The sequence below is a fragment of the Bos indicus x Bos taurus genome, chromosome 9 (genome assembly GCF_003369695.1).
Source record: "Bos indicus x Bos taurus breed Angus x Brahman F1 hybrid chromosome 9, Bos_hybrid_MaternalHap_v2.0, whole genome shotgun sequence".
NCBI classification, from domain to species: Eukaryota; Metazoa; Chordata; class Mammalia; order Artiodactyla; family Bovidae; genus Bos; species Bos indicus x Bos taurus.
This window is the reverse complement of record NC_040084.1, coordinates 56,387,714-56,531,892: the sequence shown is the minus strand read 5'-3', so window position 1 is coordinate 56,531,892 and position 144,179 is coordinate 56,387,714.

Here is a 144,179-nt window from a genome sequence, read left to right as displayed (position 1 = left end):
GGAGATGCACCCTAAAGAACTCGGTGAAGGTGAACTTACTGACATAAATGATGAAGTGGTTGGGATGGAAAGGATGGAGATATCCAGAAGAAGAGGCTAGTAGAACACTTTACATAAAAGGAACTCTTGGAAACCATCTCATGTTAATGAAGGTGCAAAAGTTAAAATATTGGAAGTTAACTCAAACTTAGAAAGGCCTATGACATTTCACCAAGGCATAGAAAAGCTGCTCATTCCATATAATAGATTGTGGGATGAGAAAAAAGTCAGCACTGTTCAAGCTACTCTTAGTAAGTGTTTTATACAAAGAAATCAAACACTAATTCTGAATATCTCCATTGTTTGAAATTGTAGTTCCAGATATATTTTCGTTTTACTATTTAAATTTTTTCCAATATATATTTTCAACCTATAATAAGAATTTTAAAATGTTTTGACCAAATTTAAGGTCACCGAAAAATAGTAATGAAAACTGTAATTTCTCATTGCTTGTTAAGATTGTTCTGCATGATTTCAGCTTGCAGCATCATTTGTATATCCCCACCATAACCTGCAAAGAAAGGACAGACTGTATAAAGTCTCAGCCTTACTAGCACGTACATGAGAAGATGTTCACACTGGCCTTAAAGAATTAAGGTGCCATGCGTGAACCGTCAGTGGAGATGACCACATTGGAGGGAACCGCCAACCTCAACCCTACAACTGCAAGGAGCTGGGTGCTGCTAACAACTACATTGGCATGAAAGAGAGTCCCAAGTTTTCAGATGAGGCCATAGCTCTCACTGGCACTTTGCTTTAAGCCTATAGACTCTGAATAAAGCACTCAAATTAAGCCATGGAAATTACAAGATAATACATATTATTTTACACTAGACTTCATTTTAAGCTACATTTTGGAACTCTTAAAAAGAGTTCATTTTAAGCTACATTTGTATTATTTTAAGCCACATTTCTCTTATGTGTGTGTTGACTAAACTAGAGTTATATCTTTATCAACATGAATAGACTGAAAAATACTTTCACTGACAAAATACCAAAGAGATACACAAAATATGGTATCTTCATGTTAATAAAACTCAAATTACTATATATATTCTATGACCAAATATGTATATATAAAGGTAAGGAAAATGAACAAGAAAATTTTACTGTGCATCAAATAATAATGCTTAGCTCTTGAGGATAGGAGGTATGGGAATGAGACCTGGAGTCTCAAACAATAGAAATTTCAATTTTAGCAGAAAAAAAAAATTTTATAAGAAAGAAAAAAAAAGCATAAAAAATGTCAAAGTTAAATGGCAGGCTCATTTACTGTATTTACTGTTTGTAGTTTTCTATACTGTTAAATGCTAAAAAGGAAATGTATGTAAACTCTAATGTGTAATACACACTTAAACTGTAATATGTATATAATCATGAAAGGGAGTTAAGGAATTAGTAAGGAAAATGTTCAAAATGTTTTGTCAAGGGTGGGAAAAATTAAATGCTCAGTCCTAGATAGCATAAAACCAAAATTGCATTCATTCTTCCTTTCTGCTCCAGAATGGTTGCTCTCTTGGCTTTAGGAAAGACTTACCTCAGTCTCTTGGCTGGCTGCCTGTAGTTGCTCCTAGGCAAAAGCCAGACTCAGCTGCCTATCTGTGGGAGGAAGCTTGAAAGCACTTCAGTGTAGCTCACCAGATAGGTTGTAATAATCCGCTTCAGAATCACCTGGAGTGCTTGTTAAGGATACAGATGGTTGTACCCACAACGTATTCACCGAGTCAAAGTTTGGAGGGAATGTGGCTAGGGATTTTTTCAAATTTTCTGGGGAAGTCATGTCTTCTCATTTTAAAGTAATTATTTACTATTTTAATAGCAAAATAGAGTTCTTCAAAATGATAAAAGGTTTGCAAATTTTAACAATTATCATGTGCATGAATAATATTTTACTGAAAACACATTTTTAGGGAGATGGATAGGAAATATCAATATTTATGCTGCTTTGACTAAAAATGTCTAATTTTAATTGCACAACTCCACTCCCACCCTTGAACAATGTACAATAGTAAAGTTCAGGATGAATGAAAAGTACCCTATCCCTTTGCTCTTTTAATCTTTCTTTGATCTTTTAATTTAAAAAATTACAAATAAATAGAAAAGCTACAAGAATGTTTAATAAGCATATTCTCTTCACTCACATTCACCAGTGTTAGCTTTTGTCACATTTACTTTGTGTATGTGTGTATGAGTGTGTGTATATATCTTTTTGCTGAACAATTTTAGAGTAAATTAAAGGCATCATGAATGTCTACCTCTAATTGTTTCAGTATGTTTATCTTCTAAAACAACAGGACATTATTTTATATACAATGCAATTATAAGATAGGAGTTTACTATCTTAGAGTACTACTATTTAATATACCACCTATATTCAAATTTTGCCAAGTGTCTTAAAGTTCTATTAGAATTTCTTCTAATCCAGTCATCTTATCACTTTAGTCTCATTCTATCAGGAATGGTTCCTTATCTTTTGCCATTCATAACATTGGCATTTCTTAATAGTAGCCAGGAAAATTTAATTCAGATGACCATTATATCTACTACTGTGGGCAACAATTCCTTAGAAGAAATAGAGTAGCCCTCATAGTCAATGAAAGAGTGTGAAACACAGTACTTGGGTGAAATTTCAAAAATGACAAAATAATTTCAGTTTGTTTCCAAGACAAACCATTCAATATCACAGTAATCCAAGTCTATATATCCCAACCACTAATGCCAAAGAAGCTGAAGTTGAATGGTTCTATGAAGACATACAAGACCTTCTAGAACTAAGACTTAAAAAACGATGTCCTTTGCATCTAGTGAACTCGAATGCAAATTGAGGAAGTCAAGAGATACCTGGAGTACCAGGCAAGTTTGGCTTCGGCAAACAAAGCAAGGCAAAGGCTAACAGAGCTTTGCCAAGAGGAGGTACTGGTCATAGCAAACACCCTCTTGCAACAACACAAGGACAATTCTAAACATGGATACCACCAGTGGTCAATACTGAAATCAGATTGATTATATTCTTTATAGCCAAAGATGGAAAAATTCTATACAGTCAGCAAAAGCAAGACCTGGAGCTGACTGTGGCTCAGAGCATCAACTTTTTACTGCAAAATTCAGACTTAAAGAAAGTAGGGGAAACCACTAGGCCATTCAGGTATGGCCTAAATCAAATTGCTTATAATTATACAGTGGAAGTGACAAATAGATCCAAGAAACTGGATCTGATATACAGAGTGCCTGGAGAACTATGGACAAAGGTTCATAACACTGTACAGGAGGCAGTGATCAAAACCATCCCCAAGAGAAAGAAATGCAAAAAGGCAAAATGATTGTCTGAGGAGGCCTCACAAATAGCTGAGAAAAGAAGCAAAAGGCAAAGGAGAAAAGGAAAGATACAGCCATCTGAATGCAGAGTTCCAAGGAATAGCAAGGAGAGAGAAGAAAGCCTTCTTAAGTGAACAATGCAAAGAAATAGAGGAAAACAACAGAATGGGAAAGACTAGAGATCTCTTCAAGAAAATTAGAGATACAAAGGGAACATTTCATGCAAAGATGGGAACAATAAAGGACAGAAATGATAAGGGCCTATCAGAAGCAGACAAGATTAAGAAGTAGCAGCAAGAATATACAGAAGAACTATACAAAAAATACCTTAATGACCTGGACAACCAAGATGTGGTCACCCACCTAGAGTCAGACATCTTTAAGGAGCATCACTACAAACAAAGTTAGTAGAGGTGATAGAATTCCAGCTGAGCTATTACAAATCCTAAAAGATGAAGCTGTTAAAGTGCTGCACTCAATATGCCAGCAAATTTGGAAAACTCAGCAGTGGCTCAGTTCAGTTCAGTTCTGTCGCTCAGTCGTGTCCGACTCTTTGTGACCCCATGAATTGCAGCACACCAGCCCTCCCTGTCCATCACCAACTTCCGGAGTTCACTCAGACTCACGTCCATCGAGTCAGTGATGCCATCCAGCCATCTCATCTTCTGTTGTCCCCTTCTCCTCCTGCCCCCAATCCCTCCCAGCATCAGAGAATTTTCCAGTGAGTCAGTTCTTCACATGAGGTGGCCAAAGTACTGGAGTTTCAGCTTCAGCATCATTCCCTCCAAAAAAATTCCAAGGCTGCAGTGGCTACAGGACTGGAAAATGTAAGTTTTCACTCCAATCCCAAAGAAGGGCAATGCCAAAGAATGTTCAAACTATCACATAATTGCACTCATTTCATATGCTAACAAGGTCATGCTCAAAATCCTCCAATGTAGGCTTTAGCTGTACATAAACCAAGAACTCCCAGATGTACAAACTGGATTTAGAAAAGGTAGAGGAACCAGAGATCAAATTGCCAACATCCATTGCATCATAGGAAAAGCAAGAGAATTCCAGAAAAACATCTACTTCTGCTTCACTAAGGATCATAACCAACTGTGGAAAACTCTTTAAAGTGATGGAATATCAGACCACCTTACCTGCCTCCTGAGAAACATATATGCAGGAAAACCTTTACTGGAAAAGGAAAACTTAATAGTAAAAGGGGACTGATCAATATTAATGAAAAATATTTTTGTATACCAATAAAATAATTTTATAGCTTGTTCTTTTATGTTTCTCTTTAAATACAGTAATTTCCCCCCCAACACAAGGTACACTCACTTGAAGGCAATATATGTTGATATATACTAACTAAAATGTGAAAATTAACTTTTTTAGAAGAGAGGAGATTTAATGCAGCTCACTTTTGCTTCCTGTAATTTATGGAAATATTCATTTTAATTCATTACTTTCAGACAACTGAATTCTTTTGAATGCAATAGCCAAAAGTAAAATGATTTCCTATCTTTCATAGTTATATCATCACCATCTACACACAGAAACATAACAAGGAATTCAAAGTACTCATCAACATTACAAAGCATTTAACAAGATTCAAAAATTACTTGAATGTATAGGGTGCATTCTGGAAGTTCAGCATCAGTGTCAGTCTAGAAATAGTTATCTCAGATTAAATTAAGATGTAATTTTCTCTATTGAATCATTGAAATATCTCATGCATTTGTGCTTTAAAGTTTATATAAATTATACAAAGCTCTTACAAATCCATCCTGCTCTTGTAAGAAATTACCTTTTCAAATGGCCTCTTCTAACTGGAGTAAATTCTAGCTATTCTTTGTCCTATAGGTCACTTGGTTAGTCACCTGACTAAGAGAAGGGAAATCCTTATTTAGCAGTCTGGGCTGGGAAGCATCCTTAGGATTGTTTGGCCAGGTGGTAAATGTTATCACTTTGGGATGCTCCACAGATATGGGGAGTCTTTTCCTCTGCACTTCCTGAGACAGGAGTCTTTATACTCCATATGCTCCATCCTGGTTTAAATGTAAAATATCACCTTTAGAAAAATCTCCAAGGCAAATTATAAAGCTTCACTGTAAAGTAACAAAAAAGAAAATGAGTCAGGATACCTACTCAGTTCATTGGACTTAAACTTTATATTCTAGGAAGAAATGATTATAAAACATGGTAATACTAATAATATTAATTTTATATATTATATTAGACATGTAGAAACATTTTTATTTCAAGTTAAGGTTAATGTGAACTGACTTTCTTCTGTAAGAGTATGAGTGTTGTATAAATAGGGCTTATTTTTGTATTTTTTTTTAATTAGGGAAAGGATAAATTCTTAAAGCAGTGTAATTTGCAAAACAAGAAGGAAAACAAATGTTAAGAGTCAGTACAATAGAGTTGTAAACCACAGGATTATGGTGATGATAATGATAGCTATGAAATATATTTGACCTCGTACTTAGCACTTATCGTATTTTAAGCACTATATGTGTATATGTATATATATGTATATACAGTTTTGTACACTTTTCATGCATATACATACATGATATAGATATGCACTATATACATTTTATATATATATATACACACACACATATATGAGTGACTACCATTTCTGTCTTCATTTTACAGTTTCATGATGAAAAAGATGTACTTTTCATGATAGGGGACTGGAATGCAAAAGTAGGAAGTCAAGAGATACCTGGAGTAATAGGCAAAATTTGGCCTTAGACTGCAAAATGAAGCAGGTCAAAGGCTAACAGTTTGGCCAAGAGAACGCACTGGTCATGGAAAACAGCTCTTCTAACAATACAAGAGGAGACTTTATACATGGACATCACCAAATGGTCAATACCAAAATCAGATTGATTATATTCTTTGCAGACAAAGATGGAAAAACTATATACAATCACCAAAAACAAGAATGGGAGCTGACTATGGCTCAGATCATGAACTCCTTATTGCCAAATTCAGACTTAAATTGAAGAAAGTAGGGAAAACCACTTGGAGAAGGCAGTGGCAACCCACTCCAGTACTCTTGCCTGGGAAATCCCATGGACGGAGGAGCCTGGTAGGCTACAGTCCATGGGGTCGTGAAGAGTCGGACATGACTGAGCGACTTCGCTTTCACTTTCATGCATTGGAGAAGGAAATGGCAATCCACTCCAGTGTTCTTGCCTGGAATCCCAGGGACGGGAGCCTGGTGGGGGGCTGTCTATGGGGTCACACAGAGTCGGACAAGACTGATGTTACTTAGCAGTAACAGCAGCAGGGAAAACCACTAGACCATTCAGGTATGACCTAAATCAAATCCCTTAAGATTACAGTGGAAATGACCAACAGATCCAAGGGATTAGATCCCATAGAGAGAATCCTTGAAGAACTTTGGATGGAGTTTCATGACATTGTACAGGAGGCAATGATCAAGACCATCCCCAAGAAAAAGAAATGCAAAAAGGCAAAATGGTTGTCTGAGGAGTCCTTACAAATAGCTGAGAAGAGAAGAGAAGCCATAGGCAAAAGAGAAAAGGAAAGGTATACCCATTTGAATAGAAAGTTCCAAAGAATAGCCAGGAGAGATAAGAAAGCCTTTCTCAGTGATCAATGCAAAGAAATAGAGGAAAGCAATAGAATGGGAAAGACTAAAGATCTCTTCAAGAAAATTAGAGATACCAAGGGAAATTTTCATGTAAAGATGGGGACAATAAAGGACAGAAATGGTAGGGACCTAAGAGAAGCAGAAGATATTAAGAAGAGGTGGCAAAAATACACAGAAGAACTATATAAAAAAGATCTTCATGACCCAGATAACCACAATGGTGTGATCACCTAGAGCCAGACATCCTGGAATGTGAAGTCAAGTGGGCCTTAGGAAGCATCACTACAAACAAAGCTAGTGGAGATAATGGAATGCCAGCCAAGCTATTTCAACTACTAAAAGATGATGCTGTGAAAGTGATGCACTCATTATGCCAGCAAATTTGGAAAACTCAGCAGTGGCCACGGGACTGGAAAAGGTCAGTTTTCATTTCAATCCCAAAGAAAGGAAAAGCCAAAAAATGTTCAAACTACCACACAACTCCACTCATCTCACACACTAGCAAACTAATGCTCAAAATTCTCCAAGCCAGGCTTTAACAGTATGTGAACCCTGAACTTCAAGAAGTTCAAGCTAGATTTAGAAAAGGCAGAGGAACAAGAGATAAAATTGCCAAAAGCGTTGGATCATTGAAAAAGTGAGAGTTCCAGAAAAAACATCTACTTCTGCTTTATTGACTACACCAAAGCCTTTGACTGTGCAGATCAATAAACTGTGGAAAATTCAAGAGATGGGAATACCAGACCACCTGACCTGCCTCTTGAGAAATCTGTATGCAGGTCAGGAAGCAACAGTTAGAACCTGACATGGAGCAACAGACTGGTTCCAAATTGGGAAAGGAGTACGTCAAGGCTGTATATTGTCACCCTGCTTATTTAACTTACATGCAGAGTACATCATGCAAAATACTGGGTTGGGTGAAGCACAAACTGGAATCAAGATTTCCTGGAGAAATATCAATGACCTCAGATATGCCTATGACACCACCCTTATGGCAGAAAGCAAAAAAGAACTAAAGAGCCTCTTGATGAAAGTGAAAGAGGAGAGTGAAAAAATTTGCTTAAAACTCAACATTCAGAAAACAAAGATCATGGCATCCAGTCCCATCACTTTATGGCAGATAGATGGGGAAACAATGGAAACAGTGACAGACTTTTTCTTCTTGGGCTCTAAAATCACTGCAGATGGTGACTGCATCCATGACATTAAAAGACACTTGCTCCTTGGAAGAAAAGCTATGACCAACGTAGACAACATATTAAAAAGCAGAGACATTACTTTGCCAACAAAGGTCCGTCTAGTCAAGGCTATGGTTTTTCCAGTGGTCATGTATGGATGTGAGTTGGACTGTAAAGAAAGCTGAGCACAGAAGAATTGATGCTTTTGAACTGTGGTGATGCAGAGGACTCTTGAGAGTCCCTTGGACTGCAAGGAGATCCAACCAGTCCATCCTAAAGGAGATCAGTCCTGGGTGTTCATTGGAAGGACTGATTTGAAGCTGAAACTCTAGTACTTTGGCCACCTCATGCGAAGAGGTGACTCATTAGAAAAGACCCTGATGCTGGGAAAGATTGAAGGCAGGAGGAGAAGGGGATGACAGAGGATGAGATGGTTGGATGGCATCACTGACTCAATGGACATGGGTTTGGGTGCACTCTGGGAGTTGGTGATGGACAGGGAGGCCTGGCATGCTGAGCATCATGGGGTTGCAAAGAGTCGACATGATTGAACAACTGAACTGAACTCAAACAGAAGCACAAATCTGTGTATGTATAACCTGTTAATATTTTGAAAGTACAACACATCACTCAGATAACTGATTCTTAAACTATGGTCTCTGGAGTAACCTTATCAACTTGAAGGAGAGTGTCTAATAAAATAAAGACTCTTGCTTCCATTCTAGAACTTCTGAATCAGAATCTCTGGGGATAGGCCGTATAAAGGCTTAGCAAGATTCCCAGGTGCTTTTTATGACCCAGAATTTGAGAGGTACTACATTAAAAGTCAAGGATTATATATTTTTCACCCACCAGGAGATTAATAATGCATGGATACCATTCAAAAATATTTGAATGAAAAGCTAGATGAGACAAATGTAAATCTGTCTTTTCTGAAGACATTTTTAGCAAACTCACCACAGATTGTACACCTAGGTTTTGGTATTCATTCTTAGCATGTCTGTGTGTTCCAGGCAGTGGCAGAACAGATGGGCTTTTCAGGAGGACTCCTGTCCAGTGCACATGGTGCTGCCTGATCTAGTTTCTCTGTATTATGCCAGCCTCCTCTCTTTCTGCTCCACCCCAGCTCCTCAGGCCTCCCTGCCCCATACCCAAGGCTCACTCCCCACAGGACTTTTTTAAAAATAATAAATTTATTTGGCTGTGCCGAGTCTTAGTTGTGGCATTTGGGATCTTATTCCCCAACCAGGGGTTGGACCTGGGCCCCCTGCACTTGGGGCACAGAGTCTTAGCCAGTGGAGCACTAGGGAAAGTCCCCTCAACAGGACTTTTGAACTTGTTCATATGTTACTGGAATTTTCTCCTGTTAGAAATTCACAGGCTTCCTATCTACACTTCTTCAGTCTTTGCATAAGTGGCAAATGCTAATGAGAACTTTCTTGGACTGGCTTGCTTGAAACTGGAACTTTGTCCTTACACAGAGTACTTCATCACCTTCCCTAGTTTATTTGTATCCAAAGTACTTACTACTTTTTAATATGAAAAAAGTCATTTGCTTATTTTATTACATGTATCCCCAAAGTGGATTACAGCCTCCATGACATCAGGGCTTTGGTTGGTTTTGCTCAAGCTATACAGTTCTAGTGTTTAGCCAGGATCTAAAACATAAGTGCTCAATGAGCTCTTTTAGACTGACCTAATATGAAGGTTTTTAACCCATTATCTGTTTTGGGCATCCTATAGAATACTTTTGAATGTATATACCACTGATATCATTTCTTTCTTAGGAATTGCATTATTAGGTGGTAGAAAATGACATTTAATTCTTTAAGTTTAGATAAAGTATACATGCAAATCAAGAGTATATTTTTGAAGCCATGCTCCATGTAAACAGGGAATGGAAAAACATGAGTACTAATAAGAGTATAAAATTGAAAATGTTGGGACTTACTGAGCCATGAAGGTTGATAATATTTTATTCTTGTTGACCATGGAAGAATGGGATTATCCAAATATTATAAGTTTCTAAAAGATAAAAATAGTATTGAGGACAGTCTTTCCAAAGCTTTTAAGAAAGAGTTAATGATAAGAGAATACTTTTTCCTTCCTACTATGGCAGATTTTAATTTAAATATATTTAAACACATAAAATATAGGTAAATCTTGAAGAATTGGGGTGAATATTAATTTTTTAGTTAAGATTTATAGCAAAATGTAGACATTTCCTCCCTCTGTCTCCCCTTATCTATCACTGCTTATCTTCATCCATTCTACTCTTTCATTTATTCTTGTTGCCTCTGTCGCTATTATAGGGTAAACTACTTCATCTTTCTTCTAGAAAATTTTTACACATTATACAAACTTCATGCCAATATCTGCATAAGGATCTATGGAGCGGACTGTGCAGATTAGGATTTGATGCAGAATGAAGACTGAGAAATATAGAAACCATTTTCTTTGTCTCATCTTCATGAGGGGATTTTGCAGCAAAATAGTGGCTTGGTAGTGAACTTTGTTGAGAAAGAAGTATCTTAATTCCTTCATCTTCATCTTTATATGGGGCAAGGAATCTTTTTCCTGTCGTTCCTATTGAAAAAAAAGCTTTCCTTCCGTGTGTGGCAATGAGTGCTGCTTCCTGGTGCTAGGAGGTATTGACAGAGGGGAAGTAACTTGAAAACATCCCTTTTCTGATGTGGGGGATCGGAAGCAGAGTGTGGGGGAGAGGGAGGGAAGGAGAAGCCACAGAAACAGGAGAATCTGAAAATCACTTTCTTTACCAATTCCCAACTGCACGATACCAGCCTAGCTCTCCAATACCTTGGAAATATCCAAAAGACACCTTGGGGAGAGTCAGGGAGTAGGGAGGGAAGTCTGATGAGAGAAAGGGTGTTTTTATTCAAGAAAGATTAAACAAGGGAACTATCATGTCTGATTAAACTTTATGCAGAATGAAGAATATAGCTATTTCCACCCCCTGCTGATTCATTGGTAAAAGATAGGGGGAAATTAAAGACAAATATAAGAACCTACAAATAAGCAACAGAATTCATATGTCTTTACGCACATTTTTAATGTTGTTTTAATCAAATTGTGATCCCACTATAACTAAATCGAATGATCTCAATCCCATGATTAAAACCCTTAATGTCTTTCCCTTACCATAATGTAGTCTTCTTCACATGATAGTCCTAAAGTCTAAAGTCTGGCCATTGCCTATTTAAATATCGTGCTCTAGTTTCTGCCTGGGTTGCAATATTCCAACAGATATTTCAGTTCCTTAGATGTGCCAAAACATTTTGCACTAGAGGGTCTATCTAGAGCACTTCCCTTCCCATTTTCCACCTGTATATTCTAACTTACCCTCCAGTGCTTACCTGAAATAATATTTTCTATGAGTTTTTCTTTAATATCTCAATCTTACCTCATTTTTCTTAGCATTCTTTTCTTACCTTCCTAGCACTATCATATGTTGTGATGGTGGTGGTTTAGTTGCTAAGTCGTGTCCAACTCTTGCAACCCCATGGGCTTGAAGCCCACCAGGTTCCTCTGTCCATGGGATTCTCTAGCAAAAATACTGGAGTGGGTTACCATTTCTTTCTCCAGAGGAACTTCCTGACCCAGAGATTGAACCTGTGCTTTTATGTCTCCGCTCCTGCGTTGGCAAATGGGTTCTTTACCACTAGCACCACTTGGGAAATCCCATGATATGCTGTAGTATACTCTTATTTGTGTTCTCTGTTTCATGTCTGTAAGCTCCACGTTTGGGAACTGTATCCATTTTATTCACCACTATCTACTAAGGACTGGAACATTTTTTTTTTCCTCATGCAAAATAGATACTACCTGTTTTCAAGGCACCTTTGATATTTGCTCTATTCTCTCCCTTTAATTATAGCATCAACATTTTGTAGCTATTTATATCCTTTAGCACCACAAATCTAGTCTGGTCAGTTTGAGCCCAGGTGATTTTAATTTCTAATAAAGTGTCTTAGGTGAACTAGATTTTTAAATTTGTATAAAATTTTCTTTGGAATGAGAGCAAAAGGAAAATGAAATTATGAACTACAATTAGGTGGAAGAAATTTTCATGCTTATCACAGACTCACTTGTATCACTGAGATTTTAAACACCAATAAACTACTGTTTTAAAGGTGCTCTTAAATCCCAGGAAAAAGTGAAAGTGTAGATAAAAAGGAGCGCAGTTAGCAATTATCCTGTTACATTACCATAATGATTTACGTCTGAAGAAATGAAGATTTCATTTAAGTGTATTGAAATATAATTGGTCAACTCAAAGTGTGGATGGGCATATTGAGCAACATGATGAGATTAAAAGTACAGATTCACTCAACACCTTGATGGTGAATTTTTTCCATCAACATCATAATGCTCTGAAGGTGGCTTTGAAATTTATCAGAAAATGTATCAACTGTAGGGTCACAAATATTTCCTGTTTGACTCATCCCTTCACTAGCTGTGTAAATTCAGGTAATTTGTTTAATTCTCTGACTTTGGAGTCATCTGTTATAAAATAGGCACACCCAAAAGTGGTTTTGAAAATTGCTGTTACATACGAAATACTGAACACCGTGTCTGCGCATAGTAGGTACTCAACAAACAGCAGCTATTTTAAAGTATAAAGCAGCTCTCAGCACACAATGGGTACATAAACACAGCATATGGTAGAGCCCAGCCTCTGAGTCTCTATATGGGCTGAACAAATAACCTGCATTATATCTTTTTCTTTTAACTTTTCACTACCTAGACATCAAGTAAAAAGTGATCTTTTTTTCTCTTCTCAACCCTACAGAGTAACAACCAAACTGTTAATGCATTGATAAATGACTATCTCTTAGGCATGTCTGTCCACAGGGTAAAGAACTCATTATTGACCTAGGATAAACATGGTGTTCTGCATACACCAAATGTTCAATGCACATTTGTTAGTTAGCTATTACATTTTAATAAACATTTCTCAGATTTTACTCTTTTAATTTTTCTCTTAAGGTTTTCTATTTCTCTTATTCACTTTAATATTGCCTGTTCTCATTTTTTTCCATTTAGAAACTTTAATGGTTTCTGAAAGAAATAAAGTGAAAGTGTGAGTCATGCAGTTGTGTTTTGAGTCTTTGTGATCCCATGGACTATTGTCCACCAGGCTCCTGTCCATGGAATTCTCCAAGTAAGAGTACTGGAGTGGGTAGCCATTCTGCGGAGGATCTTCCTAACTTAGGGATTGAACCTGGTTCTCCCGCATCACAGGCAGATTCTTTACGGTCTGAGCCACCAGGATTCCTGGTTCAACTTGATTTCAGAATCACTTCTGTTGTTAAGACATATATTAAAATTATAGCTCAATATTCTTGCCTTCAAATTATGCCAGTGATTTGAATGAGAGTGATTTATAATGATTATGTACACAAATACATGTTAAACAATGATTTTATATTTGAATAACTTAGATCTTTAATTAGTAACATAGTAATGTACATCATGCCATAAGTATGATCTGGCCAGTCACGTCAGTTGAGGTAAATCATTCTACATAGAAGGAGATGGATGTGATAACCTGGCTGACATTTGCACTTTGGAATTTAAAAATAATCAAATACTCTTAGCAATAATAGAAAATTAACAGATACAATAAAGAAGTGTTAGAGCCTTTTTTCAGTGTATTATGACTTCAAAATCTTTGTAATCTGCTTCCTGCTATGTCAAGGACAGCTCTGTGTAAAGTTTTGTACACTTACTCTGAATTATCATTTTGACATTAGAAACTTCAATCTCTAACAAACACAAGTCTTCAGGCAAAAGTACTGTTCAGCATGAATCTGCATTAGAGAACCTGCTTAAAAATCTTCTCTCTGAATATTAGTGATATCTGAGAAGGAAGATTACCGAAAGACAGTTATTTGGTAATTATAAACATAAAATAAATCAGCAATCAGAATCATTCCATGTCCTTATTGGACTTATTAAAATTACAGAATTTTAATTGTTTAGTTGTTTCTTTTCAACTCTGAATAAAAAGGTTCATAAGCTGTCACTTAACTTTTGACTCTGCTGTGATCCTAATAACTTTTAAAGGAATTAAACTTTAAAAATTAAAGTTACACATAATTTGTTTCTTATGTGATATTTTGCAAAACATCAAGACAAGCCAACTGAGCTTTTGGTTTTCCATACAGTTTTGACTATTGTGAAATTAAACCACGAAATAAGACCCTAGTTGGGTAAACACAGACACTTTGTTAACCATATGTAAAGAGCAAACAGGAAGATCACTTTAGAATGTCACATGACCTAATCACAAATAAGACAGTGGTCATATTTCCCAAAAGCAAGTCCTGAGAGTTCAACTCGGTGTTCTGTGACAACCTATAGGGTTGGGATGGGGTAGGGTGGGAGGGATGTACAAGAGGGAGGAGACATATGTATGCTCATGGCTGATTCACGTTGTCATATGGCAGAAACCAACACGACATTATAAAGCAATTATCCTTCAATTAAAAATTTTTAGAAAAGTTTCATGAAATTAAAAAAAACAACCTGACAAATATTTTACTAGAAACCTATTCAAAAATGAATATTTGAGAGTGCAAATTTTCTCAAGAAATCAAAAGAAGCTTCAAGAAGAGGACCAATGAAAGTCTATTTTTTATTTTTTTTTTCAATTTTAATTTAAAAAAATTATACATGTGTTCCCCATCCTGAACCCTCCTCCCTCCCCATACCATCCCTCAAAGTCTATTTTAAAGTGAACTTTAAGCATTTCCCTCAACTCACTTTTATGTTTAGGCGATTAAAAATCATTTTATAATGTTCTAGGATTATCCTTAGTCTTAGCAGGATTTTTTTAATTGGGAGTGGATAGGCTGACACACAGAGACTTTATGGAAAATACCGATAAGTTTCTGCAGGTCTCTATTATGGGGCTTTTCCAGGTGTAATAAGCCTGCCCCAGAATTTCAGAATGTGACTTTCAAGGGCTAACACCCATTTACAGCAACACCAACAAAATGATATTTAGCTGCACTCTGTTAACATGTCAGTTTTCTCACTGAGACTTGGTTATCAGGCTTTTCCGGGATAATTTGTACGAAGCACCTAACAGTGCTAGTCATCAAAGCAGAGTGGAACAAATATGCAATCAAACTTTATTTATTTAGCTCAAATATATGAATTAGTTCCTGCTGTTTTAACAAGTATCCAACTGGCATTTGTTAGAATTAAATGATGATCTCCCAGTGAGAAATATAGTATGTTGGCAATCATTAGCATTTTATTGACCAATTTGGAATCACTGAATAAAACTGAAATCAAACAAATGGCTGTTTGTATAGTAAATAAGAATAAGAAAAAAGAAAAAAAAAACAAAAACAAAACTTCCCCTCTGGCACTGTTAATTCTTTACAAATGATTAATGAGGAAATATTAACAGGAAGTTAAAAAGCACCTATCAGATTTAGCACTAGCCTTCAAAGGGCACAGAACAGAGACTCAGTTATTGAAATTCTTATAGATTTCCAACTCCTATTTTATATTTGGTAAACAGTGTCCTTAAAATTATCAGAATTGAAATGTGCAGTATTATGACTTATAAAACTTGTTTTCATTTTGTTTACATAGCCAGTGTTACAAAATTTTGCATAAATATTTGAGTTATTATTTTCCCAAGATGTTCGGAATGCTTTATTACTATTTTCTCTAATGTTTTCTGTAAGGGATACTACAAAGACATACAATGGTGTCACTGGCATTTTTTAGCTTGTTAAAGGCAGGGAATTTAGAAAGTTTTGAATTCTTGAGGTGAAGTGGGGACTATAGCAGTACTATTTTATAAATTACACTGAAGTAGGTAAAAGGGAGAGGAAAGAAAGGGAATGATGGAAACAGAAATTCATAATGAGCAGCGCTTTCATAAGGAATATTATATATGTCCTCTCATTTATTCCTCACATTAAACATAGATAAAAAACAACACCCAAATTTTAACAATAAAACAAAGATAACTAGATGTATAGCTAGAGGTTCTAATAGAGGAAGGCTCTAAACTCAAGCCTTTCTTAAGCTACAGCTCATACGTTTTCACCACATCCTGAATGACCAATATTTATCAGCTCTGCGGACTCAGACACTGTGTATATGGGGATAGACAGATTGTGAAAGTCGGGGCAGATTTATAAAACTATACCGCACATTCCTACAGATCTCTTAATGATAAGTTAACAGGGGCAGTGGGGAAAACCAAGGACCTGAGATGTAGCTTGGGTTCAAACAGACACCAGCGGGCGTGAGAAATTGAACCCTCCTAACTTCCTCCCTCTCCAGCACTCAACTTGTCTTCTATCACACTGAAAACAGAAAAACAATGCAAACATAAACAAAATCATGTTACCTGGTGCAGATATCTCACGAGAAGATGCTGGTTCTCTTCAGTCTCCACTCCCAAGATTCCTTGTTGACGCCATTCCCCAAATGAGAATTAGATCCAAGCATGGTACAGTCAGGGCCTCCTCCAGGAGGAACTGCTTCCGTACAAAGATGACTGTCAGCTTGCAGGAAATTCTCTTCACTAATGCACAAAGGAGTCCATGGAACACCAGAATTCGCAACAAGAGCTAAGAGCGCTAGGGCGGCTGCTCTCTCTGAGCTCAGGAAGAAAGTGAGTCTGCTGCCATGGCGCTAGGCTCCCCAGCACAAATGAGATCCCAGAATGGTGAGGTCAGGTGCTAGCATGTAACCTTTAGCTGTAGTGGGCACAATTACCCTAATCAGCCACAGAGGTCTATAGCTGTGGCTAATTATTCCCAGGGCTCTGTGATTGAAATAGCTGGGCAACCTCTTAATGTGCTGTTTGACTTATAAGCAGAACATTCCAGGTCTGCTGAGTAAAATTAAGACTTGAAATACTGTAGTGAGGTTCACGGTCTCTCATTCAATTCTAAAACGTAAACTATCTCAGAGAGTCAGAATGACTGGCAGGGAGACCAGCCCTCTTTGAAGAAAAATCCTCCAAAATGGCCTCAACCCTTTACTGTGAATCTTCCTCCAAGTCCTCTCTGAAGGCTATTATCCCTTAATAATGTGACTGGGAAAAAGCAAATAGCCAGATCTTATGTGATTATTAGATGCTGGCTCTGAGTGGAACCATGTGGGCCTCTGGTCCAATTAGGAGCTAATGGAGATCAGGTGAGAGAGGAAATCTTGGCAAAGCCAATTTTAACACCAAATCCTTTGGGATTATTTCTCCTGTTATTTCCCTAGTCCTAAAATATTTTGGAGTGAATATATATACTTAGCGACTGACATAGTCCTCACATTGGTTTTCTGTGCTAAAGAATGAGGGCTATTATTGTAGAAATGGTCTATATAATTTCCTGTTGTGGCATTCTCCCCTAAAATACCAATCAAAAGATAACAAATCAAAAGCAATACCACATTCCTGGTGGGTATTGCAGACATTGATGCCACTACCAAGGACCTAGAGATAATGGAGTGGGTATTTCTATTTTCTATCCATTTAATTTTTTTGTTTGCCTACTACAAACTTAGATCTTAGAAAGTGATTATGGATTATAAAAGTCTTTATAACAATCAGAAAGTAAAATTGCGTCTGTTGCTCTGGACATGATGTCTTCACTGGAGCACGTGAAGAAGCCCTAGGCCCTGGTATGCTATCACCTTAAAAATACACTTGAAAATCAGAAACACATTGTCTTCACTTGTCAGCAACAGTCACACTATTTGCCATCTTTTTTTTTTTTTCTGTTCTGTGACAATTCTTTTGTTCTCTGTCATAATCTGCTGCTGCTGCTAAGTCACTTCAGTCGTGTCTGACTCTGTGTGACCCCATAGATTACAACCCACCACGCTCCCCCGTCTCTGGGATTCTCCAGGCAAGAACACTGGAGTGGGTTGCCATTTCCTTTTCCAATGCATGAAAGTGAAAAGTGAAAGTGAAGTCGCTCAGTCGTGTCCAACTATTAGTGACCCCATGGACTGCAGCCCACCAGGTTCCTCCATCCATGGGATTTTCCAGGCAGGAGTACTGGAGTGGGGTGCCATTGCCTTCTCCACTGTCATAATCTAATATGAAGGAATTGTCTCTATTTGTTTGCTTGTAGTTTTCTATAGACTACATGCTGATCCATTACATTATGCTAATTGAAACAAGTAAAAAGAGAGTAACCAGCAACCAAAATTTTGATGCATTCAGGCTGGCAAAATCTATGAAGTTTCTTGGGGTTTCTCAGGTGGGGAATATCTAGGGATTCTCTCTCAAAGTGAAAAAACAAATTGCTGCATTTTTCAATACTGCCCAAATAGGCATGACAGTTGATTAACTTCAGATTTTGAAGCAAATGTGCAAATTATTTGGGCATATTATTTTGTTATGTTTACCAGGTAATCTTTAAGGTTATGATACTGATTCGGCCCAAAGCAAGAGAAGGCTACACGGCATGTCTAGGCTTAGGGCCTGGCAGGGACAGTGGTCTTGAAAGGGACTGTGGTACATGGAGATACGTTGTGAGGTGTCTGATAAATCCACATATGAGAGTAATAGTGGAGATCTCTTGGATTTTAATTAAATTCAAAACCTATTCTGCCACCAGTTATAAACTCAATTTGAAAAGTAGCTTCTGCCATACAATTGCTGCTAAGTCGCTTCAGTCGTGTCCGACTCTGTGTGACCCCATGGGCTGCCATCGCAGCCCACCAGGCTCCCTGTCCCTGGGATTCTCCAGGCAAGAACACTGGAGTAGGTTGCCATTTCCTTCTCCAATGCATGAAAGTGAAAAGTGAAAGTGAAGTTGCTCAGTCGTGTCCGACTCTTCGCAAACCCATGGATTGCAGCCCACCAGGCTCCTCCGTCCATGGGATTTTCCAGGCAAGAGTACTGGAGTGGGGTGCCATTGCCATACAATTGGGTCCTGGTAAACTCTTAATACCTAATGATGAGACACCAAGTAATTTTGTGACTCCAGCTGCCCAAAATGGGAAAAAAAAAAAGAACAGATGCTCAGGGGTACAATGCTGAGTGGGGAATTGTGTTGATTTTTCTGTTTGTTCTTCTGGTTCAATTCTTTACTTTTATATCCCCTGTTCTGTGCTCTGAGAAGCTGAAAATATCTCCCTGAGCTTCCTTGCTCTGTAGCTTCTGGTTGTGTTTGGCCAATGGGAGGCAATAAAATGTCAATGGGAAATTGATAATTTATTCATTCCCTATACTTCCTCTCTGCTGAGCTGGTCTTTAGCAGCAGCTGTGTCCCTCTTTCTAAGGCCACAGCTCCTCTTCGTATGGCCACAGCTCTAACTTCCTGGAGCAGCCTAAGGATATGTTGGAGTCTCCCTGTTGCTAGTCCTTGGTATCTTCAACATTCTCTTTTGCTACTCTTAGCAGTTTCAACACTTCTATAAATAATTCCTTTACTTAACTCTGGAATTCTACTCCTTTGAGTATGCAGTATTTTTTTTTTTCTTCCAGAATAAATAACAGAACAAAAAAGAGAATCCTGGGGAAATACCACATCATATTCTACCACATACTTATGGATGTTTTTTAGTGAGATAAAGAAAATCTATCTTTTTTAAAGACACTGTGATTTGAGGGCTCTATATTTTTATGATGCTGGGAAAGATTGAGGATAGGAGGAGAAGGGGATGACAGAGAATAAAATGATTGGATGGCATCATTGACTCAGTGGACACGAGTTTGAGCAAACTCCGGGAGATAGTGAAGGACAGGGAAGCCTGGCATGCTGCAGTTTATGGGGTTGCAAAGACTTGAACACAACTGACTGACTGAACAACAATAAATATTATAGGCAGCCAAGAATAATCCTCAATGAGATAACTCCCACTTTGATAACTCCTTATCTAGTTGTCTGGAAAGTGCTGCTTTACTGACCACAATCAGCATTCAACGTAGCCCATGGATGTCACTCTTTCCTCTGGATGTCAGTAGACTTTGTGTCTTTACCACTTACTTTCAGCTGAGAATGTCTAAATGTATTATTATGTACCATTCTCGTACCATCCACTGGCCCCTAACTAAAATGTTGTGCCCTGAACTCAGAAGTTAATCAACATAGTTATTGATAAGTAAAACACTTTGCCCATTTATTTAGGAAGAGTCAAATTTCACATTCTTATAAGTACAGAAGACTGATAGTTTAAGTATTTTCTTTCTGCGTCCCTGCCCAAAGTCTGTCTTATGGCAAGTAGTGGTTTTTCTTTTATCTGACTCTGCCTGTAAAGCAGTGTGGAAGAATATGACTGGGGGGACTTTAGTAAAGAAGGAAGACGAAATACAGCAGGGACCCAGACCCTGTTTCTTCTTGTGCCACAATCATGAGCTGGGACAGCCTTTGGTGTCAATAGCTCCCAAAGACCTTTGTGCAGGGTGTAGTCTTGTCAACATCTGCTCACTTGACCATGTAGAAACTCCCCTTCCTCACGCACACCTGTTCCTCCAAAAACTGCAGATAGGACCATCAGCCTCTCACTGAGAAGTGTCTTTTGTCTGTGTGTCTGGCACATAACTCATGCGATTAGAGGCACTACAAGGACGAAGTTTGTCTTTCCTCTTTGGAGTATTTCTATATCCTTATAGTTCCTTGGACTGTAAGGAGATCAAACCAGTCAATACTAAGGAAATAAACCCTGAATATTCATTGGAAGGACTAATGTTGAAGTTCCAATACCTTGGCCACCTGATGCAATAAGCCAGTTCTTTGGAAAAGATCCTTATGCTGGGAAAGACTGAGGGCAGGAGGAGAAGGGGGTGACAGAGGATGAGATGGTTGGATGGCATCATTGACTCAATGGACATGAGTTTGAGCCAACTCTGGGAAACAGTGGGCAAGGAACCCTGGTGTGCTGCAGCCCATGGGGTTGCAAAGAGTCAGACACGACTTAGTGTCTGAACAATAGCAATATCCTTAAAAGCTAGCTCATGCCTAGTTCATAGCAGAAACTCTAAGAAGTTATTTCAAAAAAAGTAGTAAACATATTTTGGAGATCTCACTCAAAATCTAATACAGCCTCCATGAAACCTTCCTTCTACCATTTTTCATCAGCTTCAAACATGCTATATCTGATGGTGAGATTTTACTCTTTTATTTTCATAGTAATCTGTCTATGTTTCTCTTATAAAAACTTTTCATGCTGCTGCTGCTGCTGCTCCTAAGTTGCTTCAGCCATGTCCGACTCTGTGCGACCCCATAGACGGCAGCCCACCAGGCTTCGCAGTCCCTGTGATTCTTCAGGCAAGAAATCATCGAGCACAGGAGCTATTACAGTTGAGTGTTTAAACCTTGGGTTCAGAATCATAGCTCTGCAACTCATGGTTATATTATCTTACTTAAGTTACTTAACATCTCTAAGATTCAGCTTATTTATTTGTAAAATGCATATAATTCATTCATTCTTATATTTATTATGTGGCAGGTGCTATTGAAGGTACTGACCATAAAGTTAAGAGGAAAAAAGAAAGAATAGGAAGAAAAGGGTAGAGGAGGAAAGGAAAAAGTAGACAAAGTTCTTGTCCTCATTGAGAGTACATTCTAGCTATTGATTATTCATATCTATCCATATCCACACTTATGGAACAAACTATAGGAGTTCATATATTTAAACTTACTTCTCTTTTTTCTTTTTTTTTATTTTTTGGAGGCTAATTACTTTGCAATATTGTATTGGTTTTGCCATAAGATTACTTTTAAGAAAATAAAGCAAAGTAAGGAAACAGAGCTTGACAGAGTTAGCAGAAAGTCCTAGGGTTTATTAGAGAAGCTGATTTGTGAATTGTAGAAGACCCTCCCAGTTTTAGGGCCGCTCTCACATATTCTGTTTCTTTTTGATGTATAATAGGATTACACTTTCTACCACCTTTGGATTTAGGCATGGCCTAGTGACTTGCTTTGAAAGTTGGATAGAAAGAAGTTGCATGCAGAAGCTTTCAGAAAGGCCAGTTAAGATTTGCCACATCTCTTCTTGCCTGCTGGAAGCTTTATGGAGACATACATGGAAAAAGGGCCTCCTTCAGCTAAGACTGTCATGCTGACCCATGCTGAACATTAGAGGTGACTCGAGGATTGTTCTACAATAGCATAGCCTATCCTATTCTTCCTGATGCAAGCCTTATCATAATGTCTGACACCCAGAAAATATTTGGTAAATTCTTATAACCATTTTTAATTTTATTATAGCAATGTTTTTATTGCAAGTGTAGAAATATAATAGGAAGTCAATATCTTTCTCTTAAATGAGTTTAAGGCATTAAAGTGCAAGTACTTTTGATCCTACCCTCACAAATAGGAAAAGCAGTGTCAAAGTAATTCAAATTTTCTGTCAGAGGTTGCAGCCCTTAGATCCAAAGAGGCCCCCTTAGTGGAGAAGATTCAACACTGTATTTTGAATGTTTTTCTATTGATTAGCAATATAAAACTAGATGTACATACTTTTAAAGTCATTTGGCTCAAAGACATAATACATTTAATTATGAATTCAATAAACCTTTAAAAATCAAGCATATAAATAAAAACTGTTAACTCAAGGGAAATACTCTGAGGAATAGTAAATGTCTATTTACTATTGTCTCAGATGTCTCAAAATGTCAATATAAACTAACAATGGTTATTTATTTGTAGGCACAAAAATTAAATTTTCAAAGAAATAAATATGCAGCTTAACTGGACAGAAGTGTCACTTTGAACTGAAATGTAGCTCAGCTTCCCTTAAACCTTTGCAAGGCAGCCACAGGGAGGGGAAAAATCCACAACTTTCTCTGGTGGCAGAAATTGCAAACAACATCAGAGTAAATCTGCTGGTGGTGAAACATGTAAGGACAGATCTGGAGGGAGGAGGGAAATGCAAAACACATCAGAGGCAATTTTTCAGTGGATAAAATTAAATCAAAGGAGAAAGCAAGTTTACTGGAACATAAATATAAATGATAAAATGGGAACTACATTTTCTAAAATAAGAGTGTGTCCCTTAAATAAGTATTTCAGTGGTATCTACAAAATCAACTCCATGATTTAAAATTATATAAATGAAATTCTAACTATCCTATTTCTGATGCATACTAAAAACTACTGACTTGAGTATATTGTTTCTTTTTAAGAAATCACCATCTACCACAATAACTGCAGCAAAAGGAGTAAACTGAATTTGTATTACATGTTAGTAAGGAATATAGTATAATCACAATGGTGGCTTTAATAGGCTTGGCTGGAAACAATGTGCTTTAATAAGCTTTATTTGAAAATACTCAGATAATGCTTTTTCTAAGTCTTTGAAATAACCAATGCACTTCTCTTGCTCAGGGACAGAACAAGAAGAAATTACTCAACAGACTAGGACACAAGGTTTTATTATACTTTTAATTTTCCTGTTGTTTGACAATACATGTTAACCTAAATAGAACAGATATGAAAAATGTGTTCTGGTGAGGATGAGAAATTTCTTTTTACAAATCTGTTTTGCTTCAAGTTTTTTTTTTTTTTTTTAATCTTAGTGCTGATGAAAGTGAAAGAGGAGAGTGAAAAAGTTGGCTTAAAGCTCAACATTCAGAAAACTAAGATCATGGCATCTGGTCCCACCACTTCATGGGAAATAGATGGGAAACAATGGAAACAGTGTCAGACTTTATGTTTTGGGGCTCCAAAATCATGGCAGATGGTGACTGCAGCCATGAAATTAAAAGACGTTTACTCCTTGGAAGAAAAGTTATGACCAACATAGATAGCATAATAAAAAGCAGAGACATTACTCTGCCAACACAGGTCCATCTAGTCAAGGTTATGGTTTTTCCGGTGGTCATGTATGGATGTGAAAGTTGGACTGTGAAGAAAGCTGAGCACCGAAGAATTGATGCTTTTGAACTGTGGTGTTGGAGAAGACTCTTGAGAGTCCCTTGGACTGCAAGGAGATCCAACCAGTCCATTCTAAAGGAGATCAGCCCTGGGTGTTCTTTAGAAGGAATGATGCTAAAGCTGAAACTCCAGTACTTTGGCTACCTCATGCGAAGAGTTGACTCATTGGAAAAGTCATCCCCTGATGCTGGGAGGGATTGGGAGCAGGAGGAAAAGAGGATGACAGAGGATAAGATGGTTGGATGGCATCACCAATTCGATGGATGTGAGTTTGAGTGAACTCCGGGAATTGGTGATGGACAGGGAGGCCCGGTGTGCTGCAATTCATGGCGTCACAAAGAGTCGGACATGACTGAGTGACTGAACTGAACTGAACTGATTATGTGACTATGAAAAGAAGTCAACCAATCAGCCAAGTTTTTAGCAAGCAGTCTCTAGGAACTTGGAGAAGGCAATGGCATCCCACTCCAGTACTCTTGCCTAGAAAATCCCATGGACGGAGAAGCCTAGTAGGCTGCAGTTCATGGGGTTTCTAAGAGTCAGACACGACTGAGCGACTTCACTTTCACTTTTCACTTTCATGCATTGGAGAAGGCAATGACAACCCACTCCAGTGTTCTTGTCTGGAGAATCCCAGGGACGGGGGAGCCTGGTGGGCTGCCGTCTCTGGAGTCACACAGAGTTGGACACGACTGAAGCAACTTAGCAGCAGCAGCAGCTCTAGGAACTGCATGGGTCAATTTTTGTAGGTATTAAACACACACATACATATCAATCCATACACCACCTAAATCAATAAAAAACAACCTAATTCTTAAATTTCTATAAATAAAAGCTTATTTTAATTCAGCTATACATCTATGTCAGTTGATAAGCTTTTTGATGAAAGAAGTTGAATATAATGATCGTTTCAAGTAATAACACATAAAAATGATTATATGATACACATATATATTTTATACATGTGTATATTTATAAATATATGTATGTATATACATGTGCTACTGTTAAGACACTTCAGTTGTGTCCGACTCTGTGCGACCCCATAGACGGCAGCCCACCAGGCTCCCTGTCCCTGGGATTCTCCAGGCAAGAACACTGGAGTGGGTTGCCATTTCCTTCTCCAATGCATGAAAGTGAAAAGTGAAAGTGAAGTCGCTCAGTCGTGTCTGACTCTTAGCGACCCCATGGGCTGCAGCCCACCAGGCTCCTCCGTCCATGGGATTTTCCAGGCAAGAGTACTGGAGTGGGGTGCCATCGCCTTCTCCATATACATGTACATATGTTTATATATGTGTAAAGTATATATGTGTGTGTATATATATATATATATATACACATACACACACACCTGTGTGTACATCTGTGTGTATATGTGTATAAGGACAAGCTTAAATTCTGTGATTTGGATACCATATTGGAAAAATTTGAACTAAGTTTGAACTAATTTAAACAGAAACAAATCATGTTTTCTTTTGTTTTGAATTGAAAATACAGGTCGTGTCCTTTTCCTGAGTTCACTGAGGTTGCCTAAATTGACTTGACACTACTGAGCTAGTACAAGCAGTCAGACTCCCCTGAATTTTTAAAATGTGTTAAACTAAAAGGCTCTTCCACTAACAACTTCACTAGAATTATCAAATCTTCACCACTGAAATTTAGTCATTAGGCAGATGGATGAGTTTTTATTCCTCCTATCATTTTTAACTGTCATGGACTTACATTTGTCCTCCCTAAACCAGTACAGTGTATGCTGTTCTTGGTTCAGTTGAAAGGGATGCTCCTTAGAAGAGATAAATTATTCCATTATCACCAAAACATTTATTAAATGTCTGTATTTTTAGAAGGCAGTACTGTTATAAACGGGAATTAATTAAGCTCAATTCCTGCCTCATTGGAGGTTAGAGTATGAACTGTCCAGACAGCAATGATGCAGGCATTTTAAGGTCATGCATTAAACAAAGAGAAAGAGATAAGTAAGTTTTTACCATGAACATTTGCACCCTTGAGCAAAGTATATCAGTGAACTGAGTGAAAAAGGAGACACTCGGGAGATGCATGTCATGGTGATTCACGACCGCATCACCAATCATGTAGGAAGGACCCTTGCTGAAATCCCAGGACTTGACAATGCTGTTCAAATGAGAGTGTGATAAGAAGGGGAGAGGGACACAGTGGAATTTTTCCTAAATCTTCCATATCTCATCTCAGAAATTACTAAAGGGAGAGGATTGCTAGCTTGCATCTGTTTTACATGTTTTGAAAATGCTTTATATACTGTGAGGAAGAGGGTCAAGTTAGAAATAAACTACTTACTGGTAAACATTGCAGAGAACCACAATAGAGGAATGCATACTTTTCATTCTGGTAGAGTTTAAGTCCATGTTTAGAGAATTACTCCCATTTTATTATCAAAAAAGTTATATATCAAAATCCTTAATACAATGTCAAAGGTAGTGACATGTCACTACCTCTGTTACTCTGCAACTTATCCTTCACCATGTACTACAGCCAAATTAACATGGATTGTTAGCCCTTTCTTTCTGGATAATTGTAATACATTTGTAGCCATTTTTCTTTCTAGTCTGTTTACCAATCCTTTCCATAACAGGTCCACACTGTTGACTTGAGATTACTTTTTTTTTTTTAATATACATTTTATTACACACTTTCCATTCTAAAAATTCAAGAGCTTTCTCACCCCAGTGTTTCCAAACTAGGGGTTACCAGTAGGTAACCTCTCTCTTTCTAGGAGAGAAGAAAGGCAAGACAGGGGTACATGATTAACAGGTACAAACTACTATGTATAAAATAGATAAGCAACAAGGATATACAATACAGGGAGTTATAGCCATTATTTTGTGAAAATTTTAATGGAGCATAATCTGTAAAAGTACTGAATCATTCTGTCATACACTGAAACTAATATAATGTGGTAAATCCACCACACTTCAGTAATAAATAAATAAGTAAATAAAACCCTAGAGTCTCCAAACAAGTAGGCAATGAAATCTTGACTCATCACACTAACACATAAATGATCCTAATACATCAGTTTTTTGGTCAGCCACCTACAGCTATCTTCGATTCTCCCATTCAGCCACAAGTTTGATGAGTTTATTATGGTTTTTTCTTGCTTATCTGTATGGGTACCTATTTTTCCCTCTGTGCAGAATACTATTTCCTTTCTTCTTCACTTGAAAGAACCCTAACTATACCTCCAGTACCAAGTCCAGATATTATCTCTTCTGTGTAGTTTTCCACTATGTTCCAAGGAAGGTGAGACCTCCCTCCTGATTTACCCATGACACCCTATAGGTCTGATTCTTCCACTGTGTGACAGCCCTTAAAAGTCAGACAGCTCACCACAGTATTCTTCCCTGGAAAATCCCACATACAGAAGAGCCTGGCAGGCTACAGTCCATGGGGTCACAGAGTCTGACATGACTTAGAGAAGAAACAACAATAAAAGGCAGACAGATGCTATTCATATATCCTCACTTGCCAGCACTACCAGTGAATTAATGATGCCATCTTCTCAGTACATGTTGCTTTTGATTTTCATAGTTCTTTCAAGCACATTGTTTCACTTTATACTTTCAATAAGTTTGTAAAGTATTATACAGCAGATTACATTGTCATGTAATGCAAGGAAATTGAGTTTTAAAGTCAATAAGTAACTGTGACTTTTTGTTTGTTTTAAATAATGTTGATTTAAAATATTATGTTAATTTCTGCTGTACAGCAAAGTGCTTCAGTTATATTTGTATATGCATTGTTTTTTAATATTCTTTTTCATTATGATTTATAATAGGGTGCTAAGTACGGATCTCTGTGCTATACAGTAGGACCTGTTGTTTGCAGTTTTTATTATTAAACATAACATTTAATCTCACATATATATGTGTGTATTTCCCCCCCTGCTGTGGGATAGAAACAAAAATTTCTCCTTTGTACATCGACGGTTTTCTTTGAATAATCATTAAGGATCAGTATATTATAAATCAAAAATCCCTTAGCTTTAATTTTTTTTCATTTTGATTCTACCTCATCATGTCATAAACTATGTCTTGACTGATGATCCAACCAAGGTATTATAAAACATTTTACATAGGTGCCTTAGGATAATGATTTATGAAATAATCTTTGAAGTCAACTTCTATGAATGGAGAATGCCAAAAGTCTTAGTACAAAAGTCCTAATAGATCATATCCTCCGTACACCTTGGGGAGGCAACTATAAATTTATTTTGATAGTGTCGATGTCAGTCAGTATTGTTTTATTTCTTTTTTATGCAAAAGACTGAGAATTAATATAAGTGAAAACCTGTGAGTACTAGAGCCAAATACAAAAAAACCCCACAAAAAACAGTTAATGTAGTCTCTGCATTTCTGTGTTGAAAATAAACCAAATTTTGTTTTCATCCTACATGGGAGGGAGAGGGGAAGAATAATATTAACCAAATATATTAACTCAGTTTTCTTTTCAGAAACTGTAAGAGTATACATAGGGAAAATAATGAGAGGAAGAACATTCAGGCATTCGTAGGACTCTAAAAGGAAAAGCAAATGACACGATAATGGGTTTTATGAGATAATACCATATTTTCCTGTGTACAACGTTGCTTTCATTGCTTCCATAATAGTTCCAAGGCTTTGTCCTGGTTCACTCACATTTCATCAACCAGTCCCTATTTGTGTGCATAACCCTGTATTTACATGCAGATGCCTGGAATCTGTTAGGGACCTTCCTCTGACTGTGTATAAACAAATATATCTCCTTATCTGAACATTTAGAGCAAAGTTTGGTAAATAGTGCAAGATTCAGGAGGGAAGACATAAATCAAAACTAAAATCATAATTTCAACACCTTGAACTCTTGCTATATATTTTGTCATTCTTGGGCTTTACTCAAATGGTTACTACTACTACTAAGTCATTTCAGTCGTGTCCAACTCTGTGCGACCCCATAGACAGCAGCTCACCAGGCTCCGCCATCCCTGGGATTCTCCAGGCAAGAACACTGGAATGGGTTGCCATTTCCTTCTCCAATGCATGAAAGTGAAAAGTGAGAGTGAAGTGGCTCAGTCGTGTCCGTCTCTGTGCAACCCCATGGACTGCAGCCTAGCAGGCTCCCCCATCCATGGGATTTTCCAGGCAAGAGTACTGGAGTGGGGTGCCATTGCCTTCTCCGACTCAAATGGTTAATGAGATCCAAACTATTTTAAATTCTTGTCTCTAAAATCTAAGTGGGATGCAGCTACATTTGAGTAAAGAGCTATTAAAATGATGAAATCATTATATTGTATTCAAGGATAAAAGACACTGTAAATATTTAGTCTTTCACAGTCACAAACCACTTAAATGGATGACTATAGTCTATTCACTGGTTTTTGATTCTAATCGCCTCCAGGAAATGTCAAATTCACATACTGTCTCAGAAAACAAGATTTAGCTTTTGGATTTTTAATTTACTAAAAGATGTGTAAAAGCACACTGTGATCTAGCTCCCTATTGGCTCCACATCTGTGTAGTATTATATGCAAACAATATTTGAGTTAACTTGGGCCTCACCATAGGCTCACAAGCTCACTAGCTTGAATGTAATTAATTTTTTTTAAGAGACAAAAAACATGAAGGAAGACAAGTTGGAGAAGCACTGTTTTCAGCAGTAATCTTACATGTGAAGTAAGGCTCCAAGTTGCCAAAATGGAATCTGGAAATAATAAATCATAATTGTTCTGAAAGTGATTAACGCTAGGTGACAGCCAATGTTCTTTTGATAAAATAGTACTTACTCTGATTCTACAATTCAGTAGACAGGAAATGGCTCACTGTTTGGTAATGAATTAACTCTTGGAGGGCTACAGTAATTTCAAAATATAAACCACAAAAATGTCTAGGATGCCAGGAGATGAACGATGTCCATGGGTGGCAGACAATTACTCCTTTTCTATCACTGTCTCAAGTTCCTCTTGCTTTTACTCTTTTCTATCTGCAGATTTTGGTGGACTACTTACCTGTTGCTCAAGAAGTTACTTAAAAATTGACTCTGCTGATTTGGCTGTATCAGAGAGGAAGTTATTTAGTAATGGCATGGCAGTACTCTCTGGTGGCTTTTCAGCTTGCAGAAGTTGCACACACACGCACACACATGAAGGAAACTCAAATTTATTGAGTATCTGCTGCATATCATGCACAAATTATGTGCTTTAAAAAAAATCTGATAATAAATAAATGTAAGGCAGATTTCTCCCAAATTACCCTTTAATATAAGAGCTTTTTCTTACATTCAGGTCCTTATAAGTTTTCTATATTATGGATGGTCTCTCCATTATTTATTTATTATTTATTAAATTTAAAATTATTTTTTTCTTCCAGTTTTATTGAGATATAATTGATATTGAACATTGTAAAAATTTGAGTCTACAGAGGTGGTATGTTTTTTAACATAGGTCTTAGTAGTAATTTTTTAGACCTGTCTTCTCAGGCAAGAGAAATAAAAACATAAACAAATGGAACTACATCAAACTAAAAGGCTTTTTGCACAGCAAAAGAAACAAAACAAAAAGTACATCTACTAAATGGGGGAATATATTTGAAAACAATATATCATAAAAGGGGTTAATATCAAAAGTATAGCAAACAACTCATGCAATTGAACATAAAAAACTCTATTAAAACATAGGCACAGAATCCGAATAGACATATTTCTAGAGAAGACATATATATGGTCAATAGGGACATGAAATGATGTTCAACATCACTAACCATTAGGGAAATGCAAGTCAAACCACAATAAGATATCTGCTCACACCTGTCAGAATGGTTCTTATTAAATAGACAGTAAACGACAAATGGTAAAGATGTGAAGGAAAGGGAACTCTCCTGCATTTTTTATGGGAATATGAATTGGTACTGCCACTATGTAAAACATTATGGAGATTCCTCAAAAAATTAAAAATAGAGCTATATCATAAGATCCAGGAATTCCACTCCTGGGTATTTATCCAAAAACATGAAAACACAAATTAGAAAAGATATATGTACCCTGTGTTCAAAGAAGCATTATTTACAACAGCCAAGATATGGATGCAACCTAAGTGTCCATCTAGATGAATGGATAAAGATGTGGTATTATATACAATGAAATACTATTTGCCCATAAAAAAGAATAAAATCTTGCCATTTGCAAAGACATAGATGAACCTAGAGGGCACTACGTTACATGAAACAAGTCAGACAAAGACAAATATTATATGAATTCATTTACATGTGGAATCTAAAAAACAAACAATGAACAAAAGTAACAAAACGGAAACAGAATTATAGATACAGAGAACAGGTGTTTGCCAGAAGGAAGAGGGGTGAGTGGGTGAGAGAAATAGGTAAGGGAGATTAAGAGATACAACTTCTAGTTGCAAAATAAATGAGTCACAATGTGAAATGTAAGATGTGGAGAACATAGCCAATAATTATGTAATATCTTTAAAAAGTGATTAATGGTAATGACTTATTGTGATGATTATTTTTCCATGTATAGAAATGTCAAATCACTATGTTGTGTAACAGAAACTAGCAGAGCATTGTTAGTCAATTATACTTCAAAAACAAACTCATAGAAAAAGAGATCGGATTTATGGTTACCAGAGGTGGGGATGGGGGAAGGAGAACTGGATGAAGGTAGTCAAAGGGTACTGACTTCCCATTATAAGTACTAGGAATGTAACATACAACATGATAATTATAATTAACACCACTGTATGTCATATATGAAAGTTATTAAGAGAGTAAATCCTAAGTGTTCTCATCTCAAGGAAAACAATTTTTCTATTTAATTTTATATCTATAAGATGATGGGCATTCACTAAATTTATTATGGTAATCATTTCACAATGTATGTAAGTCAAATCATCTTGTTGTACACAAAGTATTTATTGATACTATGTAATAAGGTGGGACACAGGCAGAGAAATTTCCTATAATTTGTCAAATGTAGTCATTAAAGTTGCAATTAGATCTTGAGAGTTCGTGATTCCTGGAATACAAAAACAAAAAACAAAAAACACCAAACAAAACTGGGTCCCTATCATCACACGGTATATTTATATGCCTTTTTTAGACACTCATCTCCCTATTCCACACCACACTCCTTATACACAACATTGCCAAGCCCAGGCTGTTTCTTTCCACAGGCATAACTTAAATCCATCTGGAAAATGATTTGATCTGTAGAATGCATATCATTTTAAACTGGACAGAAGAATAAAGCCTTGGAAACAAAACAGAGTGTGGTTATAGTAGTCCAAGTTAAAAATGAGCAGAGCATTAGCAAGGGCTTGGCTGCTAGACTACTGTGGTTATTAATGAACACATGCTTTTTCCTCAACTGGGGAACTGCTTCTACTTTTTGTGGTTATGGGAATAGGAAATGGAAGGAGACAATGCTTTACTGGCAGACACATTACTGACCCTTCAGAGGCAGCAAGAATAATGAGTAGAGAAGGTTTTAAAGAGGACAGTCCTGCCAACCAGAGTAATTGCTGCAGGAAGGATTCCTTGGACATGATGGTGACTGGGTTGGGTCACCTTCAATCAGAGTAGGGTGGATCAACCAAGGGTCTGGTGAATAAAATCATCCTAGAATGTTGAAATCACTGAATACAAAGTAAAGGCATCCTGATTCCTTTCCATTTGTGAGTCAAGGTAATTTGAGGGAACTAATCGTTCACTTCACTTATGACACATCTTGACAGTCACTTGCTACTCATATATCTGATATGGTCCTGTGTTCTGATATTCATTCTGTAATCTGAGTATGTCTTGATGTTTTGGTTTAATAAATATGGCTATCAAAATAACATAGAATGCAGTTTTTAGATTAGTATAACTCTCCAAGATAACATTTAAAATAGACAAGATGTTCAGTTTTTTTTTTTTTCTTAAATTACACATTTTAGTAAATACTTTGGACTGGAAAGAAACCAGCACTAAATTTATGTTTTTAGATTTGATGGTTTGCTTTTTGCACATCTCTAAATTATTTGCTTAGAATTAGATTCTAATAAAAAACGTATTTGGAACTAGAGTCAATAAATATAATAGATGAAACAGGTAAAGGAAGAATAAATAATGGAAGAGCATAAATAAAATTAAATTAGAAAGCAAGCCATGTTACTGTAGGCTAAATAATTTCTAGAAGCGGCTTCTCCTTGGGAGTTGGTGCTGTTTAGTGTTTTTCCTCCTCTCTCTCTCACTTTGACTCCGGGAGCCCAGAGAATAGCTCTGCCTGGGAACAAAAATATAATTAAGAGAGTCAGGCAGAGGGACAAACCGCCCCCACCTCTGACACTTGGAGCTAGAGGCATAAGTGGATAATTTCTGAAGCAAGATGGCTTTTGCAGAACTATGTTTTTGAGATGTTTAAAATTCTTCCACTAACAATATATGCTTCCACTTGTGATGTATTATTAAATTCAGAGCAGAAATTTATCAGGGGTTTTTAGGGCTTCCAAAAAACAATTTGCTTAAATGAAACTGCCCCTGGAAAGGGTCATGACATTATCTGCAGACACTTGGGCAGCTTGCTCTGTAATTGTTTTAGAAAACCTTGCTTTCTGGAAAGAGAAAATAAGATGATCCTTTCAGGAGCTACGGGAAAAGAAAACTAGGTACCTCACGTAGGAAGAAATGGACGCAGAAAGGAATCAGAAGTGGCCTTTCCCTGGATCTCTGTCTTTTCTGCAGTGTGCCCCACTCTGACAACAAAGGGGTACAGCTCTCGCTGATCGTCCTGATGACGTTATTGGCAGTCAGCTGAATGTCTGCACAGAGAATGCCACAGTCACGGCGAGGTTGCTTCTGTATTGAAAAAGCAGAAAGTAAGGTCCCGGCACTCCATCAGAAGAGATGTGTTTTCTAACGAAAGAGGAATGCTCAGTCAGAAGAGTTCTTGGAAATTTTCCCTCTGCAATGAAGCCTGGTGAATGGTTTGAGTTTCTCCAAAATTACTTGAAATGTAGCTGCTGGGAGTCTGTGCTGATGGCTCCAACTTTACTTTCAATTTCGCATTTTGTTGGATGCTTCCCTCAAGTCTTCCGATGTAGTTCTGTCATTAGTCTGGGCTGGAAGGTTTATTATTTGTTTTGACAGTCACCAGCCTATTTTGTCAAGCAGTACACGTTACTGCTCCATTTGACAGGTGTTACTCTCAAAATGCTTCAGTTTCCTTTCTCCCTCTTGGAGTGAGGTTTCTGTATCTGCTGTCTTGTTTACCTTCCCAAAGGAAGCACAGTACATTTTCTGGTTAATAAAAGCTTTATTTTGTTGCTACCTTTCAGTAACAGGTTAAGCAGACACTGGCCAAAAAAAAAAAAAAAGTCTTTTTGTGATATAATCTAAATTTTGATGATGTGCTTAAGCTGGTATCCAGTGGAAGCCTAAAAAAAAAAGAAGAAGAATAAAATGTAGTGAATGTAATGTAAATAGGGGCAAGACAGTAGTGTCATTTCACCTACAATATACATATTGTGAGTACAGAGATCAAAACAAGCTTTAAGCTTAGTGGCTTGAGGTTTGGATAAAAGGAAATAAGATGCATAACATATTCCAACTCTTCCAGAAGAAAATGTGGTTGGAGATGGTTATGTAGAAGAGGACACCCGCTCAGGGTACAGAAGTCAGGCCTTTCTGAGGAAGATGGCATGTGAATTCATTTTTAAATGCAAATAGTAATACAGACAAAAGAAAAGAGCAGAGCCTTCTAAATCGGTGTCAATATACAGGTGGGAACTTAATTTTGAGTATGCCAGTTATAACCTATTATGAGACATTGGGAAATCATTTTTCCCTGATATTCATGGTTCATCACCATAACCCATTCAATTCTCTAACTTCCTTTTCTGCTCAAATGTCACCTCCTCAGGAAGCCTTCTCTGATCACCCAATGCAAGCACTTCTCTACTACTTTCTTGGCAGCTCTCTATTATCAAGTCCTGTTTTATGTTTCTTAAAAGAATGATTCAATTCCTGTCAGGAAGAAAAGGCAAATATTTATTAATTATTTACTGTTAGAAGAATCTCTCTTTTAGCAGTACTCAGTAACACTACACCTAGTGGACTAAAATGCAACCCATGTATTAATCATGATTCTGTGATTCAGAAACCTGAGTGGGGCTCCTCAGAGATTTCTCCTCTCTGTTGTGTCAGTGGCACTCACTCAGATGGCAGCTGGGCTGGAGGATCAGGATGGTCGCCATCCCCTCATGTTGGGGACCTTAGTTCTGGGCTGTTGGATGGGGCCTCTTTCTCCAAGGGGCCTCTTTCTCCAGATGGAGAGCCTGGACTTCTTTACCAGAAGGCTCAGTATAGCAAAAGAACGAAAGCAGCAGCTGCAATGTCTCATAAAGCCTAGAACCTTAACTAGCACAGAGTTACTTTTCCCACATTCTATTGCTCAAGTTAAGTCTAAAGCCAACTCATATTCCAAGGGAAAAAAAAATAGGTTCCAATTTTTAACATGAGGTGTTGCATGCATGCACAGGCACAGGAGGAATTGTTACAGTCTGCTTTGCCAACTACTCATTATACCTCCTAGAATTTGAATTTCCAGATGGCATCATTTTGTTGTGTGGAATCAAGAATATAGTTGCTCATTTATTATTATTATTCATTGTGTCTACATTGAAACCATGTTGAATATCAAACCTACATATCCAAGACTGATTTTTTAATTAGGGTTTTTAATATCTATCTAATAATAGAAGACTCTTGAGAGTCCCTTGGACTGCAAGGAGATCCAACCAGTCCATTCTAGAGGAGATCAGCCCTGGGTGTTCTTTGGAAGGAATGATGCTAAAGCTGAAACTCCAGTACTTTGGCCATCTCACGTGAAGAGTTGACTCATTGGAAAAGACTCTGATGCTGGGAGGGATTGGGGGCAGGAGGAGAAGGGGACGACAGAGGATGACATGGCTGGATGGCATCACTGACTCAATGGACGTGAGTTTGAGTGAACTCTGGGAGATGGTGATGGACAGGGAGGCCTGGCGTGCTGCAATTCATGGGATCGCAAAGAGTCTGACACAACTGAGTGACTGAACTGAACTGAACTGAATAGTAGAATAACATTTCTTCTTATATTTCCTAGTATTGCTTCAGAAACAATATACACAAATAAACCCATCTCTTCTCTAATTCCAGCTTTTTCTCATAATTCTATCCTATAAATGCTATTATTTCAGACTTTTTATTATCACCAAGGATTTAAAATATGGAGTTATACCTTTCTCTCTTTCTTTTAAAATCAGAGGGAAAGAGAACCACATTTGAAAACTAGCTCTACTTTTACTAGCAGTGTGAACATGAATAAATCACTTAGTCTTTCTGATCCTACTTATTCATCACTTAACATTGATATGATAATTTCTTCCCAGGGTCTTTTGGAGATTAGCTATGAAAAAAGCTTTGAAAAGTCCTAAACATATTAAGCACACACCAAATGCAAATTTCCAACTTCATGACATGTTTTCTATAATGCTCATATGCACCATACTTATTGCTAACATTTTCTGTATACACCAAGTGAAGTTGCTCAGTCATGTCCAACTCTTTATGACCTTGTGGACTGTAGCCTACCAGGTTCCACTGTCCATGGGATTTTCCAGGCAAGAATACTAGAATGGGTTGCCACACTATACCTCCATAATTAGACAGTAAACTCCTTGAAGGTAGTGACTCCTCAAATTCTTGGCAAAGGACCATACACATTTAGAACTCCAAACATAATAAAGCCTGTCTATTGACTCAGATTAACAATGATTAAAAAGTTTAAATATTATTTTTGGGGTAGTAAATGTGAATTCAGTGGCTTTTTGGAAAAAAAGACAATATATATTTCACAGTTTTTCATTGTTCTATATATGGCAAACTCTATTGAAAAGAAAACTATATAGGAAAATAAGATGGCTGGTTAGTGTAAAGATGAGCACTGGCTTTTACAGCCAGAGGAAAGTTTTTCAAAACCTGATGCCAGATGTTGGGTCAATCTTAGAAGTTATATTCCTTTTAGTTTTACGTTAAAATCTGTATACCTCCTTTAAAAAAGTCTTTGATATTGCAGCAATTATAATTTTAGGGAAAAAATTCAGAGAGCAAATGCTTTTTTTCCTCCTCTCTGAAATATGATTATTTCAATTACTAGGAGCAACAATTAATCACTAAGTGATTCATCAGCCTGCATCTGGGATTGGAGAGCTGACTTCCTTTCTTTATTCCCATTTTCTGCTCTGTGTGCAGCAAACGTTCTGTAATAGCAAACAAATAACTTTTCCCTACCTTCAGTACCTTTTCTAATACTAGCAGGGAAGAAAATGTTGAGTATTTTTTCCCAAGTACATTTTCCCTTACACATTTCTGAAAGGAATTATAGAATTACAAGTGATGGTCCATTTTGTTGTAAGAATAAGGCATTATAGAATAAATGGTTCCTTAAGATTTGACTTAACTGTTCTTTGCTATTTTTCATTGCACAACTTGTGTTTAAAGAATGGCTAAATCACTCACTTAAAATGGATAATGATTTTCTATTTCTTGGCTACCTGGCATTTGAACTTCATGTGAATAACATATAAAATGCTAGATTTATGTCCATGGACAGAGAACAACTATTAGCAAATTCATTAGTTGGATACTATGTATACTTTTAAAATTTCAACAAGCTATTTCCCCAACTTCTAATCTGTGAAGTTAAAATTAATTTAGAAATGTATCTGATTCATGTGATTCTAGATTTATGCCATATTAGTATATACCCATCTACCCAGTAATGAATCATATTCAAATGTTCCAGTGTTCTGATTACAAGTATGTTGCATTTCCTAGAATTCTGTGAAAGGATATTGTAACCTGTTATGTCATTCCTAGGAGGTGCCAGCAGATTGGCCTGGGAACAACATACTCACTAGAAAGGGAGGAAATTCACTTAGAGCAAGGTTCTCAATTAAACAATCCACAGACTTAGAACTATCTACAAATGTCAAAGCACAATTTGTGTCATTGGGCATGCTCTTCATCAATTTCTCCAACATATTAAAATAAGTGCTCTTAGTACAAACCAGAATTTCTTTTCAGGAGAGTGCTGAATTGCTTTCTATTTAATCACATTCATTTGCTCACTTAATTAAAGCCCAGTGTGCCTTGAAAATGTTAGCTACAAGATCTGTAGCCTAAGGGTTTTTTTCTCCCACTCTCTGTAATGTAAGTGAAATCCTAATTAGTATATGTTAGTAATTTTATACATGACAAAAACATAGAAGGTTCTGAGATGTTACTCTACCTGTGTGCCAAGTTAGCATGCTACAGTTCATGGTTGCTGGCAGAAGACAGGAGACTTCAGAAGAAAAGGTGTTTATTACTCATAGGAGTAGCAGCTGTCAGTATTTGTGCTGGTGCCCCATAAGACAATGCCGACTGAGCCAAGTGCCTGCACATACACACACACAGTGGTTTGTATACAGGAGTGGGGTTCCAACCTTAGGGAAACTGAATCTTTTATAATGGGCAGTAAACCTGTCTGCTCTTTGCCTCCAGGGGAAAAGCTATCTTTGTCATACTGAGCAATAAACATTCAAGACCTATGGAGACTAGTCTTCTAATGGTATCTACCCCTCCATCCAAAACTGTCTTGATATCTGGAAAATTTTCCTCTGAGTACAACCCTCTGTCAGCCACATGATTAATCTGGCTGATAGAGATTAGGACTAAATCTGTTCAATTTGGCTCATATCACATTTCATTAAGGCTGATATCAACAGGACTCTGAGCAGCTGGATGAGGAAATACGCATTATTACGCTCAACTGTCCCTCAACCAGCTGAACAAATCTCATAAACCATCTGGATCTACCTCAGAAATCTAGGTGTGTTTTTTTTTTCCTTTAATTCCACATTGACTTTTCAAATTGTCCCATGGCCTTAGTCCAGATACAGCAGGAGTTTTAAAGATTACACAGACTTTACCTTGGCACTCAAGGAGCAAATTTAGGGGCAATATCATCTATCACAAGCTTGGTCACTGAGTTACTACTAACCTGAATACATTCCAGGACTGCAGCAGTATCTTTGATCACCTCAACTAATACTGAAGACAAATTTTATATCACTTTTTCTAACTGGGCAACACACATTGCAGGGAAAGCTGACTGCAAGGTGGGTGCAAGTATAAGTCAGTTCCCTATCCAGGGAGCTCCGCAAGTCATCATTTTGGGAAGACGGTACAGTCATTCAAGGCCTACATTATCCTAGGGGAATTTTTCTTAAAAACTTGGAGGTCTTTTATGACCATTCCTAAGGTTATAATCAACATTTAGGGGAGAAAAGCTAATGTTTGAATTTCCACACAAGACATATAGTCCTAAGGGTACATGTGCCCTAAAAGAAATGCTACTGGAGTCACTAAAGAGGGGTCTACATCAGCCGTCCCCGGTGTTTTTGGCACCAAATCCTACTTCCATGGAAGAAAACTTTTCCACAGATGTGGCAAGGGTCGGGGGCGTGGGGGTGGAGGGGATGATTCAAGCACATTACATTTATTGTGAACTTTATTTCTATTATAATTACATCAGCTTCACCTCAGATCATCAGGCATTAGATCACAGAGGTTGGAGACCCCTGGCCTACATCATCCAGGTACATAAGTTGACTCTGTTCCAAGGTGGCCTCATACCCAGCTAGTAGACTTTAAGGCTCTCAATTCAATTTGAAAAACTGAGTCTAGTTATTGTTTTTGAAGGTAATGCCTAAGGACAGTGAGCCCACTGTCTCCTGCTCATCTGCCTCATCAGCTGGGCAGCTTTTATACACTCTGGAGCATCACTGAACTACAGTGCTTGGCACAGGGTGAAGTGGATACTAAAGGTGTTGACAGGAATTTTACTGTGAATTGTAGAGAATAGGGCTGTTATCTGCCCCTTTGGTAGACTTTTTGGTTATTTTAAGAAATTTGGCAATCAGTTGGTACCAGACCTGCTTGCTGGGGGATAACATATCCTGAAATCAATTAAATTTAAGTGCTCATTAATTTGGGAGCGATGCACTTTTCTTGAGGAAGACTCTAGGGATAGCTTGAAAGAAAAAATAAAATCTTAATGTCACTTTCTCATCCATGCCTCCCATACTCTAAGATGTTCCCTCTGCAGGTTTCAGAATGATGCTCTTCCTCCACTGCCATAAAATATCTATGTCATATTACAGTAGCTAAAACTTCATCTTTTATCAACTATTCCCTACTCACATTCAGAAAGGATAAATGCAAAATGACAAAGACAATTTAATAGAACTTACAGAGCCCTGTTGTGTCTCTTGCTCTGACCAGTGTGGTCTACTGTAGGGGATCATGGCAAGCAGTGTTCTCAACCAAGTGGTCATTATCTTTGTGACTTAACTATGTCACTGTTGCATGAGGCATCTCTAGATAGAGGGTACCACTTTTTTCTGGAGATTCCGATCAGCAATATCATCAGTCACGGAGGTCAGTTGTGTAGAGACCATGCAGGGCTCACTGGATAGCTTCTAATCCACCCTTTTGGTCTGGGTCCCATCAAAGGATGAATGTTTTTGAACTAACTGGTATAATGTTACAAACAGAATGCCCACTTGAGTTGTGTATAGTCTTTAATACTCAAAGTGTCAGTTGCTCAGTTGCGTTGGACTCTTCAACCCCCTGGACTGTAGCCTGTCAGATTCCTCTGTCCATGGAATTCTCCAGGCATGAACACTGAAGGTATAGCCTTTCCCTTCTCCAGGGGATCTTCCCAACACAGTGATCAAACCCAGGTCTCCCACATTGCAGGTAGATTCTTTACCATCTGAGCCACCAGAGAAGCCCCAATAATATTCAAAGAATTCTATAAATTGTTGAATCTCTATGTGAGGAGTAGCAAAGAGACAGTAGTTTTTCCTTCATTGCCAGAGGGTTTGAGAGCTTTGATATATTCTCACACAATCCCAAGATACTCCTTGGCTATCAAGCCTCTAAATTTCGTTAGAGTTTATCAGCTACTCTTGCTGGGAGAAATGTGGTAACACTGAAGTTAAGGCTGTTCACACTGAAGCCTCAGACTTGCTGACCCACAGGTTGTCATCTATTTAGTGAAAAATTCAGACTTCATGTGGTAGAGATATTAGTGTTATCTGAGCCACGCCCTGCAGGCAAAAGACTGGGAGGACTGTAAATGTATATTGAAGGCCTTGCTGAGTGAAGGGACATTGGTTTTGATCCTTGGGTGATAGCAGGATGCAAAAGATGGTGTTGCCAATGTTTAACAAAGCATACCAAGGGCCATCAGTCTGTGCAATGAATTTATTTGTAGGGCTATAGTAGCAATAACAAGATTCAGTTGGTAATAAGCCACCATAAGACTCCATCTCCCATTATGATTTTTCGTTGGCTGCACAGGATTATTGTTTTGATTTTGTGATCCATCCTTGCTGTCTTTAAGACCTTAGGACTGTGATTTCTATTTGTTATCCTTGGATTATATATTGTTTCTGTTGGACAACCTTGGAGTGGATAGGCAGAGGAGCTTGGAAGTGATTTACATGTCCCATAGTGATTTTCTATATATGACACTTCCTAATTAGGAGAATCTATTCTGCATTTTATAAGTATTCACAGTAAACACATACAAATTAATATAATTGTACACTTAGGAGAAGAAATCACAACAGTATATCGAATTGATCAAAAGGGCCACATCCACAAGGACATATTAACTCTCTTTACCCAATGCATACCTAGTCCAAATCTCAATACCTGAATCTGGGTATCCCTGTAACTATAGAACCAGGAGGAATTGGGACTCAGTTACCCTTCTCCAAGGGCTTCCCAGGTAGCTCAGTGATGAAGAATCTGCTTGCCAATGCAGGAGTCTCAGGTTCAAGTATTCTTGCCTGGAAAGTCCCACGAACAGAGGAGTCCGTGGTGTTGCAAAGAGTCGGATATGACTTGGCAACTGAGTGTGCATGCACTCTTCTCCAAAAGAATTACACATATTTGAATTTCTTCCTTCCTCCAAATTCCCTTGTAGACTTAGATGGATGTGTATAGCCTTTGGTTTTTCACGGAATCGGGGACATCTAGAACTCATCCAAAATCACCTTTCTCTTTAAAGTGGTTGAAATCAGGTTAATTAGGAGGGAGGAATCAGAGAGCCTGGGGTAATCGAAAGTCAAGTCATGTTTACTTTCAGTTGTGAGCAGAGTGGTGCCCACATACAGCTCAACCAAATGAAGCTTCAATGTTTTCTGTCCACCCAAAGTCATAAAAGAGACCAAGATTATAACTACTGACACCAACTATTTTAGCTTTGGGGAAACTTTGATTCAATTGCCATAGTCACATTGCTTGGTTGAGGCTGTGAGATTTATTCTACTTGGCTGATTTGGATGTTACATATACGGAGGAAACTTTTTTGATTCTACCTTAATCGAGAACATCTGAAATTGAACTATGAAAATAACAACTTAAGTTCTTGCCCAGTTTCAATGTAAGGCCTAAGGGAGTTTTCTAAAGTGGCATCCTTGCTGAGCAAACTTACCAGGTTTCTTTGAGTCCATTTCTTATTTATTAGTGAGTCACTTTCATCAGCATTGTAAAGCTCACCCAGGGCAATAAGAGCCCAAATCTTTGTCAATGCTGCATCTATGGTTTCCCAAAAGAATTTTCTTTCTCACCAGGAATTCCCCTCATGGTAGCAAAGGCCCAATGCACAAAACCCTGAGACCATTTATTGTGATCTCTGAAAGTATCTAGTGTTGGCCTGCTAGATTGCAGAAAGGATTAAGCCATAAGCAACCCTTTTATAGCCATTCTGCCTTAATAGTCATTACATGTCCGAAGTCAAGCATTATATCCCCATGTCTCATCTCCTCAGCCACACTAACCAAAATTCTATGGTTTGTCTGCTTTTACCCTCTGTGGTAATGAAGTCTCTTCAGTCCATTTCTTTTGAACAAATGGTGGTAGAAATTTCTGCCTGAGGATGATCCAGCTGAGAAACTTCAGTTTTTGCTCTTAGAAGAGAATAAGCGATACCTTGGGCATCATTTGAGGTTGTGTTTACATTTACTTCCTAGTGCTCGACCTGAAAACATCTCCACAATTCCTGTTAATTAAAAGGAAATAAAATGGAGGATTTTTTATACCCACTTGATCATACATGAACTTTCCTCTTCTCTTTTTAACCAGCCCCCGAGACCTTTATCTTTATTCCTGCAGAAAGCCATATCTCTGCCAGCCTCTCATCCATCAGAATAATGAGGGGTTTGAGGTTTTACTTGACTAGCAACTTACTCTCTGTTATAGATTTTCAGAGAACATAAAAGGTAAATAAGTTAAAAAACAACCCCCTGGGATAAGAGACAAAGGACTTTATTTCCAGTGACAGTAATAGCAAGAGTGTCAGTGTTTTCACAGGTTCCCCAAGTTCCAATTCCCATAGTGCAGCACGAAGAGATTCAGTTGACATCTTGCACATGGTTACAGTGTGAGACAAAACATGAGTTACAGAAACCAAACCCTCTGTAATAGGTAGAAAACATGCCTTCTTTTTACCCAAAGACAAACATGTTTTCATTACAGTGGACAGCAACATAAACAAATAAGAACAACAAAAACAATGAAACAAGTGAGTGAGTCTCTCAGTCATGTCCAACTCGGACTGTATAGTCCATGGAATTCTCCAGGCCAGAATACTGGAGTGGGTAGCCTTTTCCTTCTCCAGGGGATCTTCCCATCCCAGGGATTGAACCCAGGTCTCGCATATTGCAGGCAGATTCTTTACCAGTTGAGTCACCAGGGAAGCCCAAGAATACTGGAGTGGGTAGCCTGTCCCTTCTCCAGTGGGTCTTCCAAACCCAGAAATCAAACCAGGGTTTCCTGCATTGCAGGTGGATTCATTACCAACCGAGTTATCTGGGAAGCCTGAAACAAAACACAGAACAAAAAATAAAACTGCCCTTTGGTCCAGGGGGAGAAACTATCTATCTCCTGATGCTGTTTGCTAATCTAACATCCTCGAAATAGTAGTCCAGAACAAATGCCTAGGCCTCTACTCAGAAGATGTGCAGAAATGTGAGAAACTCATGGATAACTGTCTCCCAAAAATGTTTCCATATGAAAACGTAGTAAAGGGCATTTTCTGTCTGTGTTTTTGTTTCTGTTTCTGTCTCTTTTCTCTTACAGATATATAAACACACACATACACACACATATCCCAAATGCTGAAGAAAGTTTTTGGAGGTATCTTATAGCTTTAAAATAATTCCCATAAGTTTTACAATAAAATATCAGAATGTTCATATGATATGAGCCTCGGAATTTCTTTAACAGTTGACAAAGCTTAAAAACCTCTTTTTCTGGTAATTATTAATGGGAAATGGAATGAATTCTAACTATCTTAATTACACAGATAAGAAGAATGACTGCAGAGGATAAATGGGAGACTGACATGGGGCAAAATCCAAAGTCACAGAATTAGGAACATTGTGTACAGCTCAGCAGATATCAAGCTGGGGAAATTGGCTGGAATGAGAGAGTTTGGCAAATATTTGAAAAAAGAAAACAATCTGAGTTAAATTTATAAATGAAAAGAAATCCCGTCAGTTAAGGTGATGGAGGAGGAGTGAGGGGAAAGCAGTCCCGCTTCACTGAGCAAGATAATAGTCTGCTCAGAGTATTCTGGACCCTGGAATTTTACAGACTAAAGATTTAAGGTGGCTATAAAAGCATGAATTGTAGTGGTTGACACAGGAAGGATGAATAAGGATATCAATTGAAGCCTATTCAATGTAAGGAAAATCTGGCAATGTTTCAGAGATGATGAGAGCCTAAACTATATATGGAAGAACAAGAATTCCTCTTGGAATTTGTCAGCACAGAAGCCATTTAACTCACGTGGAAGTGAAGGTCTTTGGGACAGCTAGCTATTTCACAGGACATAAAGATCTTCTCTAGTGGGAGGTAACAGATATAGCCCTCCCAGTGCCTGTCTGAAGATATATGCAGCACAAGTTTAGAAAAATGCTTATTATTATATTATTTTTATTGTGCCATAAATATTCATAGCATCATACCACAGAGGAAAATTGTGCCAAAGGAGAGATAGAATTCCAGAATCAATGAGCTTATGGAGCAATGTAATATGCAGAAGGAACAGAAGGAGAAATGTAATATACTGACTTTTAATTTTTATTTGAGACTGGTGCTCACGGCTATCTAAAGCCAGCCTCATTAGCAGAGGAGCAAAATAAATTATATCAGTACAAGAGGGAAGCAACACTACAAATTCCAAACTCTAGGTTTGACAGATGATTTATTGCATAAATATGATGAAAATGTAACTATTACCATTTATAATTATGCTTAGCAGTCAGGTTTTATTTTCCCTTTGTAAAAATGCACACATGTAATGTGCAAGAGACATTGGATAAGGCCAGTTTAATTATCCTTTCAAGAACAAATATCTTTATACAGCCAAGAGTATGACACAGGGTGTACTCATAGGATGGATACTTCCTTTTTGATATTCTCACCTGGGCCTGCCTTGAAAGATAATTAAAAGAGGCAAGTGCAGAAGTTAATACATTCAGACTGTCTTCCTAAAATGCAGTTTACATCTCAAGAATGAACCCATAATGAAATACATTTCACTTGACTTCAGTTCAGTTCAGTTCAGTCACTCAGTCGTGTCTGACTCTTTGCGACCCCATGAATTGCAGCACACCAGGCCTCCCTGTCCATCACCAACTCCTGGAGTTCACTCAAACTCACGTCCATCGAGTCGGTGATGCCATCCAGCCATCTCATCCTCTGTCATCCCCTTCTCCTCCTGCCCCCAATCCCTCCCAGCATCAGAGTCTTTTGCAATGACTCAACTCTTCGCATGAGGTGGCCAAAGTACTGGAGTTTCAGCTTTAGCACTGGAAAAACCATAGCCTTCATTAGACGGACCTTTGTTGGCAAAATAATGTCTCAGCTTTCCCAAAAGTCATCCACTGCCATTGCTCCAAATCATGCTGCCTATGCAGTTTATCTTGCAACAAAATCTAAATTAATTTGTGTCTGTATTACAGAAGGTAAACGCAGCTGGAAGGTATGCCTGCGAAAATACATTTGTGTACCTTGTCATATACACAGAAAAGCAGATCTTCCATTGTGAATTCCAACTTTGGGATCCAGTTCTATCAGTAGCTTGTGTAGACATGAGCATACAGTGGAATGGTCTGAATTCTAAGCATGTGAATCCAGTTGATTTTATTTGCAATGTCTCTGAAAACCACTGGAGGAAGGAGTATTGTTAAATAAATAAATAATAGCTAATCCTTAATCATTTTTTACTTATCAGGCATGAGATAAACATTTATATGCAATTTCTTGTTAAGTCATTTTGCAATATTAAAATTATTTCTGATCAATATTTATTGAAATCCTAAGTATTACTGCCCTATACTCAATGATATGCCCTAAACATTTACTTTATATTTAACTTGAAACCTTTAAAAGAAATCTTTAACTTAAGAAAATTTTTTATAATAAAGTATGATTGAGATATTCAGCTGTAAAGTTGAGATATCGACAATACCATTGAAATTATAATAATGGACTGAATATGAGATTCCAAAAGAAGATAATGTTACATCCTGAATCACCTGTAGCAATTTGTGTTTGCAGGGCACTTTCCCAGGTTGGATTTACACTCTGTGACTCAGGATTCTTGATAAAGATAACTTCCCAATGTGGGAGAAATTCTGTGAGACAGGTACTATAATCTATTATCTCTATATATGTACATGAGGAAAAGCAGATTTTGAAGTTATATAACTTTCCTGAGCTCATAAGCTTGCTAAAAGATAGTATCAGCACTTGGGCCTTGGAATGCAAGACCTATACATGATCTTGAAAAATACTTAAATATAGTCTAGGATTCTACAAAGAATGAATCGAAATTTGATTAGAGAAAAAGATGAGGCATGGAATTCAGTTAACTCAGTTTGTCAGAACATATTATTAGAAATGTTTTGTTATGTTTTGTTTTGTTAAAAATATTTCTCCCACATTGGGAAGTTATCTTTATCAAGAATCCTGAGTCACAGAGTGTAAATCCAACCTGAGAAAGTGCCCTGCAAACACAAGTTGTTACAGGTGATTCAGGATGAAACATTATCTTCTTTTGGAATCTCATATTCAGTCCATTATTATAATTTCAATGGTATTGTCGATATCTCAACTTTACAGCTGAGTACTCAACCATACTTTATTATAAAATTTTTTCTTAAGTTAAAGAAATACCTTATAAAGGTTTCAAGTTAAATATAAAGTAATGTTTAGGGCATATCATTGAGTATAGAGCAGTAATACTTAGGATTTCAATAAATATTGATCAGAAATCACAGTCTTTTAATATTGCAAAATGACTTAATAAAATGTATAAATGATCTATATAATAAATGCAGGTAAAAGCTGGACAATTACATGATTTAATTGTGTTCTAATATGTCAATTATTTTCCTGTGAAAATAAGATGAACTCTGATTAAAATATTAATGGAATACATTAATCACCACTTCATATAAAAGTTAAAGTATTAAAAATAACTATAACTACAATAACTTGATAATGGATACACAAGATAAAAGATGCAAATTTTAGCATCAAAATTATAAAATCCATGTGTGCATGGGTGGGATAGTAAAAGTGTAAAGCTTTATTTTGCATTTAAAGCTAAGTTGTTAAAGCTTAAAGTAAACTGTTATAAATATGAGATTTTTTTGTAAGCCTCATCATAATCACAAAGCAAAAACCTATGTAAATACATGAAAGATATAGAGAAGGGAATCTAAGCATGCCACTACAGAAAATCATCATATCACAAAAGAAGAGAGCAAGGGAAGAAGAAAGAAACAAAGGAATGGACTTAAACTACACACTAGACCAGATGTCTAACAGACATATACCAAACATTCCATCCAAAAGCAATAGAACAGACATTCTTCTCAAGGGCACATAGAACATTCTCCAGGACGGATCATGTATTGAATCTGAAAGAGGCTGTAGCACCTATGTAGACATGACCAAGCAGGGAAAGGGGATCTGCCTTAGATCATGGTGGAGCGGGAGGACAGACTAACAACTGGTCATGGACAGAGAAGGATGCCACCAGTTGATCCAAGGGGAGGTTCTATGAGCTACGGGTGGGCATTGTTACAGACAGTAGGCTGGCTGCTGCAAGATCAGTGAGCTAAAGCAGGTAGAAGGTGAGGCTTTGTGAAGCAGCTGGAAAGGAAAGTAGATTCTACTTTATGAGTGGAACATTAAACTGGCTAGAAAAAGTATAATTAAGGAATCTAGAGTAAAGCACCAGAGATTGATTACAATATTCAAACTTTCTGAAGAAAATGAAGTAGATGACATTGAGGCAAATGTGAGCAAAACATTTTTTTTTTTTAAGGACCGTATGAAAGCTGCTTGAGAAATTTGTATGCAGGTCAGGAAGCAACAGTTAGAACTGGACATGGAACAAAAGACTGATTCCAAATAGGAAAAGGAGTTAGTCAAGGCTGTATGTTGTCACCCTGTTTATTTAACTTATATGCAGAGTACATCATGAGAAACACTGGACTGGAAGAAACACAAGCTGGAATCAAGATTGTCAGGAGAAATATCAATAACCTCAGATATGCAGATGACACCACCCTTATGGCAGAAAGTGAAGAAGAGCTAAATAGCCTCTTGATGAAAGTGAAAGTGGAGAGTGAAAAAGTTGGATTAAAGCTCAACATTCAGAAAACGAAGATTGTGGCATCCATTCCCACCACTTCATGGGAAATAGATGGGGAAACAGTGGAAACAGTGTAAGACTTTATTTATCTGGTCTCCAAAATCACTATAGATAGTGACTGCAGCCATGAAACTAAAAGACGCTTACTCCTTGGAAGGAAAGTTATGACCAACCTAGATAGCATATTCAAAAGCAGAGACATTACTTTGCCAACAAAGGTCTGTCTAGTCAAGACTATGGTTTTTCCAGTGGTCATGTATGGATATGAGAGTTGGACTATGAAGAAGGCTGAGTGCCGAAGAACTGATGGTTTTGAACTGTGGTATTGGAGAAGACTCTTGAGAGTCCCTTGGACTGCAAGGAGATCCAACCAGTCGATTCTGAAGGAGATCAGCCCTGGGATTTCTTTGGAAGCAATGATGCTAAAGCTGAAACTCCAGTATTTTGGCCACCTCCTGCGAAGAGTTGATTCATTGGAAAAGACTCTGATGCTGGGAGGGATTGGGGGCAGGAGGGGAAGGGGACAACAGAGGATGAGATGGCTGGATGGCATCACTGACTCGATGGACGTGAGTCTGAGTGAACTCCCGGAGTTGGTGATGGACAGGGAGGCCTGAGGTGCTGCGATTCATGGGGACGCAAAGAGTCGGACACGACTAAGCAACTGACCTGATCTGATCTGATGAAAGCTGCAGGCACTGCCAAGAGCAGGAAGGTTTTTTGAGGTTATCTGACAGAGTCCCTTGGACTGCAAGGAGATCCAACAGTCCATCCTAAAGGAGATCAGTCTTGGGTGTTCATTGGAAGGACTGATGGTAAAGCTGAAACTCCAGTACTTTGGCCACCTCATGTGAAGAGTTGACTCATTGGAAAAGACCCTGATGCTGGGAGGGATTGGGGGCAGGAGGAGAAGAGGATGACAGAGGATGAGATGGCTGGATGGCATCACCGACTCGATGGACGTGAGTTTGAGTGACTCTGGGACTTGGTGATGGACAGGGAGGCCTGGTGAGCTGCGATTCATGGGATCACAAAGCATCAGACACGACTGAGTGACTGAACTGAATTGAACTGAAGGCACTTTACCGTTTCAGCTACTGAAGTGGCTCAGCACACATGCACAAAGGCACTTAGTAAGGAATTTAAGATGGGAATGAATTTACCAACAAAGTTATAACAACTCAGGAATTCTCACTTTTTAAAAGGCAAGTGAATGAGAATATGTTGCAGGCCTCAGCTTTCATGGCATCAGGCATGATTCCCACCGTGGCACTGCACATGATGGAACTATTTGACACATCTGTAGAGAAGCTAAATGGTGTCTTCACTGTGAAGGTCTGGTGCACAAATTTTATAATTGTCCTGTTGTACTAGAAGCTGAAAAGGGAGAGAAATTACAAAGGTTTGATGGGAAAATCACCAGTAAATATATGGAATTGTTAACAAATGAAAATATAATCACAAAGTGGAGATGTAGGAACTAGCCAGAAATTGAACTAGATTTTGTCTCCTATCCAAGGTAAAAGGAATTGCAATTGAAATGTAAAGGACTTCCTATCTGTAAAGAAGGAAACATGAGATTCGGTTGGCAGAGAAGCATTTTGAAGAACAAAAGGTTTACTGCAGAAGACTACCCTAGCTGGTTCAATTAGTTAGAAGATTTTATAAGGACATACGTTTTGTAATCAGAAAGTGTCAAGTTAACACATTCCCTGTTATTATTTTTAAAAAAGAAGTTAAAACTCTTAATTCATGTTGGATGAAATTCATGCACTTATACAGAATTTAAAATATTGTTTGAATCTTCATTATGACTAGACTTTGCATTGAATTAAAAGAGGCAAGCAACCTGAAATCAAGTATTAACCTTACTGCCAATAGATGATCCTCTGGGAATAGATTGAGTCCCTGAGTACAGATGGTTATTTTCCAAGCTAAGCTTATTCTAGGAAAGCTTACTTTCATCTGCAGTTTTAGTTCAGAAAGACAAAAAAATAATAAATGGTATTACTATTCCTTTAAAAAAATTGTCTTTTTCCTCTAAAACATATTTTTTTTAAGTTTATTTGAAAAGAACAACAATCTTACTATGTATTTAAATTGTTCTGCTAAAAGTTCAGGAAAAAAAAAAAATTAAGCACAGTGCTTACTCTATGAGTAATACTTTGCAATTGTAGTAGTCATTTTGTTTACATTTTGAAACTGAACCCAGAAAGAAAATAGCCCATTCATTATAAGAAAACTTTCAAAGTTCAGATTACAATTTTTTAACAACCCCTTCATTCTCTCTCTTCTGTGAATACTAGGAGGATATCAATAATATATTAGCTTTAAATAGGAAAGATTTCAACAACTACATAATGAATTAGACTGTGAAACCAAAGACCCATGTTCCACTCCCAGATTTACCATTAATACTGGTCTGGGCCTCATTTGCTAGATCACAGTAATCTCTAACAAACCTCATTCTTGCCTTTCTGCAGTGTGAAGAAACCATACAAATAACTATGAAATAAAGCCTTTGGCTGTTCTTCAGTGTTCCAGCATGGTCATGGAATCTCCATCTGTGCATAGGGAGGTCTGGTGCTTACCAGAGGGTTGGAAATAATCACAGAAGGGGCCAGACTTGGACCCGGCTCAGTCAGAAGGCTCTGCATAAAATGAGAAAAGGGTTTCTGTGAATGTGAGGATCAGTTTAGAAAACTCACAAGGTTCATGAACAAAACCACCACGGTCTCTGAGGTAAAACCTCAAAGTCTCCCAGGAGTTCTTGGACTAGGATTTGTTCATCCATGACTCTAATATAAACTTGCTCAGTCCCTTAATGAAAACAATTCTTCTAGAATTTCTTTCAATCTCAAAATTTATATCTGTGCAAAATTTCATGACTCGGGAAGCTTCTGTGCTTCTGACTCCCTCCCTGCGATACAGGCAACCCTCACAAAGGGAGATATAAGCACTGATCAGTTGCCTCTAAATTTCTAGAGAACAGAGGTCTGTTCTTAGTATAAGAAGCCCAATCACCCAGGAGTCTGTGTAGAAGCAGCCAACTGAGAGGTGCCCAGGTTTTATGTGAAAGAGGTTCATTTGTTACCTTGTATCCTACCATCTTGTTATAATCACATATTAATTCCATCATTTTTGCTGTCCACTTATTTGGATTTTCTGAACAACTGTCTTTTATGAACAAAGGCAGTTTTATTTCTTCTTTCCCATGCTGTATATCTCTTATTTCCTTTTCTTATTTCATTAGCTAGTACTTTCAGTAGAATGATGAAAAAGGGTTGGTTAGGGCAAATATCCTTGCCTTGTGCCATACAGAGGGAAATATTTGATACTAGCTGTAGGTTTTCGATTGAGAGTACTTATCAAGTTGGGGATATTATCCTCTGTCCCTAGTCTGATGAGTTTTTATCATGAATGGGTGTTGGATTTTACCAAATGCTTTCCTACATCTAATGAAAAAGCCATGTGTTTCTTTTTGTTTATTGATGTAATTGATTACATTAATAATGCCTTTGTCTGATTTTGATATTAGTGTATTTCTGGCCTTAAAGAATGAGCTAGATTGTACTCCATCTGTTCTATCATCTGAAAATGATTTTAGACAACTGGTACAAATTCTTCCTTAAATGTTTGGTAGAATTCACTGGTGTGATGCTTTATGGAAGGTTATTAATTATTAATTCAACTTCTGTAATAGATTTAGACCAACTCAGATTGTTTCTTCTTGGATGAAAAGTTGGATCTTTCAAGGAATTTGTCCATTCCATCTAGGTTATCATATTTGTAGACATAGAGTTGTTCACTGTATTCCTTTAGCCTTCTTTTTTTGTCCTTTTATACAGTTCATGAAGTTCTCACAGCAAGTATACTGGGGTGGTTTGTCATTCCCTTCTCCAGTGGATCACACTTTGTCAGAACTCTCCACTATGCCCCATCCATTTTGGATGGCCCTACGTGACATGTCTCATAACTTTATCCAGTTATGCAAGCCTCTTCACCACAGGCAGTGACCCATGAAGCTGAGACTCCAGTATTCTGGTCATCCGATGTGAACACCTGACTCATTGGCGAAGTCCCTGATGCTAGGAAAGATTGAAGGCAGAAGGAGAAGATGGTGTTGGAGGCTGAGATGGCTGGATGGCATCACCCATGCAATCAAAATGAATTTGGGCAAACTTTGGAGATGATGAGGGACAGGAAGTCCTGGCGGGCTGCAGTCCATGGGGTGACAAAGAGTCAGATTCTGGATATGACTAGGCGACTGAACAAAAACAATCTTTCTTTTAATGTCCACAGGATCTCTAGTGATGTGTCTGCTTTCATTTCGGATACTGTACTTTTTATCCTCTCTTATTTTCTTAGCCTGCTAGAGGTATTTTTTTTTTAATTTTTATTAATCTTTCCAAAGAACCAGATTTTAGTTTCATTAGTTTTCTCTATTGATTTTGTTTTCAATTTTGCTGATTTCTGTTCTAATTATTTATTTTTCTCCTGCTTACTTCAGATTTAGTTTGCCCTTCTTTTTCTAGCTTCACAAGCTAGAAATGTAATTTTTTAAATTTATTTATTTTCTCTTTTCTAAAATAGTAATTCAATGAAATATATTTCCCTCTAAGCACTGCTTTCATTATAAATGGAAAATTTTGATAAGTTGTATTTTCATTTAATTAAAAATATTTAAAAATTTCCCTTGAGAATGTTTTCTTTGACATATGTGTTATTTAGAAATGTTTTGTTTAATCTCCACTTACTTGGGCATTTTACAGTTATCTTTCTATCATTGATTTCTGGTTTATCCTCCACTGTGGTCTGAGAGCAGACACTGTATCAACTCTAGTCTTTCAAATTTGTTAAAACTGTTTTATGACCCAGAACATGGTATAGCTTGGTGAATGTTCCGTATGAGAAGAATGAGTATTTTGGGTTTGTTGGTTGAAGCAGTCTATAGATGTCAAATATATATCCAGCTAATTAATGGAGTCCTTGAATTCAGCTGAGTCCATGCTGCTATTATCTTTTTCCTGCTGGATCTTCCATTTCTTATAAATTAGTATTTTTTTTAATCCTTGAAATTCACACATCTCACCAGATTATGACTAACTAGACTCTTCCTTCTTTCCTCTTTCCTTCCTTCCTATCATCCTTCCTCACCTTTGTCTCTTACTTTCTATTTTTATTTTTGTCCAATATTGAAGGGACATTTTTAACCATCAGAACTGGTCTTTAATTGAGGCAAGTTTGTTGATATTACAAAAATGTATACAAAACATTTTTCATTAGAATGATACATTGGATTGAAAGTTCAACATTGTAAAGATGCCATTCATACCAAATTAATTTATTTTCAACCTATCATTGAATAGAAATACTTTATTTTGTGAGTATTACTTGTTTGTTAATTTTTCTTCTCTGCTCTCACTTATTTTTAAATTTTTTATGATGTCTGTCATTTTACAGAAGTTTTAAATATTTTGTAGGCAAAACTGATATAGATTTCTAATTTTTCCCTTCCTAAGGAAGCTATTTGTTTATCAATACTTTGTCAATATAGAAATAATCCCCTACAATCCTCCCAGAAATTCATTTACTTTCCTTTTTATTTCACCTTTCAATCTATCTGGAAACTGCTTGTGTGTGTGTACATCAGTGTGTGTTAGATTTATAACATAATCAGTATAATTTATCTTTCCTCAATGATTTCAAAGATCATGATCATGATAAGGAAAATTTGTATATGCACATAAATCTATTTCATACTTCTGTTTTACTGACATATTTTCCTATTTCTCTGTATATACTACAATGTTTTGCTGGTTTTGCTTTATAGTATGATTTGATATTTTCCAGGCCACTAATTCTCAATATTAAGTTGCTCCATATCACTAGGGAATACTGGGAGTTGTGAGGGTATTTTACGGTGTCACAATGACTGACCGTGTGCCACTAGCAGTTACTAAGTGAAGGCCAGAGATGTTAGCATATTTCAATAAATGAAAGAATCCCATCCAACAAAGAAATATTTCAACAAATATGTCAGCAATATCTTTATTTGAGAAAAGTTATTTAACAAAAAAAGCAAAAATAAAGCAAAGCAAACAGCAACAACAAACAAATGAAAAACAATTTGGAATCAGACAAGTTAAAATAACAAAATGAATTTGACTTAACAAATATTAACTGTCTTAGAGGAGAATTAACAAGAAAAATTAAGAATTAGGATAGAAACTTCACATTCAGGAATATAGTTCATGTCTCTAGAAAAACATTTTTTTTCTCTCCACTTAAGTTTTATGCATCCTTATCAGATAAATCCACAGGAATCTTGAAGGGTTTTGCTACCACTGTGAGTGGAATTTGTCCTTTATTTTACATGCTATCTTTATATTATATTTTTTCACTGTATTTTCTAGTAGTTGTATCTTGTGCATATGAATGGGAAAGCCATCAATTTTACTTTATTGATATATTCAATTACCTTTTAGAACTATTTTATTAGGCCTAATTTAAAGAATTTGTTTGTTCCATTAATTCCCTTGTGTTTTTTTGCAAGAGTAATTTTTTCCTACCATTGTAATATGTCTTACATGTATTGCTTTGTATAATTATATTGCCTAGGAACTCAAGAAGTAGTAATAGTGGTATCTTGCTTAATCCCATGGGCGGAGGAGCCTGGTGGGCTGCAGTTCATGGGGTGCGAAAAGTCGGACACAACTGAGCTACTTCACTTTCACTTTTCCCTTCCATGCACTGGAGAAGGAAATGGCAACCCACTCCACTGTTCTTGCCTGGAAAATCCCAGGGACGGGGGAGCCTGGTGGGCTGCTGTCTATGGGGTCGAACAGAGTCGGACACGACTGAAGTGACTTAGCAGCAGCAGCAGCCATTAATATTTTAGCATCAAGAATATTGTTGACTTTGTTCCTATTAGATATGCTTAAGCAAATTTTCTTTCTATTTCCAGCATGTTAATTTTTATAAAGAAAATTCCATCTGAAGACAAGTATCAGCTCAGAAAAAAATATCCATTTAAGTATCTATTTAAATATTATGACTTAATTGTTCAACATAAGATGAAAAGTGAAAGACATCTAATTTACCAGTTTGTTCTGATAGCAGATTTTAAATTAATTCTAGTAGCAATTGTATACATGGTCTCTTTTCTTTTGATTTACATATTTGTATTTATTTTCTTCACACTTAAAGAGGTTTTATCTCTCTGCTACTACTACTAGTTAACTAACACACAAAAGTGCATGTTTTATTCTGGGTACCACTATATCTGTTTTGTGTGTGTTACTCATTTTTTCCTCACAACATCCTCATGAGGTAGATATTATTATCTTCATTTTAGAGATAATGAACCAGTTACAGGGAGGATAAGTGACTTTCTCAAGGTCATACAACTGATAATTGAGCATAATGGAAGATATTAAATGAAGATGGCACATTAATCAAATGTCTCTTAATATCCCTTCCCTCTTAATATCAAATAATGAATGCCTCTGTTACATTCTTATGTATCACCAACAGAGACAGGCTTTAGTTTCTCTTCTGCTTGATCTGCATTCTTTTTCTTGCTTACCAGTGATTTAAACTGCATTTATGCCCTTTGGATTTATCATCTATCACTTTCTGGTGTGGGTAGCAGTGGTAGTATCCTGCAGCAGACCTGTACTCTGGCACCAGTGGCACATAAGGGGCATCCAAACAAGTGCATTTCTTCAGCATCATCTTGGCTGTAGTTCCTCCCACAAAGCTTCTGTTGTTTTCTGCCCATTTTCCTAGCAGGTCTTCCATCCTGCCAGCTAATTGTGCGAGCTATCCAACATTCTTTCAACAAATCAATTTTCTCCTTTGATTAGCTAGAGCTGTTTTTGCTGCTCACAATCAAGATCCATAACCAAGAGAGAAACTGTTACCAAGGAATATGGTGCATTGATAGATAGCTGCAAGGGAATATGGGGACCATCAATTGTTTCCTGGAATATCTGGATCAGAAACTAGTCAAAACCTTGCTTAAATGCCAATATGAGAAATCTTCAGCAGTGAAAAAGCTAATCAAATCATTGCTTGTGGTCACCTGGCATCCAGTGCACAGTACAGGCATCACTTATGTGAATTGAGTTGCTCTTACCACAGAACAGTAGGATGTACATGAGGAATTTATGGACTTAGAAAAGGGGCAGCTGCTTCAAACATCAATGGGCAGCTTAAAGAAAGAGAATGACAAGTCAAAATCCTTGAATTCTAGGCTCATAGCACTGACTGAAATCCAGGGAGTCTCTAGGATCGAGATAAAAGAATCTCTCATCTTTTGTTGTTGCAGGAACTGAGCTGGGTAAAAAATAAAATGTGGTCTTCGAGATAGTAAAATTAAGACTATCAGTCGAATTCACAGCTTTTATGTCTCTCTCATGTGAAAATTAAAGAACTGGTAGAAAGAGTATGTTGGCAGTCCAAACACTAACTCCCACTGATAGTCCATTGAAATTGAAGAAGATTCAAAGAAACATCCTCCTGCCTCTCCCTAAAGACACCTAGAGCCACTTATCATGATAAAGGTTCCCTGATGAAAGGGAAATGCTTAAATGAGCTTTAAGCATGTATTAACTCCTTGTACCTATTGGAGGATATTCTTTCTTTATGGTTTTCAGGGCCACTTGTGAATCTCCTGGTACAAAAAAAAAAAAAAAAAAAAATGCCACAGGAAGTCCAATTTTCTTGGCTATCATGTAGACTTTGACAACTGTTTCACATTGCCTTCAACAAGGATCTGTCAGAATTTATAGGTAGTGGCTGCTAGTTTTCTTAAATAATGAGGAATCTCAAAGAATATGTATTTTGGAAGGGTAGAAGAAGCAGGGATGAAGTTTTCTGAAATGGGCTTGGAACATGAAGAATATCCATGCTACATGCTCAGAGGACGTCTTCACTCATAATAATTAGGCATACAAGACAACATAATCTCAGTGCCAGTTATCTCTCTTCTATAATATCTTCAGAACTTACCTAACGAATTATGTGGCTATGGTGAACAATATGGATGCCATTCGCAAATACAGCAATACAAAATCCCCTTCACCAGTATATGAAGACATTTTCCCCAAAAGTAATATGTCTGAACCTGTAATATTGTACAATAATATATTTGGGCATCAGTTGATGATTTTTTTATTTTACTTCTTTTGTCATGGAGAGTTCCTGTGATGCAGATTAGTTATTATACTTATTCTGGATTTGGATTTAGATTTGATTTTTGCATTCATCATGGCTCAAGACAGTATTTCCATGAGTGTTTTAGTCAACAGAATACTTCATTCAATATGATGACATTGCTCATAATTTTTTTCAAACAAGGAGCTCAATTTCTCATGAAAGAACTAAGACAAGGGGGTCGTGCCCTTAGGTTACTTTAGTCTTATCATGTACATTACTAAGGAATCAATTATGGCATCAGATCATAGGATGGTATCTATGTTTTGAAACACTGACCAATATATGGCACTATTTCTTTCATGGTAAGTATGTATAGGTCCCCAAACAAAGGAATAGGGCTTATCTGATGGCTTAGCAGATAAAGAACCCACCTGCAATGCAGGAGACACCAGAGATTCAGGTTTGATCCCTGGGTCAGACAGATATCCTGGAGAAAGAAAGAGCAACCCACTCCAGTATTCTTGCCTGGGAAACCTCATGGACAGAGGAGCCTGGTGGGCTACAGCCCAAAGGATTGCAAAGATTTGGATATGACTGAGCGACTAAGCACACAAACACAAAACAAAAGAATACAATTGTAATTAATATAGTATCTCTCACAATTAAGCCTAATCAACCACTGACATTTTTAGAAAAAACTTCATCCCTGAGATTGGGAACTACTAATTTAGACATTAGTAATAACCATGGGAAAAATGTTCTACCAGGGGATTCAGCAATGGTTACATGAAAGTCAACGACATCATCTAGACCATTCATAGTCTCATGAAACCGAGTCAGCAGGCAAAAACAGGGGTTACTCTTTTGAATTGGGTTATTAGATTCTGGAAATCAAAAGAAAAGAGAATAGTGATGCATCAAGGAGGACAGGTTTTTAATGGTCTCTGAGGAATTTTCATACAATCATATCTGCTTGTAAAAGACTGAGACTCTGTATAGACAGGACTCCTAAACAGTCAGGCACGACTGAACAACTAAGCACGGCACAGCACACAGAAGAGCTTAGAACTCCTAGGAATAAAGGGTTGATCACTTCACTGGCTGAAAAGCTCAACAAGTGCCAATGGCAAAGGAAATGCATAGTTTAGAGAAAAATAAAAGTGATATTGGGACTTCCCTGACAGCCCAGTGGTTTTGACTTCATGCTTCCAATGCAGGGGGTGTGGGTTCAATCATTGGTGGGGAACTAAGATCCCACATGCCACGTGGTGTGGCCAAATTTTTTTTAATAAAAGTGATACACACACACATGCACATATATCACATCTACATATGCATATACTATATATAATTTTGTGATCATTGTAAAAATGACCATTAGCTCCAATGATGTATCTTTTTCTTGGCAAATCTTATTATTTAAAATATATATGAAAGTGAAAGTGTTAGTTGCTCAGTCCTGTCTGACTCTTTGTAACCCTGCAGATATAGCCCACCAGGCTCCTCTGTCTATGGAATTCTCCAGGCAATGATACTGGAGTGGGTAGCCATTCCCTTCTCCAAGGGATCTTTCTGATCCAGGGATCAAACCCAGGTCTGCATTGCTGGAGGATTCTTTACCATCTGAGCCATCAAAAAATATATACATAATTGAAATCTTCTGTTTTTATTTCCTTTCCTTTCAGTAGCTACTGCCACAGGAATAAGTGATCATTAAGTTTATAATTTCAGATATATTTTGTTGAACATCAAGACTGGATTCAAGATAACTAGGGTCAGGATGGATGTTACTCAGGGCTCCTAGACTTAGAGACCGGTGAAAGACGGACGAAACCTATAGTTTTCCCCTTTTGAAACTCTGGTAAAAATGGATTTTTGCTATGAGAGGAAATTGCACTGTGTTAGGAGGTTTTTCCTTTCAAAATAAAAAGAGCATTTTATACTAATTTTGGATTGCCAAAGGGATATTTTTAAATTAATTTATTTATAAATTGAGGGATACATGTTTTACATAATTTTGTTGATTTCTGTCAAGCTTCAACATGAATCAGCTATAGGTATACATATGTCCCCTCCCTCTTGAACCTCCCTCCCATCTCCCTCCCAATCCCATCTCCAAGATGACATCAACCTATCATCTCTAGGTTGATACAGAGCCCAAAGGGACACTTTTTTTTTTTTTTCCAAAGGGACAATTTTTAGTGAGCATATTTTGGGGCCATGATACAAATATTCAACTTACTTGAGAATATTTATTTGAGAATAAAGTCTCCATTACGTAAACCTGGGAGGGATCCAAGGTTCAAGGTCAGACAAAAGGGTCAAAGTCTATTCATTTTTATCTCTGGCACCTAGAGCAGGGCAAGAGACCTACCTTCCACCAAATAGATGCCTCCTCCCTTTTTTTTTTTTTTCAATTTATTTAAACTGAAAAAAAAAAAAAAAAAACTTTACCCATCTCTCCCAACTTCTACTTCCTGCCTCAGGCAACCACCAATCTATGAGCTGTGTCTTTTTGTTGTTGTTTATTTTTCATTTCCATATATGAGAGACCATGTGATCTTTGCCTTTTTATGTCCTTCACTTAGCATAATGGTCTTAAGATCCATCCATGATATCCCAAACAACAGAGTTCTTCCTTTTTATGGCTGAATAGTATTTCATTCTATACATATACCACAATTCTTTAACTGTTCATCCACGGATGAACACTTAGTTTATTTCCATATATTGGATACTATAAGTAATGCTATAATGAACATGAAGGTGCATATATATCTTTAAATTTGTGCTTTTGATTTATTTGGATACATACCCAGAAGAGGAATTGTTGGATCATATGGTAGTTTTATTTTAATTTTTTAAGAAACCTCCATATTGTTTTCCACAGTGGCTGTACTAACTTAATCCCATGAACAGTGCTCAAGGGTTCCCTTTTCTCAACATCCTCAACACTTCTGATTTCTTATATTTTTGATAATAGCCATTCTAAAAAGTGTGAAGTGATATCTTGTGCTTTTGCTTTGCATTTCCATAATGCATAATAATTTTGAGCATCTTTTCATGTACCTCTTGCCATTTGTATGGGTCTTTAGAAAAATATCTATTCAGATCTTCTGCCCCCATTTTAATGGAATAGTTTATTTTTTTTCTATACAGTTGTATGAGTTATTCATAAGTTTTAGATATTAGCTTATTATCAGATATATGGTTATATATACAGGGTTTCCCTGGTAGCTCAGTTGGTAAAGAATCCACCTGCAATGCAGGATACTCTGGTTTGATTCCTGGGTCAGGGAGATCCACTGGAGAAGGGATAGGTTATCCACTCCAGTCTTCTTGGGCTTCCCATGTGGCTCAGCTGGCAAGGAATCTGCCTGCAATGTGGGAGACCTGGATTTGATCCCTGGGCTGGAAAGATCTGGAGAAGGGAAAGGCTACCTACTCCAGTATTCTGGCCTGAAGAATTCCATGGACAGTATAGTTATATATGTATATAATATGTAATATTTGCAAATATTTTCTCTCATTCAGTATGTTGCTTTTTCATTTGGTTGATGGTTTCCTTTGCTGTGCAGAAGCTTTTTAATTTGATGTAGTTTCACTTGTTTATTTCTGCTTTTGTTGGTTTTGCATTTAGTATCAGATTCAAAAGCTTATTACTGAGACCTCTTTCAAGGGGCTTACTGCCTATGTTTCTTTTCCAGGAGTTTAATGGTTTCAGATATTACATCCAAGTCATTAGTACATTTTGAGTTAATTTTTGTTGTGATTCAATTTCATTCTTTTGCATGTGGCTGTCTATGTTTCCCAACAATAACAACAAAAAAAGAGACTGTTCTTTTCTTATTGTAGTTTTGGCTCCTTTGTCATAAATTAATTGACCATATAAGTACGGATTTATTTCCAGTATTGCTATTCTGTTACTTTGGTCTATGTGTCAGTTTTTAATTCTAATACCATACTGTTTTGATTAGTATACTTTTGCAATACAGTTTGAAACTAGGGACCATGATGCTTTCACTTTTGTTCCTTTTTTCTCCCCCTCAAGATTGCTTTGGCTACTTATACTTGGTTTCGCACTTGTACAAATTTGTATATGGTTCCATACAAATTTAAAATTGTGTCTTCTATTTCTTTAAAAATACCACTGGAATTTTGATAGAATTTGCATTGAATCTATACATTGCTTTGGGTAATATGTGAATTATAATAATAGCTCTTCTGATGAATGAACACAGAATATCTTTTCATTTATCTGTGTATTCTTCAATTTCTTTCATTAATGTTTTGTAGTTCTCAGTATACAGGTCTTTATTTATTCATTTATTTTTTAACACCTTGAGTTTCATTTGGTTCTCACCATTAACAAAGACCTTCCAAATGAGAACATGACTGAAGCAACTTAGCATGCATACATGTATGCAGCATAAACACATGCATGGAACAAGCATGCACTATGCACTGTAATTATTACCACTTTGCAGTTAATTTTAAAAACACTGACAAAAGTTTGTTTATCCATGGAGTATTTGAATATACAGGTGTTTAAATTACTCAGTTAAACTTTTTTAAGGTATTAAATTAAATTAAAGGACACTTGCTCCTTGGAAGAAAAGCTATGACAAACCTATACACTGTATTAAAAAGCAGAGACATCATTTTGCTAACTCTGTATAGTCAAAAGTTATGGTTTTTCCAGTAGTTATGTACAGATGTGAGAGCTGGACCCTAAAGAAGTCTAAGCACTGAAGGATTGATGTTTTTCTACTGTGTGCTGGAGAAGAGTCTTGAGAATCCCTTGGAATGCAAGGAGATCAAACCAGTCCACCCTAAAGGAAATCAACCCTAAATATTCATTGAAAGGAATGATGCTGAAGCTGAAGCTCCAATACGTTGGCCACCTGATGTGAAGAGCTGACTCACTGGAAAAGACCCTGATGCTGGGAAAGATTGTGGGCAGGAAGAGTGCAACAGATGATGAGATGGTTGGATGGCATTACCAACTCGATGAACATGAGTTTGACCAAACTCTAGGAGATAGTGAAGGATAGGGAAGCCTGGCATGCTGTAGTCTGTGGGTTCCAAAGAGCCAGAAATTACTAAGTGAGTGAACAACATTACATTCTTTTAGATGCAATTATAAATGGGATTGCTTGCTTAATTCTCTTTATGATAATTTGTTATAAGTATATGGAAATGCAACATATTTTTGTGTATTGATTTTGTGTTTTATAACTTTATTGTATTTGTTTATTAGTTGTAACAGATTTTTGATGAATCTTCAAATTTTCCTATATATAATCTCATGCCACTGGCAAGCAGTTGCAATTTACTTCTTCCTTCTCAATTTGGTTACTATATTTATTTTTCTTGCCTAATACAAATGCCACTCCCAAAATCCCATATTATTACTTTTATCATGGCACTTCTTAAATAATATTATAATTGCTTTCTTTGTCATATTAAATGCCCTATTAGAAAGGAGATTAAAATTTACCTGCAATTAAGACAGACTAGTCTCACACAGGGCCTTGTGTACAGTAAAAACTCTGAAACTGTGTTTTGCTACAGGAGTGTAGTTGATTTTCTGCCTGCTACCTTATATCACCTTATTAAGCCATTGCTTTTCAGTTCAGACTGTCTCTTCTGCACTGTTCTGTGATGCTGCCTGGAAATCTGTCAGCTTTGCCAGCTGCCTCTCTGTGTTGGTCAGTAGGAAGCACAAGAGGCAGCTATGAGGATGGAGGAAGAGGGACTTGTTCCATCTTATTTGCTTGCTGTTGGTTTCCTGTCCCTATCAGCATCACCTTGGCCTCTTATCACTTCTTCCCTTTGGAGGCACCAGTTTATTTCAGTAAAATGTTGAACTGAGTTTTCAGCTTTTCTAAACGTGCTGAACCAACCTTGGTGTGTACCTGCAGAAACTCCAGCATCTTCTGATGTTGTTCAGTATCCCTCTTCATGGGACTGGATCCTAGTGAAGTTAGATTTCTCCTCCAAGTTAAGAGATTCCAGTTTAGGTCAAGCAGTGGTCTCTTCTCTGAGTTCTGAGCTTCAGCTCTGTTGGGTGCCTACTCCAAGTTTGTTCATTTGCATTCCTTCCCAAAGCCCTAGGATGGTAGCTGCAGTCTGCTGACAGTCCTTCTATAACCATTTAATTTGCCTTTTTGCCTTTTTCATTCTTCAAAACCTTACTAATAATTATTTATATATTCTGTTTCTGTTAAATTAATTTGATTTTGTCTCCTGATTGAACCCTGACTGATACAAATTCCTTCCCAGCAACAATCTGTCCTTCCTTGTAACAGATGCAAAAGCATGCTTGATGGGAACTTAAACTTCTGTTGTAGCCTATTTAAACCCCAACTAGCTTTGACAAGAGCAACCTTCTGCCTGTGTTTCTGTATGTGATATATGGACTCAGAAAACTAGAAAAATCCAGGTGCTTAAGCCAATTCAAATTGTGTTTCCAGTTTTCTCAAGCAAAAGATGTAATGAGGATGTTCATGTTTTACTCTTTTATTTTTGTATTGTTTGAATAATTTATAAGAAGTATCATGTATTAATCAAGGTTCTGTGGAAAACTACTTGTTTTTTGACTACTTGTTCAAATTGACTATTTACAAAAGCTAGCCTATAAAGGTGTAAGGAAACCAAGGGAGATAATGCAGTTCCCCCAAGGCAAGTTACACAAGGAGATCTGTTACCAGTCTTAGACCTGAAAGGACTAAAACCCATAGAGAGATCTACTGGTAAGTATCACGTGCCAGGAGCGTGGGCTTTTCGCTGAGGTATACAGTCAACCTTCAGTGAAGGGGTTAGGGGATAAATTCCCCTACCCACCAGCTCTGATCTCCTGCCAGAGATCTCCATTAGCAGAAATCAACTGGAAACTGAAGGGCAAGGAATTGCTTGATATGGTTCATAGTGGTCATCTCTTGGAGGTCTAGCAGGGTACAGAAAAGAGGACAGGGGACCTGGAGGAGGGGATGGGGAATGTCTTGCACAATTGGGTTAACTACAAATGCAATGAAAATGTTTTTAATAAAGCCACATATTCAGGAAGAAATTCTCTTGAAAAAAATGAAAAAGTAAACTGAGGGCAGGGAAAATATACTGAAGGGTGAGAAAAGAAGAGGAGCACATTCACAAAACATTTCTGGAAGTATAGAAGTTAAATATCAAAGAGAAACACTGTCATCTGAAAACATGAAAGGAAATGGAAATATAAGTGTTCTAACATTTGTTTTAACAATAAATGCAGATTTTTAGCAAACTCCCATCTTGATTCTGGAAAGCATTTTAGTGCTAAGTATCATAAAGAAACACTGAAACAGTGTGACAAATACCTCCACACATATATAACATGTGGATATATGTATGTTTAACACTTCAAAATATAATATGTGGTAAGTTGCAGAGCATCTATAATTAATTAAGCTGTTTTCACAGCCCTCTAGAAGAATATTTTTTCCAGGATAGCTGACTGCATAATCTGAGCATGATTTATTTATAGAGTACTAATGAAGACATATCTAATCATCATAATTAATTGGTATTTTTGTGCTTTGAGGTCTAATCACAAAATCTTTCACATGCTGACTTAAAGTTAACCTGGCTATGGGGCAAGCATTTAAGACAAACCTGGCTTGTTGTTTCTAATATGCAGCTCTATCATATTCATCTACTTATTCAACATTTCTAGCTGCTGTTATATGATAACAGGACAGGCAGCCCATTTGGTCAATTCAGGTTTTAAAAAGATTTTCTTGAATGAACCAGCAAACAAAAAGAAACCCGAGGAATTATATTTGGCATAGCAGATAAAAACCTGAGTTGTTTATGTTATTTATTGTGTTGTATTATTGTCAGAATTTTGATTATCTTGATGTCGAAGCAGACTTTTAAAGAAGCTTATTACTCGTTGGATAAAAATATACATTTCCTTCTTCATATTTACTTGTTAATTTTCCTTTCTTTTTTACTTGTATGAAAAGTAATTCAGACATATCATTAAAAGATAGATTAGGATAATTTTGTCCATTTTGTTATAATTATTGAGAATTTCTGAGGAAGACTCTCAGAGTACTTTCTTTCCAATTTGGATACTGAAATCAGAAGATATTACACAAACAATAAATATTCATAGCAAGTGTTTCTTTCACCAAGTGTCTAAAAGTCAGGTTTAGGATATGGATTATAGTTTCAGAATTAGACTGGTCCTTACCATCTATGGGGTCACACAGAGTCGGACACGACTGAAGCGACCTAGCAGCAGCAGCAGTTACCTTTCATTCATAGTCAGCTCCATGTGGAAGACCTGTCCTGGGACAATAGCATAAAACTCATGCTCTTTTTTGGCAGTTTCTTGGCTGAATTTATAAATTCCTTAGATCACTCCACCTCCCAGGGATGGGATGAGCAAAGAATTAGAGAGAAACCAGAGTTACACTTGTTGATTTTCTTTTTGAGGTGAGTTGGAAACAAAAGTTTTGGTTCTGTTAAAAAGAAACAGAAAAACAAAAACAAAAACAGTATTCTGTATTTGCCAACAGGTTTATTCAGATTACATTTGATTCTTTGAATATTTCAGGATTAAAATATTCTTAACATTTCTTTTTATATGGCTCAGTTCAGTTCAGTCACTCATTCATGTCCGACTCTTTGTGACCCCGTGAATCGCAGCATGCCAGGCCTCCCTGTCCATCACCAACTCTCGGAGTTCACTCAGACTCATGTCCATCGAGTCAGTGATGCCATCCAGCCATGTCATCCTCTGTCACCCCCTTCTCCTCCTGCCCCCAATCCCTCCCAGCATCAGAGTCTTTTCCAATGAGTCAACTCTTCGCATGAGGTGGCCAAAGTACTGGAGTTTCAGCTTTAGCATCATTCCTTCCAAAGACATCCCAGGGCTGATCTCCTTCAGAATGGACTGGTTAGTATTAATTAATTGATCCATAATATGGTTACTAAAAAGGGGGATAAACACTTGGGTATTAAGATTCCCACCTTTTGCTATTCATCCAGGAAAAGTGTGTATTAAAAGTTAGTTAAATATATCATTTGTCTAATGGAGCAAGAATTGTGACCAGAGGATGAGCAGATGGCCAGTGTGGTTTTCCACAGTGAATCAGCGTCTCCAAAAGTAGCCAGGTGATGAGCATAATAAGCAGATGATCAGGTATAGAAATAACTGAAAATAGCCAGGGTCATCTCAATGACTTTAATAAGGTCAACTATATTTTCTCAGGATGTTCTGACACAGGGCATCCTTCAGGGTGTTCAGAACTTGCCTTTATTCACACTGTAATGGTAACGGGTAGTCTAAATATCTAGCTATAGTGGTGAAAACAGACATGTCAACCTCATACTGCTTGGCTGTAAGAAAGATGATCAGCAGACATTTCCAGCAGTCAGCACTTTCAGGAGCTTTCCAGAACAGCCCCCATCCAGTGTCTAAATGAGGTGAGGTAACAAGGCTGGGCCATTCTGGCCCAAGGCCAGTCAACTTTGATATTCTAATGGGCAAGATGGGTCCAGGCTTTGTCAGGTCTGCACCTCAATCTGATTTTTCTCTTCCTAGAGGAATCAGTAGCAAATAAATATCTAGAATCCCAAATTCAACGTTATTTACTTACTTCTACAAAACTTATAATAATTATATCATTTATATGAAGCCCTCCTGAGAAACCACTAGAATGAGAGGAAAAAGTGAGTGCTCCAACAACAAAAAAGAAGCAAACAAAAGAGAGAGTGATTAATTAAACTGACGTGGATTAATCTCATAAAATTGTTTGAAAATTCAAGTATTATGAACATTTGAAGTAGAAGGGAGCATATATTTCTAAATTAATGCACTTATGAATCTGTGAATACAATAAACATGGTAATATGAATTGTATAACTATAGTCAGCTTCAGCTGCTATAACAAATTATCACTGTGTGGCTTAAACTACAGACATTAATTTTTTATAGTTCTGGAGGCTGGAAAAGTCCAATATCAAAGAATCAGCTGATTTGATTCCTGGTGAGGGCTTTGGCCTACAGATGGCCTTTTCTTTGTATCTACACATGGCAAAGAGAGTGATCTCTCTCTTTTCTTATAAAGCTACTGATCTCATCTTAAGGGCCCCACCCCTACAACTTCATTTAGCCCTAATTAATTCCCCAGAGGTCTTATCTCCAAGTATTATTACATTGAAGGTAAGAGATTTAATATATACTTTTTGGGGGGAGACATAATTCAGTCTGTAGCATTATTCACACAAAAGCACTTTGGGATGAGTAGAAAAATTGCCTTCCCAGATTGTGGAGCAACTTTCAGACTTCAGTGGGTATATTCATAAGAATGCTGAACTGAAGGTGACCCAGGCTGAGTTCCAAACACAGGGCTGAAAGCCTGCACGACTTGGTATGAGTTAGAAATTGTGGACAACTTTGACCTTCTTCAGAAGGACAATGAGGGTACCCAGAGATCTTTCCACTGAGTTACTGTGCATTTCTAAATGATATAAGGAATATGTAGTATCAAAACAATAATTGAATATTAAAGGTAAAATATCATTTAAATGACTTCATTTTAGAGGCTGATATGATACATGATGGAAAAGGAAATGGCAACCCACTCCAGTATTCTTGCCTGGAGAATCCCAGGGATGGAGGAGCCTGGTGGGCTGCCGTCTGTGGGGTTGCCCAGAGTCGGACATGACTGAAGCAACTTAGTAGCAGCAGCAGCAGCAGCATGATACATGAACTAAGTTTTATTTTTAAAGTAATTATGACAGTGAAATATTGGTTAGAGAAAAGACCAACTTGAAGAAGATTTAGTAGTGTATAGAGAATTTTGGGGAAGTACATCTGAAGCTTTGTACCACTTACTGTCTTATTAACCTTTCTGTGTTCCTTCTTGGATATGTTCTTCCTCAAATGTTATATTTCCTCTCTTTGAAATAGACTCAATGAGATTTTAAATTGTGTGTTTTGCATTCAATTTCTCAAAGCACTTAAATTGAGTTGACTGGTTTCACAAGCAGTGCTGTCAAAACTGATGGGTAATTTGTGAAAGAAACAAAAACAAGAAAAGATACAAACATGTGTAGTATGAGACTGGGAAGAGAGACATGGCATATTAAGAGGCTCTCATGATGATGTTAGAGCACTGAGTTAATTATTACTCCCCAGAAGTTAATGATGACAATGATTGGCTCAAGTTTGTGAGTGAGGGAGGAAAAGGGCACAAAGAAACCCAGTAGTAATTTGTTTTACAAATGTGAGAAAATACTATCTCCCTGCTGCTACTGCTGCTAAGTCGCTTCAGTTGTGTCCGACTCTGTGTGACCCCATAAAGGGCAACCCATCAGGCTCCCCCGTCCCTGGGACTCTCCAGGCAAGAACACTGGTGTGGGTTGCCATTTCCTTCTCCAATGCATGAAAGTGAAAAGTGAAAGTGAAGTCGCTCAGTCGTGTCTGACTCTTAGCGACCCCATGGACTGCAGCCTACCAGGCTCCTCCACCCATGGGATTTGCCAGGCAAGAGTACTAGAGTGGGGTGCCATCACCTCCTCCGAATGTAACTATTTATTATCATGGATTGATAGATAACTTTTGGGGAATATGTCCAGTCAGCTTTAGACATTGAAAAGTAGTTTGAAAAGTTTGACATTGAAAAGAAGGTGTTGTAACACCTTCTTGATTTGTACTACAAAGAAGATATTTCCTAATTGAACACTTTGCTAAATTTTGATTAAATATAAGCATATACTTTCTTCTACCTCTTCCTTTACTTGTTAAACACTTATCATCCATTCTTACAAATTATGCAGAAGGCACAAGAACTTTTACAACTTAAAAATAATAAATTGTGCATAGGAGATACATAAGTTTAGCTAGCACAGGGAGAAAAAGACCTGTTATTTATGTCATGTTTATTTATCCCAATTATAGAAGTAGAAATGATCCCCCAAACAGTTTGATAGATGATGATTGAGGTTGCAAAAATAATTGGGCTAATTGTGTTTATTCTGTTTCATGAAGCTAATTGAGAATAAAGGTAGAATCTTCCTCTAGAAAGATGCTGTTTTATTGTATTTATAAAATCATAAAACAGCTATGTCATCCACAATTTTCAAAAATAATTATATTGGTTTTGAAACTGTCAGAACATATTTCCTGACTGTATAACATAAGTAGGTAAGCAATCCAATATGGTGACCTAAATGTTCCATGTTGAGCCATCACAAAATGTGGTGGTTCTCTGGCTTCTCTTTGGAAAGTGCAGCAATTGCATCTAACAACATATTTGTCTTTGGTGAGGCATCTATTATGACAGCATTCAGAATACTAGAGATTTATATTCTATAAAGGTCTCAGGAGCTTAACTTTAGCATTAGGGCTATGCATTGTACAAACTTTGATAAAAGTGATTGTTTTCCCTCCCAACATAAAAGGAATCATTTAAATTCATTTTAAGAATTCCAAACTTTGGTAGTCAGTCATCTTTTGTTCTCCAAGTTTGCAATTCATGACATTTAAACAAAACTTCAGTCTGGTGGATAAACTGGCTTAGGTTTTTGACTTCACTGACTGATCAGTTTGAAAACTGTCAATTAATTAGTTTGCTTCCACCTCCCCTTCTTCAATTCTGCCCCTGCCTGATCTGTTTTCAGAGTAACCTATTCGCCTGGTTTTATGTATTAGCATAGTCTCAGATGAAGAAGCTTATCCAAATGTATTTGCACTTTGATAAAGCCCTTGTTCAACAGAAGGGACCATAAAAATACTTATCGTATTTTTGATATGTATTAGTCAATAAAATCATTACTCACTGAAATGTAACGGGGTGCAGTCTTAGATGGGGTGCAAGCTCCAAAGCTTCCCTGATGGCTCAGATGGTAAAGAATCTGCCTGCAATGCAGGAGACCTGGAGCTGATCCCTGGGTTGGAAAGATCCCCTGGAGGAGGGCATGGCAACCCAGTCCAGTGTTCTTGCCTGGAGAATCCCCATGGCAGAGGAGCTTGGTGGGCTACAGTCCATGGGATCGCAAAGAATCGGACATGACTGAGGACTAATCACCAGCTCCAAAGGGAAAGTGAGCTCTCTCCCTGCTGCTGGTAGAGATACATCTAGATCCAGCACTATCTCTGTCGTAAGGATGCTGAGAAGCAGACAGCTGAATAAAATCCTGAATCACAGCTGCTGCTTCACTTTCTGTAAGAGCAGAACTATGCTGATTAAGCCATGAGTATTTGAAGAGTTTTTTCCTTCTTCTTTTTTATTTTTATTTTTTCCTTCTTCTTTTTTAAAAACAAATTTCTAGCTATCTGTAAATCATGGAAGAACAGGAATGGGTGGCTTTCTCCCTTCAGCATTGGGTCATCAGTCAAAATACTCTTCCCACACACATAATTTTATCTTGGCCAAATTATTTTCCATTTTTTATTGGATTTTGCATTTTGTTCCATCTTTCATTGTGGTTCTTTCTACTAAAATTATTTATTTCTATGGGCTCCCCTGGTGACTCGTCAGTAAAGAATTTGCCTCCAATGCAAGAGTCGCAGGTTCAATTCCTGGGTACGGGAGGTCCCCTGGAGTAGCAAATGGTAAACCAGTACAGTATTCTTGCCTGGAAAATCCCATGGACAGAGGAGCCTGGTTGGCTACAGTCCATAGGGTCACAAAAATCACAACTTAGTGACTGAACCATCACCACCACCACCATTTACTTCTATAATATACATTTATGAAAAAAGCACCAATTACCACGCTTTCATCTGTTCTCACATAATCGTGAATTCTTAAGAGTTTTTGCTTATACTATCGTCATGGAATTCTTCACACAACCTACCTAGTCACACAGGAGGCGAAATGTAGTGCTTTTGTATTCTCAGGAAGAAGAGAACCAGACATTGAAGAAAAGTAGCAGGGTCTACTATACGTTTCTAACTTCATAACATTGAATATAACATTCAGCAAAATGAGTCTCTAAACTATCTGTTAAATGAAATGAATAGGTAAATCAATAAATGATCATGGAATAAAATATTACTTTAAAAATGACATGAATGTTATGATTCAATATTAATTCAAGCCAATAAATATTTGTTGAGCACCTACTATGTGACACATTTAGTTCTATGTTTTGGGATGCAGCAATGGTCAACACAGATAAAACCTATTCCTTACATTTTAGTGAGTAGAGAGATAATCAAAAATAAATAAGTAAATAAAATAATTTCTAATTGTAAGAAGTGCTCTGAAAAATATAAACTGTTAATTTAACAGAATACTAAGGAAGATGGGGAACAAATTTAGATAGAGGAGTCAGAAAGGCCTCTAGAAGAACTGCAATCTGAACATGACAAGTTAACTCTACAAAAATCCAGGCTGAAGAAATAGCAAGTGCAAATGCCCTGAGGAAAGATCTTTTCTTCTTAGTTGATTGATGGGAAATGACATCAGAAATATAGGCAGTTGTCAGTTACAGCAGTATTTTTGTAGGCTGAAAAGAAAAGATCGGAATTTATTGGAGAGATGTAAGCAGAAAACTAATTTTATAGAATATTGAACTTTTACTGTCTTAGGTTGAGTTCCCTACAGAGAATGAGACAACCAGCTGTCTCAGAGGAATGGGGGTGAGAGAAGAAAGAATGCAGTCTCAGTGGAGACTGGCTTCATCTGATCCCATGGGGAAAACTGGAGACACAAACTGCACCACAGAGTTAGTCCTGGAGGCCAGGAACCAACCTCCTTTACCCTACCTATCAGTCACTATTTTCTATCCTGGGGCTGTAAGAGAGTACAGGTTCGGTGGCAGTTTCTATTTTGTGTTAAGTCAATCTGCAGAGGAGACCACAATCAGTTGTGTATTATTATTAGCCAGCCTTCACAATAACTGGAAAAGGAGATCAACCTGGCTCACCAAGCACTTTTACTGTAATCACATGGGCTGCTGAGGGGAGAACTAATTATGGTTTTGGTGGGGTTTGGCAAGAGGTGAAAAAGGACAATCAGTACACTGTTTTTATACTGCAAATGAGGGAAGAAAGTGAATTAAATTGCCTTGGGCTTACAAAAGTAAAATTGGAGGGAGGAGACAGGGCATATTTTGGATGGACAGTAATGAGGCTAGATGTATGAAATAAGGGTATGTGGCATTTTTTTTTTGTATGAATGACTAGATATTATCATTTACAGAGGTAATTTATGGAGGAATAAATAAGAAATAGTATATATCTTTCCAAGATCCTCCAACAAAGTTCCTTTTTAAGAAAGACTTCATTTTCATGTATAACTTGGAGAAAACAGAGTAGAGAGTGTTCAGTGGGCAAGGTGAAGAAAGGAGGAACAAGTCAGAAAAATAAAGAAGTAGATAATAAGGTAGAGAAAAAATAGATAAGGGAAGGAGAAAGAAATAAAAACAAGTATGATATGAATGAAAAAAAAGAAAGAACAGAGATATTTAGTGTGAGGAGGTTAAGGGAGAGACAGAATTACAAGTAGAAGGCTACCCACAGAGCAGTTGTTTTCAAAGTGTGATCTGAGGACACATGAAGGACCTTGAAACTTTTTCATATGTATTTAGAGTCAGTCTTTCTTTACATACTCCAACAAAGCAACATATTGCAACAGACTACAGAAGCAATTATGACAATCCAGTGATTTTCTATTAACAGGCATAGATTTGCAAAAATGCAAAACAATGCTCTTCATAAATTTTTTGGAAAAATATAGTTATTTTTCATAAAGGATTTATTTGAACATATAATACATTTCTATTTTTTTAAAAAAAACTTTCGCACAGAAACAAAGCACTAGGTTTGTCACTAGTTTTGTTTTTTTTTTAATTAATTTTTATTGGAGTATAGTTGCTTTACAATATTATGTTAGTTTCTACTGTAAAGTGAATAAGCTCTACATATGCATATATCTCCTCTTTTTTGGATTTCCTTCCCGTTTAGGTCACACAAAGCATTGAGTAGAGTTCCTTGTGCTATGCAGTTAAGTTTTCATTGGTTACCTATTTTAAACACAGTAGTTATATATGTCAATGCCAATCTTTCAGTTCATCCCACTTCTTTCTCCCCCTTGGTATCTGTATATTTGTTCTTTATGTCTGTGTCTCTATTTCTGCTTTACAAATTTATCTGTATTATTTTTCTAGATTTGACTATAAGGGATATTATACAATATTTATTTTTCTCTTTTTGATACACTTCACTTTGTATGACAGTCTCTAGGTCCATCCTTGTCTCTGAAAATGGAACAGTTTTATTCCTTTTTTATGGTTAAGCAATATCCCAGTGCATAAATGTACCACATCTTCTTTATCCATTCCTCTCTTTATGCTTTCATGTACTGGCTATTGTAGATGCTGCTGCAATGAACATTGGGTGCGTGTATCTTTTTGAATTATGGTTTTCTCTGGGTATATGCCAGGAGTGGGATTTCTGGGTCATATAGAACTAAATAGACATTTCTCCAAAAAGACATACAGATGGCCAACAAACACATGAAAAGATGCTCAACATCACTAATTATTAGAGAAATGCAAATCAAAACTACAATAAGATATCACCTCACACCAGTCAGAATGGCCATTATAAAAAAATTTACAAACAATAAATGCTGGAGAGGGTGTGGAGAAAACGGACCTTCTCATATGCTGTTGGTGGGAATGTACACTGATACAGCCACTATGGAAGAGTACGGAGGTTCCTTGAAAGTGAAAGTGAAGTCTCTCAGTCGTGTCCAACTCTTTGTCACCCCATTTCCAGGCAAGAATACTGGAGTGGGTTGCCATTTCCTTCTCCAGGGGATCTTCCCAACCCAAGGATCGAACCCTGGTCCCCTGCACCGCAGGCAGACTCTTTACTGTCTGAGCCACCAGGGAAAGTGAAAAATAGAACCACCACATGACTCACTAGTTTTTAAGAGAAAAAAAGGGTCCTATACCAAAATGTTTGAGAATTATTGCTGTTTGCCTACTGCTAGGTCAACTGCTAGGTCTACTTACTGAATGGAATTAAGTCAAGATAGAAATAGGCCCAATACAAATAGCATTTTGTTTCTCTGTCTTTTCTCTCTCTTTTTTTTTGAAGACTCCATAGTTGCAAAAAGCAATTATATTTTAGAGTAAGAAAAGAGGCATCCAAAATTCATTAGTGTGTCAAGGAATTCTCTGAACCAATGAATTACTTTTTATGAATTATGAAATTCATTTAAGACATCTTAAGAGAATATATTTCAACATGAAGACATATAAGATCTAAAACAGAGTTATAACATCATTATGGGCAGAGGGTATTCTAGGGATCCAGCTAAATACAGATTCTCATTTATGGCCTTGTTTGTTTCTCCCTAATGCCCTTTACATTTCTTTTAGTTCTTCTCTTTGTATCACATGGTACTATCCTCTATATTTTTCAGGTCCAATTCTACAGAGAGCCATTTTTTGCAATCAAGAGAGTCTTCACACAAGGACTCCATCGAGGCTATTGGCTGCACTGTGCCCACCCTCAAATCATCTTCAGCTGCCCCTCTCAAAATTCATCTCAGGTTTGTAGCTAGGAAAGTTCCAGTGATAGGGCAGGAGAGAAGCTGCGGAAGACACCACCATATGTGGTTTATTTCTTACATTTGCTTAATAATTTTTAAAAGAAGCAAGAAAATTTCAAAAATCACAAAATTGTGAATAATCTTGCGAGTACATATGTTTGGAATTCATTTGTAATATAGTTCTTATTGTTCAGGCCAATTTTTTTTCCCCTTTAACGCTGTTTTTAATGTGGATGTTCATGGCTTGGCCTAAAACTGTTATGTGAAGAAATCCAAGGTTTTTTCCTCTGGGTCCACTCAAATATCTTAAAATTGTTCCTTTTCTTTGGTTGAGCACATACTTTATTCATTCTATCAAATGGTACTTTTTGAAGAATTAATCAAAGGAAATGAAACATATTCAAAAGAAGGCAGAAAATTCTGGAAAAATATCCCCCAAAGATGTAGATGTTGTCATAATGTAATATAGATATCAATAGTAGATTAACAAGGTAAAGATGATTCCTGATGTACCATGGTTTAAGATTTATCAGCTTTACAACAGTGCAAAAGTGATAGCATTCAGTAGAAACTGTACTTGGAATTTTGAATTTTGACCTTTTCCATGGCTAGAACTATGTGATTACGTATTCCCCTGATGCTGGTCAGCAACAGCAAGACACCGCTCCCAGGCAACCGTGTCATCGCAAGGCTTCACAACTGATACACTGCACAACCACCCTGTACTCATACAGCCATTCTGAGTACTTTCTTCAATAAATTATATGGGATATTAAACACTATAAAACAAGCTTTGTGTTAGATGATCTTGCCCAATCATAGGCTAAAGTAAGTGTTCTCAGCACACTTAAGGTAGGCTACGCTGAGCTACAAGGTTCACAGCTTAGGTTATTAAATTCATTTTTGACTTTAAGATACTTTCAATTTATGATGGGTATATTGAGACATAACCTCATGTAAGCTGAGGAAGAACTGTGTTTCTGTGTTTAAAAATGCCTGTCATTTAGTACTTAAAAGCAGAATCTATAAAAAAATCTTTTGTTGCATAGCAGATATTGTGATACATTTCAAGGAAATATTCCCATACATGTGATAAGAATATTAGTCACATGGTTATTATCATGATGCCCCCTGAAAATAAAAATACAATATATAGAGCATGGTGATACATACACAGAGGCATTGATTTAGATTTGCAAAAGCAGGCAGCTTCCTGTTCTATTGTACTAATGTTAGATTTCAACTGGTGCATATGTGTGCTGGAAGTGCAGAATTAACTTCTACTGAGACATATAATCATGGATTGTTTCTAGTTTTAAATTCAGACTGTTTATCAGAAGATGCTTTTTCCATACCACTTTAAGTCATGAAAACATAATTTTCCAGTTTTATTGAGATATAATTGATAAAGTATTGTGTAAGAGATACAATGTGATAATTTGATACATGTAAATATTGTGAAATGATTACTACTACAAAGGTTAGTTAGCAAACCCATGACCTCACATAGCTTTCTTGCAGGTATGTGATGAAAACATTAAAGCTTTATTCTCACAGCAACTTTCAATTATATAACACAATTATAAATATTTGTGTAATATTTATACAAATATATAAATGTTTATTATATAAATATAATAGTACATTATTGCTAACTACTTTCACCATACTCTACAGTAGATTCCTGGAACTTACTCATTTTATAACTGAAAATTTGTACCCTTTGGTCAATATCTCCAATTCTCTCCCACCCCCACCTCCTGCAATCACCAATCTAAGCTCTGTTTTTGTGAGTTCAACTTTTCTGAATATTTTTTTAATTTGGAGAATGATATTTAGAGATAACAGATAAATTTTACTTTTACAAAAGTTTCTTAGACATTTTGATGTCTATGTCCAAATACTTTTGATTTACTTTAACCTTGGATTAACTCATTACTGTGGGAAATAAATTATAGAGAGAAAAGTTCAATTAGATTTACAAAAATACTACAAGGGAAGGTAAACGAATATTCATGATAGTATTCAAAGAAAAGTTGCTAGGTACAAATATTTTAGTCTGTATAAGGTTAATTTGTAGTAAATCATGCATTATTATAACAAAATATATTTTAAAGTATATTAAATTTCTTCTAGTTATCTCCTTTGTTCTATTAGTATTCATAATTTATTCTTTCTCCCTTTACTTTCAGGTCTCATTCTATTTAAATTATTATAAACTCTATTAGTGAAAAAAATTATATTGCAAAGATTTTACTGAATTTCTGGGGGGACTGGTCCATTTTAATTTTGAAATTAAATTATAAATTTCTATTAAAGTACACGATAAAGGGAGTTAACAGAATTAGGATAGTGATTAAGTAATTTTAAAATAAATATATATTCAGTAGTCATAATTCCCACAACTTTGGAGTATAGATGTAATACTTACACACACACACCCCTCAAGTAAGGAAATGAGGGAAAAAGGTTCAAATAGTTTAACTTTGCTGCTGCTGTTAAGTCGCTTCAGTCGTGTCCGACTCTGTGCAACCCCATAGATGGCAGCCCACCAGGCCCCGCCGTCCCTGGGATTCTCCAGGCAAGAACACTGGAATGGGTTGCCATTTCCTCCTCCAATGCATGAAAGTGAAAAGTGAAAGTGAAGCCGATCAGTCGTGTCCGACTCTTAGCGACCCCATGGACTGCAGCCCACCAGGCTCCTCCGTCCATGGGATTTTCCAGACAAGAGTACTGGAGTGGGGTGCCATTTAACTTTGCTAACCCCACACAATAATTTCATTTCAAAATCTACTTTATAATAAACAAATTGGATTTCTTCTTGTTTTGAGGTATAGGAGCCAAGTGTTTCTTACCAAAAAAAAAAAAAAAACAAGCTTCTAAACCTTTCCATCTTCTAGCTTTCTTTTCTATAAAGCAGGTTAACATCATCTACTTTATGTGTGAAAATCATATACCAAAGCCTTTCTTACCCACGTGTAGTTTTCCACATGCTTTAAAAAAAAAAAAGATTTAACATGTTGTGCAGGCGGGAAAGAGAACTATATTAATGAAGGGTTTTGGCTGCAAAAAAGTACAGCTGGACAGTATGATGCCAATCTTGTCTCTCCGGATAGTATCAGTGAGAGTTCCACTATAAAGAAAAATGGTTTCTTGCACTTGGAACTTAAGACAGACAACTGTATTTGTTTTCTACTGTTATGTAACACACTTCTGCATATTTAGTGATAGAAAATCATCACTAAATGACAACATCATAAATGACAACACTCATTTATTATCTCACAGTTTCTTTAGGTCAGAAGTTTGTCCATGTCTTAGGCTGGGTCCTTTGCCTCAGGTCTCAAAGGATGATATCAAGATGTTGGCTGGAGCTCTAATCTCATCTGAAGCTCAAAGTCCTCTTTAAAGCTCTCTGACTTTTGGTACAATTCATTTCCTTATAGATGTAGGATAAAGACCTTTGGCTTCTAGAGGTCATCCATTGGTCTCTGCCACATGACCTTCTCTCCACAACACAGCAATTTGATATTTTCAAGGCCAACATAAGAACATCTGCTGCTTCTTATCTTTTACCTTCAGATTCTCTTTTAAATGCCTCACCTGACTAGGTCAGACCCATCAAGGTAAATTCCTTTTGATTAGCACAAGTTCAATTAAATAGAAACCTCAATTATATCAGCAAATTCCCTTTTTCTTTTCCATATATAGTAATCTAATCATAGGAGTGATCTCATATTTATGGGCCTTCACCCATGACTTAAGGGGAGAATTTATAGAATGAGATCATGTTAGTTTCATCATCGTTGACATTTTGGTTGTCTTTTCATTATTTTACTTCTTTCTCTTATACAGCAGTCATACAGTTTTGGTACAATATGTTTTCTCCTGGACCTAATTAGTTTTGGGTCCTAATTAGACCAAGCAAGTGCCTTTTAAGTATTTTTAACTTCACCCCAATGATTAATGTATAAACATGTTAGTTTACAGTCTAATTCAGTTACACATATAAATGAAAACATCTAGGGTTACTATATGTAATTCACTCTATTGTATTCTGTTTGATTCTTGTCTAGTCTATTTCATTCCAAAATGAAATGCTAGTTACAGTTCAACAAGTTAACATCACAAATCCATTAATGTCACCGTAGGACATGAAAAAACACTGGATTAAGCCAATCACTGTGATTCCATTCCATTGCCAGTGACTGTTGTAAGAAAGCTAAGCATTTTACCCCTTAAAACAAATGCAGACTAAAAATTCAAAGCGAATGAGTCCTCCAGTAGAATAATTAGTAGGGAAATTAGGGTATATTAAAGCAAAGAAATCAGTCAGAATCTGGAATACATGAGAATGCATGTAAAAATATTTGCAAATATAATGAAAGACACATTACAAATTAATATTTTGTTATCCTACTATGGCTGCCCTAAATTTTCAGTAAACCACGCCAGAGTGGATGGTGCCCCTATTCATTCTTTACATGCTTCTCAATCGAGTAAAGCAAGATTGTGGCTGAAGTCTTGTCTCATTTCATTTATTTCATGTCGCTATGCTTAGGAATATAATGGGAGACTTGGAAGCTGGTGTCAGACTTCTATGTGCACAACAGCAGTACCAGATGTCTGAAATTCAGATTTGGAAGATCAGATCTGCATTCCATGAGAAGATTAACTGTAAGAATGTCAGTCTTTTTAGAGTTCATTAAATTATGATACTTAATTAGCATCAATGTCAGTGAAAGAAAAAAATACCCAAAGCTTTCCTAAAAGCTGTTCATATTCAAATATATGTTGATTGATAGAAGCCTATTGTTTCCCAGGGCTTAGTAATGTTCCTTACTGCATATATTACCTGGAGGCTTCACCAAACACTGAGATATTTGGAACACTAATGAAAAAATAGCTTCTGTTGTTAGCTGGAAAGTGCAATTTTATGAGCAGACCTAGTGATTCTCCCTATCCATCTATTGAGCATGTATTTACAACTTGATTGATTTTGACACATTCTTTACCAGCTAGTTATTGGTCACAGAATCTCATGAATAAAAATAAGAATCTGTTTGTTGGTTGGCATATCAGAACATGTTAGGAAGGTATGGCTGAAGTATCATATTGACTTTATTCTTAGGTAATGTGGAATAATAATAAAATTAAAACTATGTGATTAATTAATTAGAATTGAATTATCCCATATAATTTAAAATAACTTTGTGAAATACTCAGTAAGTGATTGCTAAATAATGAAAACAATTGGACCAGGTATAGGGTAAGATTTTAAAGAAATCATGCTGTTATCAAGGAAGAGTATTAATGGAAACATGAATTTAATCACATTTTGCTTGAGTTTATTATTACTGGTTACATAATATGAATTAGTTCTATGATATCTGTAATAATAAATAATTCTAAATTTCTTTGCAGAATAGGAAGAAACATGAAATGATGCAACATATTGAACAATGCAGATGGTAGATATCCATTATTAGTTTCAATGCATATTTGTATCATTTGAGATGAACAGGTCATAGTAATCACAATGATCCTACAGCATATACTGTAGAGTATAAAGGATGGAAAGACAAATTAAATAAAAATCAGATATATTCATTAGGAATTACAAAATATGTGGCATAATTTATTTAGCTTGTAAATACACTGTTTATCAAAGCCTTCGCCATCTGGCAAAATGAATTATTTCTTTCCTTCTACCCCTAAATGCCTTTAAAGTCATTAAAAAGAATAATGCAACACTAGAGAATAGGCCTAGAAATAGAAAACAGAAATAGAGAAAATCACAAACAAGAGAATCTATGAACCAGCAATCTAAATCCTAATGAGAGAGGAAAACCATAGAATAGATTCAAATAAAAGCTACAGTTGTAATATAATATTAACTTCCAAACAAAATGTAATTAAGTATAGAAGCAAGACGCAGTTCCATAAATAGCTATCCACAATCGTATACAATTGGTATGCCATTATTTTCTATTATAAAAAATGATAAATGAGAATAAAATGGAATATTAAATGTCTGATAGAATTGAGCTCCTAATTAAGTCTTCAACTGAATTAAGTAAGCATCTCCCTTTCACTTTTTCTTTATGTTTAATGTATAGCCTGTTTAAAATGCTTGGCATAATTGCAGTCAAAATAGATGTATTTTTGCCTTTTCTAAACATGAAGTTTGTTATGAAATGAAGAACCCACCATAGCCACATTACTGGATCCTTAAATTGCTCATGCAAGCAAGAAAAAACTATGGCCTCTTAAGTTGGAAAAATAATTATACTTTTGTGTTCTTTTCTTTGTCTAGCACATAGTTTATAACTTATGGTGCATCAAAAACAATGTTTTGCATGCATTCAAGCATAAGCAGTTGTTTAACCTACTGAATAGTATTGTAGGATCTTCACTAACATTCTCTATATTAATATATTTTAAAGACATGTTTAAATCCTTCACCATTTTTAAAGGGTGGTTTTTCCCTCCAAATTGGTCACATATCATTGGACTGGTATACTTTGGCCTTTTTTGATAAGCTTGAAATCTCTATATTTCAGCTCCTAGAAAGTAGCAATTTTGTGGTTGAGGGAACACAAAATAGGATATGTAGCCTCTCACCTTTAAGTTTTACATTTAAATCCAATGTACATTGTCAGGAACCAAGTATTATTGCATCTCATGACCATTCTAGGACTGCTACAAAAGATTTAGTTGCCTCAATTTCATTTCTAGTGAACATGCTGTTCTCATTACTTCAAACTAAAACCATGTCTGTCTGATAGTCTCAGCTGCATCTGCAATTAAGTGGGTCAAAAAATAACCAACACTCTGAGTCTTAGTTGTGTGTGGAAGTTCTAGTTCATTTGAGAAGCTTCACTCTTTTCTATATTTTCCAATAACTCTAGAAAAATGATATTTTAACTCATAATTTACCATTTTTAAAAGTTAGAAGTTTATTAAGCTATTGAATTTTAAAGAAAGCTATGTTTTACCTTTATTAAAAAATACATGGGACTTCTGGTTCTGGTCATGGTGAAGTAGCTGGTGTTATTTTTATTATAGGAGTCTCATTTTTCTATCATAAATAACTATAAATACTGACAATATATATGAAACAATTTTTTTCAGGTGTTAGTAAACAACAGAGAGTGACAACTCTTGAGAAAAGAACAGCACATTAACTAAACTGCACATTTACCTTGACTTTCTCTCAGAAACCACTTTCAAAGTTATGTAAGGGAAACAGAGTGTAAACTGAGGGCGACTGCCTTATTGGATGAGGAAGCAGAGATTGTTATTCCCATTCTCCAAAGGGAGATGAGTTCCTGGACAAGATAGAAAAGAAGGGAACCACAAAGACAAAATATCAAAATTCTGCAAAGAAACTTCTAACAAATCCTTGGATAACTGATAAATTGCACATAGATAAGGTGAGATTCTGGCAGGCATACAGACCTGAAGAGAGTAGTAAACTGCTGGGGAGTTACTTTTCCAGCACAGCCATTGTGGAATGACCTTGATGACCAATACAGGCATTGACTTGGGACTCCTAAAGGGCAAGTCCTAGAGTCAGGACTATCCCTAAGAAGCAATTCAGTTCAGTTCAGTAACTCAGTCGTGTCCGACTCTTGGTGACCCCATGAACCACAGCACGCCAGGCCTCCCTGTCCATCACCAACACCTGGAGTCCACCCAAACTCATGTCCATTGAGTCAGTGATGCCATCCAACCATGTCATCCTCTGTCATCCCCTTCTCCTCCTGCCCTCAATCTTTCCCAGCATCAGGGTCTTTTCAAGTGAGTCAGCTCTTCTCATCAGGTGGCCAAAGTATTGGAGTTTCAGCTTCAACCCAGTCTTTCCAATGAACCAAGGACTGATTTCCTTTAGGATGGACTGGTTGGATCTCCTTGCAGTCCAAGGGACTCTCAAGAGTCTTTTCCAACACCACAGTTCAAAAGCATCAATTCTTCGGCACTCAGCTTTCTTTGTAGTCCAAATCTCACATCCATACATGACCACTGGAAAAACTATAGCCTTGACTAGACAGACCTTTGTTGATAAAGTAATGTCTCTGCTTTTTAATATGCTGTCTAGGTTGGTTTTAACTTTCCTTCCAAGGAATAAGTGTCCTTTAATTTCATGGCTGCAGTCACCATCTGCAGTGATTTTGGATCCCAGAAAAATAAAGTCTGCCACTGTATTCACTGTTTCCCCATCTATTTCCCATAAAGTGAGTGATGGGACCAGATGCCATGATCTTAGTTTTCTGAATGTTGAGCTTTAAGCCAAATTTTTCACTCTCCACTTTCACTTTCATCAAGAGGCTCTTTAGTTCTTCTTCACTTTCTGCCATAAGGGTGGTGTCATCAACATATCTAAGGTTATTGATTGCATAGGAACCTGTAATGTTAGGTCCATGAGTCAAGGCAAATTGGAAGTGGTCAAACAGGAGATGGCAAGAGTGAACACCGACATTCTAGGAATCAGCGAACTAAGATGGACTGGAATGGGTGAATTTAACTCAGATGACCATTATATTTACTACTGTGGGCAGGAATCCCTTAGAAGAAATGGAGTAGCCATCATAGTCAACAAAAGATTCTGAAATGCAGTACTTGGATACAATCTCAAAAACGACAGAATGATCTCTGTTCGGTTCCAAGGCAAACAATTCAATATCACGGTAATCCAAGTCTCTTTCCCAACCAGTAAGAAGCAGTAGCAAATTAAAATAGACCTATCTCAGAAGCCTGCCAATGCAGGAGATGCAAGTTTGATCCTTGGACCAGGAAAATCCCCTGAAGAAGCAAATGGCAGTTCACGCCAGTATTCTTGCCTGGAGAAGCTCATGGACAGATGAGCCTGGTGTGTTTCAGTCCAGGGAATCGCAAAGAGTTGGATATGACTTAGCAACTAAATAACAACAGTCCCCAAAGAAGCTTGAAACTATGTCTTGAGATGATTTAACTGCATATTGGAAAATAAAATAACCTTCATTAGAGGAATATCAATGGCACCCCACTCCAGTACTCTTGCCTGGAAAATTCCATGGACGGAGGAGCCTGGTAGGCTGCAGTCCATGGGGTCGCTAAGAGTCAGACACGACTCAGCGACTTCACTTTCACTTTTCAGTTTCATGCATTGGAGAAGGAAATGGCAACCAACTCCAGTGTTCTTGCCTGGAGAATCCCAGGGATGGGGGAATTGTTGAGCTGCCATCTATGGGGTCGCACAGAATCGGACATGACTGAAGCGACTTAGCAGCAGCAGTAGCAGAGGAATATAATATAATCTAGAACCTCAGCAATGGCTAACATCCAATATAGATACAGATGCACTGCTGCTGCTGCTGCAGCTATGTCACTTCAGTCGTGTCCGACTCCGTGCGACCCCATAGACGGCAGCCCACCAGGCTCCTCCATCCCTGGGATTCTCCAGGCAAGAATACTGGAGTGGGTTGCCATTTCCTTCTCCAATGCATGCATGCATCCTAAGTTGCCTCAGTCATATCCGACTCTATGAGACCCTATGGACAGGAGCCCACCAGGGTCCTCCATCCACAGTTTTCTCCAGGCAAGAATACTGGAGTGAGCTGCCATTTCCTTCTCCAACAGATGCACTAGGCATGTAAATAAGAAAGAAATAGCTAATAGATATTCAACAGATAGAATAGTCTGTAATTACAGACCCAGAGAAGAACCTGATATCAAAGTTAATCCACAAAATTTCAAATATAGTTAAATGCTAAATTAAATATTAAGGAAAGTAGAGAAAATGTGAACACAATGGACTAATAGAAGGAGTAACTACACAGGGTATTAGACTCACTGAAAAGAATTGAATGACACTTTAGGACTGAAAACAATATGTGAAATTAAGAACTCACTTGATCGCTCTTGATTTTCATCAAAGATGTCACTATAATTCAATGGGGGAAGGAAAGTACTTTAAATAAACAGAGCTGTAGTAAGTGGATACCTATAAGACAAACAATGAACCTTGACTCTTACTTCACTTCACAAATAAGAATTAATTTGAAATGGATCAAAAATCCTAAATGTGAATGTTAAAACAATAAACTTCTGTAGTCAAACATATGAAAATATCTTCATACTTTGGAGAATGCAAAAATTTATTGCTAATATTCAAACTACTAACAATGAAAGGAAAATATAAATGTAACTTTATAAAAATATGAAGTTCTGCACATTCAAGATAACATTAAAATTGAGAATTCCAGACAGAAACTAGTAGAAGATATTTGCAATACACATATCTGATAAAGAACTTTTTTTATGTGTATTTTTTTTTAATTTAATTTTATTTTTAAACTTTACATAATTGTATTAGTTTTGCCAAATATCAAAATGAATCCGCCACAGGTATACATGTGTACCCCATCCTGAACCCTCCTCCCTCCTCCCTCCCCATACCATCCCTCTGGGTCATCCCAGTGCACTAGCCCCAAGCATCCAGTATCGTGCATCGAACCTGGACTGGCATCTCATTTCATACATGATATTTTACATGTTTCAGTGCCATTCTCCCAAATCTTCCCACCCTCTCCCTCTCCCACAGAGTCTATAAGACTGTTCTATACATCAGTGTCTCTTTTGCTGTCTCGTACACAGGGTTATTGTTACCATCTTTCTAAATTCCATATATATGCATTAGTATACTGTATTGGTGTTTTTCCTTCTGGCTTACTTCACTCTGTATAATAGGTTCCAGTTTCATCCACCTCATTAGAACTGTTTCAAATGTATTCTTTTTAATGGCTGAGTAATACTCCATTGTGTATATGTACCAAAGCTTTCTTATCCATTCATCTGCTGATGGACATCTAGGTTGCTTCCATGTCCTGGCTATTATAAACAGTGCTGCGATGAACATTGGGGTACACGTGTCTCTTTCCCTTCTGGTTTCCTCAGTGTGTATGCCCAGCAGTGGGATTGCTGGATCAAATGACCCAATCAAAAAATGGGCCAAAGAACTAAATAGACATTTCTCCAAAGAAGACATACAGATGGATAACAAACACGTGAAAAGATGCTCAACATCACTCATTATCAGAGAAATGCAAATCAAAACCACTATGAGGTACCATTTCACACCAGTCAGAATGGCTGTGATCCAAAAGTCTACAAATAATAAATGCTGGAGAGGGTGTGGAGAAAAGGGAACCCTCTTACATTGTTGGTGGGAATGCAAACTAGTACAGCCACTATGGAGAACAGTGTGGAGATTCCTTAAAAAACTGGAAATAGAACTGATAAAGAATTTTATGTAGCATTCATAAATATCTCCTACCAATCAATTTGAAAAAGACAACTTTTTTTTATGGATAGGAGAATTAGACTTGAAAAAAAAATCAAAAGTATAAAAGAATATCTGAATTGTCAATCAGATTTTTCCTCAACATAATTTATCACCAGAGAAATGGAATTAAATTTATAAATTAGAATTAATTTACAACTAAAACATGTTTCCTAGATCAGGTCAACTGACTGAACTGCCGATATTAAAGGTTGACAATGATGTAGAGACTCTAAAACTCTCCTGTATAACTGGTAGGAACTTGAAAATTATAAGCAATTTGCAAAGTGTTCGATAGTTTTTTAATAAATTGACATAGTAGTTCTATATATTACTAGCTATATACCCAAGAAAGTAAACTATATTTGTCCAATTCAGGGCCAGTTTGTTCAATAAGCCACTACTGAAAGTAATCTAGCTGAAACACAAAAACAGGATAATGGATAGTAAACTGTGATACATTCAGTGGAATACTACTCAGAAATAAGATTGAAATATTTATACACATAACAGCATGGGTAATCCATAAAAAGACTTAAAAAAAAATTAGCCAGGTAACAGGGGCTTCCCAGGTGGCGCTAGTGGTAAAGAATCCGCCTGCCAATGCAGGTAGACTTAAGAGACCCAGTTTGATCCCTGGGTCGGAAGGATGCCCCAGAGAAGGAAATGATAACTCACTCCAGTATTTTTGCCTGGAGAATGCCACCACAGAGGAGACTGGCAGGCTGAAGTCCATAGGGCTGTACAGATTGGGACACAACTGAAGCGAATTAGCATGCACAGGTAACAAGAATATTTAGTGATTTAATTTTTTTTTAAGGTTAAGAAATAAGGTAGGGTAAAGTTGATTTATGAGATAGAAACCATAGAAATGATTACCTCTCAGAAGGGAAGGAGGAAGGGAGGTGATTGACACAAGGGGCTGTTCCAGGGTAATGGATATATTATCATACTGAAGTGTGGGTATATGACTCTATATGCATATAAAGATTCATTAACCTGTATACTTACAATTTGTACAATTCAATGTATGTCAATTATATTTCAATTTTTAAAATCCCTCGATGGTATAACAGTTGCTTAGAAACTGCAAGAAAAATCTGATCTGTGAATTCAAGTGTGTGTGTGTGTGTGTGTGTGTGTGTGTGTGCACGTGCGTGCACGCGCTAAGTCACATCAGTCAAGTCCAACTCTTTGTGACCTCATGGCCCGTAGGCCAGCAAGCTCTTCTGTTCATGGAATTCTCTAGGCAAGGATACTGGAGTTGGTTGCCATGCCCTCCTCCAGGGGATCTTCCCAACCCAGGGATGGAACTCCAGTCTCTTATATCTCCTTCACCGGCAGGCAGGTTCTTTACCACTATTGCCACCTGGGAAGCCTGAATTCAAATGCGAATGTGAATGTGAATTTAAAGTATCCAATATAAGTAAGCACGGCAAGGAAAAAAAAAAAGAATGGAAAAACAACAAAGTGAGAGACATGTGGGACACTGTTACGTGATCTTACGTATTCTTAATTGGAGTTCCTGGAGGACAGCTCCAGGAATATATGTATGTGACATACATTGAATGTATGTATGTGAATGTAGAATGAATGTATGTGACAAAATGGAAAGATACTACTGAAAACAAACTGGATTTCAATACATTATGGGGTTTATAATACATGAAGGAATAAAATATATGAAAACAATAGAATAAAGATGAGTATGATAGATCAAATTGAACTCTTCCAAGGGATGTCACCAAATGTTCAACACCGAAATCAGATTGATTATATTCTTTGGAGCCAAAGATGAAGAAGCTCTATACAGTCAGCAAAACAAGACCAGGAGCTGACTGTGGCTCAGATCATGAACTCCTTATTGCCAAATTCAGACTTAAATTGAAGAAAGTAGGGAAAACCACTAGACCATTAAGGTATGAACTAAATCAAATCCCTAACAATTATACAGTGGAAGTGAGAAATAGATTTAAGGGAATAGATCTGATAGACAGAGTGCCTGATGAACTATAGATAGAGGTTCATGACATTGAACAGGAGACAGGAAGCAAGACCATCTCCAAGAAAAAGAAATGCAAAGAAGCAAAATGGCTGTCTGAGGAGGCCTTACAAATAGCTGTGAGAAGAAGAGAAGTGAAATGCAAAGGAGAAAAGGAAAGATGTATGCATTTGAATGCAGAGTTCCAAAGAATAGCAAGGAGAGATAAGAAAGGCTTTCTCAGTGCGCAGTGCAAAGAAATAGAGGAAAACAATAGAATGGGAAAGACTAGAGATCTCTTCAAGAAAATTAGAGATACCAAGAGAACATTTCATGCAAAGATGGGCTCGATAAAGGACAGAAATGGTATGGACCTAACAAAAGCAGAAGATATTAAGAAGAGGTGGCAAGAATACACAGAAGAACTGTACAAAAAAGATGTTCATGATCCTGATAAACACGATGGTGTGATCACCAACCTAGAGCCAGGCATTTTGGAATGTGAAGTCAAGTGGGCCTTAGTAAGCATCACTATGAGCAAAGCTAGTGGAGGTGATGGAATTCCAGTTGAGCTATTTCAAATCCTAAATGATGATGCTGTGAAAGTGCTGCACTCAATATGCCAGCAAATTTGGAAAACTCAGCAGTGGCCACAGGACTGGAAAAGGTCAGTTTTCATTCCAATCCCAAAGAAAGGCAATGCCAAAGAATGCTCAAACTACCTCACAATTGCACTCATCTCACATGCTAGTAATGCTCAAAATTCTCCAAGCCAGGTTTCAACAGTATGTGAACCATTAACTTCCAGATGTTCAAGCTGGTGTTAGAAATGGCAGAGTAACCAGAGATCAGATTGCCAACATCCATTGGATCACTGAAAAGAGAAAGAAAGTTCTTGAAAAATATCTGCTGCTGCTGCTAAGTCGCTTCAGTCGTTTCCAACTCTGTGCGACCCCATAGACGGCAGCCCACCAGTTCTATTTCTGCTTTATTGACTATGCCAAAGCCTTTGACTGTGTGGACCACAACAAAGTCTGGAAACAAAATCTGGAAATTTACTGTGTAAGCTTCCTATATTATTTTGAATAGTGAATAAGTGGGAATTCTGACTGATATCACAAGAAATCCAGTTAGTGATAGAGGATAAATATAATATCAGTTTTTGCCCTTGTGTGAAGAATATTCTGTATTCTTCAGCTTCTCCTTTAACATTTTTATCACAGTTCAATAATTTCAGTAGGTAAGCGTTTGTGTGGGCTTTCCTAGTAGCTTAGTGGTAAAGAATCCTCCTGCTATGCAGGTTATGGAAGAGATGTGGATTCAATCTCTGGGTCAGGAAGATCCCCTGGAGAAGGAAATGGCAACCCACTCTACTATTCCTGTCTGGGAAATCCCATGGACAGAGGAGTCTGGCAGACCACAGTCCATGGGATCTCAAGAGTTGGACACAACCTAGCAACTAAACCACCACCACCACCACTAAGCATTTATGTATCAGTGTGTATCAGTGTATCTGTGTGAGAATTTTGCCACTGATTAAGTGACATAAACCATGCTCAGTGTGGTACTCCAGAAAGATGGTGTCTTAATGTGAAAGTGATATAAATCAGGATTCAAGGGTACAAACAAAACTGTAGGGCATCAATTAATGTGGATGTTCAGCCAATGGCTATGTTAGAGTAAACCTATGAAACATACTTAAAAAGTCTTCCACATTCCTTAAGCAAGATGACCTTCACTTTTCAGTCAGTTTAGGTACCCTTCTGCTGCTGAGTTGTTTCAGTCATGTCCGACTCTGTGCAACCCCATAGACAGCCACCCACCAGGCTCCGCTGCCCCTGGGATTCTCCAGGCAAGAATTCTGGAGTGGGTTGCCATTTCCTTCTCCTAGGTAGGGCTTGATAATTCTATAAATATTTGTGAATTTCTCTTTCTGATTTTTTTATATTTTAGGATGGCATTTTTTTTCCAAATCATTGCCAAGGTACAAATTTGCAAATTTTCATAATTATAATTGCTGTAGAATAGACAATACTTAATTATTAGATTGTGAATACAATGATTTTTTCTTTGTCAGTATAGAGATACAAAGATAATTGAAAGATAATGCAAGAAAATGCAAAAAATATATAAAATAAGAAAAGCAGAACTTTGCAATGTTTAAAGACAAATGCTTTTTGAGCTTCTAAAATATGAATAGCTTGGTAAAATATGAACAGCTTCTAATCTGATAGTACATTACTTCTCATTGCCTCAGCAAAATTATTTTTGAATCTACAAAGACTTTGCCACCATCCTATTCATGGGAAATCTACCACAGTTCTGCAAATCACTCAAATTTTGCAGGAAATTATAATGCTGAAAATGATCACATAAGGCTCCGTTTTAGCTTCTGACAACTAGAACAGCCCTAGTTCTGTTCTTGGATGTCAGAATATGTTGCAGGTGTTTAATCCTGAAATGACTCTACAAAATTTGGTTCTCATTACACATGAAGTAGTTACCTTTCTAAAGTAATCAGTTTCATATCAATTGTAAGTTTATACTTTATGTACTCTCTATAGTTATAATATGTTAAAACATTCATGTTTCTAATTATTTAAAAGTCAATATTTTATATTAGTTGTTACGTGTAAATAGTTTAAAATTATGAGTATATCCTTATTCTAAATCTATCTGCCTTGAGATTGAACATATCATGATTTGCTAGAGATAAAGTGGGGTAGGCAGTCTGAAAGTAAGAAAAAAGTCTATTTAATGGAGTTATGCATAAAAGGATGAATGATGGGCTTGGAAAACAAGACACACATTTTTTGCAAGTAACAGCTACTCTTACTGGCAATGGCTTTACATACAATTTTGGAATTATCTTAGAAAGATCAGGGCTTTTTTTTTTTTTCATTTCTCAGTAACTACGTACTTTTATAAAAAGTTAAAACATTTTGAAGATGTCATTTGTGAGCATGTACTTTTGAACTGTGTTTAGCTAAGGCAAATGTAATTTTTAAGATATTAGAAGAATACCTACAAATGCTGCAGTAGTCCATTAACTTCACAGAATGAACAAATTATCCTACTAGGGAACTAAGATAAAATTAACAATTAGATGTTGGCATTTAATATACCAGAAGACATTGAAAATATGTTTATTTTGTGTGGAACAGTTGACTCACCAAATATTAATGTCATAATTATTATAAAAGCTTTGGAGAAACTGTATGTCTTAGATTTATATCAGAAACTAAAGTTTGTTATAATTATGCATATTCTTATGTGCATTCCAAGTCACTTTAGTCTTGTCCGACTCTTTGTGACCCTATGGATTATAGCCCACCAGTCTCCTTTGTCCAGAGGGATTCTCCAGGCAAGAATACTGGAGTGGGTTGCCATGCACTCCTCTAGGGGACCTTCCAAACCGAGGGACTGAGCCATGTCTCCTGTGGCTCCTGCATTGCCAGAGGATTCTTTATCACTGAGACACTCATATTCTTATGTAGATTATTATTTAACTGCCATAGTAAGATTTCTGTTTTTACAATCTAGAGTCAAAAATTTGCTAAATTTCCCATAAGATATGAGTAAAGTCAAGCAAGTATAGAATAGCTTCTTCTCACTCTGTCTGATATGTCCAACTTGATGCTGAGAGCATAGAACTATAAGAAAACTATTGGAATAACATTTTCCAATAAATCCTGCTGCTAGGTTGGTATTATTAGGAACAGAGCTATTTTAATAGTCCTACCTGTAGTGATTCTTGCATATTTATTTCTGAAATTATTTGAATTAATCAACCATATGAAATCAATGTATTTGGGCTGGTTTCTCACAATTTCCAACATATTCACCTCTGCTTATATATTTTCAACCATTTGAAGTAATGTTTTTCAGGAAGAAATCCTGGCACTGACCTTAGCTCAAAACCAGAGTCAAGCTGACAAAGCCATGGAAATAAGTTACTGAGATCATGTGGACAACAGGAAATACCTGACTTTTAATAAAAAAAAAAAAAAAAAAGAATTATACGAGTATAGTATAGTTCTAAGGGCTTCCCTCATGGCTCATTGGTAAAGAAACTGCCTGCAATGCAGGAGACATGGGTTCAATCCCTGGGTTGGGAAGATCCCCTTGAGGAGGGCAATGCAACCCACTCCAGTACTCTTGCCTAGAGAATTCCATGGACAGAGGAGCTTGGTGGGCTACACAACTGAAGTGACTAAGCGGCAGCTGCAGTATAGTTCTAGAGAAGATAGGCATTATAGTTAAACAAAACTTCATTTTGTTCTTAGCTGTGCTAGTTTATATAAATTTGAGATTTGTGTTAGTTTCATAAAAGCTCTAATTCTTAATTTTCTCAACATTTATGAATTTAGCAAGGATCTAAATATAGCAAATTGTAAAAGCCGCTCAGTCATGTCTGATTCTTTTCGAACCCATTGAGGTAGTCCGCCTGGCTCTTCTGTCTGGGATTCTCCAGGCAAGAATACTGGAGTGAGTTGCCATGCCCTCCTCCAGGGGATCTTTCTGACCCAAGGATTGAACCCATGTCTCTTACATCTCCTGCATTGGCAGGTGGGTGCTTTACCACTAGTGCCACCGGGGAAGCCCCTAAATATAGCAAGGATGATGTAATGTTGCAATTACCAAAATCAAATAAAGCACAGTAGTATTTGAATAATAAAATGGATATTTTTATAATAGTCAAGAATGAGTCAAACAGCAGGCCTCAGGAGTTCTAGGAACAAGAATTTAGAAAGACATTAATGATGAATCAAGGAAATGCTCTATAATATATATAGGAATAAGTTGTTGCACATCTTCACTTTTCTCTCTAATTCTGCTTTTTATTTGCTCTGTAGATAGCCTTTTCTACTTCAGTTACATAAGTAGATTTATATCACTTTCATTCTAGCATTAATAACACAGTACCATAAATAATCCACAAAACAATCTTACAGTCAATACTAATATTTATGATGTAATTATGAAATCATAGTATGAATACTATAGAATAAAATAAATAATATTATAATTGCATTAATCTTGTTAGGAACAAACTTCTAAATGTAATTGGAGAAGAATACAAATATAAAAACAAAGTATAGTCTTATAATTTGAGCAATTTTAATATTTGAGTTGGATATTTTAATATAAACTCAGGACACTTATAAAGTATACTTTATATTTCTGGCTACTGAACGGGCCAAAAAGTTTGACACAACAATGAACATAAACTATGCTCAGAAAACTTGGTTTCTAAATATTACTATATGTGGATCACAACACACTGGAAAATTAAAGAGATGGCAATACCAGACCACCTTACCTGCCTTCTGAGAAACCTGTATGCAGGACAGGAAGCAGCAATTAGAAATGGACATGGAACAATGGACTGCTTCCAAACTGGGAAAGGAGTACATCAAGGCTGTATATTGTCACCCTGCTTATCAATCTTATATGCAGAATACATTATGTGAAATGCTGGATAAATCACAAGCTGGAATCAAGAATGCCAGGAGAAATACCAACAACCTCAGATATGCAGATGATGCCACCCTAATGGCAGAAAGTAAAGAGGAACTAAAGAGTCTCTTGATAAAGGTGAAAGAGAAGAGTGAAAAAGCTGGCTTAAAACTCGTGGCATCTGGTCCCATCACTTCATGGCAAATAGATGGGGAAGAAATGGAAACAGTGACAGACTTTATTTTCTTGGGGACCACAATCACTGTGGATGGTGACTGCCACCATGAAATCAAAAGACGCTTGCTCCTTGGAAGCAAAGCTATGATGAACCTAGACAGAATATTAAAAAGCAGAGACATCACTTTGCTGACAAAGGTCTGTATAGCCAAAGCTATGGTTTTCCCAGTAGTCATGCACAGGTGTGAGAGTTGTATCATAAAGAAGGCTGAGTGTTGAAGAATTGCTGCTTTTGAATTATGGTGCTGGAAAAGACTTTGGAGAGTTCCTTGGACAGCAAGGCAATCAAACCAGTCAATCCTAAAGGAAACCAATCCTGAATATTCATTGGAAGGACTGATGCTAAAGCCGAAGGTCCAATAGTTTGGGCACCTGATGTGAAGAGCTGACTCACTAGAAAGACCCTGATGCTGGGAAAGATGGCAGGCAGGAGGAGAAGGGGACAACAGAGGATGAGATGGTTGGACGGCATCACCAGCTCAATGGACATGAGTTTGAGCAAACTCTTGGAAATAGTGGAGGACAGAGAAGCCTGGCATGCTGCAGTTCATGGGGTTGCAAAGTGTCGAACATGCCTTAGTGAGTGAACAACAACAAAGAATCAGAGCTCACTGGGAAGCAGTTGATTCTGATACCATGAAGGACCATGTGGAGGTCCTGGTCACAAGGCCTTTGTGTGCCCCATTTCTCTGCTTATAGGAAACAGCCTTCATGATCTTCCCTAAGTTCCAACCAGCAGATTCATGCAGTTGTTAATTAGTAAAGGGAGGTGAATCGACCAAAGAGAAAGCATCAAGAGCAGCTTTGGGGTGAGGTCCTGTTTCCCCATTAAAGGATACACAGAACAATATCTTTGAGCTATTTTTCAGGTACTGAAACTCCCTCCAGGTGGGAGAAGTTAAGGATTAGCAATGGTATGCTAACCACAAGTGAATAGACCCAGGCCAGCTGGACCTGAAGGTTGATAGTTACCTCACCACCAACCCATCAGAAGAAAGTCCACGAGCTGATCACACCCTCTTCAGACAATTACTATCTTTGTCACTATCTTTCCCAAGGGGGGATACCTGGTCCTGAGGGCACTGGCCTGCTGTTCCCCTCCTTTGCCAGGCAAAGCAATAAAGCTATCCTTTTCTACTTCACCCAAAACTCTGTCTATGAGATTCAATTCAGCACCAGTGTACAGAGGAGCTGAACTTTTGCCACCAATTACAGGAGTGAGGAAAATAAAATCAAAGATGAGCTTATAAGATATTTTATAGTGACAGATAGATAGGATATATTTAAAATATGTTCCTTTAAAATGTCTCCATTCATTTTTGGTATTTTAAGGAACATAAGGGCCTGCTAGAAGGGGCTGCCCATGGTCAACTATGTAACAGTTCAAATATAAGAGATTAAAAAAAGAAGGAAAAAATGAAGAAAGGGAGAAAGAGAGGGATGGAGGGAGGGATACAGGAAGAAAAGGGAAAAGAAAGGAAAAGCCATGATCTTCAAAAGAACAAAATAAGAATAAATTAATAATCAAAGCTAAAATAGAACAAATTAGATTGTCTACCATGAGAGGTGATTACAGTACCAACTTTTTATTCTAAAAATTGATAATTAAAGAAAAACAAGATATTTAGTCTTTTTTAAAGGAGGAAATAGAGTGAATTTACATGTGATGTGAGAAATTTCTTTTTTACAGTAGAATATCAGCTAAAATTTTTTTAAATAAACATTTTTCAATCCTTAATGAAATATTGATAACTGATTCAGGAAAGAGTTATCCATGCTTGCTAAAATTATTCAATGTTCTTACACTGAATAATTAAAATTATTTATATTATTGCTAGAAGTAATACCTTATAATATTAATGGTTATAGAAAATTAATGATAAAATTATTGCTAAAATTATTCAATGTTTTTATGAAATATATTTTTAATTAATTGATGGATTCATTTGCAGAACATTTTCTTTGAGGTTTTGTGTCTATTCATGAGAGATATTGAACTTGTGAGATTTTGGTATCAAGTTATGCTGGACTCACAAAAAGAGTTTGGAATAATTCTACTTTTGAGTTTATGAAAGTGGTTATTTAAAACTGACATTTTTTTATTTATTAGTTTCAATGTTTCTACCTGGAGTTTATCTGGAGGGCTATTTTAATTAGATTCAATTACAATAGGACTAACTAGATTTTCTAGCCTATCAATTTTATAAAACTTTTTACTAGGATTTCCATTTAAATTTTTATATTTATTTACATAAAAGCTGTTTATAATATTCTAATTTTTGATAATATATCCCCACAATATCTCCATGAAATAAGCTACAGGCTTAGTGGCTTAAAAAGCACATTGCTTTTTGTGCATTGATTTTTTTTGTCCAGAAAACTACATAAACTCATTAATTTTATTAGTTTAAATGTAGATTTGTTTGGATTTTCTATGTGAAAATGTTGTTTACAAAATATCAAAAGCTTTGTTTTTTGCCTTTCTAATTTTACACATCAGTTTGCTTGTTTGTTTATTTATTTATCTTGGCTTGGTTCTTTATGCTCATCAACTTGGCACAATCTTATAGTCTCAGTCCTGCAATGCAGGAGACCTCGGTTTGATTCCTGGTTTGGAAGATCCACTGGAGAAGGAATAGGTTACCCACTCCAGTATTATGGGCTTTCCTTGTGGCTCAGCTGGTAAAGAATCTTTCCACAATGCAGGAGACCTGAGTTTGATCCTTGGGTTGGGAAGATCCCCTGGAGAAGAACGGAAAAGATACCCACTCCAGTCTTCCGGCTAGCAAAGAATCCGGCAGGACTGAGCGACTTTCACTTTCAGTCTTCCCAGGTGGCTCAGTGGTAAAGAAACTGCCTGCCAATGCAAGAGATGTGGGTATGATCCCTGGGTTGGAAAGACCCCATGGAGAAGAAGTGTTAGTTGCTAAGTTATGTCGCACCCTTTGATACCCCATGGACCATAGCCTGCCAGGGAATTTTCAGAAGATCCCCTGGAAAAGGGAATGACAGACAACTCACTCCAGTACTCTTACCTGGAAATTCCATGGGCAGACTGGTCCAAGAATCTGGCAGGTTATGTATAGTCCATGGGGTGCTAAGAGTCAGACATCACTTAGCAACTCAACTACAACAAGCTGTTCTTGGAAAGATCACTGATGCTTTTACAGTCAGATATGTTAAACTGGGTAGCTTTTCTGATCTTAACTGGGTCCTCTTAGATGTCTGGAGCCTCAGCTATGTCTTGGGGCTCATTCTGCTTTGCTTCGCATGGTCTGTCATCAGTTCAGACTTGCTTGGACTTGCTCATAAGGAGAAGGTGAAAGTCCAAAAGAAAGAGAGAGAGTGGAATTTGAAAGACCTCTTGAGACCAGCTTAGAATTTACATCCCATCATTTCCCACCATATTTTATTAGTTAAGAAAATTACAAGAAAAGACCTAATTCAAGGGATGTTGAAATAGATGCAGCCTCTCTCTTTAGAGAAGCTGCAAAGTCACTTTGCAAAAAGCAATGATAGAGGGGGAAAAATGGGGATAGAAACCATTTTGCATTTAATCTATCATGCTTTTATTTTCTTTTCATTGTCTTTACTAGTTTAATATTTTCACTTTTTGAAAAAAAAATTTAATGTTGACATTTTGTGCTTTTTTTGTTTATTTCTTGGTCAATTTTTTATGTTTTTTTTTTCAGTTCTTACTCTTTTTTAAAAATAAAGCTAAATTTGGCTATGCTGAATGTTTTTCTATTTCATTTATTATTTTCATCTTTCCACTTTTTGGGAACCTTATCTGTTCTAACACTTTACAGAAATTCTTAAATAATTGAATTTTAAATGTTCTATTTTCTTTATATATGCATTTCAAAACATTTTCTACTTTGTGATGTCATCTCTTATTTGACAAACAAGCTATTTGAGTCCTTGTGTTTCTAAATATTTGGAAAATCTCGGTACATTTTTATTATTTATTTATATATAATTCTGTTCTTATCAACAATGATCTCTGCACATTTTCAATCCTTTGGAATTTTTTGGAATTTTTTCCCCAACATATAATCAGTTGTTCCTGTTTTCATGAGTATTTGAAAAATATGGGAAGTCAGTCATTGTTGGATTCAGTCTTCTGTGTATATCATTAGGTTAAATTTATTGATGATCATTATGGAGAAGGCACTGGCGACCCACTCCAGTACTCTTGCCTGGAAACTTTCAGGGATGGAGGAGCCTGGTAGACTGCAGTCCATGGGATCACTGAGTTGGACAGGACTGAGCGACTTCACTTTCACTTTTCACTTTCATGCATTGGAGAAGGAAATGGCAACCCACTCCAGTGTTCTTGCCTGGAGAATCCCAGGGACGAGGAAGCCTGGTGGGCTGCTGTCTATGGGGTCCCACAGAGTCAGACATGACTGATGTGACTTAGCTGCAGCAGCATTGATCATTATAATATTCTATACTCACATGGATTTTTTTCTGGTTGCATTCATCCTGAAATGTGTATGTTGCAATTTTCACCATGTTTGTACACTTGCTTATTTCTCTTTTTCAGTTCTAATAATTTAATTAGACAGAGGTCATTTTGAATAAGAACTGTATATTGGGAAATTATTAATAATTTTCTTAGGAATGATAATGTCATATGGGCAAATATTCTTATTCTTAGAAGTTTCATGATGAATCAATTAGGGAAAAAGACATTTGACATCTGAAATGTATTTTCAAGTGTTTTAGGAAATAAATTCTGTTTTTCATACATGTGTATAATTTTACAGTAAAATTAACATTAATAACCTAGATATTAGGTATATGGGCATTACAGTATAATTCTTTCATTATTTCTATATTTTAAATTCTCATACTTAAAAAGTTGGTGAAAAATCCAGGAATTTTCTAAATTGCTTTCCTAACTTGCTTTTTAGAGGTCTCATCATGCTAACTAGAGAAAAAAATTTCTTACATTAGGATGAGTGTGAGTTCCTTTTTGTGGGTTTATATCAGCACTCCAGTAGTGCTTTAAGTTAATCTTTTCTTTAAAATCTTGCCTGATATATTACAGAGTAATCATCTAATCCATATATCTCTATACTATCAAAGCCTCAGAAAGAGGAAATTTGGGCTGTCATAACTCATTAATGAGATTGGTTTTAAACTTCTTTTCTGTTTTAACTTTGTCCTCTTCTTATTTCCTCAGCATCTTCATCTCAGATTTATCAGAAGAGACTATCTGATTGAATCAGTCCAATTGATGAATTGTTCCTATTTGGAGAAAGAGTCTTCCGTATTCAATCAGATGCACTTAGGTTGGAGGGCGGGCATATGCTCTGTGTTTCAAATGGGAAAACCACAAATGTCGGTCAGAGGTAGTTTTAGCAGAGATTGTGTGCTGGAAATAGTGATCACCATCTTCAAAACATCTTTTCAACACAAGCATTGTCAAATTCATTAGCAAATGGAGCCAGTTTTCAACAGTGCTCACTTGGAAAAGCAAAAAGTTTATGTCTGCATGTGAATGAACTCAACTACTATTATAATAAATATTAGGAATATTTTATATTGTCTTATATGTGCCATGATCAGCTTTCTGGAATAAGAGGTTGCCCTGAATAAATTACTTTATTAGTATGATGAAATGATTTAAGATTTTTCATCAAGGTAAAACAAAATATTTAAATAAAATAGCCAACTTGAAATTAAAATAGTAATACAAACTGTCCTGTAATCAGATCCACCAATTTGCCACAGGAAACTCCTTGAATATATGTAATGAAAGGGAAAATAGATTTACATTTATGGCTACTCTTCTACAGAAATGTGAGTCAAAGGAATTTTCTGTTTTTGAAGAGTGTTCCAATGGATACACTCTGGTTAGACATACCTATCTTATAGAGATATTTTATTAAATTTTGTTATTACAGATTAAGAATCCCAAATTTGATGAGATCTTTTTTCAAAAAGGCAATACTCTCATAAATTATTTTATGATTATAAAGTGAAAGTCACTCAGTCTTGTCCGACTCCTTGCAAATTCTCCAGGCCAGAACACTGAAGTGTAGGTAGCCTTTCCCTTCTTCTCCAGGGGATCTTCTCAACCCAGGAATCTAACCCAGGTCTCCCACATTGCAGGCGGATTCCTTACCAGCTGAGCCACAAGGGAAGCCCAAGAATACTGGAATGGATAGCCTATCCCTTCTCCAGCAGATCTTCCCCACCCAGGAATCAAACTGGGGTCTCCTGCATTGCAGGAGGATTCTTTAGCAACTAAGCTATCAAGGAAGGCCCTTTTAACATTAATTTGTGAACAATGCTCTTAATGTATGATGAAATGTTGATGTATGAGATATAAACTATGTGAAAGAGTAGCTCTGAGCAAGGAATTTTTCCAAACATGACAAATAGATAAGCTTTGGATAAATGGAGGGGAAAAAGGAAGCACAAGCAAAATGGAAAATTTTCATAAATTTTAATTAAAGATTAGTGTACTAAAGGCAATAGTCTAAAACTCTTTCATAATTTTATGAGAAATCTTTGCAGAAGAATAAGGAAAACATATCCTCTCCACCATGATTTTTATAGAGGATATTGTTGTGCTTTGTGGAATCAGGACTGGAAAATTATGCTGAACAAGTCAGATGAATTTGAAAAAGATGTTTCCTCTCTTTGCTAATCTAACTGAATATTTAATGATTCAGGCAAGATGTATGTGTCATTTTTGTGATTCAGTATTATCTATTTTCACAAATGCCATCCAAATACTAACACAAACACAAAGACAAGCCATGAATTGTTTGCTATCTCTTGGCAATAGTACAGTAAATGGTTTTACTAAATTATATGTTCATTGTTTTTCAAATATTGTAATTAAAATCTAACAAAAGCCCTATTAAATAATATTTTTTCATTAAAAATACCACATTTTGGTAGGAGTCTTTTAATTTAAAGTACTAAGAGTACTTTTGACTATTTTTCCTATGAATCTCTCAGTACCCTGAAAATTCCTTTCTATGGGAAGTTAAAAGTTCATATTAAGTAGCAAAATGTTTAATTTATAGTTATAGCTCATGCATTTAAAATAGTTTTTAATTTTTCTCCTTTTATCTCCTCAAAATGTTCACAGTTTTTAAACCATTCTACAGATTTTTAATCTATTAAATATCTAGTGGTATCTTTTTTAGAGAGTGTCATTTGAATTAAATGAGATATTTGTATAGATTTAAATGAGTAAAACAGTTAATACATTGAAGTTACATTCATCTAAATAAAAATCTAACAACAAAGTACACAGAGAGTAGTTTTAACACTATACTATGCCAAAAAGAATAATTCAAAGATATCTCTTTTCTCTCCAATTAAATTATTATTTATCAACAAATATTCAACATTTAGAATGTGAGCATTTAAATGTCAAGTTTTCTGTGATTCAAAGTATACCTAAGTTCTGTGTTGTGACTTGACAATGGGAACTGGCCTATAAGAATTCTGAACCAACTGAGAAATAAATACAGGTTCAGAAATGATTTAGATATTAGCTTCTTTTATGGATTGGAGAATAAGATAGGTCACTACTGCTACCATGGGGAGGAGGCAGAGCTTCTAAGAGCTAGAGGAAAGGTGGAAATTTTTTATCCATACTCCCCTGCGAAAACAGAGATTATCGGGAGAAATGTTTTTACATGGACCAAGAAAATAACATAGAAAATGAAAGAACATGGCCTCCAACATCATGCTAAATATTTCCAGTTGTGAGATAAGATATGTATGTATATTTTCAGTGATCAAGAAAACATTTATACTAAAAAGGATGTTAATGAGTGTTCTCTGAGGCTTGAAAATGCATGATTCTTTTACATGCCTATGCTAATTCTACTTTGATCTTTTGTTTCATACCGATACTATGTTTTCATCAAATTTCAGCCTCTGTTTTAATAGATTACTGATTCTGAAGCTCTAAAAGTCTATTGTTTAAAGTGAATCTAAGCAGAGGGTGAGGAGGAGGGGAGGGATAAATTAGGAGATTGGGATTGACATATATATTATATTTATCCTATACATAAAATAAGTAGCTAATAAGGATCTACTGTATAGCACAAGGAACTCACCTCAGTACTCTGTAATGACCTATACGGAAAAAGAATCTAAAAAAAGAGTGGATACTTCAGTTCAGTCGCTCAGTCGTGTCCGACTCTTTGCGACCCATAAACCACAGCACGCCAGGCCTCCCTGTCCATCACCAACTGCCAGAGTCTACCCAAACCCATGTGCATTGAGTCGGTGATGCCATCCAAACATCTCATCCTCTGTCGTCTCCTCCTCCTGCCCTCAATCTTTCTCAACATCAGGGTCTTTTCAAATGAGTCAGCTTTTCACATCGGGTGGCCAAAGTATTGGAGTTTCAGCTTCAGCATCAGTCCTTCCAAAGAACACCCAGGACTGATCTCCTTTAGGATGGATTGGTTGGATCTCCTTGCAGTCCAAGGGACTCTCAAGAGTCTTCTCCAACATCAATTCAAAAGCATCAATTCTTCAGTGCTCAGCCTTCTTTATAGTCCAACTCTCACATCCATACATGGCTACTGGAAAAACCATAGCCTTGACTAGATGGATCTTTGTTGGCAAAGTAATGTCTCTGCTTTTAATATGAGTGGATACACATATATGTATAATTGATTAACTTTGCTGTACACTGAAAGTAGCAGATTATAAATCAACTATACACCAATAAAATTTTTTTTTAAATACAGGGAATCTATGAATTTCTTCTTTTATTCTAAGGCCAGACAAACTTTCTTTGAGAATAGCCTAAGGAGTCAGTCCTATTAAGGAAACCCTGCTCTGAATGTCGTTAGAGCTTATAAATAGTATTTCAATTAGAAGAACTTTATAATCAGTTAAACAACACTGTTCTTTTTATTTAAATTTTGGGACCTTTCCTGGAGATTTAGCATAGAAACTTTATTAAGAAATAGGTCCATATTATTTGGAACCTCTGTGAATACATTAACAAGATTAAAATTTTACAAAATAAACTCCCTCTGTACCCTACCCACTTTCCTACCTGACTTTCTAATTAATGGGACTTAACCCTTTTTGTTCTTTGTATGTTTTAATATTGTTTAGATAGCAATAATTCATCATTCACTTAGGTTTTATTTTTTAATATATTGAAGATAAAGCTACTGACAACATAATAGAATTAATTTATTTTCAAATGATATGATTGACAAGGGCTTAATTTCCAAAATATATGAACAGGTCATACAATTCAATAACAACAACAAAAAAATCAATCCAATCAAAAACTGGGCAGAAGACCTAAACAGACACTTCTCCCAGGAAGATATACAGATGCCCAATAGGCCCACGAAGAAATACTCATCCATAATTATAAAAGAAATGCAAATCAAAACTATAATGAGGTACCACCTCACACTGGTCAGAATGGAAATCATCAAAAGATCTACAAATAACAAATGCTGGTGAGGGTACGGAAGAAAGAGAACTCTCCTACACTGGTGGTGAGAATGTAAATTGGCGCAGCCACTACAGAACACAGTACAAACATCACTCGGAAAATTAAAAACAGAGTTTCCATATGATTCAGTAATCTCATTCCTGGGCATATATTCAGCAAAACTATAATTCGAAAAGATACATGCACCTGTATATCTATAGCAGCACTACTTACTGTAGCCAAGACATGGATAAAACCTAATGTGTATTGATAAATGTATGGATAAAGAAAATGCAGTGTATATATAGATACATATAGACACACACATACACACAAACACACACACATATAAAGGTACACATATACACACAATGGAATACTACCCAGTCATTAAAAATGAAATAATTTTATTGGCAACTACACTGATAGATCCAGAGCTTATAACACTAATTAAAATGTCAGAAAAGATGAATACCATGTGATGTGAATTATATGTGGAATCTAAAATATGACATAAATGAACAAACAGAAACAGACTCACAGACACAGAAAACAGACTTGTGGTCATCAAGGGAGATGGGGAGCAGTGGAAGGTTTGGTGTTAGCAGTTGCAAATTATTATATATAGGATGGATAAACAACAAGATCCTATTGTCTAGTAGAGAGAATTATGTTCGGTATTCTATAGTAAATCATAACAGAAAAAATATGTAAAAGAATACATCAAATTTTCAAGTGTTAGTCACTCAGTCATGTCCAACTCTTGTGACCACATGGCTCCTCTGTCCATAGAAATCTCCAGGCAAGAATGCTGGAGTGGGTTGCCATTTCCTTCTCCAATATATACGTATATAACTGAATAATTTCACTACACATCAGAAACTAACACAACTTTGAAAATCAACTATACTTCAATTTTTATATATATATATATATTTATATTTACTTCATATATACTTAATTTACTATTGGTGACTTCAGCTACATGTCATTAGAAAAATCTGACTCATTATGACCTTAACAATCAGGAAATCCTTGGACTCATAAATGGGTTGTCCAGTGATGGGATAAACTTGATGGTTAGTTTTTTCACCATCTTGGTTCCATTTTTTTGTGTGTGATATCTTAATTGTACATGTTGGCTTAAACTTCAGGCAGCATTCCTTAAGGTGGCTAAAGTTTTCATATTAGCATACTTCAGCATGCAAAAAATGAGAGAGAGAGAGATAAGTACTTTTAACCTAACTTTGTGAGGAAAATGGCAAGATTCACTATGATTTGAATGTTTACATCATATGTATCCTGATGCTAGTTCTGGGAATAAACTGTATCAGTTAAGTCAAACATTGCCCATCTTAGGAATTGGAGGTATAGTCAGTTATACCCAAGGCTTGGTTAAATGCTAAAACTTGGATATCTTAACCAGATTAGGATTTTTTATTAGTAACAGAAAAGGAGCTGCCTAAGTGATCAATTATAATGATCCTGCCCATCAAAATTCTCCTTTTTCAAAATATCCCTTGCCTAGTGTCTTTTCTTCATGGCCAAAAGCAGTTTTATTAGAAAGAGCTGCTGTGTGTTAACATGAACAACTTTTTCCCTTTACAAATCTTACAAGTATATATTTAGTTAACTATCATGATCCTTAGCATCCTACTTAAACTCTCAGGCTAATTATTTCAAGAGTGATCCATTCGATGATTAAAGACAACATTTAGGTTGTTAAGATCTATTGACTATTTGTCTAATTTATTCACAGTGGTAGTGCTTCTAATGAAATATTTCAATCAGAACATATCTTACTTATATTTGCTAAACCTGTGTTTTTATACTTATTTCTCAAATATTCTGATGTTCCTATTCCTGGAAAAATGCAAGTAAGTTGACACGATGAAATTAGATCTGGTGTTCCCATAGAAACTACTTTATAACAGGAAGTTATGTTGCAGACCATGGGCCTGATGCATATTTAGTTTTGTTTTGTTTAAGAAGTGGCTACAAAAAATTATTAAATCAAGTTAAAACATACTTATAAGACAAACATTATGATGTTTTTCAGCATGTTTATTGAATTGAGCAACCCATGTACATAAAATTTTATGAATTCTGATATAGTTTATAGAATAATCTGTTTTGCTTTAAGAAATTAGAGATATAAAGAAAACATTAATCAAGAATATAGAATTTAAATAGATACTTTGAAGCAATTTTAACAAGAAGATTTAAGGCATTTTTAGGAATCCCAAGGATGCCTATCAGCAGTCATTTTTGTTTGAATCTTTGTTTATTTGGAAGCTGAAATGTGGGTTTTTATTTTGATAGTTTCTGTTGATCATTACAATATTTTCTACAGAAGAAATAAGCTTAAATCTTTGCATTTTACATTACATATGTTTCTTCAGTAGTGGCTGGATAAGATAATTGTGCTGTATCTAAGATACTGCTATTGCTAGTGTTTAATGATCTAGTATTTTCTTTTTTCTTTTTTTTTTAGTGCATTTAGAAGAGATTGGAGACTTTGTTTGCAGGGATCATTGAGATTGTTCCATTCAATTGTGAACTCCTTCTATAATAGAATAGACAAATCTTTCAATGATAGGTATTGGTCAGAAACCTAGTTCATGCTGAAGCTGAAGCCAACAAAGGACTTTTAATCAGCTCACAGGACTCAGTCATTAATGAAGCTGAGCTGGCACAAGAGTGGACACCAAGAGCACCATAACTCCATCCAATCTCCAAGTGTTTGTTTCATTCTTGTCTCCTCTTGATGATTCTTCACTGTGATAGTGAGCCTGGCTAATGTCAGGCTAATGTCAGGTTAGCTTCAGATTCCAGGAAATGAAGTTCTTTCTGTCTCCACACATAAAACACCAGGCAGTGGAGCCCAAATAGCCATGAGTCATGAGTCCACAATCTGGACTCATAAAATTTAACCTAAGATATAACTGTGATATAAGCCAAAGGCATGTGTAGAATCATGTGTCCAAGGACAAGTAGAAAGTGGTGCTTAGACTCCTCCCATCAAATCTATGTGGAACTGGAGAGAAGTATTTTGTGAAGTGGGGGTTTCTAAACATGAAATCATTAAGAGATGATGGGCAAATGAAAACAGTAGGTACTGGTACAACCACTATGAAGAATAGTATGGAGATTCCTTAAAACACCACAGCTAGAACTACCATAAGTGTTAGTTGCTCAGTTGTGCCAACTCTTTGTGACCCCATGGACTGCAACCCACCAGGCTTCTGTGTCCATGAGATGTTCCAGGCAAGGGTAGTGGAGTGGGTTGCCATTTCCTTCTCCAGGGGATCTTCCCAACCCAGGGATCGAACCCATGTTTCCTGCCCTGCAGGCAGATTCTTTACCAACTGAGCTACAAGGAAGCCCACATAATCCAGTAATCCCATTCTTGGGCATGTATCTGGAGAAAGCCATAACTTGAAAAGTACATGTACTCCAATGTTCATTGCAGCACTATTTACAGTAGCCAATACATGGAAACAACCTAAATTTCAATCTATAGAGAAATGTATAAAGAAGATGTACTATAGTTGAAAAGTACAAAATATATAATATACGTACTATACTGTGATTTCCCTTTTGTAACTTAAAAATATTTTTAAGACTAATCCATACGAAACAATGTACAGTCAAGTCATTTTAATTAGTATTTATTATTCAACAGTTTGATGAATACATATATTCAAATCATTCATTTATATATTCCCTGCTGCTGCTGCTGCTAAGTCGCTTCAGTCGTGTCTGACTCTGTGCGACCCCACAGACGGCAGCCTGCCAGGCTCCTCTGTCCCTGGGATTCTCCAGGCAAGAAAACTGGAGTGGGTTGCCATTTCCTTCTCCCATATATCCCTACAAAGGAATAATTAGGTTGCCTCTTTTCCCTGTTACAAACAATCATGCAATTAAGATGCTTAAGTATTTTCTCTTTTATACTCTTTTATAGTGTTCCCCATGAACCCATAGACATAAATTAATATATAATAAGGGATATGCAAGTTTACAACTTTATTATTGTCAGATTGCTTTACAAATGAATTGCTTTCCAATTATATCTCATTGCTCTACCTACAGCAATGTAAAAGAGATTCTAGTTTGTCACAGTTTCATCAACTTACTGTCTTTAAATTTCCTATTTCTGATTTTATGGTTTTAATGATTCTTAAAATTTTAGTTTGAATTTTCTGCTTCCTAATGAAATTGAACTATTGAACATATCATCAATTTGATTTTCCTTTTCCATAAATTTACTTTTGATATTTTTGCTCATTTTTTGATAGGCTATATTGATCTTTTTTCACTTGATAGATTTATGGGAGTTTAATATTCTTCAAAGTTTGGACTTTCATGCATTTTATATATTATAGGAATTTTTTCCCAGACCTTACCTTACTTTTCACTTGGTTGATGGTTGTTTTTATTTATATGGCTGTATATTAGTATAAACATTTAAACATCAATGCTATCAAATTTAATATTATTATCTGATTTCATAAATATATCATTTATATTTTATTGTAATAATATTCACATTTACATCTTTAGTGCATTGGAACTTAATGCATTTCTGTGAGTTATGATCCAATATACAAATTTTCCAGATAGGTTGCCAGATATTCCATTCTTTCTCTGATGTTTGTAATTCCATTTCCCATATACTAAACTATTTCTGTTTCTAATTCTCTCATTTGTTACATTACTTCATTTTTCTATGGAATTTTTCAAATTAGTCTTATTTTATCGTGTGTTTTGATATATTGTTGGATAAGTTTTCAAAGTTGCTTGCGTTGTTCTTGGACTTTAACTTTCATGTATACATTTTAGCATAAGCTTGCAAGCCAATAAAATATGTTGGAGATTTTGAGTAAAATTGCATTACATTTCTTATTTAACTTGGACAAAATTACATCTTTATAATTTTGAGTATTCTGATCCATGAATATGTTATAATCTCTCCATTTACTTGCCCTCATTTATGCCCTCCAATAAAGTTTTATAATTTTTTCCATAATGAATTTGTATTTTTTTGGTTGGGTTAATTCCAAGAAATCTTATAATTGGTTTTGATTTTGAGATTGTTATCTTTATTAAGTTGCATTTCCTAAATACTTTATTGAGGAAAAGTAATGCTTTTGATTTTGGAAATTGTCCAAAATCATTGAGCTTTATTAACTGTATTGTCTTATCAATTTTGAAAAATTACAGCTTTATTTTTCACTTCACTCTTTCACTTTTTTATTCTTGTGTAGCACTGAATAGAATCTCTAGGACAATGTCTATAGACACAAAAATCATGAACCTCTTGTCTTCCTTCTGACTTTAAAGATAATGTCTCCAGAAATTCAACAGTAAGCTTATTTTCCATGTTTTAATTTTAGTTATACATTACCAGATTAAAGAAGTTTATTATTTTAAGTTTTTGTTGTAAATCAATGATGTGTCTTTTCTGTATTTAGTGACATTATTTTATGATTTTCTACTTTAATAATTTGGTAACTAATAATAGATTAGCTAATATTCACTACCTGAATTCTGGATATAAATCCAAAAACGTAGAAATAAGTATTAAGTTTTTCAAATGCATGGGGATCAGGAGTGTATTTTTTTTTCTATTTCTGTATGACTTTTGCATATTATTGCACCATGGACAGTTAGGGTGACCAACCATTTCAGTTTTCCTGGGACTATCTTGTGGGCTTCCTTGGTAGGAAAGGAAGAATCCCTGGTTAAGAATCCACCTGCAATGCCAGACACCCTGGGTTGATTCCTGGGTTAGGAAGGTCCCCTGGAGAAGGGATAGTCAACCCATTCCTATGTATTCTTGGGCTTCCCTGGCACCTCAGATAGTAAAGAATCCATCTGCAATGTGGGAGACCTGGGTTGGAAATCTGGGTTGGGAAGATCCCCTGAAGGAGGGCATGGCTAGTCACTCCAGTATTCTTGCCTGGAGAATATCTTGATTTTTAGCACAGAAAGTCATACATCTCTGAACTCAAAAAGTCTCATTTTTTGGTGATAGGAGTGGTGGTTTAGCATGAAAGTACAAAAGTCAAACAAGAGCTAAAAGATATGAAAGCAACATTGCTTTCAGCATTAAATGGATACAACAGGGATCATTTGACTTCTATAGTCCTTGTTGCTAGTACTTCCTGACCACTGATGTTGACAATTATGATACAAAGTTTCTGGTAACGGACCACCCAATGTTATATCACTTGATGGATTCAAGGAAACTATGCAGCTTAAGTATGTTGTATTTATGATCATTAACAGTTTGGTTTGGGAGACTTACCTGGCAGTTCAGTGGCTAAGACTCTGTGCTTCCACTGCAGGGGACATGGATTTGATTATTGGTTGGGGAACTAAGATTCCACATGTCCTACAATGGGGCCGAAAAAGAAAGTTTGCCTTTGATTTTTCCTCAAGATACTATTAATTTTTAATCTTGTGAATATTGTAACCAGCTCTTCTAAGGGTTTATATAATAAAACTGAGAACAAAATAATACCAACATCAACATTACCCAGACCTCAATGAAAAAGAAGGCTAAACTGTGTAATTTTAATGTCAGATGGAAGGACACATAAAGGAGTATTCAAGAGCTACATAACCAAGCAGAGCACACTATAAAATATGCAAAATTTAATTTGAGGTTAGGTATGGTGGAGAAAGCACACATGAAGATTGAATCTTACATGTCAAAACCAGCAAATACTTCTAATTCAATCACAGTATATTTCATCTCCCAAAGATAACCAATGCTCAGTCAGAAATTGTGACTGCTGAATTAACTCGGGCATACCACATGCATGAACATACATCATCATATCTCAATGAAAATGAGTAAACTTATGTTTTCTGATAAAGAAATAGCAACCAAAAATGTCCTGCATTTAAAACAGAAATAATAAAGTGTCTGCTGTTTGCTCCTTAGAGTACCATCTTACTCATGACTATGCTTTCTTATGGTGGCATCTTACTAATGACCATGCTTTCTTATGGTATCATCAAGTGATATGTCAATCATAAGAAGAAGAACAGAAACTGTTCCACTTAGATCTGAGGTACCCTGATTTGCAAAATGAAGGTCTGAGTAGTCTGCTTAATTTCCATGAAAATTTTGATGAAAATATAGAAACTATAAACAATAGATTGCTAATATCTGGTCCAGATACAAACAAAGACATACTCATCTACCTGCATTTTCAGCAGTAATTATAAACTTTGACAAATTGCATTCATAAATAAACATCTAACCAAAGAAAAAGAACAGTTCTGACCCGCTAAATATCCTGCATACCCTTTATGCATTGCTAAAGGAAGGCATGATTTGCTTACCTATCATATACAAGCTTTTATAGGGAAGCATTTTATTTTTATAATTTTTTATTTCTTCAAAATGTTCAGAAACACATAATGAAGCTTCTGATTTGTTGGGAGACTATTTAGTCCAGTTATAAATTAGCTGACACCAGATATCAAAGGACTGAGACTGGACAAAAACAAAGATAGAAATAAAAATGAATCTTAAGGTTGATTGTATTGCCTTACTTATAAATAAAAGAATGATACCCTAGAGGCTAAAAGCCATTCAGGGTAGAATTACTTAGAAAAGGAGACAGAAAAGATACAAATGTCCTACTGTATTATGGCATAGAAAGAAACATTATTATTATTTAATACGAGGAATATTTGTTTAATTAGTTCTATTGTGTTATGGTTTCATTTTCAAAAGTTTATATTTATTAATTTTAAAGAAATGCAATATATATCTTATAAAATTTAATGCTCAATAAAAAATTTTTTTTAAAATTGCTGCATCAGAAGACAGAAACATAAAATTTCAAATAAATTACATTTTTTCATAGTTTATGTAAAAAGAATGTTATATTATAAAGCATTTACTATTATTATTATTGTTGTTGTAATTATTATTGTTGTCTGGTATGACTGTGTCTTGAGTTTACTCTCTAAAATGTTGGTTATGTTAGGTACTGTCTATATAATATGATATTTGGAATTTTTGTATAGCAGTTAATTCATGATTAATTTTTGTTTCAAGAGAATATATTAACTGTAAGGTTTAAGAGTTCAAGTTACAAGTCAGTGTTTAGAGATTAAGCTTGCTATGTGTTTTGTTTAAAACATTTATAGTCTTACTTTTGTTCTGCTTGCTCTACCAGCTTCGGAAATAGTGATATAATCTCCCACGCTAATTGAAGATATGTCCATTTCCCACACAGTAGAGGTGAATTCTGAATTATGTATTTTGAGATTGCTTTAAGCTTATTCTGAATTATAGCATCTTGTCAAATTTTTCCTTTAATCATTGTGTGTAGTGACTTTATAATAATCATTCTCTCTTAAATTCAAAATTGTCTGATTAATATTATATCAACTTTCCTCTCTTTAATATTTGCCTATATCATATTATAGCTTTTCACATGCAATCTTTCTCTGTCATTTTACATGTGTTACCTTATATAACAGGTTTCTTTTCAAAATTCATTTTGAGAGTTTGTCAACTAGTGAAATTGGCTTCTATTTGTTGTGACTACTCTTTTATTTAAATTCATTTCTGCTGTCACTTTTTGTACTTTTTAATTGCCATACATTTAGTTCCTTTATTCTTACTTTTTTATTTTATTAACTTTATTTTCAGAGCAGTTCTAAATTGATAACAAAACTGAGTGGAAAGTACAGAGTTCCCAAATAGTCCCTCTTTCCACACATGTTCAAGCTCTCCAACTGTCAACATTCCTCTCCATAGTGGTACATTTCTTACAAGTGATGACCCTGCAGGACACCTCAAATTCATCCAAAGTCTACAGTTTACATTAGTTGGCTCAGTCCCTTCTGGTTTCTGTAACAGAATGTTATAGACTGTTATAGAAAGTTTATAAACAGCAAAAAATTTATTTCTCACACTTTCTGGAGGCTGAGAGGAAAAGGCAATGGCACCCCACTCCAGTACTCTTGCCTGGAAAATCCCATGGATGGAGGAGCCTGGTGGGCTGCAGTCCATGGGGTCGCTAAGAGTCGGACACGACTGAGCGACTTCACTTTCACTTTTCAGTTTCATGCATTGGAGAAGGAAATGGCAACCCACTCCAGTGTTCTTGCCTGAAGAATCCCAGGGACGGGGGAGTCTGGTGGGCTGCCGTCTATAGGGTTGCAGAGTCCGACACAACTGAAGCGACTTAACAGCAGCAGCAGCAGCTGGAGGCTGAGAAACACAAGATAGTCTTCAGCAGATTCAATGTCTAGCGAAACCCAGCTTCAACATAGGAATTTTGAGGAGACATAAACATTCAGTGTATAGAAGGTTCAGTCTTGGTTTGGCACATTCTATGGGTTTGGATAAATGTATAATAACAGGTAATCATTAATATAGTATCATACAGAAGTTTCATTCTTCTAAAAATCCTCTGTGCTCCTATCATCTCTCCATACCCTCTAACCACTGGCAAACACTGGTATTTCTACTGTCTCCATAGTTTTGCCCTTTCCAGAAAGCCATATAGTTGGATTTATATAATATGCAGCTTTTTCAGATTGAATTATTTTTCTTAGAAATAAGCATTTAAGCCCTTCCCCTATATATATATATATATATATATTTTATGGTTTGATATCTCAATCACTTTTTAGCAGTGAATAGTCTTGTCTGGATGTACCACAATTTATTTATCACATTCACCTACTGAAGGACATCTTGGTTGCTTTGAATTTTTTCCCATATGAATAAATCTGCAGATTTCTGTATGGGTATACGTTTTCAATTAACGTGGATAAATACCATGGAGCATGATTGCTGGATCAAATGGTAAGAGTACTTTTAGTTTTGTTAAAACTGACAGACTACCTTCTAAACTAGATGTACCATTTTTGCATTCTTACTATTAATAAATAAGAGTTCTTCTTTCTGTTTCCTATTCTCACCAGCATTTGATGGTTCAATGTTTTGAATTTTGGCAATTTTAATAGGTATGTAGTGGTAGCTCTTTTTTGTGATAATTTGTAATTACCTAATGATATATGATGTTGAGCATCTTTTTATATGGTTATTTGCCATCTGTTTATATTATTTGATGAGATGTCTGTTAAAACTTTTGCTCCATTTTTCAAATCAGGTTATTTTCCTATTGTTGAGTTTTAAGAATTCTTTGTGTATTTTAAACAGTTATCAATGTGAATATTTTCTCCCAGTGTGTGGCTTCTTCATTCTTCTGAGAATGTCATGAAGAGAAATTTTTAATTTTAATACTTCTGGCTTATCAATTATTTTTGCCATGGATCATGACTTTGGTGTTGAATCTAAAAAGGCATCACAATGCACAAGCTCATCTATATTTTCTCCTATGTTATCCTCTAGAAGTTTTAGTTTTGCATTTTACTATTAGGTTTATGATTCATTTGGAGTTAATTTTTATGAATAACATAAAGTCTGTGTCTAGATTAACTTTTTGCATATGGATGCCCAGTTGTTTCAGTACCATTTGTTTGTTGAAAAGACTATCTCTTCTCCAACATATTGCCTTTGCTACTTTGTCAAAGATTATTTCACTATATTGATGAGGGTCGATTTCTGGGCTCTCTATTCTGTTCTGTTGATCTATTGTCTTTTCTTTCACCAATACCACAATGCTTTGACTACCATCGCTTTAAGGTAAGTCTTGAATTGGGTAGTGTTAGTCCTCTGACTTTGTTCTTTGTCAATACTGATTTAGTTATTCTGGTTGTTTGGTCTCTCCATATATACTTTAGAATCAATTTGCCAATATTCACAACTTGTTGGGATTGTGACTGGGACTGTGTTGAATTTATAGGTCAAATTGGGAATAACTGACCAATTGACAATATTGAGCTTTCCTGCTTATGACAAGGAATATCTCTCAATATAATTAATTCTTTGATTTCACTCATCAGAATTTTATAGGTTTCCCTCATAAAGATCTTAAACATATTTTGTTAGATTTATACACAAGTATTTTATGTTGGAGTGCAAATGTAAATGGCATTGTGTTCTTAATTTGAAATTCCACTTATTTATTGCTAGTATATAGAAAAATGGTTGACTTTTATGTATTAACCTTTTATGCCTTGTATCATGTGATCCTGCTATAATCATTTGTTAGTTCAAGGAGTTTTTGTTTTTTATTTTGGGTTTCCCAGAGATGTTGACATCATCAGCAAACAAAAACTATTTTATTTCTTCCTCCCTAATCTGTACATTTAATAACATTTTCTCCCGCCTTGTAGGCAGACACTTTACCATCTAGGCCACCAGGGAAGTCATTTATATTGTTAAGAACACAGATATGTATTCAAATTATATGATTAATTATTTTATTTCAAATATTTCTAGCCACTGTGGCAAAAGAGTTTTATACTCTGTCCATCTGTCATCTTGACAGAACTAAATGTCCTATCAAGCATGTTATCCTCAGATTTTGTAGACATCACAATGAAAGGAGGGACCACATTCTCGTGCTCAGTCATGCCCTGTGGACTGTAGCCTGCCAGGCTCCTCTGTCCATGGGATTCTCCAGGCAAAGATACTGGAGTCGGTTGCCATGTCCTCCTCCAGAGGACCTTCCAGACCCAGGGATGAAACTAGTGTCTCCTGCACTATAGGAAGATTCTTTACCCTGAGACAGGCTCTTTACACTGAGCCACCTGGGAAGCCAAAAGAGGAACCTAGGTGACCATCTAAAGGAATGTCTCCAACCACTATTATGACCCATTCAGAAATAATAAATGTACAATTCACTGAGGTAGATTGTAAAAGACTTCTTTTAGCTTGTAGCAACCAACCTAGGCACCTGGTCATACCAGGCTCCGTCCACCTCCAAGGATAGCTCAGAAGATCAGCAGCCATTTAGCTTATTTATAAGCATATTGTGTTCCTTGGCACACAGCTTAGAAAACTCTGATAACTAAGATGACTGTTTCGCTATTTCCATTTTTTATAATTTTATCAATAATATCATAGTATAATTGCTAGAAAACACCATTTTTCAACAATAAATACATTTTTCAAGAGATGGCTTTACTCATGGATATCACCAAACTGTCAATGCCAAAAACAGATTGATAACATTCTTTGTAGCTGAAGATGGAGAAGCTGTATATAGTCAGCCAAAACAAGACCTGGAGCTGACTGTGGCTCAGATCATCAGCTTCTCATAGCAAAATTCAGGCTTAAACTAAAGAAAGGGGCAGAGGTGCAGGGGCGGTGGGGAACTACTAGGCCAGCAGATATGACTTAAATCAAATCTCCTATGAATATACAGTGGGGGTGATGAATAGACTCAAGGGATTAGATCTAGTAGGTCCTGCAGAACTATGGACAGAGGAATGTAATATTGTACATAATATTGAAGCAGTGAACAAAACTATCCCAAAGAAAAAGAAAACCAAGAAGACAAAGTGGTTGTCTAAAGAGGCTTTGCAAATAGCTAAAGAAAGAAGAGAAGTGAAAAGCAAGAGAGAGAAAAGGTACACCCAACTAAACACAGAGTTGCAGGGAATAGCAAGGAGAGATAAGAAGGCCTTCCTCAAAGAACAATGCAAAGAAATAGAGGAAAACAGAAGGGGAAAGACTAGAGATCTCTTAAAGAAAATTGGAGACATCAAAGGAACATTTCATCCAAAGATGGGTACAATAAAGGACAGAAACAGTAAAGACCTGAAGCAGAAGAGATCAAGAAGAAATGGAAAGAATACAGAGAATAACGGTACAAAAAAGATCTTAATGATGCAGATAACCATGAGATTGTGGCCACTCACCCAGATCCAGACATCCTGGGGTATGAAATCAAATAGGCCTTAGGAAGCACTGCTGTCAGTAAAGCTAGTGGAGACAGTGGAATTCCAGAAGATGATGCCATCAAAGTTCTGCACTCAGTATGTCAGCAAATTTGGAAAACCCAGCAGTGGCCACAGGACTGGAAAAGACCAATCCTCATCCCAATTCCCAAGAAAAGCAGTACTAAGGCATGTTATTGCACTCATCTTCCATGCAAGTAAAGTTTTGCTCAAAATCCTGCATGCTAGGCTTCACCATTACATGAACTGAGAAATTCGAGATGTCCAAAAGCTGGGTTTAGAAAAGGCAGAGGAACCAGAGATTAAATTGGCAACATTCACAGGATTAAAGAGAAAGCAAGGGAATTCCAGAAAAACATCTACCTCTGTTTCATTGAATGAAAAGAAGGGAAGTGAAAAGCAAAGGAGAAAAGGAAAGATATAAGCATCTGAATGGATGGAGGTTCGTGACATTGTACAGGAGACAGGAATCAAGACCATCCCTAAGAAAAAGAAATGCAAAAAAGCAAAATGGCTGTCTGAGGAGGCCTTACAAATAGCTATGAAAAGAAGGGAAGTGAAAAGCAAAGGAGAAAAGGAAAGATATAAGCATCTGAATGCAGAGTTCCAAAGAATAGCAAGGAGAGATAAGAAAGCCTTCCTCAGTGATCATTGCAAAGAAATAGAGAGAAACAATAGAATGGGAAAGACTAGAGATCTCTTCAAAAAATTAGAGATACCAAGGGAACATTTCATGCAAAGATGAGCTCAATAAAAGGCAGAAGTGGTATGGACCTAAAGAAGCGGAAGATATTAAGAAGAGGTGGGAAGAATACATAGAAGGACTGTACAAAAAAGATCTTCATGACTCAGATGATAACTATGGTGTGATCACTCACCTAGAGCCAGACATCCTGGAATGTGAAGTCAAGTGGGCCTTAGAAAACATCACTATGAACAAAGCTAGTGGAGGTGATGGAATTCCATTTGAGCTATTTCAAATCCTGAAAGATGATGCTGTGAAAGTGCTGCACTCAATATGCCAGCAAATTTGGAAAACTCAGCAGTGGTCACAGGACTGGAAAAGGTCCGTTTTCATTCCAATCCCAAAGAAAGGCAATGCCAAAGAATGCTCAAACTACCACACAATTGCACTCATCTCACACGCTAGTAAAGGAATGCTCAAAATTTTCCAAGCCAGGCTTCAGCAATATGTGAACTGTGAACTTCCAGATGCTCAAGCTGGTTTTAGAAAAGGCAGAGGAACCAGAGATCAAATTGCCAACATCTGCTGGATCATCAAAAAAGCAAGAGAGTTCCAAAAAAACATCTATTTCTGCTTTATTGACTATGCCTAATCCTTTGACTGTGTGGATCACAATAAACTGTGGAAATTCTGAAAGAGATGGGAATACCAGACCACCTGACCTGCCTCTTGAGAAACCTATATACAGGTCAAGAAGCAACAGTTAGAACTGGACATGGAACAACAGACTGGTTCCAAATAGGAAAAGGAGTATGTCAAGGCTGTATATTGTCACCCTGCTTTTTTAACTTATATGCAGAGTACATGAGAAATGCTGGGCTGTATGAAGCACAAGCTGGAATGAGATTGCCGGGAGAAATATCAATAACCTCAGATATGCAGATGACACCACCCTTATGGCAGAAAGTGAAGAGGAACTAAAAAGTCTCTTGATGAAAGTGAAAGAGGAGAGTGAAAACGTTGGCTTAAGCTCAACATTCAGAAAACTAAGATCATGGCATCTGGTCCCATCACTTCATGGGAAATAGATGGGAAAACACTGGAAACAGTGGCTGACTTTATTTTTCTGGGCTCCAATATCACTGCAGATGATGATTGCAGCCATGAAATTAAAAGACGCTTACTCCTTAGAAGGAAAGTTATGACCAACCTAGACAGCATATTAAAAAGCAGAGACATTACTTTGTCAACAAAGGTCCATCTAGCCAAGGCTATGGTTTCTTCAATGGTCAAGTATGGGTGTGAGAGTTTGACTATAAAGAAAGCTGAGTGCCGAAGAATTGATACTTTTGAACTGTGGTGTTGGAGAAGACTCTTGAGAGTCCCTTGGACTGCAAGGATATCCAACCTGTCCATCCTAAAGGAGATCAGTCCTGAGTGTTCATTGGAAGGACTAAGGTTGAAGCTGAAACTCCAGTAATTTGGCCACCTGATGTGAAGAGCTGACTTATTTGAAAAGACCCTGATGCTGAGAAAGATTGGAGGCAGGAGGAGAAGGGGACGACAGAGAAGGAGATGGTTTGATGGCATCACTGACCCAATGGACATGGGTTTGGGTAGACTCCGGCAGTTGGTGATGGACAGGGAGGCCGGGCATGCTGCAATTCATGGGGTTGCAAAGAGTTGGACCCGACTGAGCGACTGAACTAAACTGAAAGCCTTTGACTACGTGGATGATAATAAATTGTGGAAAACTCTCAATGAGATAGGAGTACCAGACCATCATACTTGTTTTCTGAGAAACCTGTATGTGGGTCAAGAAGCAACAGTTAGAACCTTGTGTGGAAAAACCGACTGGTTTAGGATTGAGAAAAAAGTACAACAAGGCTGTTTGTTGTCACCCTGCTTATTTAATTTATATGCAGATTACACGTGAATTGTCAGGTTGGATAAGTTACAAGCTGGAATCAAGATTGTTAGGAGAAATATCAAAACCTCAGATATGTGGCTGATACATTCTGTTGGCAGAAAGTGTAGAGGAACTAAAGAGCCTCTTGATGAGAGTAAAGGAGGAGAGTGATAAAGCTGGCTTAAAACTAAATCTATATCATCACAGACACACACACACTCATATATATATATATATATATATATATATATATATATATATATATATATATATAAAACAAACTAAGATTATGGCATCAGGTCTCGTCACTTCATCGCAAATAGAAGGGAAAAGGTGAAAGTAGTAACAGATTTCCTCTTCTTGGGTTCTAAAATCACTGCGGATTGTGACTGCAGGCGTGAAATTAGAAGACAGCTGCTTCTTGGCAGGAAAGCTATGATGAACTTAGACAGTGTGTTAAAACGCAAAGATACCACTGCCGATAAAGATCCATATAGTCAAGGCTATGGTCTTTCCAGTAGCCACATATGGTGGCAAGAGTTAGACCATAGAGATGGCAGAGCAAAAAAGATGCTTTCTAACTTTGTTGCTGCAGAAGACTCTTGAGAGTCCTCTGGACAGCAGGGAGATCAAACTAGTCAGTCATAAAGAAAATCAACCCTGAATACTAATTGAAAGGACTGATGCTGAAGCTGAAGTTCCAATACTTTGGCCACCTGATGCGAAGAACTAACTCAATGGAAAAGACCCTGATGCTGGAAAAGATTGAAGGCAGGAGAAGAAGGCGACAGGGGGTTGAAATGGTTGGACGGCATCACTGAGGCGATGTACGTGAACTTGGGCAAACTCCAGGGACAGGGAGACCTGACATGCTGCAGTTCATGGGGTCATGAAGAGTCAGAGAAGACTTGGCGGCTGTACAACAGAAACATATTACAATTAAAATCTTTGTATCTATTTGCTTACATTGTAACAAAAGCTATATTTTTCCAGTCTATACTTTATATATTATGGACTGTTGCCTGCCAAGCTCCTCTGTCTATTGAATTCTCCAGGTAAGAATACTGGAGTGGGTTGCCATGCCTTCTTCTAGGGTATTTCCCAACCCAGGGATAGAACCATGTCTGTTATGTCTCCTGCGTTGACAGGCAGGTACTTTACCTCTAACGCCACCTGAAAAGAGGGTTATTTCCTTAAAAATACCAATTTATTTTAAAACACTAAAAAAACCCCAAATATAATATTAATAAGAATTACAGTACCAAAAGACACACACACAAAAAACCCTTATAATATCAGTGCTTAAAAAATGTCTAGTAGAAAGTATGTGTTCAATAATATTTTTAAGTGAATGAGTTCTGTATTTTTATAGATTTTTAAAAATATTTTACTTTGCATATTTTATGTAGTTGCTATCTTTACATATGTAAATACAACTTTATGTCCAACTTTTATTTTTTTACCTAACATTCTAATGGAATAAATCAAGGCAAATTTGTGTAAAAGTAACAGAAAAGCAAATTAATCTGGTATATAAGAAAAGAAGCAATTGCTGGAAAGATATCAAACAACTGAAGGAAATTTTAACCTTCAAATTCTGAAAGTACTAGTGTGTTGCTTAGTCTCAAAGACTGCTAGGCACTCAAACCATCCCAAGAATCTTTCTGCCATTTTTACTGACTTCTTTCTGCATTATCAACTTCTCTCTCTGCCCACTACATTTCCCCAGATGGCAGGAAGTATGCACACCAAAGATCCCAAACATCCCATATCGTGGCTTCTTCCAGCAAAAAGAGCCGATTTATTATCTCTCTGGTGCCACATTTTAAAAAATAACACAAGCAAGAATTATGATGGATCACTTCCCAGAAGAAGATAGACATCCTTTCTAGAAGAAAGGAAAAGTGCCTGCAAGAGACAGCAATATATGTATTTTAGAGCATAAAGAATTTTAGCTGCTAACTTAAGCTTTTTGTGAATATGTTCTTTTAAATGACTATATTATGAGCATTGTAGTGGATGCCCCAGGATTTGCTCACCCTTTATCCTATTTCTAGACAGAACATTTTTCTAATTTTCCACTATTAAAATTAATATTGTAAGGAATGTCTTTTGCATATTTGTCATTTTTACAGAATTTACTTAGAATATATTTTCTAAAAATATCGCCAGGAAATACATAATAAATAATGCATTAAATTTTATTTACATTTTAGCATTGGGCATTATATTTTAAACTTTTATTCATTTAAGTGTGTTCATATTGATTGTCTCTATCTTTGTTTTCAGGAAAGTGTTTTTTACCCAGTGTTTCATACTGTGTGTACATTGGACATCAGTAAAATGAACACTGGTTTTATATGATTGAAAATAAATATTTACTGCATGCTGAAATCTGTTTATATGCAGCTGTGTGATAGAATAAGCCTAAAAAAGTACACAAGTTGCCAAATGAAAGTGCTAGTCAATGAACTGTATTTTAAACAGATGAAACAAAATATAGTAGATTGACTATATAAAATCATCATTTATATAAGTGAAAAAATCATTTATAGTTAAACCTATATATCAGTTAGAAACTTTTTTTAAAAATCTGCAAATAAGGAATAACTGAGCAATAATAACTTAAGCCAGATAGAAACTTCTTTTTTCCTCACATAGCAAGAATTCTGGAAGTAGTTGCAGATGTTGGTTCAGCAGTACAGTGCCTGAAGAGCTACAAGATACACACTTTTCCCTTTCTTTCTATTCAACTATTTGTGTGTGTGTGTGTGTGTGTGTGTGTGTTGGCTTTCATTTTTATGCTTGCTACCTCATAATCACAAAGTTGTGGCCAAAACTCTAGATATCATGCCTTCAAGGAGAGAAAAAAAAAAAAAAAGAAGAAGAAGAAGAAGCAGGGTAAAGGGACCATGGTTCCAACTGTCTCTTTTTTTATCAGAAAAGAAAATATTTTTCAGAAACTTTCAGTAGACTTCTGCCTGCAACTCATTGGCCAAAAGAGTGTTGTGGTCACCTGTGTCTGCAAAGGAGCAGGGATGGCAAGTATTTTGAGAGGTGGATTGCCATCCTGAAAAAAATCAAGATTCTGTTGGTTAAGGATCAGAAAGAAATAGGTATTAGGAAGGCAATTCACAGAGTATTTCCTCACTAAATTCAGTAGCATGGAAACCCAGAATAACATCATAATCTTTACTCATGGCACATATGAAAAAGGACTTTCGACATGGTATGGATGACTTTAGGAATTAAGAAACATAAATAACCACAATCATAACCTTAGATATTAATACAATATGCTCTGTCATATTGAATCTACTTATTACAGAAAGAGGTTTATACAATTGTTTCCATAATTAGTACACCTAGTGATATATTTTCCTACTGAAACACTAGTATTACTTCTTCAAAGGTAATCCTACATAGTAAGCATCTAGAATTCACTCAGCTGGCAATGGCTATTTCGTACATGGCTAAACAAATCTGGAAAAATTCTGAAGCTGATGAACTGGTCGCATCAGGCATTCTGAAGCCTTCTATAAAGTGCTAAGTCTACATCCTTAAGTAGAAAGAGTCAGCTGTGAGAAGTTTAACCTTAAGACAAAGCTTTTGTATTGGAAAGGAGTGGTGACTCAAAGCCTAGCATGGTTCTGAAACATGATTTGTTTCTCAATCCACACTCATCCTTTCTCACTATCAGAATCTTGGAGTATAGAAAGAAGGCTTTGTAAATAGTTCACAGTCATACTTGCTAAATTAATTTATTAGAACCCAAGTTACTCCCTTTAGAGGCGTCCCTGGTGGCTCAGTGGTTAAGAATCTGCCTGCCAATGCAGGAGATGCAGGTTCAATCTTTGGGTCAAGAAGCACCCCTGGAAAAGGAAATGGCAACTCACTCCAGTATTCTTGCCTGGGAAATATCATGGACAGAGGAGCCTGCGGGGTTATAAACCATGGAGTCACAAAAATGTCAGACATGGCTTAGCGACTAAATAAGTAACTCCCTTTAGTTAAATATAACATAAAAATGGGAGAAAGATACTCCTCTCCACTCAGTTACACAGTATTTATGAGGATCACAGTGATTCTAGTATAGTGGGTGGCAACAGTGACTGGAGGCTACCAGATAATCCAAAACAATCTATCTTGAGGTCAACAGATCTGTTACCTTAAGTATATTGTAAATCCCCTTTTGCCATGTAACATAGTAAATTTGCAAGTGTAACACAAGGGGACAAAGGCCAATATGGGCCAAAATTCTGCCTAACATACATGTTTATACAACATGCACATCTTTTAAAAGGACACAGATCAACATATAGCATAATTATCTTCTAAATTTTCAATATTCATGGACAATAACTATACTTTGAATATGTTATCTGGCCACTTAGAGAAATAGAAACGCTTCTAGTCTTTGGATAAAATATGATTTGAAATATAACATTTACTCTTTCAGTGCTTCTGTATTTGTTTTGTAAAATGTAAATAATACATTTTATCAGACCTAACCTACTGAATTTATGTAAGCAACACAAAAAATAATAATGGTAAACAGAGTATTTCAATAATTTATTACCTGTCTTTGATTTCTCATCACTTGGATTAGATTAGAATCATTGCTCTTCATTGAAAAAAAAAGGGAATAAAAGTCAATGCTTAGAAGAATGCATATTTAGAATTATTTAACTCTAATGATCTTTGAGAATCTTATAGAAAAATCCATATGGTGTGTGCAAGTGCAAATAGATAGAAAAAAAGATGAGAAATCTATTTTTTTTCATGTTTTATTATGCCAAGAGATAATGCAATCCTTGCTCTGAAATCTCATCTGTCACACTGTGCTCTATAAAGTGACAGGACACGATGTGACATGTTGATGAGACCCAACGTGACACAGGGCATGGTTTGTGGTCTGTGTGTAGGCATAGATAATTACAAAAATCCTGGAAAAGGGCAGTTTGGGAAGGATTTAACGAATTACTGTGATTGATACATAAAAGATAAGAATGAGCCTATCTTTAAAAAATAAAACATACAGAATATTCAGCGATTTCACCCGACCCCCAAATTGTATAATCATCTGCTTGGCATTTAAACTTCATATATGATTAAGACTGCAACCCTCATACCATAGCCTTCCCTTGTAAGAGGAAAATATGGTGATATGAAGTAATTGAATTTTGTTCTGACCCTCTTTGGCCTCTGTGCAGAAGCAATTTGTGAATTATTTAGGAAAAAAGGAAAAGGATATTTGCCTCAAGAAAGAAATGCTGGGTGCAAAGAAGAATTTAGTTCAGTGGTGCTGTCTCTTAGAATACATCTGCTTTCCCAGCTTGAAATGAAAATCGAAATGGAAATTTCTATTCATCCTTATGCATTAACAAGATCCCTTCCTTTGCTGCCATGCTTCATATGTCCTCAACAAGACCAACAGCAGATCTAAAACTTTACAAATCACGCTGAGGCCTTTGTTATTAAAATGACAATCTATGACTGAACCAATACAAGAGTAACCCCACTGTAAATAAATTTGGCATGAATATTTGGACTTCTCAAGTTGAAACTAAAGCAAATTAAGATCAGTGTTAATATAAGCATTTCTGTTGAGTTCTATCTCTTTGTATTTATAGAACTTTTAAAAAGAACTATAGCTTATAGACATGAGAATAGTGGTGAAATGAGTAGAACAAATTCCTTTTTTTTTTCTTTTGTCTCTTTCTTTGGTTTTAAAGTACTTTTTTACATTTTGATTACATAACTTAGTGTCTGAAAGAATAAAAAATGATAATATTATCAATGAACCTTAAAATAAATCATGAATATGTCTTCAGAAGACCATTCTCCAAAGATTACAGATACACTACTTTTTATTGCCATCAACAGTATTGGCACATATGTGACAGCCAAAGGGTCAGACTGAAAATGATTTAATAAAGAAATTCAAAACTAATGTAAAAAATGAAATTGCAAACCAAGTGTCACAGCTTTAGAGAGTTGACGGGCTGGTACAAAATGTTTTGTTTTATTTCTAAAGCTTTGATTGGCCTGCCAACGTGCATTTGTGCCGTCACTCTGAGGACACTTCTAGTACAGCACTGAAGTGGCAGGCAGCTCTTGATTGATGAGTGTTTGCATCCATTTTATTATTTGTTGCGTATTTCTCCCCTGACATGTTTAACAGGAAAAAATTCACACAAGAACTTTTATAATTACGTGAGCCAGCCCACTTCAGAATTCTATTTCAGTGTGTTTAAGAAATGGCAGCAAAAACAAACAGGTACACAAACACAACAGTTTATGTGGAAATATGAGGAAGATAATGCCAGTTCCAACCACCATTCATAGAGTTTTGAAGAAAGGGGGGACAAAGAATCTACTACCAAAATTAAAAAAGTTATAAATAAACCAGACTTGGCTAAGAACTTTCTGAAACCATTTCCGTTTATTTGGTATTATTTTGTTATTTCCCCATTGCAATTTTCATTTGCAAATGGCAAAGGACCTCAAGACTTAGGCTATGTAGCATTTGATTCTCTGAAATTAGTTAGCTATGTTCAGAATCTACAGTGGACTGATGATCAATGATTCGGCATCCTCATTTCATGAAGTATTGTCGGTTTGCACAGGTTAATGCCTTAAGCCTGAGGGTGGCTCAGGGCATAAGTTGGAACATCCATACCAGTTTCAACTTGGTCTTTCATTGTGCTTCCTGCCTGAATAAAATGCACGAAAAATATGTTTGCCCCTTGATTTCTCTCCCTTATTATAATAGTGCAGGCTTTGTGTGTATTAGAACTGTTGTGTTTCAGTTGAAGAAAAAAAAAGGCAACTAAAACTGGCTTAACTGATACATAAAAAAGAAATGTGTTTTGCTTCTTTGCATTTTGTTTTTACAATCGCACTAACCAGGATTGGGCAGAAATCAGGACTGACTTGCTTTCACTGTCACCCTGCTTGCCTTCTTCAGGGTCAGCCACATCTTCAGACTTCCTTCTTTCAGAGTGGCAAAATGACTGCTTGGATTTACACGTCACATGCACTCACCCACTGTCAAGAATTAGACACGAAGCTAGCTTTTTTCTCAGAATCTACCAGAAAATTTAGCTGTCTGTAATCAAGTCAGGTGTTCCTTCTTGAGCAAATATAAAAAGCATGGTTGACAATCCCTAAATACTAAACACAAAATAAATCTGATTTATGGAATTTTTAAGACTTATGAGTTGATTGGTGTTTTATTAAGCTTGGTGAATAAATTTTTGTGGGCATTGAGTTGATTAGTATTAAAAGTCTTCCTGAATGCATTATATTCTTAATAGATACTTGAAGTAGAAAAAAGAAGAAGTGTTATAAACGAGGAGGGGGCAATTGGAGGTGAATGCAAGGTAATCACTCCTTTTTCAATACCTCTGTACATGTGTCTGTGATGCATTTAAAAATAGCTACCGTATCAAGCACTCATTCTAAACCCTATGCTAGGTTCTTTATAAATATTATTTCATTGTGCAACAATGTTATTTTGAATGAGGTGGTGCGAGTGGTAAAGAACCCGCCGGCCAATGCAGGAGATGCTAGAGACTGGTTTGATCCCTGGGTTGAAAGATCCCTGGAAAAGGAAATGGCAACTCACTCCACTACTCTTGCCTGGAAAATCCCATGTACAGAGGAACCTGGCAGGCTACAGTCTATGGGGTCATAAAGAATCAGGCATGACTGAACTCACACACATGCATACTATCTTTATTTAGCAGATGAGGAAACTGGGTTTCAGAGAGATTAACTTTTCCAAGATCATTGGTAGAAAGTGATGAAGGGTAATTTGAATTTGTATTTTCTAATTTCAAAGTTCACAGTTATAACTACTACATTATTAGTGTGCTCATATACTTTTAGTTTGGAGGTCAGTCTCTTATTATTTTTAATGCCCTAAGGGCAAAGATCTTTCTGCTTCATTCACTACCATATCTTCAGTGCCTAGAATAGAGCCTGGCTTACAGTAGATGCTTACTTAATATTTAAACATTACTGATTACAGAATTATATCCCTTTGGCCAGAAAAATGACATTTCATGATTAGTTTAGGGCAACCCTGGTATTGATAGCTATATAGGAGGGGAGGAATGGAGTTTACCATGAGAAAAAATAACTACAATGTCTACTACAATCCTTGAGAGAAAATTCTGTTTTTGAAATTGGCATGAACTTTTAATAGCTATGTAACTGAAATATGATTTTTTGATCCTCTGTTCCCTCATTTAAAAAATTATGGTAATTTATAGTACTATGTCATTGTATTATTGTAAGTTGAGATGATTAAATAAAGTAACATATATGTCAGTTGTGCTATCATCTGCTGAGAGTAAACACCCACTGAATATGAATTATTATCTTATGCTATTACCCTCCTTCAACTTCATCACCTCCTTATCATCACCATCATCACCATCATCATCATCATCATCACTATCATCATTGCCATCAGCTCAAAGTGGTTCATTTATGTATATCTTAAAGGATGCCATTTTAAACATATATTTCAAGTGTAAGATGGTCCTTAATAGCATCAGCAATCTGAATCATTTAGATAAGTATGCCCAAGAAGAATATTTGGGCTTATTTGTCCTAAAACAGTTACTCTCTAGAGACTGTTCTCATCACAAGTCATTTAAAATACTATATAATGAGGGCTTTGCAGAAGCAACACAAAGAACTTAAAGGATGCTTTTTATATCCAAAGAGAATATATTGTATTCTGACTTAGGAGACCCAGGTAGCTGAAACAAATTACCTAATTTTTCAGTTTCTGGAAGGTAGACTGTAAGAATTCTCTAAAATACATTTCTTTAGGCATATTTAATGAAATTTTATTCCTATTCCACATGACTGATCTTAAATACATCTGTACTTTAGAAACTTTTTAAAATCAATCTTTATACTCTGAAATGTTACTGAAGATACCTGACATTGGTAGCTATTTGTCACATATAATCTGACAGTATTAGCTGTTGTTTAATGGGTACTGCTGCTGCTGCTGCTAAGTCGCTTCAGTTGTGTCCGACTCTGTGCAACCCCAGAGGCAGCAGCCCACCAGGCTCCCCGCACTGGGATTCTCCAGGCAAGAACACTGGAGTGGGTTGCCATTTCCTTCTCCAACGCATGAAAGTGAAAAGTGAAAGCGAAGTTGTTCAGTCGTGTCGGACTCTTTGCGACCCCATGGACTGCAGCCTACCAGGATCCTCCATCCATGGGATTTTCCAGGCAAGAGTACTGGAATGGGGTGCCATTGCCTTCTCCTTAATGGGTACTACATTTGTTTTTCTTAAAGTTTTTGATCACTACATATTCTCATAGCAATAGCATCTTCCGATCTTAAAAACATAAAATGTAATAAATTAATGTGTATATACACACACACACAGTACTTAGGAATGCTTTTTAAATACCCATCTTATACGACAAAGTTAGAGCAAGTAGTTTTATTTTACAATGGAGAAAAATATAACTTTCAGAACATTAAGTAATTTATTCAAGGTCACCCATAGAGTATGTGGAAGACCCCAGATTTCAAATCACGTAAGTCTTTACACTAAAGTCTGGTATTTTGGTTTCTTTTCTAATATAGATATCACTACTGCATGTGCAAATTGTTGCCTAGATTGGGAGATATACAAAAGCAGATTCTTTTTCTTGATTTCTTTTTACTTCTCAAAATATTCACTGTATTTCTCAGAATATACATACTGAATATTTAAAAAAAGATTAATTGATAAAAAAAAAAGAAGCCCAAAAGCAAAAACAGAAGTTGTACATTGGAATGATCTAGTTCTACCTTCTGTGGATATTTAAAAATATAGGCAAGGCTGAAATTTAGTTTCTTAGTTTATAAAACATGGAAAATGACACACTCAAATTTGGTGTGAGTGATTAGGGTTTATTTAAAGACACAGTAATCATAAAAGTGTGAGTGGAGTACAGGTGAGCTGTAAGTTATAGTGTAGGAAACGGAATTTTCTTCATCCTTCAGCATGTAGAACGGCTCTCTGGTGTTTCAGTAGTAAAGAATCTGCCTACCAGTGCAGGACACGTGGGTTCGATCCTTAGGTTGGGAAGATCCCCTAGAGAAAGAAACAGCAACCTCTCCAGTATTCTTGCCTGGAGAATTCCATGGACGGAGGAGCCTGGTGGGCTACACTATGGGGTCGCAAAGAGTCAGGCACGCACGCACGCACGCTAAGTCGCTTCGGTCGTGTCCGACTCTGTGCGACCCTATGGACAGCAGGCCACCAGGCTCTGCCGTCCACAGGATTCTCTAGGCAAGAATACTGGAGTGGGTTGCCAGTTCCTTCTCCAAAATGGTATATTAATGAGTAAAAGTAAAAAGTCGCTCAGGCGTGCCTGACTGTGCGACTCATGGACTGCCGCCAACCGGGCTCCTCAGTCCACGGAATTTTCCAGGCAAGAGCACTGGAGTGGGTTGCCATTTCCTTTTCCAAAAGAGTCAGGCAGGACTTAGCAACTGAACAACAACAACAAAATGTAGAATTTGGAAGGAGGAGACCCTAGCCACCTAAAGGAATGTCATAAAAGGGAAATAATACATACGGCTTTACTCTCCTTCCTTTCTTCTACCGATCTTTCGCCAGGGCAAACAGGTTATTTATATGGTCCATAGAGACCAATTTACTGGGGCAGAAAAGTAAATCTGGAGGTTCAAGGAGAATACTAAACACATAGCTCTTTGTGTATAGTTGAGTGAAACAATGAGATTACACGTGTAAATGTGCCTGGTAAACTATCAACTGAAGTAAATAGAAGCATTTGTTATTTCATAGTATTCAAAAGCTTAAAAATGATTGATAATTGATTGAATCAGAGTGCAATGCTTTGTATAAAAAAAAAAAAAAAAAAAGCTTGTCCAGCTAAAAAACAAAATTTTAGTTCTAGCTCTATTTTCCAGAACAATATAGTGGTTCAAAATATCTAATTTTTTAAAAAATTTCTTACTGAACTAGACCCACAATTAATTTTAAAAAATAACACAGAAAACAAAAATTACATTTGGACTGCAAGTGCATTCAGCTCGTTCTGTTTTCAAGTCCTCCCCACCTACTTTAACAGTCCTTTATCTGTGCTAAAAGGACACAAGCAAACACATTCTTATAAAGTTAAGATAAATAAGAAAACAAAATGAAATGACTCAAATTTTACACTTAGAAGAAATCAAAGACCATTAAGTCCTCCATCTTTTATCTACAAATGATGAAAGTGAAACTTAGAGAGGTAAAGTGACTTGTCCAAAGTCATGGAACTACCAGAGGGAACTTAAGGTGAAGGCTCTGACTTCCTGCATGGGGCTCTTTTCATCAGTCCATCTTCATTCAGTTACATTCACTGAAGAGTGCCAGTTTACTTGGGCATCACAGATTGTTTTTTAAAAAAATTGGAGACTGTTATTACAGATTTCCTTTTAGAATTTTTCAAACTAGACTTTTATTATAATATATTAGAATGTAAGAGTGGTGTGTCAACCCATTGGCCCCCAGAACTAGTTCAGGTTATATGACAGTCTAGGTAAGGGTCTGCTTTATTCTGTGCTCCACTTCATGCTTTTTAATATTAAATCAAACAAAAATGTTGACTATCCCATAGATAGGAGGATGAAGATTTTACTAAAGCCTCTAAACAACTAAATATTATTTTAAGCAATTGATTATCAAGCATTCATTCATCCCTTCATCATTTATTCAATTTCTGTTGAATCACTGGGGATACAACAAGGAATGAGATATAACTTCTGACCTCAAAAGGTTCACAGTCTAGTGGATAGTACAATGAAGCAAACTGATAAGACCATAGAGTTATATTTGATCTTTGGGGTAAGCATTGGATATGATGAAAGCACTTACTATGCACCATTGTCTAAGTAGATCACATGTATTAGCTCAACTAATATTTGCATGTGTCTGATAGATTGGTATTATTATTTTCCTCATCATACACATTATACAATTGAAATCCAAAGAGATTAAGTAAATTTCTCAATAGTTATATAGTTACCAAATCAGGGCTTAAAACTTCTAATATGTCTGAAAAAAAAATCCAAGCTTACCTCCATGCAATCAAAGTAACTGTGTTTACTATTACATCTCTCACAAGATTCTACAATATATTGGTGTACATGTACCATTTTTCTATTAGATTCTCAGCCACTCAGAGAAAGGAACCATATTTCATGTATCTGGGACTTACACTATCTAGCATCATGTTTTGGAAATAACTGCTTTAGAAACAAGTTAAGGAATAAATGACCATTCTCTTTATAAACTTATAATTAAAATACATGAATAATATAAATACAAAGAATCAGACAAACACACTGGGCCAAATTTGCAAATACATTTTATAATAGAAAAAAGTAGGCTCTTATCATAATGCAAGATGATCTCAATGCTCAAAGAATAATCCTGTTCTATTGTTAAATCAAATAGGGACGTCTAATTAGCTAAGCACAGATTTTTCTTTCTTTTTTTCCTCCCCCAGAAACCCATTCAATTTTTAAAATATTCAAAATTCCTAAATGAAACAATTTTAATCATCTATCTGTAAGTTGGTAGCATTATAGGAAATTGACAGCCTGGAATCAGAGTTAAACACCCTTTTAATTCTTCTTGCTCCTAATTTGTATCATTAGCATATCTTAGTCTGTCAAAGTAATCAAAGCCATCAGTGGGGGAGAAAAGGTGACTTGTATGTATGACTATCATGTATTTATTAATATGATTATTTAAATCATTTAGTTGGCAAGAATGTGTTTGTAATGAGTACAGTTGCTGACCATGTATATGTTAGCATCTTTGCATCATGGCAAAGGTCCCATCTGCAAGTAAGCAAGCTGTAACTAGTATCACGGAGTGATAACACAGCTCTGAGTAGTGTGTGTTCTTGCATTCTGAGGACATTCATGGCCTTTGTGTAAGACATAAGCAAGCTAACAAAATCAAATTAAAGCTTCCAGGATAGCATCTCTTATTTCGTTATTTTCTAAATAGAATAATGTGAGACCTTGTAGGCATATTATTCAGAATGAAAAATGGTTTCACCCTGAGTGTGCACACAGGATGCACCTTAAATGTTGACATAAAATGTTTCTCTTCTACTTAATAAGTGTCTTTCTCAGCTATTACCTTCCAGGGGCTACAATGTGGAGGTGAGGAGGAGGCTTTCTTCATATAACACCAAGTGGGGCACTATAAACATTTACCTGCCTTACTCTTTCCCCTGCTTCTTGTGGCATGTGTGCGGCTTTATGCCACCACTGCAAATCTTCTGATATGACAAACTGAGTTTGACCAGTGTCAGTCACTAAAATTATAAGAAGATTTTAAAGAAACTAACGTTTTCTTTCGGGTCTTTAGCATGGACTACTTTTCTTCTTTTTCCTGTCCATTGCCTGATTTCCAGCAACAGAAAAATATACATATGCATGCATATGTGTATAAACTATACATATGAAAATATGAATATATAGTTATACTCATAGATGAGAAACACACACTTACCCATTTAGAATTCCCTAGGAGGAAAAGCCTAACTTAATAGAATGCAGTGTTTTATTTTTAGTTTTGAGAAAGTATTCATTAAGGGTAAAACAGGAAAGACGATCAAAGCACATGAAAGAGAAACTGTATTCTTTGTACTTTCCTTGTTGTCTTGACTGAAATTTAGTCCTCTTCACCTCTTGCCCCACTGGATTCACTAACCTCCAATTTTCTTCTCCCTATTGTGCTAAACTCAAAAATGTGCCTAGAAACTAAAGAATAAGGTTGCCTGTGACTTGTATATGTTTGGAATAGGGAATTACCATAGCTAAGTTTTCTCAGATTCTTTTGAATTATTTTTTCCCCTCAAGGAAAGGGAATCTTTCCTTTTCTTGTTTCTTTTCTCCTCCTGTTTTCATTGTCAATTTAGAAACTGCCTGAAATAGTCACTGTGAAAACACTGGGTGGCAGTCCCTCTCCCTTCCAGCCACCAACACAGGAATGGACTGTCATCATGGGTACTCGAGCTATATAACATCGTATTATTTCCCTGCCTTTGCTTACTGCACTGAAACTCCAAACTCTGCCGAAGCCCAGTGGTTCAGTGGAGACAGGGCAGTGCAGAGTGGCAGAAATAACAGGTTTTCTTAAAAGCATGTGTCACAAAGCAAAACCATGAGATTTCCTAGGTCAGCCAAAACATGAAAACTGGAAGTGAAAAATGTCCTGTTCAGTGATCCAGTCAATGGGATTAAATCACAAAAATCCCAGCAGTTGTTTTCAGTAATCTCACCCTTGATTTTCTGAGTACAGATATATATCTTGTGATTCAGTATCTTTTTCTCCATTCCACATCTAGTTCCTTGTACCGTCATCATTTATTTATACGAGTTTCCTGTCATCAAAGCATCTGTAAAGGCTAGCTAGCATCTGGAGTCTTCTGCCATACTCTTGTTACTTCCCTTTTACTCTCTAAATGCCCCTGCCCCCACCCCATTAAAGACAAGGGTTTGCATTAAGGAACTCTGAAAAACACACAGTACAGCCTGCCTGCTGGGACTCGGCAGTGTCCCAGCACAGGGCTCAGGAGTCAGCTCCTTTCTAAAGTCCCGAACATTGCTGGATGGAAAGATAAAGATTTTTTTCTTTTCTCAATTTTTAAAGATTTAAAATGACAATGCAAGACCTTCAGAAAGTAATTAAATAGGCAATGTCTAACACTGTATCTATTAATATATTGTAAGTAAAAAAAAAAAATAATAATAATTCCCCTAATGCAACTTAGTAAATCAAGTATACTTCAATTTTAAAAATCCCATATAATGTATCTTATATAAGATATTTAATTAAAATAGCCAAAAACATTTAAAGGTCCAGAGATTCTATTAGGAAGATGTGGGTACTTTAGGCATCATGAAATACTGTACATAAATGGGAGCTAAATATCTTTATCTGTATCTCTGTATCCAGTGTTTTTTTACTGTTGGTGTTATGCCACTAATAGCCTAAAAATAAACAAACAGAAAGCAAATAAATAAATTCAAAACAGCAAAAGCATGTTTTCTAGCCAAATAAATTCACCACAAAGAGCTCCATGTCTCATAAAATTTATAAATTTAAGTGTCAAATCCCTAAAAGAGTTAACAGGAGAAATATTTCTTCAGTGTTAGTTGCTGCAAAATTAAATAAGACAAATGAGTTGAAAAATTATAGTCTCCAAAATCATGGATAGCAGTCAGAAAAGGAATGTAAGAATTTATTATTCAAGTAATTATCAAAACAATAAGATTTTTTTTTTCTTTTAACAAATACTTATTGAGTGTCTTCTATGTTTTATGTTTTGGTGTGAGTCCTGGAGATTTCAGTGGTGCACAAAACAGAGGAAGCTGAGTTCCTGGGACATACTCCCGATACATCAAACACCAGTCTCTAATTCTAAGTTAGAAGGTGAGGTAACCATTTCTTATACTTTATTAAATTGTCTAGTACCTTACCTTGTCATCAGAGGTGCTCACATTCTGGTTTAAAAATAATTGCTAAGTCTCTGACAAAGAGATGCATGCTTGTAAAAGACAGTATGCTTACATGTAAAATGATCAGCCAAAAGATTATTTTTAAATATAGTTATAAAGAAAAACTGTATTAAAGTCTGTTTTTGTAATATTATTTATAGTGTGCAGCATTTTGATAGCACATTTCTAGAGTCATTAATACTTTGTTTTTTCCTCTGCCTACAATTGAACTTAAATATTTATAATAATATACACAGAAATTCTAACATCTTACTTTTACCAGAAATTCAATATTGAAGTTTTTATATATAAAGTGGAAAATCTTGCCCATGTGACTCATACATTGTGCCTGTGACTTTAATGCCTTTAACAAGACAGCCTAATGGCCCATTATTGTTTTTAACATGCCACCTTAAAATAACCTTTCTGTGAATTTTCTGACATATTTTATCTTAGCCTCCATTTATTTCATTTATATTGACCCCGGTCCCTTTAAAATAGCTGGTTTTTGAGAAACATTGGAGTAAGCATACCATTTCTGCAAAGACTTTTGGATTCTTCCAGTAATTCCACGTTGATGCTGTTTAGTTTTATGGGTAGCAATCTGCTCTTCTTTTGGAATCTGTCAAGATCAGAAAAATACACATTAATCATTTACTATAGGAGCCTGTACTGCTCCAAATGGCCCCTATTTCAAAATGACAATTGGACACTTATCAGGAATTACCCACGTCTTCACAAGTGAGGAGCTAGTTATGCAGTGTTAACCGTGAACTGTACCTTCTCATCAAATGCTGTTCTTAGTGACCCCAGGATGTACTTCTACAGGTTCTCATGGAAGTACAGGGCTGTCATATAAAATGTGCTTTGTTTATGATATACTATAGGGACTCTTTCACTTCCAGACTGAGTCTAAACCCAGACTAAGTTCCAAAGGAGCAGTGCAGCTTTTTAAGATCCCTTGGGTCAAGAGCAGTGCCACCTGCCAAAGAGCTCTTCAGACTGAAAGTGAGCCTGGCAGTGGAGGAGGCTGGGAAAATCATGGTTCTAAACTGGATAAATGATGCTGTGGGAGTTCAGCGACAGACTGATTTGGTTTATCCCTCAAAGATGTGAAAACACCTCTTTGACTGTTTGATATTGTGTGAAGATGCATCCCATGAATCAGTTAACAATTATTTCTAGAATAATTTTTGCCAACTGAATGTCTTTACATTGCTGCTACCTTTGAGACTCTTATCTTCTGTTAACATCCTAACCTAGGTTCTTTTAATTTCTCATGATATCTCTAGCAGATAGCATTACCAATCAGGGGGCAACACTTCCACATTGCTCTTGGAAATGCAAAACACAGAGTCAGCTATTTAGAATGCAAATATTGCTTTTCTAAACTATACCATAAGGGAATCACTCTTAGCATACAAGCCTAGCAAAACACTCAAAAGAAATACTTATATCATTTCTTATTCCTGGATCATTCTGTCTCTGAAAGTACACAGTTTTCTATTCTTCAAACTGGGCCTCATTTTCTCCCCAAGATTACTAGGTTATGCATAGTATGACCTCTATCCACATATCCAGATATATGTTTCAGTTTGAAAGACAGAGAAAAAGAACAAAGACTTAACACATCTATTTACTTCACACCTATTTTCCGATTTCATTCACATGTATTTCATTCTATTCAACATCAAGAGTTTCAAACTGGAAAGTAAAGATTAAACATGTAGTAAAAGATAAATTACAACATGGAGTGATAATCAAGTGTCAAATTAAAATATTAAATGAAAAAAATCCCAAACACATGAACATTTTTGTAATGTGAATTCAAGTTTGTAGTCAAATATGCACATAAGTAAAGTGAGAGAGGTAAAAGAAATTAAGGTTATGAAAGACATTAGAACTTTGGGTCTTTACAAATTCCTTTGGATATTTGTTGTTCAGTTGCTCAGTTGTGTCTGACTCTTTGCAGCCCCATGGACTGCAGCATGCCAGACTTCTCGGTCCTTCACTGTCTTCTGGAATTTGCTCAAACTCATGTCCATTGAGTTGGTGATGCCATCCAACCATTTTGTCCTCTGTCATCCCCTTCTCCTGCCTTCAATCTTTCCCAGCATCAGGGTCTTTTCCAATGAGTCAGCTCTTTGTATCAGTTGGCCAAAGTATTGGGGCTTCAGCTTCAGCATCAGTCCTTCCAGTGAGTATTCAGGATTGATTTCCTTTAGGGCTTCCCTTGCGGCTCAGCTGGTAAGGAATCCGCCTGCCATGTGGGAGATCTGGTTTCGATCCCTGGGTTGGGAAGATCCCCTGGAGAAGGGAAAGGCTACCCACTCCAGTATTCTGGCCTGGAGAATTCCATGGGGTCACAAAGAGTTGGACACGACTGAGCGACTTTCACTTCACTCCTTTAGGATTGACTGGTTTGATCTCCTTGCAGTCCAAGGGACTCTCAAGAGTCTTCTCCAATACCACAGTTCAAAAGCATCAATTTTTCAGTGCTCAGCCTTCTTTATAGTCCAACTCTCACATCCATTTATGACTACTGAAAAGTCATTCTTTGGATGACTTTTACATAATATTACTGATAAGAAGAATCAGAGTAGTTTAAATGTTATTTCCAATGAATAAATGTAATTTCAACACATACTAAGATCTTAAAAATTTTGTTAAATAAATGAAGGAGTGATTAACAAGTGGTGAGATAGTTCAGGGATTATTGTTGTTTTCTGGATTTTATGAGAAATTATATCTGGGACGTGAATTAAATAAATTTGAAAAAATAGACAAAGAGGAGGGTGTTGTACTGACATGTGAAGTTGAGAGTAAAGAAGTCATCTTTAGCAAGGAAAATAGGAGAGCATTTTTTTAAAATCATATAAATAATGTATTTGAAGTGATATTCAGAAAAGATTAATTTGGTAAAATAAGAAAATAAATTAGTAAAATTTTTCTATTAAATAATTTGATAAAACATATCTAATCCCTTTCATTTGAATGTCAGTATTTGCCTGGCAGTCCAAATTTATAAATTTATCTTAAGGCAATGATTAGACATATAAAAGAGTGTATGATTACAGATACTCATTTTAGTATTGTTTTTAATGATTAAAGATGAAAACGGAACAAACTGAATAGCTTCCAACAGGTTAAATAAACTCATCCATAAAATGTGTAACTAGTTTATTAAATTTGGAAAAGTGCTCTTACTATATTTATTGAAGAAAAAATAAATTCTAGAAATGAATCATTATATAGTCTAGATATTAAAACTATACAAATTTCTAGGTTTTGATTTTTCTGATTTTTTCATAAATGGTACCTATGACTTTCTATGGTATTTAATTATTCCTTGCTTTGAATTGAATCTGCATTTCTAATATCATGTCTCGCTTATTTATCTATTGGTCCATCTATCTGTCTACCTATCATCTGTCTGTTGGCTCCAGTTAAGAAGCACTTGTCTGTAAATACAAATTGCTCTTTCTAGTTTCAATAGTGCTGCTCATTTACCTCCACTCTGATTACTTATCCACTATAAATAATTTAGATAAATCAGTATTATTTATCTATCAAGGTGCTGTTAAAGCCATCCATGATCTCTCAAGCCAGACATGATTTCTTTCTTCTCAAGGACCTTTGATCACGGGGATAATCTGATGTCTGCATAAGTAACACAGAAGTTACTCTGTTAATCAACCGCAACCTTTATCTCCTCCAGTTCAAAGTAACCAAATTTGGCTTCCTGAATCTCAGCTCTTCATCTTTAAAATGGGGCCACTAAGTGCTAATTTACAGGATTGGTGTATAGATAATATATTTAGAGCACCTAGCATACTAACTTTTCAGACATGATTGAGCGATTTCACTTTCACTTTTCACTTTTATGCATTGGAGAAGGAAATGGCAACCCACTCCAGTATTCTTGCCTGGAGAATCCCAGGGATGGGGGAGCCTGGTGGGCTGCCATCTATGGGGTTGCACGGAGTCGGACACGACTGAAGTGACTTAGCAGTAGCAGTAGCAGCATACTAACATGGTTAATGGGCTCCAGGCATGTGAGTTCTTCCTTCAGGCTGTGTATTTGATGGATCTCTAACTGTACTGAATGGTGTTTAAGGGTAAATGAATTCGAACCTTTTTATACCTGGTAGTGTGATGCAGCCATATGTATTTAGCAGTTGTTCAGTAAATATGTGTTGACAGTGTGGATATAAATTCACCATAGTGGAATTTTGAAACAATTTTAATATCTTTTTAGGAGACATACATTGAGTGGAATATTTCCAAAAATGTACATTCTTTCCTCTTTTCAGATGTCTTTATGTCTCTAAAATGACAGGAAAAAAAAAAAAAAAAGTTTGCTAATGCTATGGGAAACATTAGGCAGTAATCTTGGCAAAGTGTCCCTCAGTGATTTTATAGTTGGTCGGTCACCTATTCAGTTGGTCAAGCCAATGGTGAGAACCACAGGAGAGGCAGGAACAAGGCTCATTACAACATCACAGAAGACAGTGATATTTTAATGGCCCTATACATTTTATCCAAATTATGAAAAAGCTTACTTTTTTAAGAAATGAGATTCCTTAAAAGAGAGTTTTCTTGTTGATGAAATGAGTGAGTCAGTTTTGCTAATTGGCTAAAAATTGCTTTCTTGGGCAAGCTAAGGTGTTGTTGGGGAAACTACTGTGGTGTTTTTCTTTTTTTGGTTATGTTCAGATATTTCCTTAAGGCAAGAAAGCAGGAAAGAAAGCAAAGAAACAAACAAAAACATCCCTGAAAGCAGAAAAACCATATGTCTCCTGACTTTTCTATTAATTACACAACAGAAAGAAACATTTCAGCAGATATCTGTAATCTTGTAAATTTGTATTTTTTAAATTGAGATTCAATACAGTTTGATATTCTGATCACCACAAGATAAAAAATATTGCTACTGTTTTTAGGCATTTACTTGGCATAATTAAAGGCATTTACCTGGATAAAATGGGCTGAATAACAGCTTTAGAGAACAAAACATGCTTTGTTGAAATGAATATATTTAAGGAAAAAAAAAACAACTTTGCTCAAATCATTTGAGAAACCAACTACAAACTAAATTGGAAAATAATTGCAAGGCCTGTCTTCCACATTTAATCAGGTGGCAGCTTCTGGACTTTGAGTTAACAAACTATAAATAAATTCTGTAATGTTATTAGTAATTGCAGCATCACATTTCACAAAACAGGCTAAAAATAATAGTAATGTGTAAATCTTGCCAAGAGGCCCCTGGTGCTGAAGCATTTATTTTTCATTGTGTCCTAACCAAAAGAAAAAAAAAAGAATCAAAACCAATACAGATCAATAGAACTGTCACTGGGTCATCAATGCTTTTTAACTCTGTTCCCTCCCAACAGATGCAGTACCTACTGTGCTTCCTGTGTGCACTCCTGCCTGCCTCAGGAGCAATGGTATTTGCTGGCAGCGTAGGAATCCAAGGGTCTGACTCAGTGTCGCAGAGGCCAATGTATCATGCACTCTCTAGGTAAGAACTGCCAACAAAATGTTCTTAATTCACAATGGACAGATTATGAAACTGAAACAGGAGGACAGAAGCTGTGTAGGAGGAGCGGGGAGAGGAAATGAGGAGTAGAAAGAAGGAAATCAGTGGCAGATGTAAAATTTTTTGTGATTAGTACTGGGTATTGATAAAGCACTAATGATTGGAATGATTTACTCATCTTTTTAAAAAAGACAATGTTTAAAGACCCATGTCTGGCTAGGTGAAGAAATGCTACATTGAATTCTGGAGTAAGGAAAATGTCATTATTTTCATCTTTCTTTTTCTCTCCCCCCCTGCCCTTCTCTCCTCCCCAATGTCTTTCCTTCCTTCCATCTTCCTTTTTCAAAGTATATAGTCACTCAAATAAGTTTTGGCTAAATCTTTATTAAAGGAAGACTGTGCTTCCTTGTTGTGCATGCGTGTGTCTGTGTGCGTGAGTGTGTGTGAGTGTAGGGTTACAATCAAAGCAATATTTTCTAAACTGTGACTTTGCCAATTTTAAATCCGTCCTTCTCTTGAAGGTTTTCAATTTTGCCATAAATTTATATAATTCTTTACCTAAGCAAAATAATTTGAATTTTCAAAACTTACAGGTTATAATAGTTTTTCATGTCTTACTAAGATATTAAAATATTTTCATACATAAGCAGGAAAAAAATGATGACTACATTAACTCTTTCTTGAAATAACTTTGTTCAGTAGAAATGGCACAAATTTAGCCTTTGACAATGGAAAGGAAAAAAAATGGTTCACCTTTATTTTACTAAAGTAAAATCTTGTTACAACAGATCATTTGTAAAGTAACAGAGCAAAATTCGAATCTCTAATATAAAGTCTGCAAGAATTGTTTTGTGTCTCTTGGGTCTGGATTACATAAATCTAAATTATAAAATTATTTGATGCATAAAACATTTAGCAAGGTATTGTGCTTTAGAAAGAAATCACTTAAACTAGTGCTATTTTCAAAGACCCTTCCAGTCTACAATATATCAAGGATGTGAAAATGACTTTATATGTTAGAAAATTGGCCTTTAAGGAGAAAAAATATTAGACAATTCTAAGTGCAAAGCTATTAACTGGCTGATTTCTGATCCCTGACACAGGATGTCATCCTCAACCTAGTGCCTGGCTGCTCAACATCCTGTGGGAACCACAGGCTTCGGAAGATTTCTCTTTACAAATAACAATCAGTTCAGATAGAGGAGACGCAAGGAGAGCCAGTTAAATCTTTCACATCGTTACCAGCCTCATTGTTTTGCAAATCAGTAGCATAAAGTAGAACACGTGCATGTGCATGAATCCTCCACTTAAGGTTTCTGAATGCTAGGGATTTCAAGTATGTGAATCCTGTTGATGAGCAGTAAATGAATAAGGCACATGACAAATCATTACCTTTACCAGCTAAGTGGCTAGTTTAAATTAAAGATTACAGGTTACAGTTTGAATTCATCAAGGTTTGTCCATCTAAAATGATGAGCCTTTCCCCTCTTCATATGTCAAACCATCATTATCATGAAGTCTGTCACATCTGATCACTAGCTCACTTGAACAGCTCAAAATAGCATTCTGAAAATATCCTACTTATAGTAGAGATATGTAGAGTAATCCAAAACACTATCTGCTTTAACATGTTAGCCCTCTCTTGGCAAGAACTTCTTGGGAAACTGTTTTCTGAAATGATCAAGTCCTGAAGCTGAATGCTGGAACAACGGGATAAATAGTGATTTATCTGTATTTTAACAGCTGTTTTTCCCCCTTCATAATTTACTTTTACAAATGTAATTATTCATTTTCTTCAGTAGGTGACGAAACTGATCATATTTCACTTATAAGTATTTAATATTCATTTTCTTGTAATGATTTTTCAGTACTATTTTCCACAAATGTCAAAATCCTGAGTTGTTTATTTGAATGCTGAGTTATTGCTCTAATAATGAGAAGCTCTAATTATAGAGTACAGTGAACTAGGCAGTGGAGAGCTTGCATCCCAAATGCTACTATGAATATCAAGACATATGAAGTGTCCTAGTAACTTCTTTAAAATACATTTCCTACTTTCCGGTTGTATGGATATGGACAGTTGTTTTATTTTTGAAAGGTTGCTGTAAAAAAACAAACAACAACAACAACAAAACTCTTATCCTGTTTGTACTCTCTTTTCAAAACAGGTTTCATCTCAGTTTAAACAGAGAACTCACCTGAAGCTTATTGCCCCATAGTAACTGAAGTTACTGAAGTACTTTCTCACTCAACTCAAATAGCAGCACAGAAAGCAGGTTGGCACTGGCAGGCACCCTCAGTTGTTCTTGTGGGCACCTCACTCTCAAACACTTTTGTTTGTTATGTATATTCAAGCAATATTAGTTACAGGGAGCACACAAGGGAGGAAACCATTTTCCCCTCCTACTACCCATCTGTTGTGGAAAACACACAGGTTTTTCCACCACAGGTTTAGAACAACCTCATGTCCTTGGAGCACAGACTCTGATTATGCCATAATGACAGTGCGAACCTTCCTCCCACTCCTCAACCCACAAACCTATTTTAAGGCTGCCTTCTGAGAATAGCCTTCACCCTGATGCTGTTGGAACACAAGCTACCATGTTAAACAGCAATGGCGTGAGACTGACTAATCCTGGGGAACGGACCATGATTAAATAGCTCCATTAAATAGCTCCGCTTCAGAGCAGTATAGTGATGACAAAGTTTTACATCTACGGGTTGGAATGTCCTCACTATCCTTCTAGAGGTAAATGATCCCAAATTAATTCTTACCAAAGTAAGAACTAATTTTATAAAATTTTTAACTTAAAGTATTTAAAGAAAGAAGAAAGTGAAATTGTTTAATCGTGTCCGACTCTTTGCAGCTCCATGAACTGTAGGCTCTTCTGTCCAGGGGATTTTCAGGCAAGAGTACTGAAATGGCTTGCCATTTCCTTCTCCAGGGGATCTTCCTGACCCAGGGATCAAACCCTGGTCTCCCACATTGCAGGTGGACGCTTTACCATCTGAGCCCCCAGGGAAGCCCAAAGTACTTAAAGTTTTCACTAAATATTTCTGATTTTTTAAACCAAAATAAATGTAATTTTATATCATTTGTTGACTTACTGACTCATCCATGAACTCAATAGTCAGAAATTACACATGAGGGATAAAAATTACTTGTTGTACATATACCTAAGAAACAATGTTGAGAAAATAGCTGATTAATAGGCTGAATTAAAACTCATGTTGTCCCCCTCTGTCTCTCTCCTCCTTGAAAAGCACAAGGGACTTAAACATAGTGTGGTGTGTGAGAAACATTAAGGGGGCCTCTTAATGTAAGATGAAGAGGTACAAATCCAAAACCTATAGTGTATTCTTGGCTTAATCAGATAATTTGTTGACTCCAAAATTATTTTTAACCATTTCTCCAGGTTAAAATGGACTTATATTGATTTAACTATCATTCATTTACTTTAAAAAATACATTTGTTAGCAAGCAACTTTAGGAAAGTTAGGGGGGTTAGCAAGAAAGTTTAGGAAAACAAGATGGATATAGTTTTTGGATCTTAGTATTTGTTTTGTTTTAATACACTGTTAGCATCACTCAAGAATATACACAAATTA